The sequence below is a fragment of the Neovison vison genome, chromosome 3 (genome assembly GCF_020171115.1).
Source record: "Neovison vison isolate M4711 chromosome 3, ASM_NN_V1, whole genome shotgun sequence".
In the NCBI taxonomy this organism is placed as follows: domain Eukaryota; kingdom Metazoa; phylum Chordata; class Mammalia; order Carnivora; family Mustelidae; genus Neogale; species Neogale vison.
In genome coordinates, this window is record NC_058093.1 from 209,268,365 (window position 1) to 209,412,543 (window position 144,179).

Here is a 144,179-nt window from a genome sequence, read left to right on the forward strand (position 1 = left end):
CCCCACTGCCACCCCAGTCTTAGGCAAACAACAATCTACTTTGGCTCGCTAAGCTCAATAAGTTCATTTTTTAATGAACGTATTTTTTAAGGATTTTATTTGTTTATTTGAGAGAAACTGAAAGCAAGAGAAATCACAAAGGAAGAGGGAGAGGCAGACTCCCCGCAGAGCTGAGAGCCATATGTGGGGCTCTATCCTAGGACCCTGAGCTCAAGATCTGAGCCAAAGGCAGGCACTTAGCCCAATGAGTCATGTAGGTGCTCCATTGTTCACTATCATTTTGCCTTTTTGAGAATTTCATATAGTTTTTATATAGAATTTCATTAGTTTTTATTGCTGAGTATTATTCTAGTTTATGAATATACCACATTTTTTTTTCTTATTTCACCAGTTGACAGACAATGCCTGGTTTCCAGTTGGACTCTAAGAAATAATGCCGGGGTGGATATTCACATGCAAATCTTAGTGTAGAGGTGGGTGAAAACCTAGAATTGTAATTGCCAAATCACATGATAAGTATATGCTTAACTTTAAAACAAACTGCAAAACTACTTTCCAAAGTGGCTCTACCGTTTTCCCACAAGCAATGTATGAGACTGACAGCTGTTTAGCATCCTTGCCAACACTTGGTACTATAAAGTGGCGCTTTATTTTTTAATTTTAGCTGTTCTGGAGAGTGTCTAACGGCTTTAATATTCATTTTCTTGACTACTAGTAATGTTGACAAACTATTCATGTGTTACTGGTCCTTTGTATAGCTTTTGGGAGATGCTTTAAATCCTTTGCTAACTTTTTGAAAAGTTTGTGGCTTCTTATTTTTTAGTTGAAAGTTTTTAAACACATATATTCTGGACAAAATTCCTTCTTCTGATGTATGTTGGTTAAGTATTTACTCTAGCCTGAGAAGTGCCTTTTCATTTTCTTATTTTAAAGAAAAAATTTTTTTAATTTCTATTGAGTCCAAAGGATCTTTTTCTGTCTTTCATGGTTCGTTTTTTGGTTTTTGTTTTTTTTTTTTAGGACTGTACTTAAGTAATTATCACCTACCCCAAGGTCATAAAGGTTTTCTTCTGAAAGGTTTACAGCTCTATATGTAGGTCAATGGGCCATTCAAGTTGTGAGAGATGGTATAGGTATGCTGTTGCCTTTTGGTTTGGGTTGGGTTTGGTTTGGACTTTGCTTTCACGTGGCATTGAGTTGCCTTGGAACCCTTACAAAAAATCAGTCTGCATGTATATGTGAGCATATTTCCAAACTCTATTCTGGTACATTGATCTCTATTTATTCTTTACCCAATACCACACAGGTCATGGCTCCTGTAGGTTTATAAGAAGTATTCAAATCAGGTAGTATAAACTCTCCAACTTTGTTCTTCTTTTAAAAATATTTTTGGTTATCCCAGGTCTTTTGTTTCTATATAAATTTTAATATCATGCCTTGGCATTTTCTACAAAAGCTTGCTGTGGCTTTAACTGAGATGGCACTGAATCTATAAATCAAGTGGGGGAAAACTGCCATCTTAACTCATGTCTTCCAGCATATAAGCTGGTATCCTCTTCCTTTTATTTAGGGCTTTGATTTCTCTTAGTTTTCAATGAGCAAGATGTGTGGTTTTCACCCTTTGTTTGTTCCATTTAGTCAAAGAAATTTTACATTGCTTTTGTAATAAAGTTGTTTGTTAAACCAAGTTATTTTTTTCTCTGATATATGTGATTGACTTTTTAACCTCAACCTTGTACTTTGTGACTTGCACCAAAATTACTTTTTTTTTTACTTTTCTTTAGATTTGCTGCCCACACAATCATGTTACAAAGTTAATATTATTCATCCTCAATCTGAATTCCTTTTACTTTTTTTTTCTTTTCTTATAAGACTTCCAGTGAAATGTCCAAAGAACACCGCGTCTTGTTCCTGATCTTATGTGCAAAGTATTCAGTCCTTCACCATTAAATATGATCTTACTTATAAATCTATCATACCTGTCTTTCATCAGGTTGAGGAAGTTACTTTTTATTGCTACTTTGCAGAGAGTTTTTATTGTTTGTGTTTAATTCTACCACATGCTTTTTTGACCCCTCTTGAGAAAAAATCACATTTTTCTCTTTTATTCTAACGTAAAAGAGACTGTAATATAAAAGAGAATATGGTGAAATATATTGGTTGATTTTTAGAATTAAAACAACTTAATATTACTGAGATAAAACAATATTTTTCATAATTTATTATTTTTTATATATTTTACCATTTGATTTGAACATAATTTGTTAAGGATTTTTACATAAATGCTCATGATGAATATTTATCTCTATCTTCTAGTCTCGATTTGAAATAAGGGTTCACTACAGGCCTCCAGGAAAATAAAAGTTGTCTCAGAAAAGATTTAGTTCACTCTTGGACCCAGTAGCATCCCCATTATTTAAGGGGGACACAGATTGAAGCCTTTCCTTGGAAATCTCCAAAAAAGGGAAGTTTATAAGCTCCCTTTGGGGACTAACTACAATCTCAAAACTCTTAAAATCAGGTTATCAAAGGACTGTGGGGCTGCCACTTCACAAGGAATGCAAAGGTCAACCTTGTCCAGGGGTCACCAAACATCTTTTATAAAGAGACTGAGTCAATACTTGCAGTGTTACAAGCTATAGTCTGTCACAGCTATTCAACTCTACCCTGCTAGTTTACACACTTCATGGTTAGATTCTGCCTTGGGAACCCAAAAGGAACAGGAAATGTCATTTGCAACAACATAGATGGACCTAGAGGGTATTATGAATGCATTTTTTAATTATTTTCTATTTCATGGCAATTTGAACATTATTGTTGACTTGCTCAAATAAATCTTAATGAAAAGCAAAGTTAATCACTTTATGGTTTATCAGATGAAGAAAGCAATAAACATTCAAATCACAGACCACATAAGGATGGTTACAAATTCTTAGATGTAATTCTCTTTTGTGCCCAGAACTCAGACTGAAATTAAAAAAAAAAAAAATCATTTGTCATTTCACTATGTCAGAGTATAATTTTTTTAATATTTTATTTATTTATTTGACAGACAAAGATCACAAGTAGGCAGAGAGGCAGACAGAGGGAGAAAGGGGAAGAAGCAGGCTCCCTGCTGATCAGAGAGTCCTATGTGGGACTTAATCCCAGGACCCTGGGATCATGACCTTAGCCAAAGGCAGCAGCTTAACATACTGAGCCACCCAGGTGCCCAGAGTATAATTTCTTATTCACGATTTCATTGATGGTATTGTGTTCCAAAAGTCCAAGGTTCATATAAGGATCTCAGATCCTGCAATTAACTTTATTTCGTATGACATAACCAAACTCTTGCTGCTGTGTGGTCATTAAAACCCAATCCTTTTGGTTCTTAAAACCAATAACTCCTGCAAAGACAACCCTAAGGCCAGCTTATCATATTTATTTTCCAGTTTGTTCTTGGTTTATTTTCAAGTCACACTATTTACTTAATATGCCATTTTTATATCTAATAGAATCTTCAAACATTATATACCTAAAATAGGGCTCCTGATTTTTTTCCATTAACTCTCTTTCCCCTAGACTCCTACAACCTAGTAAATGCATCATTATCCATCAAGTGTCTCAAGTCCTTCCAATTCTACATCCAAAATAAATCTCAAATGTGTACACCTGCCTCTCTCTACCATCTCCCTGACATCAGCCTCTTATCTCTCACCAGGGTAACTGCAATGCCTACAACAAGGATTCTTATTCCACCCTTCTCCAACATGCCTCCATACGTGGCCCAACTAAGCTTTTTAAATAGAGATCATGGGGCGCCTGGGTGGCTCTGTGTGTTAGAGCCTCTGCCTTCGGCTCAGGTCATGATCCCAGGGTCCTGGGATCGAGTCCCACATCGGGCTCTCTGCTCAGCAGGGAGCCTGCTTCCCCCTCTCTCTCTGCCTGCCTCTCTGCCTACTTGTGATCTCTCTTTCTGTGCCAAATAAATAAATAAAATTTTAAAAAATAAATTGAGATAATATTATGTCACCTCTCTGCTCAAAACAGTATAATTTTTTTTTTAATATCTATGCCCAGTGTGGGGCTTGAATTCATGTTTCCATAATCAAGAGTTGTGTGCTCTACCAACTGAGCAAGTATAACAGTTTTATATGATTTAATGATTTTATATGTGTTTAAATGATTTTAATGCAACACTCAAAACTCTCATCCTGGGCCACAAGTCCCAGGATGATCAGAATCACACACATCTATCCAATCTCCTAGTATACATCAGCCACACTGGTCTTCACATACCTCTTCATTTATTCTTCAATCCATCTGGAATATTCCTTTTTACATATTGTCTATGTCTTAGCGCAAATGTCAACATCAACATCCTGAAGAGATCTTCTCTGAAAAGTTTCTTTAACTCCTGTTCCATCCTCATGGTTAACCTCTATCACAACACCCCACCTATTTCCCTCTATCAGCCACTATTCTCTGAAAGGATCATTTTAGGAATTTATATACTTGTTGTTTGTTCATCTACTAGAATATAAAAATCAATGAGGACCAAGATCTTCTAGATTTACCACTAAATTTTCAGATCTTAATACAGTGTCTGATTTTGTAACAACCTAGAATTTGTTCAACCAGTGTGGCTTGATACAAGCCAGGAAAGAAAGAAGAAAAGTATGAAAGCTCAGAGAAAATCTTCTAGTCAAGGCAGAGTGATCCTGCTGAATAAAGAAAATCAGATACAACTGAAAGGGTGTCGAAGGAGGTACAATCTTATGTTGATTTAAGCAACAGTCTGTTGCTATGCAAATTGAGTGTAGGTCTCTACAGGAGAAAGACATAGCTTCTGTGTGCCTATGAGAAATATCTTCACTCCACCAGCATCAGAAAAATGTGCCCTATAAAGCCCCCTTAAGGGATAAAGACAGGACATTTTAGGAGAGGAATCTTTAGCTAGAAGGGCACCAATAACAGTAACAACTAAAACAGTTAAAATAACTAATTATCTCATTCTCAGTAGAGAAAAGGGGTATTTAACATAGACACAAAAAGGAAAAGCAATGAACAATAAACTCTGGTTGAGACCAATGCTTACATTAAACTAAATTACTGGAAAAGGGTTCAACAAAATTGGGAGAGAGCGGGAAGAAAACGAAGAATGTAAGTACATTCTGAATGGGGATGTTTTGATTTTTAAAAAACCATTTGAAAATATAAACATCATTCTTATTTTGAAGGAGCAGGGGGTGGAAGGTTGGGGGAGCCTGGTGGTGAGTATTATGGAGGGCACGTATTGCATGGAGCACTGGGTGTGGTGCATAAATAATGAATTCTGTTACATTGAAAAGAAATTAAATTAAGTTTTAAAAAAAAGACAGACTTTTGCCAACATTAAAAAAAAAAATCATTCTTAGCTCACAGGCCATGTGATGGAGCAGATTTCAGCCTTGAGCTGTAGTCCACCAGCTCTTGAGCTAGAGCTGGGTGCAGATTATGGGCTGTAGTGCAGACTGCTCTAGTTGTTTTCTGCATTTCTTGAGGGCTATGGGTAGTCTGGAGCTGGCTTGCTTTTCTCCTGAAGCTCTGGAATTCTAGCGTGTTCCAGGAAACTGTTAATGTTTGCAATCTGTGGTCTGAGTGCATCCCAGACCATGTCTGAATGAGGCCTTGGTCTTTGATTCAGTTGCCACCCAGGCAACCATAAGAAAATTTGCCCCAGCTGTTCACTTACATCCCACCGCAAAGACTGTGAGTCAGCTAGAGGATGAGAGTGTTGCCAGCTGCTGACATGATTCTAACTGGGAAGGGGTGAAGAGGGAAAGAGGATTTCCCTGGGCAGTGTTTCCCATAAGGCCATGATTGGGTGGTGGCTGGTGGAGGCAGTAGTGGGGTGGCAAGAGCCCTCTTCCAGCCTGCCTTCTGGGACCAGGAGGAGCTGGAGCCTAGGAAATGCCAGACAAAACATGTTAGAATACAGGGATCATGGACCTGGCCAATGTGCAGACCCAGGTTTGAATCTACTCTCATGTGAACTCAGAGTAAGTCATGTCAACCCTGAAACTCCATTTCTCCATGTCACAGGTGAAAGTGATGATTCTCTCTTATGCTCCAATGGCACCAGATATGGCGGGAGCCCAGCTAATGACAGTCACTCAGTGCTGCCACACATACATCTATTAGGTGCCTCACCTTGAGAAAAAGACAGCATCTCCACGCTCATGGGGTTTATATGTAGCAGAGAACACAGAGAATTAAGCAAGTATTAACAATACCATAAGAACAGTGTTGTGAAGAAAGAAAACCAGACAACCCTGAGAACAGATACCAGGAAGTCCAACTGCTCTCCAAAGTCAGAGAAGTTTCCAGAAGTCCTCACTATTTACTCTAAAGGCTTGAAAACTGAGAATGACAGGCAACAAAGTGGTAATGTAGCCACGGTCTCAGCAAATATTCTCAGCCCAGCACACTCGGGAGCCTGGACCCAGTTTATGCACCTTATGCAGGAAGAGTGTGCTGGTTAAAATACTAAAGTGAGGGCCAACTGGGAATGGACCTGGGAGATGACCCCACCTTTTCAAGGGAAATACTCTTCACTCTCCTATGGCAGAGAGAGGGTTAACATTTAATTTGACAGACTTGATCCTTGACAAGGATCCATTTCCTTTAGGCTTCTAAAAAGTTTGCAATTCAGGAATATCGATCTCTGTAAAGTAGAATGTTGGCCTTTAGTAAGCAATAAAAGAAAAGCATAAACAATCTCTTCTCTGCCAAAGAATTTTGTTTTATTATCTAAGCACCCGGAGCCTTTGAGAAGGCTGAAACCTGTCAGTCATCAGTGTCTCCAGTAAGGTTCGTGAAATAGTTGAGAAATAAGAAGCAAATGAAACTGCTTTGCTAATGAGTCATTGGATAATTTTGATTTTCATTAAATGTTTTCTAATATTAATGATACTCATGTTCTTGACTACAGTACCCAAATCAGAAACCTCTAGAATACAATGTCTTTAAAAATAGTTAGTACCACCCTATAAACAATTCACATTATTTACTCTTCTCTTTGCCACACTACCCACCTCCTCTCTCAAGGAGTGCGCATTCGCGGGTATGCACTAATCATTCAGTCACAGTTTTCTTTAGTAAACAAACTGATAATCAAAGTGCGTCCCAGTAGCTTTCTAACACTTCTGATCACATTCATACTAAATCTTCAACCACCAGTTCACACTGGTTCTTCACAACCTAGTTGTAGAAACTTAAGAAGTACTAACCCTGAGTGACAATGAAACCATTTGAATGTTCCTTTCACAGAACATAGCAACACTTTTCTTATAAGGAATGTTAATAATAAATAAATCTTTTATAAAAAGGGAGGGGGAGATGCCTAGGTGGCTCAATCAGTTAAACCTCTGCCTTTGGCTGGAGTCATGATCCCAGGATCCTGGGATGAAGTCTTGCATCAGGTCTTGCTCAACCGGCAGCCTCTGTCCCTCCCTCTGTTTGTGTTTGCTCATTCTCTCTCTTTCTCTCACGCTCTCTCTCTGACAAGTAAAAAGATGAAATCTCTTTTTTTTTTAAGTGCTAATAACATAAGGCCGTTCAATAAAATAAATATAGAATGAACAGAGTCTCCTAATATGATCTCAGATTTACTCACCCTGATACCCTACTACAAGCCCTCTTTCCATCTCTCAAGTCAGGAAAGTCATAGTTCGAGGGGAGATTCAAAACTGCACCAAGAAAGAATGAATTAGAGAGGAACACAAGGATGAGTATTTTTCTTTTATAAATACCAAAAGATTTGTAAGCCCACTTTTTATTAAAATCCTGTCTTTTCCCTTCACAAAAGGAAAGTGGACTGAATCAGCAAAATGACTGTCTAGGATTCTGAACCCATGTTCTGTGATGAATGTGTATTCTTAAGGTTATCTGCAATGTGACTAAAAAAGCATTGAGCAGAGAAATGAGTGATAGTTTTCCTAGTACTAGTCCTGTTTCTACAGTGTTGCATCAACATGGGCTAGTTACTGATTCTTTAGGTCTCATTTTTTTTTAACATTTTATGACCATCATAGCAAATGTATAGAAAAAAGCCTCAATATGATATCAAAATATCCTCTTACTTACCCTAGGATGTCTCCCTGCTTGTCTTCTAAAATTTAGGTAAATATTACATCATCCTCTTTGTAGGAAAGATTTTTTTTTAATTAATCTTTCAATTTGTATCAGATAAACAGACTTTACTTCTACTTTAAGAGCACTTCACAATATATGAAGCCTTTCCATGAAGCATCCCTCCCAAATCAATAAAATAGGTATTATATTACCAATGCTGTGGATTACGAAATGGTTTCCAAGAAAATAATTTATTTGCTCAGTTAGTAAACAAAGTCTCAAATTTCAGTGAAATTTCTCTTGTATCATCCCACCCATACTACACTGTCTTGAATACTGAAGTTCATAATAAGACTTCAAATCAGGTAGAATGAATCTCTTATACTTATTATTCTTTTAAAATATTATTTTACTTTAATCCCTTTGCATCCCTGTATAAATTTTAAAATAATTTCATCTATCTCTTCAAAAGTCTTGCCTTAATTTCAATAAGATATGGATTAAATCCATATATCTATTTGAAAAAGAATTGACATCTTTACTATGTTAAGTCTTCCAATTCATGAACATGACATGCCCCTTTACTTGTTTATACCTCTTTTTAAATTCCTTTTATCAGTGGTTTGTGGTTTTCAGCATACAACTCCGGCATATGTTTGTTAGATTTATACCTAAGTATTTCCACTTTCTGAGAAGTCGTAAATGGTACTGTATTTTTAATCTCAGTGTCCTTGTGGTCAACTACTAGTATATATAAATGTGGTTGACTTTTGTATATTTATCTTTTATACTGAAAACTTGATGAACTCATTTATTAGTTCCAGGAATTTTTGATAGATTTGTTGGGATTTTCTACATAAACAATCATGTCAAATACAGAAAAGAAAGGTTTTATTTCTTCCTTTTTAATATGTGTGCACTTTATTTCCTTTTCTGGTCTTATTGCTTTGTCTAGAACTTCCAAATCTGAATTGGGTAAAAATGGTGGGAGCAGACATCCTTCCCTTATTCCTCTTATAAGAAAGCATTTAGTCTCTTACTATTAAGAATAATGTCATCTATATGTATTTTGTAGATGATTTTTTTATCAAGTTGAGGAAGTTCCTATACAGTGTAATACAAGCTTCCTAAAATGAATAAGGAAGTGTTTCCTCCTTTCCCCTTTTCTGGAATATCCCTTTCATATCCCTTTCATGTGAGTATTATAGTAGTTTGGAATTGGTTTTAGAATCAGGCCATTTAATTTATTCTTGTTATTCTTTTGATGTCTGTAGGATCTACCATGATAGTTCCTTTTTCATCGCTGATATTGGTAGATTGTGTCTTCTCTGTTTTTTTTCCCCTTTGGCAGTCTTGTTACAAGTTTGTCTATTTTATTATCTGTTAGAAGAACCAGGGTTTTGTTTTATTGATTTTTGCTATTGTTTTTCTGTTTTCAATTTCATATATTTCTACTATTATCTTGATAATTTTCTTCCTTCGTTTGCTTGCTTTTGCTCCTCTGAGACCTTTGCTGATTTTAATTGTAAGCATTCAGTGCTATAAATTCCCTTCTCAGGACTGCGTTAGCTGTGCCCTAAAAATTTTGATGTGTTATATTTTACTTTCATGCAATCAATATGTGTATTTTTTATTTCCCTTTATACTTTATTTTTGATGTATTGATTATTTGTGAGTGCATTGTTTAGTTTGTCAGTATTTGGAGATTTTTGTATTATTTTTCTCAATGATTTCTGGATTGATTCCATTGTGATCAGAAGACATATTCTGCATTATGTGAATTCTTTTAAAGTTGTTAAAGTTTGTTTTATGGAACAAGATATGGATATTAGTATATGTTCCATGGATGTTTGTAAATAATATATATTCTTCTGTTCTATTGTGGAATGTTCTATAAATGTCAATTAGATCCTGTTGGTTGATAGCACTTTTGAGTTCTTCTGTAACCTTGCTTGTTTTCTGTCTAGTTGTTATAAATGTTACTGAGAGAGGGGTACTAAAGTCTCCAAATGTAAGTATGGATTTTCCTATTTCTCCTTTCAGGTAAATCAGTTTCTGTTTTACATATTTTGCATCTCTGTTGTTTTGTGATACACATTTAGGATTGATACCCCTTCTTGGTGGTCTGACCATTTTATAATTAGATATTGTCCTTCCTAGTCTCTGGTCATTTCCTTCACTCTAAATTTTACTTTATTTGATAATAATGTAGCCATTCCTGCTCTCTTCTGAATAACATGTATGTGATACATCTTCATCTTCTCCTTAACAATATCAAGGATCTTCTGTCCCCCATGGGTTTCCACAGAGCCTGAGTGGAAAACCTGGACTTCTATCTTCATCTGGTGGGAATGAAGCAGCACTCCTTTCCTTCCTCTGTTGGAATGCTATTTGAGGAAGTTAGCTAGGTTTAAATAAGATTCAGAGTTTTGTAGGATAACACCCAAAATATCCAGGTTCCAAAATAAAATCACTCCTTATACTGAGAACCAGGAAAATCTCAACTTGAATGAAAAAATATAATGAATAGCTGGTAACACTGATATGGGAGTGATGTCAGAGCTACCTGACAAAAGTTTTAAGCAACCATCATAAAGATATTTCAGTGAATAATTATATATTTAAATGAAAAAATAAATAATAAGAAAGTCTCAGAGAAGAAGAACCAAATGGAAATTTTAGAACTAAAAATATATAATTACCAAATTAAAACTGAATTGATGGGCTAAATAACAGAATGAATATGATGGAGGAAAAAAATCAGTAAATTTGAAGAGAGAATAGAAATTACCCATGTGGGGCACCTGGATGGCTCAGTTGGTTAAACATCTGCCTTCATTCAACTCAGGTCATGATCCCAGGGTCCCAGGATGGAGCCCTGCATCAGGTTCCCTGTTCTGGGGAGAGTCTGCTGCTCTCTCTGCCCCTCCCCCTGCTCATGCTCGCTCTCTCTCTCTCCCTCTTTCTATCGCAAAAATAAATAAATAAAATATTCTTAAAAAAGAAATTACCCAATCTGAATAATAAAGAAAAAATAGAATGAAAAAGAAAAAAAAGAGCCTGAGGCACCTGTATGACTACAATACCAAACCTAATATTTGTGTCATTGCAGTCCCAGGAGAGCACAAGGAAGGCAGAGCTGGAAATTTCCCAAAGTCAACAAATACATATGTCTACAGATTCTAGAACCTGAGAGAGTCCCCAACATGGCCAATCGAAAGAAATCCCACCAAGACACATAGTCAAACCTCCAAAATGTAAAGACAGAAATTTGAAAGCATTGAGAGGGAAAAGACACTCTGGGGGAAAATAATTCAAATAACAGAGGATTTCTCATCACAAACCATGGAAAGCAGAGGGAGTGGCATGACATTTTTGAAGTACTGAAGGAAAACAAATGTTAGCCCAGAATTCTCTATCCCATGAAAATATTCTTCAAGACTGAAGGAGAAATCAAGATGAAGGGGAAGTTCTCAGATGAAGGAAAATAAAAAGAAGATGCCAACAGCATTCCTACCTAAAAGAATAGCTAAATAAGTTCTCTAAAAAGTAATGAAAGGGTAAGAGAGGAATCTTTGAACATCAGGAAGGAAGAAAAAGCAATGGAAAAAGTAAAATACAATATAATAGGAAAATACAATGTAAGTATTATAGTGGGAAAATACAATATAAGTTTCTTTTTCTCTTGGGTTTTCTGAATAATATTTGGTAGTTAAAGAAAAATTTATAACATTATCTGTTGTGTATCTAAATATATATAGAAGAACTATTTAAGACAATTATAAATCGTCTTAGTGGATGATGGTAAGAGATGCAAAAGGAAGTACATTTTCCATTCTTAAATTGGTATATCATTAACACCAGTAGACTGTTATAAATTATATATATATACAATAGAGTATTCTAGAGCAACACCAGGAAAACTATACAGAGACACACTTGAAAACACTATAGATAAATAAAAATAAAGGTCTAAATAAATGTTCAAATAACCTACAGGAGGGAAAGAAAAAGAGAACAGAAATGAAAAACTGAGATGACAAATGGGAGGTAAAAAACAAAAGGACAATGTTTAAAGCAGCAATGTCCACAATAGCCAAACTATGGAAAGAACCTAGATGTCCATCAACAGATGAATGGATCAAGAAGATGTGGTATATATACACAATGGAATACTATGCAGCCATCAAAAGAAACGAAATCTTGCCATTTGCGACAACATGGATGGAACTAGAGCGTATCATGCTTAGCAAAATAAGTCAAGTGGAGAAAGACAACTATCATATGATCTCCCTGATATGAGGAAGTGGTGATGCAACATGGGGGCTTAAATGGGTAGGAGAAGAATAAATGAAACAAGATGGGATAGGGAGGGAGACAAACCATAAGTGACTCTTAATCTCACGAAACAAACTGTGGGTTGCTGGGGGGAGGGGGGTTGGGAGAAGGGGGGTAGGGTTATGGACATTGGGGAGGGTATGTGCTTTTGGGTAAATTGGAAGGGGAGGTGAACCATGAGAGACTATGGACTCTGAAAAACAATCTGAGGGGTTTGAAGTGGCGGGGGGGGGGGTGGGAGGTTGGGGTACCAGGTGGTGGGTATTATAGAGGGCACAGCTTGCATGGAGCACTGGGTGTGGTGAAAAAATAATGAATACTGTTTTCCTGAAAATAAACAAATTGGAAAAAAAACCAAAAGGACAGACTTAAGTTCTAACATATCAATAATTACATTAAATGTAATTACATTTATGTAAGTTATATACATAATTAAAAGGAATTGACAAAATGGATTTTTAAAAACATGGACATCAAAGAGGGTACATGATGGAATGAACCCTAGGTATTATGTAAGACTGATGAGTCACTGACATCTACTTCTGAAACTAATAATACATTATATATTAATCAATTGAATTCAAATTAAAAAAATAGAAATTAAAAAAAAACATGGCCAAACATATGCCATCTATAAGAAATGCACTTCAAATATAATGGTATAGGTAGGTTGAAAGTCTCATATACTCATGCCTCATTACTCCTAGATAGGGACAAAAGTCCTGAGTATCAGCTCAACTTCCCACAAGCCTTCTGCTAATACTGCCCTGGGTTTCCACTAGGCCATCTCTGACACCACCCTCCTTTCCACCAGATTAGGAGAAAGTACAAGCTTCCCTCATGACCTCCACTGGCCCAGGAACTGACTGGAAGGGTTGGAAAGTCCAAACTCTCTACTGCGTCTCCTCTGACAACACCCCTGTGTGGGGTTGGGGCTCTTCACTTGCCACTCAGCCTGGCAAGAGTGGAAGTCTAACTTCCCTCCCCAGCACTGAGGGTGGGGTCACCCAGTTTTGTTCTGTGGTATTTGGTTATTGTACAGCTAATATTCTCTAAAAATTTTCTTACTTACCAGGCTGTCCCTTTCCTGAGCTTTTCTTTAATTAGAGAGAGTGGACTTTGGTTGGGTTTTCGTTGTCTGTGCCCATTGGTATTTCCAGTTTGCTGACTTCTTCAGCTCCAAATCTGGAATATATAAAGCAAAAAGAAAACTGAAAGGAACCACCATTATGCTATTTATTAGGTCCTCCCCCCACACCTTTAGTGAGTCCGCTTTCTTCTCTACCTTTCAGAGTCTTGCATCTGTTTTATATAAAATGTGCAGGATTTTTTTGTTATACTTGATGAGAGAAATAAGGGAAACTAAATCTACTCCATCTTCCCAGAAGTAGAAGTCCCAACAATTAACTATTTAGGAAACTTATCTGCCATTATTTTTCTGAAATATTTAAGAACCTATTAGATTTGCCAATTCCTCTAATTGAAGCAAATGTTTCTGTAAGGCAATCAGTAAAGAAGACGAAGCAGCCATCCAGTATCACCCCACTGGGAGGAACAAACAAAACCAAAAGAAGGTAAACAATAGCAAAGAAAACCCTAAAGGAGCAAATCAAGATGGAGTTGATGGATAAGGGGAAATATATCTACTCCCACCATCTCACAGTCAGTCTAGATGAAAAATGAGTCTGTGAGGCAAAGGATGGACATGAGCAAACAACAGCCACATCAGGTAAACATGTAGTGATTCAGATGCAGGATGTTAATTGCTATTCATAAGAATGAATACTGGCCATTATCTTTTTAGTAACCATATATGGAAGCCGATAAGCCTTAACTTGTTGGAAGGAAGGGAGGAAGGGAGGAATGTTTTTCCTCTCTGCCATCTGCTATACCAAACCTACTCATAGATGGATTGTGCCTCAGCCAGTTATAATGTCCTAAGTGATGGACCAATGAATAAAATGGTATTTTCACCTGTTACTCAGTTTCCTACTGCTTAGGACTTTAAACATGATAGTTTGTGGCATCCTTTACACTCTGCTTCACTCACTATTAGTAATGCTTGGGTTCAACAGTAAGGGGCTTCTCTCCTGCAACTTCTTCCCCCCAGAAACTTGGAAAGTAGACATTCTCTGAGAGTGAAACTTTACATGAACACTTGGTGGGTTAGAACCGAGTTATAACAATTGACCATCAAGAGACAGAATGACCCTCAGACCAGGAGTACCTGACCAGAATCAAAGAGATAACCACCCTCTCCAAAGAAATGTGCTGAGAACAATGGGAATGATCAGTATTGCAGGCAAAGAAAAGGGCAGGTGAGGTGAAGGGAAAGTTCCGACACTGTGTCTCCTGCCCTGTGCCAGGGAAGAGATGCCCAACCCCAGGTAACAGAAACCTGTTCATGGGGCAGAATAGCCTGTTATGAGGAATGAAGACATTTGACTAAGGACCAGACATCTCCTTCTGCTAAAAGCCTATACCCTGTAAACAGCCTCTGATTATCATTTGGCTCCCCTGTTGATTTGTCCACAAAGAGAATATAAGCTCAGCAGCAGATCGAATATTTACTCTGCTTCAAATTCTTACTGTAGAGTAAGAAAATGGTATTTTGGTTTTTAATCACAAGTCAGTCATCCAGCTCAATTACTTCTGAGGACACTGTCAATCACCTTCTGAACCCAAAAGCCAAGGCCCAGATGAGACTAAACTGCCTCCTTGCACTCTTGGGACATCAGTCTAGTGGACAGTCAGCCTTCCTCATGTGATACCTTCTGGTCTCATTGCTTGTTTTTTTCAAACTGCAATATACAACCTCCACCTCCCTTCAGATTCCCCAGTGCCTTATCTTTTCATTAAGGTAGACCTCCTGATGCACCATCCTTTTAAAATACCACACCCAGTTGCCAGACTAGACTTTTGTTCAGTGTCAGAGGTTGGGTCTGAGTTCCAAACCTGCCCCATTCAGGACAGTAACTTCAGTTCCAGGTACTGGTTCATGGGTGCCTGGTCCATCACCATGGTTACCTGGACCATCCTTGGCTTTGTCTTGAGAAACGGAACTGGCCAAGAAGCAGCAAACATAATTGAATACTTTTAACATGTACAGTCTCTCCAAAGATTATAAATCATTATTATTGGAGACTTTGGGTCTGAGGCCTATGAAAAAAACTTCAAAGTATTCAATACTGTCTCAATATTTAAGTGCATAATGGAACTGCATATGCAAGGAATGTTTATTTTATCAATATAATTATGAGCATGACCCACCAATCACGTGAAACAAGTTATAAATTATAACCTTCCTGTTAGTCTTGTCAAGGTATCAAAACACAACTCAAGATAAGAATGTCTTTCTTCTAAAGCTAAATCAATTAATGCTGTTTCACCCATGAATTCAGCCTCAAAACAGGGAAACTGTGTGTGTCTTGAGCACACAGAGACACAGGTGGTCTTGTTCTGTGAGTAGATAACTTAACCACATTTTAAAAATGTATGATGGGGGACACCTGGGGTGGGAGGACTCCTTCCAGAGCTCAGCATTGCCCTACTTTCTTCTTCCCACTTGTAAGGGATGGGACATCCCTCAGGTCCTCAGCCACTGGCTGCAGCACCCTCAGACCTGTACAAAACCCATATAGATCTGGGGAGCTCAAGTGGTCAGCAATCACAAAGGGCAAAGGACCCCCAACTTCTTCAGCAGCTGTGGTCATGCTACACCTGGCTGCAAGAGGAACTAAATTCATCCATACATCCTTCGAAGTATTTCATCGTACATGTTTCCAAATAGGTTCAAAGATAACGTGTGGGAATAACATATATACATAGATAATTAGATTAAGTGAGAAATACATTCCAGCTCTCAAATGTTATTCCTTTTCCACACTCACAGATATAGTAACATGACACACCCTGAGGTATTTCCACTTGGATAGACAAAAACATTTTCTCAGTCTTTGGCTGACCATAGTAGAAAAACTGGACAACTCTCCAGGCTTTTGCTATTTTTCTTATAAACTCAAATATAATTTCCTTAAATCAGCATTTCCCAATCTGTGTTTCAGATACTATGAGGTGCTAGGAAAAGTATCTCCTAGTCAAAGAAGTTTGGAAATCGCATAAGATGTCTAATGCTTACAGACCCAAAAGAAACATTAGTATATTAGAATCTTAAAGGTTCTGGACAGTCTAGTAGTTAAGAACCAACTGAATATCATTTAACTGTATTCTTTAATTGGCTTATGTGTGTGCATATATATGTATGAAATATCTGTTGTCAAAAGCTTCTCTCAGGTATGATTCGCATACTATCATATATACTTGTTTATATGCCACAGTTTAGTGAGTTTTGACAAATGTACTCACCCATGTACCATCACCACAATAAAAAATAGAGAATATTTCCATCACTCCAAATTCTCTGATTATTCTTTCCATAAATCTATAACTCATGCCCAATGATGAGAAAAACTTCACTCAAACCCAAACTGAGGGACATTGCACAAAATACCTGACCAACCCTCCTCAAAATGGTCAAATCAAGAAAAACAAAAAACTGATAAGCTGTCCCAGATTTCAGGATAGGAAAGGAACATCACAACTAAATGTAGGGTCCTATATTGGATTCTGGAGAAATTAAAGGGCATTAATAGAAAAACTAGTGCAATCTAAATAAAGACTAGAGTTTAGTTAATAGTAATGGACTGACATTGATTTCTTAGTTTTATTAAATGGACTACAGTAACAAAACATGATAACACTGAGGAAAAAAAGAAACTGGGTGAGGAATGTAAGGAACTCTCTGTACCCTTCCATAATCTGACAGCTTCAGTAGGTCAGGGGTTCCAACATGGATAAGGTGATCCCCTACTTGGGGTATCATAATCTGTAATCAAGGTTCAGTCAAGTTGCATTTCTTTCTAGAACAATGATTCTTATTCTAAGTTCACATGAATGCTGGAAGAATCACAGTTCCTTGTGATTACAGGAAAGAAGTTTTCTATTGGTTATCAGCTGGAGGACACTCTCAGCTACTAGAGGCTGCCCACAGCTTTTTTTCAGGTAGCCCTGCCACTCATGGTAACTCACTTCTTGAAGGCCAGCAGGAGAATCTTCCTCCAGTTCATTAAAATGGAGTCTTATATGGATTGTGTAGTCATGAGAATGACATCCCTCAACTATTCCGTACAATATAACCAAACCAAGGGAATGATATCCCATCAGTATATTCTATTTATTAGAAGCAAGCCACAGTCCTGCTCACACTCAAAGGAGGGGATTGCACAGGAGTCACATGGGGGAGCCAAGATCAGGATTCTTTTCATCTGTGCTTTGTATAGATTCCACTATCCCTTTTAGGAGAGAATTTTGGAGACAAAGACACCCCAAAACAAATCTAGCCCCAATCCTTAAGTTGTGACCATTTCAGGCACATAAATGATCAAAAAAAAGTAAGGGCTAGACCCTCAGGTCCTATGAAAGGAAAACTTTTCTGTATAAACCTTTTAATTTAGCTTTTAAAAAATTTATTCTACATTAAAATAAATTCATAGCCCTTCATTAACATGATGCCTACATTTTCAGTCAGATAAACATTACCAAATGCCAATTGTTAAGCATCCCCTTAGAGCTGGCACAAATTTAGAAGTTTATGAAATGGGGCATACCATCTGTAATTGGACAAACACAATAAAATAAGTTCAACAATAAACTTTTAGCAAGATTTGGAAAGGTATGAAAAAGTTTTGTGATGATCATGTTCTCATAACTTCTCACACAAATTTTGCATCCAGAACTTTTCATTTTCAATCATTTTTCTCAGCAAACAAAATATCTTTTAATTATAGAAGTAATATTTCATCTGGACTGGAACTACAAGAAATATTAGCTCATATTTGGATCAATTAAGAGGTTTTGTTGCTTACAGTATATTTGTCACAGAACAAAAAGTAGCTATGTTGTTCTCTAAGGTGTAGCATGAAAGACAGAAAAATAGTTATTCATTTTGTTCTGTTTGGTTTTTAAATGACGATTATGGCTATTTTTCAGAAACCTTTAAATAGCCCATTCTAAAAGAAAAGTAAGACTAAATTCATTTTTTTATTTTAATTTTTTTATTTTAGTTTTTATCCATTTTTAAAATTTAATTTCTTTTCAGTGTAACAGAATTCATTGTTTATGCACCACACCCAGTGCTCCATGCAATACGTGCCCTCCAAAATACCCGCCACCAGGCTCACCTGAACCCTCACCCCCTGCCCCTTCATAACCCTCAAATTGTTTTTCAGAGTCCATAGTCTCTCATGGTTCATCTCCCCCTCCAATTTCCCTCAACTCCCCTCTCCTCTCCATCTCCCCATGTCCTCCATGTTATTTCTTATGCTTCACAAATAAATGAAACCAAACCTCTGCTTGACTTATTTCACTCAGCATAATCTCTTCCAGTCCCGTCCATGTTGCTACAAAAGTTGGGTATTCATCCTTTCTGATGGAGGCATAATACTCCATAGTGTATATGGACCACATCTTCCTTATCCATTCGTCCATTGAAGGAAATCTTGGTTCTTTCCACAGTTTGGTGACCGTGGCCATTGCTGCTATGAACATTGGGGTACAGATAGCCCTTCTTTTCACTACATCAGTATTTTTGGGGTAAATATCCAAGAGTGCAATTGCAGGGTCATAGGAAAGCTCTATTTTTAATTTCTTAAGGAATCTTCACACTGTTCTCTAAACTGGCTGCGCCAACTTGCATTCCCACCAGCAGTGTAAGAGGGTTCCCCTTTCAATTCATTTTAATAACAGTAGTTTTTATACAATGCAAAACCTACACTACATAGTGTAGCATAAAATAACATGAAAGAATTTCTAAACAACTAAAATGACCTATTTATATGAAAAATAACATTTTAGTTCCTCTATGCTGAGTGGTCTAAAATAAGGATTACAGGCAAATTCTGAGAACTAATAAACTAGGAAAATGTAGGAAAAGTATTCTTAAAAAATGTAAATGAGGAAGAGGAGTTAAGATGGCAGACTTTTAGAGGAAACCAGGACTTGCCTCATCCCTTGAACACAGCTAGATCAACATTAATTCATTTTGAACAACTAGGGAATCAACCTGAGGATTAAGAAAATAATCTGCACAATTAGAAGGAAAGAATGTGGCAGATGTGAGGTTCCAAAATGTGCATTGAGGGAGAGAAAAGTTTGGGAGCTACAAAGGGCTGGGAGTCCTTTCAGTGGAGAGAAGTCAGGGAGAGAGATAAAGAGCAAGAGAAAAAGCAGCATGTAGGGTTTGTGCAAGATACCGTAGTGTGGGAATCCCCTAGGTCACAGAGGGAGAGAATGTTCCCCTTCCTGGAGCACATTTGGGAGAGGGTTTATTGCCTCTCCAAGGACAAAACATCTGCCAGATACCACTGAGCAACCATTCAACAGCAGGGGACAAAGGTGTGCACAGAGGGCAGATAACCTGGTCTCAGCTGTTCACTGCACTTCACCATAGACTCCAGGCACCTGTGCTTTACTGGGACAGAATGGTGTTGAGCAGAGCTGTGAGGTTCTCCTCCAGGTGAAGGGAGCAGGTCAGCATCTTTCTGGGTTCTTTAAAATTTGGAGTTTTGGATCCCAATCACTGATCAGAGATAAAACACAGAACTGTGGCTCCAGGCATGCCCATGGCCTGGGTATAGACAGGTTGAGGGCAGGAATCCGATGAAAGCCTCGGACATAGGAGGGGAGATTGTTTGCTTTCCTGTGAGGGCCTCATGAACAACAGTGGCAGCAAGTTTCCCTCCCCAGGAAAGAGAAGGCAAGGTCAGGCCACCTTCCATGTCCCCTCTCCAACCACCACAACAGTCAGACTTCAGAGAGAAACACAGCACCTCTAGCAGATGCTGGAGTTGCTTACACCAAACCACCCCACTCCCCTGCACCCAACAGGGGCATATTTACCAGAGCAGGTCTGACTATGAGCCAGTGCAGTGGGTTTCTCCCTCTGAAGACCAAAACAGGACCCCTGCATGTGCCAAGTCTACTGATCATAGACTGCTCCAAAACATCAGCTTCAGTTTTGGTGGAAATAGAACCAGGAATTCTTTTTTTTCTTTTTTCTCTTTGGAATCAGACTTATGGTTTTTTGTTCATCTGTTCATTTTTTTGTTTTCTTTTCTTGTTTTTTGAATCAGTCTTCTTTAAAAAACAAACAAACAAAAAAACACAGGCTTAGCTTAACAAACAAATCAAAGCACACTTAGTTAAAAGTCCAAACACTCCCCACTGCAAACAAAGAAGAACTCTGCAAAGAAATGACTTGTGGGGAAGTGCAGCCAAAACATAACAGTAGCATGCACAGCATACACCAGAAACACTTCCTGAAGCAGCAGACCCTGGACAGTGTGTGACTCCTTCTTAATATAGTATTACTTTCAGGAGCAGGAAACATAAGCTTTCATAACACACAAAAGATGGAAGCCTAAACATAATGACAAGATGGAGTAATTGTCCCTAAAAGAAAGATCAAGAAGAAATCACAGCCAGAGATTTGCTCAAAAGAGATATAAGCAATATATCTGCATGAGAATTTAGAAAAACAGTCATAAGAATACAAGTCAGGCTTGAAAGAAGCATGGGAGACACCAGAGAAACCCTTGCTGCAGAAATGAAAGACCTAAAAACTAGTCAAGCCAAAATAAAAAATGCTATAACTGAAAGACAAAACTGGTGGGGTGTAATCACAACAAGAATGAAAGAAACAAAGAAGATAGGTTATATAGAAGATAAAATTATAGAAAATAGTGAAGTTAAAAAGAAGAGGGAAAGATGGGTGCATGGTGTCTCAGCGGGTTAAGCCTCTACCTTTGGCTCAGGTCATGATCTCATGATCCTGGGATCAAGCCCCACATTGGGCTTTCTGCTCAACAGGGAGCCTGCTTCCCCCTCTCTCTCTGCCTGCCTCTCTGCCTACTTGTGATCTCTCTCAAATAAATAAATAAATAAAATCTAAAAAAAAAAAAAAAAAAGAAGAGACTGAAAGAAAAGGGGGAAGGTTTATTTGAACAAATTATAGCCAAGAACTTTCCTAATCTGGGGAAGGAAATAGGCATTCAAGTTCAAGAGGCACAGAGAACACCCTGTAAAATTAACAAAAACGGGCCAAAACCAACACATATCATAGCAAAACTTGAAAAATACAAAGACAAAGAGAGAAATCTGAAAGCAGCTAGGGACAAAAGGCCCTTAACCTACAAGTTCATAACAGATCTCTCCATAGAAACTTGGCAGGCCAGAAGAAAGTGGCATGATATAGTCAATATGCTAAATGGAAAAAATATGCAGCCAAGAATATTATATCCAGCAAGGGTGTATTTCAGAATATAAGGAAAGTTAAAGAACTTCCAAGGCAAGCAAACACTAAAGGACTTCATGAACACTAAAGCAACTCCACAAGAAATATTAAAGGGGACTCTGAGTGGGAAAGAGAGACTAAAAGCAACAAAGACTAGAACGGAAAAGAGACAATCTACAGGACCAGTGACTTTACAGGTAATACAATGGCACTAAATTCATATCTATCAATAATTACTCTGAGTATAAATAGACTAAATGCTCCAGTCAAAAGATATAGGGTATCAAAATGAATAAAAAAAAAAAAACAAGACCTATTGATAAGCTGCTTACTGGAGATACATTTTAGACCCAAAGACACTTCCAGATTGAATGTAAGGGAGTGGAAAACCATCTATCATGCTAATGGACATCAAAAGAAAGCTGGAGTAGCCATACTTATACCAGAAAAACTAGATTTTAAACCAAAGACTATAATAAGAGATGAAGAAGGGTACTATATCATAATAAAGGGGTCTATATACAAGAAGATCTAATAATTGCAAATATTTATACCTCCAACTTGGGAGCAGCCAAATACATAAATCAATTAATAACAAACTTAAAGAACTTCCAAGTGATAATAATACAGTAATAGTAGGAGACATTAACACCCCACTTCACTCACAGCAGTGGACAACTCATCTAAGCAAAAGATCATCAAATAAACAATGGCTTTGAATGATGCATTGGACCAGATGGACTTAACAGATATATTCAGAGCATTTCATCCCATAGCAACAGAATATCCATTCTTTTAGAATGCACATGGAACATTCTTCAGAATAGATCACATACTGGGCCAGAAATCAGGCCTCAACCAATACATAAAGATTGAGATCATAGGAGGAGTATTTTTCAGTCCACAATGCTCCAAAATTCGAAGTCAACCACAAGAAAAAAATTGGAAAATCACAAATAGATGGAGATTAAAGAACATCCTACTAAAGAATGAATGGGTTAACTAGAAAATTAAAGAAAAAAATTAAAGAATATATAGAAGCAAATGAAAATGAAAATACAACAGTCTAAAACCTTTGGGATGCAGCAGAGGCAGTCATAGGAGGAAGTACATAGCAATACAGGCCTTCCTCAAGAAGCAAGAAAAGTCTCAAATACACAATCTAAGCTTACACCTAAAGAAACTGGAAAAAGAACAGCAAATAAAGTGTAAAACCAGCAGAAGGAGGGAGATAATCGCAATTAGGGCAGAAATAAATGATACAGAAATTTAAAAAACAGTAGAAGAGATTAACAAAACTAGGAGTTGTTTGTTTGAAAGAATTAACAAAATTGATAAAACCCAAGGCAGACTTATCAAAAAGAAAAGAGAAAGGACCCAAATAAATAAAATCATGAATGAAAGAGGAGAGATCACAACCAACACCAAAGAAATACAAACAATTATAAGAGAATAACATGAGCAATGGTATGCCAATGAATTGGGCAATCAGGAAGAAATGGATAAATTCCTAGAAACATAAACTACCAAAACTGAAACAGAGAGAAATAGAAAATTTGAACAGAACCATAACCAGCAAAGAAATTAAAGCAGTAATCAAAAATCTCCCAACAAACAAAGTCTAGGGAAAGTTGGCTTTCCAGGGAATTCCACCAAACATTTAAAGAAGAGTTAATACCTATTCTCAAACTGTTCCAAAAAAATGGAAATAGAAGGAAAACTTACAAACTCATTCTATAAAGCCAGCATTGCCTTGATTCCAAAACCAGACAAAGACCCCACTAAAAAAAAGAGAATTACAGGTCAATATCCCTGATGAACACGGATCCAAAAATTTTCCACAAAACACTAACAAAATCAAATCCAACAGTACATTAAAAGAATCATTCACCACCATCAACTGGGATTTATTCCTGGACTGCAGGGGTGGTTCAATGTCCACAAATCAATCAACATGATACACCACAATAAGAAAAGAAATGGTAAGAACCATATGATCTTCTCAAAAGATGCAGAAAAACCACTGGACAAAGTACAACATCTTTTCTTGATAAAAAGAAAACCCTCAAGAAAGTAGGGTTAGAAGGAACATAGCTCAACATCATAAAGACACAAAAGACCCACAGCTAATATCATCTTCAATGGGGATACACTGAGATATTTTCCCCTAAGGTCAGGGAAATAACAGGGATGTTCACAATCACCACTGTTGTTCAACATAGTACTGGAAGTCCTAGCCTCAGCAGCAGACAGCAAAAAGAAATATAAGGCATCCAAATCGGCATGAAAGAAGTAAAACTTTAATACTTCACAGATAACATGATACTCTATATAGCAAACCCAAGACATGCCACCAAAAAATTGCTAGAACTGATACATGAATTCAGCAAAGTAAGAGGATATAAAATCAATGTACAGAAATCTGCTGCATTTCTATACACCAATAAAGAAGCAGCAGAAAAAGAAATCAGGGAATTGATCTCATTTATAATTACACCAAGAATTATAAGATACCTCTTTGGTTAAAGAGGTAAAAGTCCTGTACACTGAAAGTTATAGAGCACTTAGGAAAGAAATAGAAGAAGACTAAAAAAAATGGAAAAACATTCCATGCTCTTGGATTGGAAGAACAAATGTTATACTATACTATACTACCCAAAGCAATCTACACATTCAATGCAATCCTGATCAAAATAACACCAGCATTTTTTTAAATTTATTTTTTATTTATTTTCAGCATAACGGTATTCATTATTTTTGCACCACACCCAGTGCTCCATGCAATCCGTGCCCTCTATAATACCCACCACCAGGTATCCCAACCTCCCACCCCCCCCACCACTTCAAACCCCTCAGATTGTTTTTCAGAGTCCATAGTTTCTCATGATTCACCTCCCCTTCCAATTTACCCCAACTCCCTTCTCCTCTCTAACTCCCCATGTCCTCCATGCTATTTGTTATGCTCCACAAATAAGTGAAACCATATGATAATTGACTCTCTCTACTTGACTTATTTCACTCAGCATAATCTCTTCCAGTCCCGTCCATGTTGCTACAAAAGTTGGGTATTCATCCTTTCTGATGGAGGTATAATACTCCATAGAGTATATGGACCACATTTTCCTTATCCATTTGTCGGTTGAAGGTAACACCGGCATTTTTCACAGAACTAGAACAAACAAACTTAATATATGTATGGAACCAGAAAAGTCCCTGACTAGCCAAAATAATGTTGAAAAAAAAAAAAAAAAAAGCAAAGCAGGAGTCATCACAATCCCAGACAAGCTGCGTTGCAAAGCTGTAATCATCAAGACAGTATGATACTGGCACACAAACAGACACATAGATCAAAGGGACAGAATAGAGAACACAGAAATGGACCCACAACTATATAGCCAACTGATCTTCAATAAAACAGGAAATAATATCCAGTGGAAAAAAGACAGTCTCTTCAACAAAGCCTGTTGGGGAAACTGGACAGCTTTATGCAGAAGAATGAAACTGGACCACTTTCTTACACCATACACAAAAATAAATTCAAAGTGATTGAAAAACCTAAATTTAATACAGAAAATCATCAAAATCCTAGAGGAGAAAACAGGCATCAACCTCTTTGATATCAGCTATGGCAACTTCTTGCTAGACACGTTTCCAGAGGCAGGGGAAACAAAAACAAAAATGAAGTATTGGGACCTCATCAAGATAAAAAGCCTCTGCACAGGGAAGGAAACAATCAACAGAACTGAAAGGCAACCAATGGATTGGGAGAAAATATTTGCAAATCACATACTGGATAAAGGGTTAGTATCCTAAATCTATAAGAACTCATCAACATCCCCAAAATAACTAATCCAATTAAGAAATGGACAAAAAACATGAACAGACAATTCTCCAAAGAAGACATCCAAATGGCTAAAAGACACATGAAAAAATATTCAACATCACTCGGCATCAGGGAAATAGAAATCAAAATCACAATGAGAGACCACCTCACAACAGTCAGAATGGCTAAAATCAAAGGCTCAGGAAACAACAGATGTTGGTGAGGGTGCAGAGAAAGGGGAATGCTTTTGCACTGTTGGTGGGAATGTCAACATGTGCAACCACTCTGAAAAACAGGATGGAGTTTCTCAAAAAGTTAAAAATAGAGCTACCCTATAGCCCAACAATTGCACTAGCAGGTACTTATCCAAAGGATACAAAAGTGCTGATTCAAAGTGGTAATGCACCCCAATGTTTATAGAAGCACTATCACCAATAGCCAAATTATGGAAAGAGCCTAAATTTCCATTGATAGATGAATGGATAAATAAATTGTGAAATATATATATATATATATATATATATATATATCTCAACCATAAAAAAGAATGAAATCTCGCCATTTACAACAATATGGATGGAACTAGAGGGTATTATGCTAAGCGAAATAAGTCATTCAGAGAAAGATAAATATCATCATATCTCACTTATACATGGAATTTAAGAACAAAGTACATGAACATAGGGGAAAAGAAGGAAAAATAAAGATAAAAACAGAGAGGGACGCAAACTGTAAGAGACTCAACTATAGAGAACAAACAGGGTGGCTGGAGGGGAGTTGGATAGGGGGATTAGCTAAATAGATGATGGGCACTAAGGAGGGCACTTGTGATGAGCACTGGGTGTTGTGTGTTTAGTGATGAATTACTAAATTCTACTCCTGAAACCAATACTTCACTCTATGTTAACTAACTTGAATTTAAATAAATAAAGAAAATGTAAATGAAACCTGAGTGGGTAAGAGAAAAAAGTATTCTTACATACTTCCCAGAAAGCATAGAATTGAAAAACAAAACACAATGTATTAGAAGAATTTTTCCATGACACTCACAAAGGAATGAAGAGGAGTTGGGTAAACTGTAGAAATCATTCAATTTATCCGTAAGTCATCAACACAGCTGAATACAGGAAGCAGCTAAGCAGATTCATTGCTTCTCCTCAGTTCTTTCCATCACCATGAAGACCATGTGGGCAAATCTGTCACGGTTGTTGGCAGGACATGAGCACTGACAGAATCCACAGAGGAGCTACATCCTGTGTTCCCAGGAACTCCACTGGGATGACAGACACCAAAGCCATCTCATCTTCAAAATCACATGAACACTGCACACAGAGAAAAGTACATAGAGAAAAACTGCAAGTAACATCATTGTCCCCAAATCACCTATGAACTGTGAAGGAAACCAAAGAAGCCTTGGAATTTTTGAGCTGTCAGGAAGGAGTCTTAGCAATTATTGAATGAAGGCATTTATATTTTGCAGTGAAATATTTAACCATATTTGAAAACAGCAATTTACTTTGGGAATTATAATTTAAGTTGTATTTTCATGCACATATGTGTTATTCTAAAATAAATTTTTAATAAACTGTATTCCAATGCTAGTCCCTGCCTCTAAAATACATATTGTGTCAACATGTTTAAGATTATGCAATATTTTAGTGCTTTTCTAAACCTGTAATAGTCAAGCCCTTACTTTAAGAGACGACCTAATATTGTTTGTATATCTTAAATCAGACAAATAACTAGCAAGATAAAAAGAATGTTACTTTAAAAGCATAAATCTAAAAATAAAAAATTTAAAAAAAAATAAAATAAAATAAAAGCACATTCAGAAAAATGAAAAAATAAATAAATAAAAGCATAAATCTCTCTGGATCCAATGATTTGTGAGTGCTCCTTAGCTCCCTCGGGAAAGGAAAGAAACTGCTGACATCCTGAAGAAGAAACAGGCTAAGTACACATTACTGAGGACTTGGGCTGGCTTGTTCTTCTTTGTGCATAGTCTCCTTTAACAAAATGTAAGGTAAGAGAACATAGTCAATTCTTTTCATGCCTTCCCAAAATTCATCAAGAGAAATAGTGGAGTGCCTAGCACACTACATGCACACAAGCACACACATAACCCCATGTCTCAGAGAAGGTATCCAAATCCAAAGAAACATCTGAAATGAGGACCCTTAGGGTGCCTGGGTGGCTCATAGGTTAAATGTCCTACTCTAGGTTTTGGCTCAGGTCACGTTCTCAAGATCATGAGATGGAGCCCCATTGGGCTCCATGCTCAGCGTTGAGTCTGCTTGACATTCTTTCCCTCCTCCCTCTCCCCCTCCTTTTAATAATCTTCCTCCCTTCCCTTCTCCCACTCATGCTTTCTCTCTCAAATAAATACATAAATAAAATCTTTTAAAAAATAAAATAAAATATAAAATGAGGTCAAATAAATCCAGCTCCTAGAAAATAAGAAATTTCTATGTGGCTTCACTCTTCCAAAATAGGAAGCAAATATCTGTTATCTGGTTAATCATTTTCAATTAAATGCCTATAGGATTTATATAGATTTGTTTTTTAAGCATAGAAAAAAAGATTGTATGATTAAAATAAATTTTCCTATACCTATCTTTTTTATTTCTGTTTGGGTGACTCAAATGGGTTAATACATTTAATTCTATTTGCATCATATGATGGAATTGCCTCAAGGCCTACAGCACATAGCATCAAATGGTAACCATATGCCAGGAGAGGTAGAAGGAGAATGCCCAGGCTTTTCAGAAAAATAGCTTGGCTGCTATGTATTCAGTCATGGCCTCCAGAAGATTCTAACCTTCTAAGAAAAAGTAGCTCAACTAACTGAAGGAGTTCTGTTGTCCATGCTACCTTCAACACAGATTTCATAGACCATTACACTGCTGTAGGAGAATTCTTTTTTCTAAACTAGACCTTATAAATAGACAGTAATATGAAGACTTCAGAGAGCAGGTTCAGAAGGTAATCAAAATAAAAACTAAGCTCATAGCTGTACTGAATTTCTTTCTTATTATTTAAGTTGAGAATTGGCTTTGACTTCTGGAAGTCTTCCATAAATACAGTGCTTTCCCTCTTGACTTGTTACTCTTTCCAACATTAAAATTTGTGATGTACTTTAGTCAGGGTTTAGCCAATTTGAGGATGGGTTCAAAGACAGTAAAGAACCAAATTCATTTTAAAATTAAAATATAATGTTTATAGCAGCAATGGCCACAGTCGCCAAACTATGGAAAGAACCAAGATGCCCTTCAACAGATGAATGGATAAGGAAGATGTGGTCCATATACACTATGGAGTATTATGCCTCCATCAGAAAGGATGAATACCCAACTTTTGTAGCAACATGGACGGGACTGGAAGAGATTATGCTGAGTGAAATAAGTCAAGCAGAGAGAGTCAATTATCATATGGTTTCACTTATTTGTGGAGCATAACAAATAGCATGGAGGACAAGGGGCGTTAGAGAGGAGTAGGGAATTTGGGTAAATTGGAAGGGGAGGTGAACCATGAGAGACTATGGACTCTGAAAAACAGTCTGAGGGGTTTGAAGTGGCGGGGGGGTGGGAGGTTGGGGTACCAGGTGGTGGGTATTATAGAGGGCACGGCTTGCATGGAGCACTGGGTGTGGTGAAAAAATAATGAATACTGTTTTTCTGAAAATAAATAAATTGGAAAAAAAATATATAGTGCTTTTTAGGTGACTTGTAGTTTAGTTCTCAATTGTGTTATTAGTTTTTATTGAAGTTGAATATCTTTTAAGCATCTGAGAAATTAGAGCATTATTTGGCATTTTGGTAACTTCATAAACACTAAAGAGATCACTTCAAATATCTCTAATGATGCTTTTTGGAATACATTTTTGGGAGTATTTTTTTAACCTTGGCCTCTTTGTCAGTGAACTAAATCTGACAATACCTAATACTTGATGGTGGCCATGGAGAATTCATTCTATGTGTACATTCTGTAGATCAACCAATTGGATATCACCTACTCCTTGAGGCTCACCCACACATCTACATAATAATTACTAATGCAACTCATAGTAACATGTTCAAGAAGAGAAGAATGTCTCTATATACACAGGAGTATTCCCTCATCGATCATAAACTATCAACATCATAGAGTCATAGAACTTTTTTTTTTTATTTTTTACTTTATTTTCAGCGTAACAGTATTCATTGTTTTTGCACCACACCCAGTGCTCCATGCAATCGGTGCTTTCTCCAATACCCACCACCTGGTTCCCCCAACCTCCCACCCGCCCCACCCCTTCAAACCCCTCAGATTGTTTTTCAGAGTCCATAGTCTCTCATGGTTCACCTCCCCTTCCAATTTCCCTCAATTCCCTTCTCCTCTCTAACTCCCCTTGTCCTCCACGCTATTTGTTATGCTCCACAAATGAGTCATAGAACTTTTGATCAATAAGAGATGCTTAACATCATCCAGCAGAGCCCCAAAAGAGATGAGGACACATTTTTTTTCAGATAAAATAAATTAATTCTCCAGGTCACAAAATAGCATTATGGGAATATATAATAATGCAAAAAGAAATATAAAATATGTAATATATTTTATATAACACTTAGAAATATTTTATATAATAAAAATAAATTAGTCCTGATAAAAATACAATTGCCTTATATACAATAGTTCTAAAGAGAGCATAATAACTTTTTAATAACACATGAATGAACAGAGTTTCACAGTTAGATTTGTACAGTATAATTGTTTAAATTGTATTTTTTAAATACACTGGTACCTAGAAAACTGATAGGAGGCCATTAATTGCCTCTGGCAGTCCAATGTATCTGTGCTTTTACTGCAGCCCTAAAGGAAGTAGCCTTCCCTAAACCACTGACAGGACTCTCAGAATGACTTCCTCCTCAGATGGTGGAACGACATGTTTGGAGCCAGAATCAGCAGCGGTGGGGAGGAAACAGTCAAGAGAACAAAGAGGAATTTTGGCAGAGCTGGTATTCAGCAAATTCACAGAAAGAAACATATGTTATCTTCTTTCCTGATCCAACATTACCCACTTTTCTCATGCTATATCAGCAACTGAACACATAACCTCTTAGTGTCCCGCCTATAATCCGTTATTTGAGGAGTCTATGCATAATCCATCCCTTGTAGGTACCTTCTTGCTCACATTACTGCTGCACATGTAAACAGTACTCAGCAAGGAGTTGCGGTAAGGGACAAGGAGAGAGAAAAGCTAGTCATCTTGAACAATGAGAAAGGACTTTGTGTATTTATTGGTTGACTGCCTGAGGGTGACCTTGGGCTGGGAAAAAAAAAAAGAGCATTGTTTGAAAGACAACATCACATAGTCAAAGTGTGTATAGGCAGACAGACTTGGGTTCATTTGGACTTTGTGAAAATTATTTAACCTCCGTGTATTTCAGTTTCTTCTTTGATAAAATAGATACTTAATACTCTCCTGGTTGGGATATTGTAAGGATTCCAGAAAATACTCAGAAAGACCTGGCCCTGCCCACTGAATCCCAGCAGATGTAATAAATGAGTGGCAACAGCTGCAGCAGCCGTGGGAAGAGTGATAGTTCCTTAGAAGTGCTTCTAACCATAGAAACAGAGGTCCAGGACTTGTGTTTTTTTTTTAAGATTATTTCTTTATTTATTTGACAGACAGAGATCCCAAGTAGGCAGAGAGGCAGGCAGAGAGAGAGGAAGGGAAGCAGGCTCCCTGCTGAGCAGAGAGCCCGATGTGGGGCTCGATCTCAGGACCGTGGGATCATGACCTGAGCTGAAGGCAGAGGCTTTAACCCACTGAGCCACCCAGGTGCCCCCAGGACTTGTTTTGAAGTCTACAAACAACTAGCTTCCCTAAGACAGGGTTTCTCTACAGCTATTCCGTATCTATTCGCTCCCTCCAGATAGTAGATGGTTTTAGGAAGGAAAAAACATGGCGGGGGAATGCCTCTGGTTACCTAAGTTTTGGATACTGGGGGTTAACAGAGAGCGCTATTTTCTTACCAAAGATTTCTTGGGGATTTAATATACTAGCACACATTAAAATGCTCCAACAGGATAATATATGAAGTTTACCCCAAAAACGTATTCATCTGCAGGATTATTTTTGAGGGAGCATCATATAGAACTAATGATTTATGGGAAAAAAATGTTGGAAACTGTTGCTGTCAAGATACAAGCGATCACAAAAAAATTAATTTGACAATGTAAATGCAGAATAATACAACAAATACTAGCATGAAACACAATAGAATTCTTTGATAGTTTTATTATTAATAACATCAGCAATTCTGCAAATATCTTTCTAGCTTTTTATTTGTGTAATCTAAGTATATATGTAAAGAGTCAAACATCCGTGGTCCTAAGGGAGTCATAGGTTAATGCCAGTCCTTCTCTCAGAAACCATAGCTTACACACCACTGGAGCTCAGTTACGTCATTTCAGCAGTTCATCAACCCAGCCACAAAAGCAGAGACCCAACCTCCAGAGAGGCTATTTGGGTGGGCCAGAGCAGTGTTGGGTCTGGGAAGCAATGAGCAAAATTCTCCCAGTTCTGTACAGAGCTTTGTCACCTAAACCCCAAACCAACACTATGCATATCTAAAGTTTTACAAAATCTTATGAAAGCACATCTTTTCGTTTCTGTTCCTAACTCATGTCTCCACTGGAAGGGAAAAAAAAATCAAAGAGACCAAATGGGGAATGAATGTTTGGTTACCAGTTATAGAAACTATTCCATCTCACAATTCAAGCCAAACCCAAGACTACCAAGTCATATGAATAAGTGCCCAGGTGAGTCACTAGCCACAAATGCACAAACTGCCAAACCCTGAACCCTGCTTTATCTTGCTGGACTTGAACAGGTGGTATTCAAGAATATGAACAGAAAAAATTAGAGGAGATATGTGCAAAGTGGGATTCAGGGATAAAAACATCACCTTATTCTTTAAGAAATACTGAAGGAGACATAGACCCAGCAATACCTCCACCTTAAAATTTATCCTTAGGAGTCTATTGAAATAGACTTTTACTCACTGAACACAAAAATGCCAGTATTCTTTGGAAGACTAATAAATTAAACTGTCTACATGTCCCACACTGAGAAAATACTCATCAGTGTCCACTAACCGTAGACCATGCACTTTTCTAGATGCTGGTATTACAACAATAAATAAACCAAACAGCAATCTCTGCCCCCATAGAATTTTTATTCAGTTGTGATTGTGAACAACTGAAAAGTCTCTGATGTTAGCTTTGATGTTATAGCCTACTCAGAGCTGGGTTGGATTAACAGCTTGTTTAAGCACATCTAGTAGATAATAAACATTGCCCAGGGAGAACAAACCAAGACAAAGTCTTGGAAAGCACACAATCTGAAGATCCTGGGCACTGAATCCATGGTGTGTGTGTGTGTGTGTGTGTGTGTGTGTGTGTGTGTGTATGCATGTATCATATTTGGAATGGATATTGAAAACATTCATGCAAAAAAAAAAACTGAAGCAAGTATTCCAACCTCAATATTCATCCTAGGCCTGGCTCAAATAACAATGGTATGAGAAATAAAAATAAATTGATGCCCACAAAGTACTTTGCTAAAGCAACATTGCCATCTCTGTAGTAAGTCTGATGAGTTTCATTAACTATTTACATAGGCTTTGCTAATTGCAAAGGGCACTTGGGGAATTCTAAGAGGGTGTATACTTTTAATGGGTGAATAGAAATTCTGAGTCTGACAGTACAGTTTCAAAATAAATTGAGGGAGGAAAAATGGTGTAATAAATATAGCAGGCCTTTCAAAGTGTCTGCCTTGTTGAAAGGACAACATGTGAGCTCATGGTCAGGCTCCTAACCCGAGTCCCAGTCACAGCTGACTAAATCAGTGAGGACACCAGACCCAAGTTTGGGAAATTAGTTTATAACCAGAGCTATACAACTTTCACTTAGCCTGTGCTGCTCTCTGTTTTATATAAAGTATCTTGCTAATTCTCAAAAAAACTTATGAGGGATTGTTGTCCCCAACTCAATGACATGATATTGAGGACAATGGAATACCATATCCTTCTTTCCCCATGCCCAACATGTAGACTGAAAAGCAGAGTCAGAATGCAAAGAGAGAGAAGATTTAAATAGATGCAAAGAAAGAAATTTCTCAGGTACCTAATGGTTTTGCAAATAACACTGAGAGGCCACATGTTGTATTTTCCAAAGACAACCAAAACAGTGTCTCCCATTCCACATGTCATCCCATTGCCACCTACTTCCCCATCAAGACATGGAGTCCGATTCCTCCCTCTTGAGTCCAGTGGGGCTTGTGACTCATGGGTGACCAAGAGAATGCAACAGCATCAGTGGCATGTGACTTCTGAAGCTAGAACACAAAAGGTGGTTCAGCTCCTGTCTTCCAGGCTGCATCACTCCTTCGGAGTCCTGAGCCACTACATGAGAAGTCTGACTACCATGTTGTGAGGAAACCCAAGTCACATGGAGAAGTCATGTAAAGGGCGTCTGGGTGGCTCAGTGGGGCACCTGGGTGGCTCAGTGGGTTAAGCCGCTGCCTTCGGCTCAGGCCATGATCCCAGAGTCCTGGAATCAAGTCCCACATTGGGCTCTATGCTCAGCAGGGAGCCTGCTTCTCCCCCAAAACCCCGCCTGCCTCTCCGCCTACTTGTGATCTCTGTCTGTTAAATAAATAAGTAAAAATCTTAAAAAAAAAAAAAGAAGTTTTGTAGATGTTCCATAACAGCCCCAGGTAAGGCTCTGTTGACAACCAGTTTCAACCATAAGGATAGCTGCGGGACTCCAAGCTCCAGATTGAGCTTGGAGCTCTCAGCTCGGAGCTCTTAGCTTGGAGCTGAGAATGCCAATACATTCTCAGCCTCTGAATCTTCCAGCTGAAACTTCTGGCATTGTGGAGTAGAGACAAGGCATCTCTATGTGGATTCCTCACCCACAGAATCCATGCACATACAAGATGGCTGTTTTATGTCACAAGATTTAGGGTTGTTGGTTTACCAGCAACAATAAGACAACCTGGCTTGATTCCTATGCTACAGTTCCCGGGGATTCTACTGAATCTTGTTTTAGCCTTCCCTAGGTTTCAAGGATTTCCATCACTTGCTAAAACCCACTGAAATGTGGAAGAAAACTAATATTGGGAATGGGGTTGCAGAGAAAATGCGGGACTAAGTCAAGGTGGATGGGGTACAGCAAGAAATCTGTTGCTTTGGGATGGAGAGCTAGCAATGCATATATGATGGTAGCAGTACATCTTGTTCCTTAGGATTCAGACCCTCTATTTCATCAGTCAGTGAGGCTCTAGACGAATTCATTGTTGAAATGCCAGAATATCAGATTGTGTGAGTGATTCCTCATGGCTTTCAGTGAAGTGAAAGGAAATGTAAACTCCAGCCTAGAGCTGCTCAGTGCAAAGCAATGGCAGAGAGAGAGAATAGAGAGTACCCAGGAGACTACAGGGCTCCAGATCATAAAATCCATTATTAGCTAGACCAAACTGCAGTGGCCAGATTCGTGTGTGTGTGTGTGTGTGTGTGTGTGTGTGTGTGTGTGCAGATTATGTACTGACTGAGAAACTGAGGCTTGCTAGCAAGTGGAATGAGAATACACAGAAACAGTCAGAAATTCAGGTGCCTGGGTGGTCAGTGGGTTAAAGCCTCTGCCTTCAGCTCAGGTCATGATCCCAGGGTCCTGAGATCGAGCCTTGCATCGGGCTCTCTGCTTGGCAGGGAGACTGCTTCCCCATCTCTCTCTGCCTGCCTCTCTCTACTTGTGATCTCTCTCTTTCTGTTAAATAAATAAATAAAATCCTTTTTAAGAAAGAGAGCCAGAAATTCCAGCAAATCCATCATAATGTACCTTCTCCCTCACCAAGCAAAAATGATGTCCCCCTTTGCAATGCTCGTTTGTCTCTAATGAAATATTTTGGTAATACTCCAAAGCAGATTTGTGGAGAAAGTCTCCCTGCAGCCCATGCCAGAACTCCAATCCATCATATCCCACTCATGCCCTGAGGATGCTATGAGAAAACATGGAAATAGATGGAGCCCTGGAATTCCCACAGGTATGACCCAGCCCTGGGAGTTTATGAGGACAGGAGATTCACAAATCATGTCTCAGCAATATTCCTGACATTAGTCTTTAGCAAATATAGTTCTCAAAAATGGAACTAGCAGACAGCTGACTAAGGAGTTACAAGAATGGTAGTGCAAGAAAGATCCCTCAAATTAACATCCACTTGAAACCTTTAAGCACAAGTATGGACAATGTTGGTAACAGTTTGAAAATGGACTAAGGTCCCTGTCCCCCCTCCTCCACAGAGAAACCCTTTCCTTTCTGAAACTCTGGAAGGAAAAGGAGCAAGTAAAATTCTCTCAGAGGACAGAATCTGTGGCAGTATGTTTGGCAGACCAAGGAATTACTTTTGTACCAAAAGAATGAGTCAACAAGTGAATGTTTATGAGAGCTGTTGGTCTTTTGAGTATGAGCCTCTAGTCTCCTAAATGTATGGCACTGTCTTGGGGCATAGTTCCCCTTTCCTTCTGGGTACATGAAAAGTTGCTCAAGACAGAAATATAGGGAAAATATCACCCAGAGATAAGGGACTCTATGAGGAGTGGCTCCAGAACATTATCTCTAGATGAGTTATGGGATTGAATTTGGTTTGTTTTCTCTTTGGTGGTGGGGGGGCATTAAGTGGGTTTGTAGTTACACATGTGTCACATAAGATGGGATCCCTTTCAACAGATGGGATGAAAGATGTGCAGGACATTCAAGGAACAGATTGTGGAAGCATCTTAGAGTAAGTTTCCTAGAAGCAGAACCTGAGATGGAATTTTCGAGCAAGGTGTGTGTTAATGGAGCACTCTGGTGACAGGCTGTGGGGGCGTGAGAGGAACCTAAAGGAAGGGCGAAGCATGTTAAAGAAGGATGTGGTTTCAGCTGAAAGTCACATTCCCTGAACTTCACTGAAGTTACAGCTTTCCGTGTCCTTCCCAGCCAACGTGCCAGGCATGTGCAGGGCATGAGGGGAACCACAGGACTGGAGGCCCTTCTCATGAGGACCTTGAGGTCTGACAGGGCCACACTGGGCCCTGACTCCCCTGTCTGCACCCATTCCTGAAACCATATCCCAACCTGCAGGCAACACCTCCCATGTGAAGACCGGCAGTACTCCCAGGGACACCGGCTCTCCTCTCCAGCCCCTTTAGAGGACTGGGCCCAGAGATGGAATCATTAACGGGCGATGCAGATATGACCGTGTCACAAGATAAGTCAGAAAAGAAGGAGGCAACTTAGTGAGAAAGACAATGCATTTGGTTTATGATGAAAGACATCAGACCATGCAATGCTTTACCTCTCAGACTCTCTTTCTCCTGACTTTTTCTGGCAGCAAATCTCTGATACCTAATTTTGGCAAAAGGCAGCACCAGAGTGGAGTTGAAGTTCCCAACCAGGATGTGTGAGCCTATAGTGACTATAATTAGAAAGGATAAGCCTCTGCCTTTGGCTCAGGTCATGATCTCAGGGTCCTGGGATCAAGCCCCGCATAGGGCTCCCTGCTCAGCGTGGAGCCTGCTTCCCTTCCTCTCTCTCTGCCTGCTTCTCTGCCTACTTGTGATCTCTGTCTGTCAAATAAATAAATAAAATTTTTTAAAAACTCAATTTCTTTCCTAATTTTTGTATCCCACACTCAAACTAAATCTTTCTCCCAGGCACATTTCTCATCACACTGTATTAGCAAAGTGCACAGGAAATGCTCAATCTCTTTGTTTTAGTGCAAAATTAAGAGTTTTTTAATTAAATTGAATGACCATGTCTGTGGTTTTGTATTCCTCTCTTTTAATTTTTTTGTTGGTGTAGAATTAATTATATATCAGTGTTATAATTGTACATCAGTTTATATATAACACATAAAGTGTTTTATTAGTTTCAGACATACAATATTATGATCCAACAAATGCTTATTCTCAAATTACCTGTCACTGTCCTCCCCAATGGACACACTCATCTCAATGCCCAAGCCCTTCGGTTTATGCTACTGCTTTTAAGACCCATCTCCCAGGTATTTGATAAGTCAGTGGAGAACTGGGCTGGTTCCAAAATCCTGCTCAAAAGTTAATCTGTAATAAAAAATGTTTTGATGTAGCAATTTCTGCAGTCATTACCTGTCTGGGCTTCCCAGATGCAGCTCAAGACCATTAGGGAGAGGGAAGGAGCAGCAATTTTATGCCATGTACATGCCTCCTTTCCAGCAAAGTCTCTGGATTACTTTGTCATGAAGCTGCAAAAGAATGAAATCACCCAAATGATTATTTAGCTCTCTACCTTCAGCCAATTAACTATCCTCAATCTAATGTAATAGTAACAACAACTTAACAATTGCTTTATTTTTAAATTTTTTAAAAATTCAATTAGCCGACATCATTAGTTTCAGATGTAGTATTTAATAATTTGTCAGTGCCAATAGCATGGAGGACAAGGGGTGTTAGAGAGTAGTAGGGAATTTGGGTAAATTGGAAGGGGAGGTGAACCATGAGAGACTATGGACTCTGAAAAACAGTCTGAGGGGTTTGAAGTGGCGGGGGGGGTGGGAGGTTGGGGTACCAGGTGGTGGGTATTATAGAGGGCACAGCTTGCATGGAGCACTGGGTGTGGTGAAAAAATAATGAATACTGTTTTTCTGAAAATAAATAAATTGGGAAAAAAAAAAATAATAATAATTTGTCAGTGGATCACACCCAGTGCTCATCACATCACATGACCTCCTTAATGCCCTAACTGGGCATTAAATGCCCTCCTTAATGCCCTCAGTTTTTTCCCATATGGTTAAGTGTCTCTCTTGGTTTTTCTCCCTTTCTCATGACTTCCTCTTCAGTTTTTCCTCCCTTACCCTGTGATCCTCTGCTCTATTTCTTATAGTCCACATATGAGAGAAACCATGTGATAATTGTCTTTCTCTGATTGACTTATTTCACTCAGCATAATGCCCTCCAGTTCCATTCATGTCGATGCAAATGGTGGGTATTCATCCCTTCTCATGGCTGAGTAATATTCCATTGTATTTATAAACCACATCTTCTTTATCCATTCATCTGTCAGTGGACATCTTGACTCTTTCCACAGTTTAGCTATTGTGGACATTGCTGCTATGAACATTAAGGCGCATGTGCCCCTTTGTATCTCTACATTTATATCTTTGGGGTAAATACCTAGTAGTGTAATTCTTGGGTCAAAAGATAGCTCTGTTTTTAACTTCTTGAGGAACTTCCATACATTTTTCAGAGTGGCTATACCAGTTTGCATTCCCACCAGTGGTGTAAGAGAGTTTCCCTTTCTCCTCATCCTTGCCAACATTTGTTGTTTCTTGACTTGTTAATTTTAGCCATTCTGACTGCTGTAAGGTGGTATCTCCTGTGGTTTTTATTTGTATTTCCTTGATGCCTAGGGATGTGTCTGTTGGCCATTCATGGGTAGTCTTTGGAGAAATGTCTGTTCATGTCTTCTGCCAATTTCTTGACTGGATTATTGAATTTTTTAGAGGGTTGAGTTTGTTAAGTTCTTTATAGATCTTTTATACTACCTCTATATCTAATATATTATTTGCAAATATCTTCTTCAATTGTTTTAACTCTCCCTTTCTCAATGCTTTAACTCTCCCTTCTTCAGTTGTCTTAAGTCTCACTTTCTCAATCACTCACCTGTTGGAGACTATTTTGTGGAACAGCCTATAAGTTCCAATCCAATTTCATTCCTTTCAGTGGCTATTCAATGTGCCTACTAGGATTGCAGCTTTCAGACTTCCCTCTGCAGGAAGTGTTGACAACGTTTCCAAGCATTAATATTAATAATTACTTATAGATATGAAATGGGTTAAATAGTTTTATCCCCTGACAGTGAAACTTTCAGTAGTGTAGTAAAATAAGGACAAAATAGAATTCAGATGACTCAGTTTCCACTATTGCTCTACCTAGTTCTGTGACCTCTTCCCGCTCACTTCACTTCCTGGCCTCAATTTCTTTATTTGTAGAGCAAAGAAAGCATCTATGATATGCTTCCAAATCTAGCATTCTATAATTGTAGGGTAACAGCCTAGGCCTTCAATATAATTGTTTCAAGCTCTCAGGGCTATTAAAGAAAAATAGCAAAGAATGGGAAATCTCTAAACATACTATTTCTAGGGAACTATAGTGGAAATTCTTCCTCAATAACATTTTCAAACAATCTCCAGTGTATAGGTTAGGCAAGTTCTGCTTTGTGCTCTTTGTATCCACAACAACAAACAGAAAGTCTGGCACATAGTAGGAGTTCAAATTCCTCATAAAAGAGTAAACGATCTTTATGCAAATGGATGTTTCCATTTCTGAACATTATCCTACAAGAACTCTGCTTATCCAGAGGGAACACAAAAAATTCTATCTGATGAATAAACCTATGTATCAGATATTTTACCATTATCTACTTATAAATCTGCCTGACAAAAATAATATCCTTCTGGAAAATATTTCAATAGAGAAACAACTGAATATCTGACTGTGCTCTAAATATTTTAAGCAAGCCAGCATGAAGCTCAAATTGTTGATCTGCTAGTTAGAGTAATCTTTTAAAATTGTTTTGGAGAGAAAGTGCTTTCAAAATGCTTCCATAAACATTGGAGGGCTATGGGGACATCTTAATCTATTGAGTAACAATCTCTTAGTTTTGGCTCAGGTCATGTTCTCAAGATCCTGGGACTGATCTCCTGTTGGGCTTCACGCTCAGTGGGGTGTCTGCTTCCTCCCTCCCGCTGTGCCCCCCCATTTTCTCTCTCATATAAATAAATAAATAAATAAATAAATAAATAAATAAACATTGAAGGGTTATGACAACATGGGTTGTGTGCCGAATTCCAGTTCTTGTTCTTAGACTTAGTTCACAACAGTTTTGAAGGGATTTTAACATTTGACATTCCAATGGGCTCTGCATAGATACAGATGTGCATGACTCTTTCATGCTGTGATCTAAGGATGCATCTGCATACCTGTTAATGCTTCACCTCCAAGTTTATCTGCTAGTACTGGCCTTGGGAACAGGTGTGTGTAGTACTCTGAGTGTGAGTTTTGCAGTCCCACACCTTCTTTTTGAGTCCTAGTTCCACTACTGGTTGGATGAGAAACATTTTCCCATTTGTAAATTATGTATAGCAATAGATATTATTATGAAAGCTCATACAAATAAAATGCTTATCACGGTACCTAATGTATAATAAGCACTTCTATGTCTGTGTTCTCTATTGTAGAACCTGATGTATGTCACATTGAGTGGATTTTTGCATCTAAGATGTAACCATTTCCCCTTTACTTTCCAATGTCCAGCTGGAAAGATCATATAGGAGTTTCACCCAAGTTAGATGGATATTCCAAAAACCTATGAACAAAAAATACTATGGAGACAAATGTCTTTTACTTAAACACTGACCAAAGAAATTGTGACATATAAGTATACTTAAACACTACAGAGAAGCCAAAGATGATCTGTTTTAAATTGTGAATTCTATTGCACACAGCATAACAAAGTCACAGTGAACACCACTCAGGAACAGATACCCATGGCTTCCTCTTGACTGGCTCTAGCCTTCCCATGACACAGTTTCTCTGGCTCAGCTCTTTCCCTCTCTAAGTCACCCATTTCTGTCTCTTATTATGCTGACCTCTGGTCTTTACTTGTCTTTCTGTTTCACATTAAAAAACACAAGATTATGTGGGCTGGCATCTACTCAAATCTAGAGCATTGTAATAGATGACCCCTTCTGCTCAAACACATTATAAGCCAGAACTACACCCAATGCTAAGTTAATGTTCAACTTTTCCCCATCAGTTTTAGGGCAGGATACCTGGATTTTGTGGGTGTGTGTCTTTGTCTTGAGAGAAGACACTTAGCTTGCGTCAGATTCTCAGAAGTACCCGTGATGTGCAGAAAGGTAATCAGTGCTGCTCTAAATATTTTTTTTTTCTGTATGTGGCTAGACTATGTATTAAATATATTTCAGTGGATCCATTTTTTTAATTGAGGTGTAATTGACATGTAACATTATACAAGTTTCAGGTGTACAACATAATGATTTTATATTTATCATGACATTTATTATGAAATAATATTTATTATGAAATAATCACCATAATAAGTCTGGTTAACACCCGTCACCATACATATTTACACATTTTTTTCTTGTGATGAGAACTTTTAAGATTTACTCTCTTAGTAATTGTCAAATATGCAATACAGTGTTATTAACTGTAGTCACATACTGTACCTTACAGCCCCAGGACATATTTATTATAACTGGGATATAATAACTGGAAGTTTGTACCTTTTGACTCCTTTCATCTATATCACCTACCCCCAATTCCTGACCTCTGGCAACCACCAGTTTGTTCTCTATGTCTATGAGTTTGTTTTGTTTGTTTGTTCTTCATTTATAGATTCTACAGAGTGATGTCATATAATATTTGTCTTTCTGAATTTGACTTATTTCACTTAGTATAACACCCTCAATGTCCATCCATATTGTGGCAAATGGCAGGATTTCCTTCTTTCTATGGCTGAATAATATTCCTCTGTGTGTGTGTGTGTCTGTGTCTGTGTGTGTGTGTGTGTGTGTGTGTGTGTGTGTGTGACATCTTTTTTATCCATTCATCCATTGATGGACACTTAGGTTGTGTCCATATGTGGCTATTGTAAATAATGCTGCAGTAAACATGGGGGTGCGTATATCTTTTTGAATTAGTGTTTTTGCTTTCTTCAGATAAGAACTCAGAAGTAGAATTGCTGGATCATATGGTATTTCTTCTTTTATTTTATTTTATTATTTTTTTAATTTATTTTTTATTTATTTTCAGCATAACAGTATTCATTATTTTTTCACCACACCCAGTGCTCCATGCAATCCGCGCCCTCTATAATACCCACCACCTGGTACCCCAACCTCCCATCCCCCCATCACTTCAAAGCCCTCAGATTGTTTTTCAGAGTCCATAGTCTCTCATGGTTCACCTCCCCTTCCAATTTCCCCCAACTCCCTTCTCCTCTCTAACTCCCCATGTCCTCCATGCTATTTGTTATGCTCCACAAATAAGTGAAACCATGTAATAATTGACTCTCTCTACTTGACTTATTTCACTCAGCATAATCTCTTCCAGTCCCACCCATGTTGCTACAAAAGTTGGGTATTCATCCTTTCTGATGGAGGCATAATACTCCATAGTGTATATGGACCACATCTTCCTTATCCATTCGTCCGTTGAAGGGCATCTTGGTTCTTTCCACAGTTTGGCGACCGTGGCCATTGCTGCTATAAACATTGGGATACAGATGGCCCTTCTTTTCACGACATCTGTGTCTTTGGGGTAAATACCCAGGAGTGCAATTGCAGGGTCATAGGGAAGCTCTATTTTTAATTTCTTGAGGAATCTCCACACTGTTCTCCAAAGAGGCTGCACCAACTTGCATTCCCACCAACAGTGGAAGAGGGTTCCCCTTTCTCCACATCCCCTCCAACACATGTTGTTTCCTGTCTTGTTAATTTTGGCCATTCTAACTGGTGTAAGGTGATATCTCAATGTGGTTTTAATTTGAATCTCCCTGATGGTTAGTGATGATGAACATTTTTTCATGCAATTTTTTGAGAAACCTCCCTACTGTTTTCCATGGGGCTGCACCAATTTACATATCCACCATGGTGCACAACGGCTCCCTCTTCTCCACATCTTCACCAATACTTGTTATAATTTATCTTGTTAGTAATAGCCATTCTATAAGGTGTGGGGCAATAGCTCCTGTTGTTTTGACTTGCATTTCCCTTATGATTAGTGATGCTGATATTCTTTTCATTTATCTGTTGGCCATCTGTATATCTTCTCTGAAAAAAATATATTCAGACAATTGTCTATTTTTTAATCAGATTTTTTTTATTTCTTTTCAATGTTCCAGAATTCATTGTTTATGCACCATACCCAGTGTTCCATGCAATACATGCCCTCCATAATTCCCACCACCAGGCTCACCCAATCCCTAACCCCTCTCCCCTCCAAAACTCTCAGTTCGTTTCTCAGAGTCCACAGTCTCTCATGGTTCATCTCCCGCTCTGATTTCCCCCAACTCACTTCCCTCCATCTCCCAATGTCCTCTGTGTTATTCCTTATGCTCCACAAGTAAGTGAAACCATATGATAATTGACTCTCTCTGCTTGACTTATTTCACTCAGCACAATCTCTTCCAGTCCTGTCCATGTTGATACAAAACTTGGGTATTCATCCTTTCTAACGGAGGCATAATACCCCATTGTATATATGGACCATATCTTCTTTATCCATTCATCGGTTGAAGGGCATCTTGGTTCTTTCCACAATTTGGTGACTGTCGCCATTGCTGCTATGAACATTGGGGAACAGGTGGCCCTTCTTTTCACTACCTCTGTATCTTTGAGGTAAATACCCAGTCATGCAATTGCAGGGTCATAGGGTAGCTCTATTTTTAATTTCTTAAGAAATCTCCACACTGTTTTCCAAAGTGGCTGCACCAACTTGGATTCCCACCTCCTTTCACAACATCCTCTCCAACACATGTTGTTTACTGTCTTGTTAATTTTGGCCATCCTAACTGGTGTAAAGTGGTATCTCAATGTGGTTTTGATTTGAATCTCCCTGATTGCTAATGATGATGAACTTTTTTTTCATATGTCTGGTTAGCCAATTGTATGTCGTCTTTGGAGAAATGTCTATTCATGCCTTCTGCCCATTTTTTGATGTGATGATCTATGTTGTGTGTTTTGAGTTTTAGGAGTTCTTTATAGGTCTTGGATATCAGCCTTTTGTCTGTAGAGTCATATGTGAATATCTTTTCCCATTAAATGGGTTGCCTCTTTGTTTTGCTGACTGTTTCCTTTGCTGCGCAAAAGCTTTTGATCTTGATAAAGTCCCAAAAGTTCACTTTCACTTTTGTTTCCTTTGCCTTTGGAGACATATCTTGAAAGAAGTTGCTGTGGCCCATGTCGAAGAGTTTACTTTCTATGTTTTCCTCTAGGAATTTGATAGATTCCTGCCTCATGTTGAGGTCTTTTATCCATGAGTTTATCTTTGTGTATGGTGTAAGAGAATGGTCGAGTTTCATTCTTCTATACATAGCTGTCAACTTTTCCCAGCATCTTTTATTGAAGAGACTGTCTTTTTTCCACTGGATATTTTTTCTTGCTTTGTTGAAGATTATTTGACCATAGAGTTGAGCGTCCATATCTGGACTCTCTACTCTGTTCCACTGGTCTATGTGTCTGTTTTTGTGCCAGTACCATGCTGTCTTGGTCATCACAGCTTTGTAGTAAAGCTTAAAATCAGGCAATGTAATGCTCCCAGTTTTGTTTTTCTTTTTCAACATTTCCTTAGTAATTCGAGGTCTCTTCTGGTTCCATACAAATTTTAGGATTGTTTGTTCCAGCTCTTTGAAAAATGCCAGTGAAATTTTGATTGGGATGGCATTGAAAGTATAAATTGCTCTAGGCGGTATAGACATTTTAACAATGTTTATTCTTCTGATCCATGAGCATGGAATGGTTTCCGTCTTTTTGTGTCTTGTTCAATTTCTTTCATGAGTATTCTATAGTTCCTTGAGTACAGATCCTTTACCTCTTTTGTTGGGTTTATTCCCAGGTATCTTGTGGTTTTTGAAACTATAGTAAATGGAATCAACTCTCTAATTTCCCTTTCTATATTTTCATTGTTAGTCTGTAAGAAAGCAGCTGATTTCTGTACATTGGTTTTGTATCCTGCCACATTACTGAATTGCTGTATGAGTTCTAGTAGTTTGGGGGTGGAGTCTTTGGGTTTTCCATATAAAGTATCATGTCATCTGTGAAGAGAGAGAGTTTGACTTCTTCCTTGACAACTTGAATACCTTTTATTTCTTTTTGTTGTCTAATTGCTATTGCTAGGACTTCTAGTACTATGTTGAACAAGAGTGGTGAGAGTGGGCATCCTTGTCTTGTTCCTGATCTCAAAGGGAAGGCTGTTAGCTTTTCCCCCATTGAGGATGATATTCGCTGTGGCTTTTTCATAGATATATTTTATGAAGTCGAAGAATGTTCCCTCTATTCCTATACTTTGAATTGTTTTAATCAGGAATTGATGCTGTATCTGTCAAATGCTTTTTCCTTTTTTTTAAAATTTTTATTTATTTTTTAAATTTCTTTTCAATGTTCCAGAGTTCGTTGTATATGCACCACACCCAATGCTCCATGCAATATGTGCCCTCCACAATACCCACCACCAGGCTCATCCAACCTTCTACCTTCCTCCCCTCCAAAACCCTCAGTTAGTTTCTCAGAGTCCACAGTCTCTCATGGTTCATCTCCCCCTCCAATTTCCCCCAATTCAAATGCTTTTTCTGCATCAATTGAGAGGATCATGTGGTTCTTCTCTCTTCCCTTATTGATTTGTTTTATCACATCAATTGATTTGTGAATGCTGAACCACCCTTGCATCCCATGGATAAATCCCAGGTCATGGTGGATAATCTTTTTAATGTACTGTTGCATCCTATTAGCTAGGATCTCATTGAGAATCTTAGCATCCATATTCATCAGGGATATTCATCTGAAATTCTCCTTTTTGGTGGGGTCTTTGCCTGGTTTGGGGATCAGGGTAATGCTGGCTTCATAAAAAGAGTCTAGAAGTTTTCCTTATGTTTCTATTTTTTGAAATAGCTTCAGGAGAATAGGTATTATTTCTTTGAACATTTGGTAGAATTGTCCAGGGAATCTGTCAGGTCCTGGGCTCTCATTTTTTGGGAGGCTTTTGACCACTGCTTCAATCTCTTTACTAGATATTGATCTATTCAGGTTGTCAATTTCTTCATGATTCAGTTTTGGAAGTTTATAGATTTCCAGGAATGCATCCATTTTGTCTAGGTTGCTTAGCTTATTGGCATATAACTGTTGATAATAATTTCTGATGATTGTTTCTATTTCCTTGATGTTAGTCATGATCTCTCCCTTTTCATTCTTAATTTTGTAATTTGGGTCCTCTCTCTTTTCTTTCAGATTAGTTTGGCCAATGGTTTATAGATCTTATTGATTCTTTCAAAAAAACAGCTTCTGGTTTTGTTGATGTGTTCTAATGTATCTCTGGTTTCTATCTCATTGATCTCTGCTCTGATCTTGATTATTTCCCTTCTTGTATGTGGGGTTGGCTTAATTGTTGTTGGTTCTTCAGTTTTTTAAGGCATAAAGAGAGCCAGTGTATTCTGGATTTTTCAAATTTTTTTGAGGGAGGCTTGGATGGCTATATATTTCCCCCTTAGGACAGCCTTTGCTGTATCCCATAGGTTTGGGACTGAAGTGTCTTCATTCCCATTGGTTTCCATAAATTTGGTTTCCCAGTTGACCCAAACATTCTTAAGAAAGGTGATCTTTAGCTTTCAAGTGTTTGAATTCCTCCCAAACTTTTTCTTGTGGTTGAGTTCCAGTTTCAAAGCATTGGGAATATGGTCTGAGAATATGCAGGGAATAATTTCAGTCTTTTGGTATTGGTTGGGCCCTGATTTGTGACCCAGTATGTGATCTATTCTGGAGAAAGTTCCATGTGCACTTGAGAAGAATGAGTATTCTGTTGTCTTAGGGTGGAATGTTCTGTATATATTTATGGGTTTTTTGTTTATTTTTTTACTATCACATTGTATGAACTCTTTTTATATCTTGGATATAATCCCCTTCTCAGATATATGATTTGTAAATATTTTCTTCCATACAATAGATTGTCTTTTCATTTTGTTGATAATTTCCTTTGCTGTGCAGAAGCTTTTAGTTGGTGGATCAACTTTTAACAGTTTACATTGTTTCCCAAGATTTCAACATAAATTTGGTAAAAAGTCAAATATTCCATTCAAGTTAAATTTAATATTTTTCCCATCAGATCTACAGTCAGTTTAAACCACCATGTATTTTTTTTATTGTTCCACTGACACTATATATACAAAGTGACTAAAACTGCCTTTCTAATTATTTCTCTCACTGAGGCATAATTCTTAAAGTTCCTAGCCTTCCAGAATTCAGGGAGCTTTCAGTACACAAGAGTATCTTTCTCTTTGTTGCAAAATTAGTTCCTTCTTGTACTTTTTAAAAAATTGAGTCCAAAATGCAACAATGGCAGGACTAAGTGGTAGATAGACTCACCAAAAGTAATAAACATTAATGACTTTCTGTTGAAGACAATTCCATCAATGCATTGTTTCCAAACATCTTCTAAATACCCAGTGATCCCTCTAGTGGATCTCTTATGAGACATAAAAACTATTGGCATAGAGGATAATTGAGTTTTACTTCTATCGTGAACATTATCTAATGTTCCTTAGAGGTTTTATGAAACCAAGGAATCATCTGTTCCCAGTTGTGTTTATTCCTGAAAATCTGGGCCTTGGTGTTACAGAGAGACCATGATTACTCATGGCCTCAAGAGTAAACACGCTTTCACCCACCAGAGAGGGAGAACAAAGCTCACTTACACATGCAAAAAATTAAAAGGCTAGCAGAAAGGCAAAATCTTATGACTTTAGAAAAATGTATAAAGAATTTGCTCATCCAGTGATGAAGATATTACAGCAAATGCCTAACTAGCTTAATTGAGCAGACAAAATTAGAGGTTCACCTTGATGGACTTAATTGTTGCAATTTTAAAACTACAAATGACTTAGTGGGGAGAAAACAACTTGAAAGCAGCCCAGTTTTCAAGTGAAAAACTGAAACACAGAGAAGCTGAGTAAATTACTCCCTAATATAGTGTACAGCCAGCAGCACAATGGAACTTCTGCTCATTGCTCTTCTGTCCCCAAGGGAGAATACCCCCACTGGTACTTAAGGGGTTCTAGCAATTCTTTCATAACCTGAAGCCTCTGATATGCAGGAGCTGACACTCAGACAATAAGTGGACTTGATAAAGGTGAGTTAGTTACATTCAGATAAAAAAGGTTCAAAGATTAGCACATCTTTAGATAACTCTTTTTCTCCCCCACTTAGACGAATGACCTTTCTTCCCAACGCTAGGGTTTGTCCAAAATGCTTTGAATCTCTCCACAAATATTCACATGGCATACCTCTTTATGGAAACTGCCAGGCCACAGGTCAGTATTTATTTCTGATTTAAACTTACACTGAGTGCTCGGAAGCTATTGTTATATCTTGTATTGGGCAAAAAGTGTCTGTGCACTTGGATTTTACTTTAATTTCTGAAGTTAATCTTCCTGAGGTTACCAAGAATCTCCATCATGTTAAATTCAGTGGAATCTGATCAGTCCTTATTTTATTTGACCATCTGTAGCACTTGGCACATTTGAGTATTATTCTCTCCTTCTTGAAACACCACCTTCTTTTGGTTTCCAGGAAAACTATATTCTCTTGGTTTTCCTCTTACATTTTCCTCTCAATCTTCTTTGCTGGCTCATCCTCCTCCACCCAGTCATTAAATGCTGCACTTTTTCAAAGTTCATTTACAGTTCATTCATTTCACACTCTCTCAGTCCCCATGGCTATACAATGACTCCTTAATTCCTAAGTCTAATTTCAGTGGCTTTTCTGAGATTCAAATCAATATGACCAATTGCCTTCAGCTGTCTCTGTTATAATATCAAAACTATTCAAAGTTAATTTATATACATATAAGTTCATAATCTTTCCAGAAAAAAAAAAAAACCTCATCCTATTCCAGTGGTTCCAAAATGAGTGAATAAAACCACCATCTAACTATCTGGAGAAGCTCAAAATCTGGGAGCCAATATGCAGCCTTCTCTCTCACTTTCCATAGGTGATTATCTCCAACACAAAGAGGGGGTTCTCTTTCCCAGGTCTCAGCCTCCACCCCACTACTACCCTCAACCCAAAAGCCATGCCTACTAGCTTCCTGTGCTACCACCTTCCAGCTTGTCTCCACACATGTAGCCTGCCTTCCTACATTTTTTCTTCACATGGTGGGTAGAAAGTTCTTTGTCAAATGCAAATCTGCCTTATATCACCTTACCTGACTTTAGCCCTTTTTCAAAGTTGACCAGGCTTTTCATGATCTGCCCCTACCAAAACCATTAGCTTCATTTCTACCATGTCCCCAAAGATGTCCAAACTATACCCCAAGGTGTATGCCCAAGGAACAACAGCATCCCCAGGATGCCCAAGCACTAGCTGCCCCACCAAGTGCCACACCCCCAGGTTGTCCATCTACATTCAGTTCTCCAAACATACTATCCTTTTCCCCATCCCTGCCACCTGCACTACCACCAAGCCTCAGAATATATTTTCCCTCTACCTACAATGCATTCCCCATCCTTTGACAAGTTAAATCCTTTCCCTCCTTCGGGTCTCAGGTGGAACAAACTCTAACAAGAAAATCTCTCCTGAACCACCACCTTCTAGGTCAGGTTCTTGCACTCTTCGTTTATGGCTCCCCTTGCCCTTCTTTGCCAGTATCTACCAAAGCTGTTCTTTTATATTTGTCCTGAGACCTTGAGCTCCAGGGAAGTAAGAACCATGTGTGGTCTTATTGTTTTCTGTACTGAATCCACAATGTCTAGCCCAAGACCTGGCACATAGCAGGTGCTTCATAAATATTTTTGAATAAATATCAATCAGTGTTTTTACTCTTTTCTGGCAGACTTCCATGACATGAACTGGATTATTCAGGAATGGGTAGTCTGTTCTTGAGTTATCAGTCTAGCAGATTCTCTTACCCCTTCCTCCTCTTTCAACCAGCCTGACTTCACCAATGTCCCAAAATATTTCCATCTCTTCTGGCACAGACGGCTTGTCCTCCAAATACAGACAAGAGGGACTGCTTATTCCACCTACATATTGGTCATACTAGAAACATTTTTCTAGGAAGATACTGAAACTCCCAACAAACGTCAGTTTGTGGATTCAATCAATTCACATCATCCTAATGCCTCATGAGAATAAATTAGTGAGAGTGAGCTGCACAGACAACTAACCTAAAAAATGTAGGTCACAGCTGTGCCCCAGGGCAGTCTAGCCCAAAGTTACCCTCTCTCAACCTCATATGAGTCACCCCATGGTACTGGAAAGAACAGTCTTGACAGGGATTCAAATTCTTCAGCCAAATAACTAATAAAAGGATAAAAGTTCATATTGTCATATTTAGCCTCAGCAACAGGCAATAAATTTGTAAGTGTATTTTTGAATTAAGTTTCTGCTCTTAAATTTTAAAAGATACTTAGTCACTTTAAAAAAAAAGATTTTGATTATAAAACACATTAATTTTCTTTATCATCTGAAAAAGGAAAAGTCAGGACACCAGTCATCTGGCAAGTTATCTTTGCCAGGACAAAAAGGAGAGACCCATAAGCAACATGTATTTTCCAAAGGGGAGTAGGTCACTAGTCAAAGTTTCTCCTACAGACAAAGGTGTGAATCATTTATTTTTGGTTATTCAGATGCTTGTGTTTGGGGTGGATGACCTTTAAACACTTGACCTCAAGACCAGAATATCTCATCTTTATCAGGTTAAAAATTTTTTTAAAAGAGAAACTTTTTTTAAGATTTTATTTATTTATTTGAGAGAGAGACAGTGAGAGAGAGCATGAGCGAGGAGAAGGTCAGAGGGAGAAGCAGACTCCCCATGGAGCTGGGAGCCTGATGCGGGACTCGATCCCGAGACTCCCGGATCATGACCTGAGCCGAAGGCAGTTGTCCAACCAACTGAGCCACCCAGGCGTCCCGAGAAACTTTTTTTTTCAAAAGGAAAATAGAAATTTCCAGATAGGAAAAGATCCAGATCTTTTAACCACAGTGAAATCACTCAGCCCAGGAGCTAGCTCAGAAAGCGTGCCATCCAGTTTCTTCTCTGTCTGATTTACTTACTTTGCATAATGCCCTTATGCAAAGTAATGCATAATGCAACTATGATTGTTGCAAATGGCAACATTTCCTTCTTTTATGGCTGAATACTATTCCATTGAGTATATATACCACATCTTCTTCATCCATTCATACATCGATGGACCTCAGGTTGTTTCTGTGTCTTGGCTGTTGTGAATAATGCTGCAATGAACAGGAAACTCTGAGCACCTGCAACAAATGGGTGAAACTTGAGAGCGTTGGGTTGAATGAAATAAGTCTGACAGAGAAAAATAAATACTATATTAATCTTCAAAAAGTCAAACTCATAAATACAGAGAGTAGAGTGGCTATTGTCAGGGACTGGGGTGAAGGTGCTGAGGTGGAGGAGATGTTGGCCAAGGTATATACTTTCAGCAAGGCAAGATGAATAAGATCTGGGAATCTAATGTACAGAATGCTTACTATAGTTAACAATATCTTGCTGCATACTTGAAACTTGCTGAAAGAGTACACTCTAAATGTTCTCACTACAAAAAAAAAAACAGTGGCAACTGTGGAGGTGATGAGTGTGTTAACTAACTTCACTGTGGTCATCATCTCACAATATTTACCTATTTCAAGTCATCATGTGGTACACATCAAATTTATAAAATTGTATTTACCTATTACCTCAATAAAGCTATGAAAAAAGAAAGCATGCTATATAATAATATAAAATAATAATTGCCTTCATTATCACTATTCCCACACATTCCCATGTTTAAAGTTTGTCTGTAAATGCAAACAACAAATTTAAAAACTTGCATTAACACAGATAAGTCTTCATAGTCTAAAAAATCAGTGCTGCTGGTCTTCCCTTTATCTCAGGATTTAATATTATAGACTTTACTTCTTAAATAAGTTTATATCCACTTTACAGATGAGGAAACTGACATGCAGAGAATTTGTTTATTTAGTGGTTTCCAAAGTATAATGGACATGAAAGTTAAATGGTGCTCAGGAACGCAGATTGGAAAGTTGGTTTGCATGTGTCCTGTCCTCACTCCATCACCCACTGCATGACCATGGTCAAGTTCAATGTTCCAAACCTCAGCTGTCTCAGCTGCCTCAGCTAGAAAGTGGGGATGATAACACATGTTACATTCTAAGCTCAGATAATGAATGCAAACCACTTAAAACAATATCTGCCACATAATACATTTTCAAAAGATTTGGCTATGTTTAAAAGTCACCTGGATATCTTGTTAAAAAATTAAGTTATGTGGGATCCTCCTCCAGAGACCCCGATTCACCAGGTCCAGGTGAGAACCCAGGAATATGCACTTTCTCAAGTACTACAGATGATTAAGACAACACTGTTAGTGTGGCCAGACACACGTAATTCCAAGGTCCCTGTGGCCTCACTGGGAAGAAATTATTCAGTGCTTCCCCACTTTTTATGGGTATTCCTATTATTTTCTGAAGGTACCTTGTGTTACTTCAATCTAGCACCTTTCTAAGTATTGCCTCTCATCTATACTGACTTTAAAAAATTTCACTTTTCTGTCTTATAGAAGCTCTCCTAAGTCATAATATTTTTCCTGATGCTGATCTTAACTTTCAGTGTCTCATGGACCCCTTCAGGATAAGTCATCAGGACCTTCATTCATGTGTATTAAGGACTTGACCCTTGTCCTCCCTAGACTACAGCCCCATCTCCCATGCAACCAGAGAGGTTTCAATCACCCTGGGGAGCAACTGTTAGCCCCCAAGGTCAAACAGCTAGCTTATGACATTTGTTGATGTCATTATAAAGAGATGACTGATCTGTCTCCTGAAACATGAGGATCTTATACCAAGACTATATTTTGTATAATACATACCCAGGGTTTTCTGGAAAAAAGAAGTATACAACTTTATTTTCACCATATTGTTTTTGGGGAATGGACCTTGGAAACCAAAGGCAAAGACTCAACATTCCAATTCCACATCGTCTTCCAAGATCTGGGCAGTGAAATTACATTTGGTCAGGTTTTAGTTGCCCTCAGGAATGATGAAATCAGTGTAATATGGACATTCTAAGAAGCAAACAAATGCTACCAAGAAAACAAACAGTTTTTTCCAGTATTTGACTATGCAGTTGTTTTTTTTTTAATAACTACAAGATTTGACAACAGAAGAAGAAAACAAGAGCTTTTATCCATATTGTCTGTCAGATACACATTTTGAATGAGCCTCTTTGAAGCCCTCAGTGGCTCAGTTTGGAGACAAAGAAATATCTGGAAGATGTCAGAAAGGAAACCAACTCTCTAATGTCCTACAAGTGTGACAACTGAAAAATCAAAATGTATTAAACCTTTCTCTAATTTCAATTCTGCTTACATATTGGAGACCAACACTCTTTTCTATCAATAAAACATAGCCTAAAGTGTTCACAGTCTCCAGCTCAAACTAGAGCATGATCAAGTACTTTGTGTTACTGAAATAGCATTGTGGGGTTCATCTTCTCTATCTCTTCAGCAAATCCAGCCATTCTATTATATTCTCTATTCTTCACAAAGGGTCCATTAGCTTCCTTACCCATTCTGCCTAATAGCTGAGGAATCATCAACCTTTACTGCACCATTTCCTAAAGAAAGGATATAAAGTCATTAAAAAATCATGAATAAAAAAGTTAGGGAGATATAAACAAGGGTACACAAGGTAATGTGAAGTGAGAAATAATGGAATAGGAAAATAGAAATAGTTATTAATTAAAACAATGTTAAAAACCATGTAGTTGCACAATTACTACCATGAGAGACCATAATTTGTTCTGCTAAGCCATTTGCCAGAGTATGATTTTCAGAAAAACAAAACAAAACAAAGCAAAAAAACTATGCATAATCTTCAGTCCATTTTTAGAAATCTATCCAATGGAAACAAAATACCACTATGTACCATAAATCAGAAATGCTTATTACAGTATTGTGATGGCAAGTTAAAAAGAAAAATCTGAAATGTATATACAATGAAAAGTATTAAAGGGAAACCTCACAAAAAGTGGACCAGGGAAGCTAGAAGAGGGGGATGGAAAAGGGATACCTACACTTCATGTCAGTTACAGACTCTAACAGAGGAATCATCAACAGGGAAGAATCATCAATTTCAAATCCCAAACCTGGGGAAAGATGGAAAGAAGGACACTGCATCTCCTACAAGAAATCAGCTACCCCTGCAACTCAGCCAGTGAGAAACCACATCACCCTGAACTCTTGCTTCTCTCCAGTGGACTTTCCTTCAAACATGCCCTCCCAACTTCCTCCTTCTTTTCCATAAAATAATGTTCTGCTTTGTTTGTTGGTCTAGCTTCTGGTCTTTGCTATAGCTTGATTGTCCTGAATTGCAATTCCTTGTTATTCTCAAATAAACCTATTTTTTGCTAGTAAAAATAACAGACTACTTTATTATTTATTAAAATAACAGCATACTTTATATTCTATTCTTGTAAAAAACATATATATATATATATATATATATATATATATATATATATATTCCATTCTTGTAAAAACAATTAAAAACTACCTCTGAGCTGAAGGGAAGTCTAGAAGAACACAATCTTGACTGTTACCTTGATGTGGGTGGAGGAAGGGGGTTGTCTGACTGATCTTATGAACTGTTTTTCTCCTTCTAGGCATGTGTCATTCTTGTGGTTTTTTAAAGGGAATTTAATTTTAAAATTGCATAAAGAAGATACTTGCAGAAACATGGAAATACATAAATGATGTATAAAGTGAAGGGATTTTTAATTTTGGAGATATTTAGTTAAACATTTAATGTTTCCTTAAAACACCCAGTTCTACCCATTTGATAATATATTTGGGATTCTTACATTAAAAATGAATATTTGAGATGTACATTTTTGAAAGAAACCTACTTTTTAGGCTACAATTTCTTTCTGTATAGTTCTAATAAATAACTATCCAGTGGCTTTCCAGGGGAGTAAGATGTGGTGCAATGCCCTTTTGGAAAGCATTTGCCAGAAGGAAGCACAGCATGTCAGCCCAAGCCTGGAATGTGGTATCAGGACACCTGGTTACTTTACTGGCTTTACAACTTAGTAGTGTGCACAAAGAATGTTTGAGTAGCATTTCTTATTCTTACTGTCATAGCAACAGAATAATAATATAATATATCCCTATATTGCCTATACTCCTGTAATAAGAGGTAATGTTGCTGAGTACCTACTGGGGTCAGATTGAGGCATGTTGCTAAGCCTATTGCATAGATTTGTCTTAACTCTCACCAAAACAGCATGAAGGAGAACTTATCGTCAGCATTTTACAGAGAAAAACACTGAAGCTCAGAAAGCGGGCAAGGACCATCCTCAATATCTAGGCAAACATATGTTCTCGGGACATTCTTTTCACATCGTTTAAAGACAATTTGAAATATCTAACTTTGGTCAAATCCTTCCGCGATACTGCGAACCTACTGCTCCCCCTTGATCTTCCTTAAACATGTCTACTACAGATGAGAGAATGTTGCCTCAGGAATATGAAGTGGACACCCTCCTCCAGCCAAAGCAGGGCTCTGGTTTGGGGACTGGATCTCCCGAGGTTCTGATGTCACCCCTCTGGTCTGAGGTCTGTCCCCATGACTGGTCCACTAGCTGAAAGCAATCATTCCTTCTTTAGAAAACAGTAGTGCTTGTCTCCCTCGCCTTGTATTAACTAGAGGTCTATGTTGTCCAGTACCCCCTACCCCCTAGGGGGGGGAAACTCATTCATCTCTGTTTGTCCCCAGTGCCTGGCAGTGCTTGGCACACAGTTTGTATTCAGTTGAAACTGAATAAAAACACACTGGAAATGAGACTTGATTATTTTATAGGACAAAGCTACTCCATGTCTTCCTGGGACTGGTGCCCTTCACATGGTAGAGCTCTTTTTTTTTTTTTTTTTTTTTTTTTTTTTAAATTAAGATTTTGACTTTCAGGCTGCCTGGGTGGCTCAGTTGTTAAGCATCTGCCTTCAGCTCTGGTCATGATCCCAGGATCCTGGGATCGAGCCCCACATTGGGCTCCCTGCTTTTCCCTTTCCCACTTTCCCTGCTTATGTTCCTTCTCTCACTGTGTCTCTCTCTGTCAAGTAAATAAATAAAATCTTTTTTTAAAAAAAAGATTTTGCGGGGCGCCTGGGTGGCTCAGTGGGTTAAGCCGCTGCCTTCGGCTCAGGTCATGATCTCAGGGTCCTGGGATGGAGTCCCGCATCGGGCTCTCTGCCCAGTGGGGAGCCTGCTTCCTCCTCTCTCTCTCTGCCTGCCTCTCTGCCTACTTGTGATCTCTCTCTGTCAAATAAATAAATAAAATCTTTAAAAAAAAAAGATTTTGCTTTTCTACAGAAAGTACTTTTTATATAACTGTGGAATCATTTTTAAATGATTAAAATATTTTGATAGAATATATGCATTAGCCCCAGTGGTTCTACCAGTAGCGAAAGGGTTATATTCAGCAACGCATTCACAATATACTATTATGTACAAAATTGGAAAAGAACTAAGTTAATCTATAGGTATTAACATAGCAAGGTCTTTATATTATCTGAAGAGAGCAAAATATAGAGATATAAGTAAGGTATCTCACTTTCTATTTAAGGTAAATGAATTATGTATTTGGATGGGTAAAAAGAAATTTGCAGAGGACTTGCACAATTCTAATACCTGTTAAAACATCTACCCTCAGACACATACATAGATCTGATCACGTCAATAAAAATAAAAGGAGAAAGAGAGACTTCCTGTTCTTATCCAAAAGGGATTCTTGTCAAAGACTATGCGTCTAGCCTGGAACCTGTCTTAGGTGAGCGGGAAAAAGGGAGAAAAAAGAAGCCTTGAAGAAGGGTGTTTTGAAGTTAGCGTGGAGCATGGGGAGGGAAGCAGGAACAAGCCTTTCGCAGAGAGAACAGAGCCTGGAAGAGGAGCCGGGTCCTGGGAAGACTTCTCCAGGAGAAAAGAAGTCCGATGAGCAGGCTCTGGAGATAAGGATGGGCTGCCTTCTGGAAAGACCCCCCCCTACTGTCTCTGCAACTCTTTGCTCCCATGGTGGACTTGTACACAGCGATGGAGGCGTGGCCAGCAGACACCCACAGGCATCCACAAGGCGCTCCAGGCTGAAGGACCAGCACAGCAAGGGGAGGAGGGGTGGAGCTTCCGCAGGTGCCGCTCGCTGGAAGTACCCGGTGTAGGGGAAGCTACCAAGGCAGCATGGGACCAGATGGCGCAGATCCTGTGAATTTTGGGATCTGAGATTTCTCCCCGTAAATAAAGGGCAATTCATGAGCAAAATTATTTCGCGATGCTTAGCCATTTTTAGTTGAATGAATCACTAATCTAATCTAATCCAATAATTAATCTGATCTAATTATAACTTGCTACCAAAGATGCTGGCAAAGCAGTCAACAAATAACTTCAAGATGTGGTTATTTCATCTTTGTACTACACTGCTGAAGCAACGTCTTCCATTCCATCAGGGGTGGGGGGGGTGTTAGCTTAGCACTAACAACTCCACCAACCACAGACAGGCATTCAAAGAATAATGGCTGTAAGGGCGCGGAATTTAAAGACAGGCTTGATGACAGCCTCTTCCAGGGCCACAGCTAGCTCTCCAGCTACCCACAGACAGCCTGGACTCAAATCTTTCTGCAGACGTGTCTTTTAAAAGTTTTACTGGCATTATTGCTTTTTTACTTCTGGTAATTGCTTTAAAAGAACAAAGCTCTTTGTTTAAGGGGGGCCCAGGGATCTCATAATTGCCACGAGGCACATGAGAGGTTCCTAGACTTTCTAAACAGTTTCTCTTTTAACATTAAATATTAAGTTCCTAATGTTTGGCCAAAATGTAGATGCTCCCTAGGGGAGGAGAGGGGAGGCAATCAGGAAGATCATGGAGACTGGAAAGTGAAACCTCCTAGTTGCTTGCCTGAGAATCACAGTACAAAAAGCACAGCTCAGGCGGGCAGGGGGCTGAGCGGTGCCTACATATCCTACAACCTTGAACTGGAGACACAGTGTGTACCTATCTCCCAGCAGTGTCTGAGGCTCACTGACACTATTCCTACATCACAGCAAATTTAATACACTTGTCCACCTGCTAGGAATCATTTTGAATCAATTCTTGAAGTAGTATTTCCCAAATCTTCAAGGATATCAACCCATCCCATGCTAATACCTCCCTAACCCTTATTTTCCCTTCAGTGACTGATAATCTCTTTCTCTCCCCCCCCCCAGAATTTTCCATCTGTAACGAACAGTAATTTCAGCAACAGTAAGTACGGGACTTTAGAAAGGCAAGGGACACTTCAGAATGAAGCCCATTAGCACAAGGATACAGACTATTTATTCAATTGATTATAATCAGGAGCGGTTAGGTGAACCCATCTGCCTGAAGGGAGAATCCAGGCATGCAAAAGAAAAGATTAGGAGATGAATGGATAAGGAAGATGTGGTCCATATACACTATGGAGTATTATGCCTCCATCAGAAAGGACGAATATCCAACTTTTGTAGCAACATGGACGGGACTGGAAGAGATTATGCTGAGTGAAATCAGTCAAGCAGAGAGAGTCAATTATCATATGGTTTCACTCATTTGTGGAGCATAACCAATAGCATGGAGGACAAGGGGCGTTAGAGAGTAGTAGGGAATTTGGGTAAATTGGAAGGGGAGGTGAACCATGAGAGACTATGGACTCTGAAAAACAGTCTGAGGGGTTTGAAGTGGCGGGGGGGTGGGAGGTTGGGGTACCAGGTGGTGGGTATTATAGAGGGCACAGCTTGCATGGAGCACTGGGTGTGGTGAAAAAATAATGAATACTGTTTTTCTGAAAATAAATAAATTGGGGAAAAAAAAAAAAAAAAAGAAAAGATTAGGAGAAAACTTCAACTTGCCCTTTCCAGGCCTAAAATCAATTTTCACAATAATGTCTTATTTGCACAGAAAGTCTATGCTGTGATAAAAAATCATCTTGCTTACAATTTTAGGATATAGACCTGAAATCTACAGACAGTAGGAATTTCTGCCTCTAGGTTAACTGGAAACAATGCATGGCAGTCCAGGAACTGAGCTTCCAAGATCTTTAGGAACACGAGAAGAAAAACAACAATAAAACCCAGCTATTCGATCTGGCTGTCACTTTGTACTAACTAGTTCTGCACTAGTTAAATAAGTATACCTTATGCAGCTGAATGGTTTACACAGAGTATTTAATTTTCATGTATGAATTAGGTATTCTTAGCAACATTAAAAGATGGGAAAACTGGGAGAAGTCATTACCCTGGCCTTTCTAATTCTCAGAGCTACACAGGGAGGCAGCGCCTGTGAGCCAGGGCTATTTGGAGCCCTTCTCTAAAAACCTAAAATGCACAGCAGAAGTCTCAGCAGTGGCAATGGCAGTCACTGGAAACCCCATAACCCCTACTAAGCGCACACCTGCCAGGCTATGCAGTTTGGGGACAGAAATCTGCATTTTTTAAAAGATTTTATTTATTTGACAGAGAGAGACACAGAGAGAGAGGGAACACAAGCAGGGGGAGCGGCAAAGGGAGAAGCGGGTTTCCCACCAAGCAGAGAGCCCGATGTGGGGCTTGATTCCAGGACCCTGGGATCATGACCCGAGCCGAAGGCAGACGCTCAACAACTGAGCCACCCAGACACCCCAGAAATCCGCATTTTCAATCTGCACAGCACCCCTAACATCAGGACAGATCTTCCGTGGCTTACATCTGAATAAACACATCATAAATTGAAAGCCTCCTAAGTAGAAAATGCGTTTAATACACTTTAACCTACCGAACAGCTTAGCTTAGCATCACCTACCTCAAATATTTTCACAACACTCACATAAGCCTACAGTCAGGCAAAAACATCAACCCTCAACTCTATATTACAATAAAGTGCTGGATATCACACGCAACTGATTGAACACTGCCCTCAGAGTGACAAACAGAACGGCTGCGTGTCCCTTGTGCACACCCTCATGGTCATGAGGCTGCCTGGGAGCCATGGCTCCCTGCTGCCACCCAGGCTCAGGACAGGTGCATACCGTTATCGAACTCGAAATCTGAAGTTCGGTTGCTGCTGAATGATACCATTTTCACACAATCATAAAGTCACAAAATTTTAAGTCGAAACCTCGTCCATTGAGAACTCTCTGTACTCCCGTGGTGCCATTTACAAAGGAGGAAAGGGAAGCCTGCATTACTTTGAAGGAGTCAATAGGAAAGACTTTGTCACCTCACTCTCTTTCATCCCATCAATTCGTGCCAGAAACAGTTTGAAGGGAAACGCCTTACTCCACAATTCGAGGCAGAACCGAGTAGAGCAAAGTCGTATATTGCTAGAAACTCTCCCACACAAGCTTGTCTTGATGTGCTGTGCCTAAGGGTGAGAGGTCACATCTCCACAGAAGAAAGAGGACAAAGAAAGGGACAGCAGGGTCCACTCTCCAACACCAAGCGATGATATCACAGCGAGGTCCAGGGCCGGCTGTGTTGACCTCCAGTTTTCCTGGGTAATCACAAGCTTCCGCTGGGAGGGACTCAGTCTGACAGAGTGGGGAAAGCATCACCTAGAGTGATCAGAACGAGACCCATCCAAATGTGCGGCAGTGAGGAAGACAGGGATAGAGAGGCAGCATCAATGTTCCCAGTGGAAAATTAGCATCACTCTAAATATTTGCAGTTACTAGAGTAGAGGAAGAGTTACAGGAACACTTACTTTGACATTTTACTCCCCTTTTTAAAAATTTTATTTATTTATTTATTTATTATCTTCTTTTTTATTTTATTTATCTATTTGTCAGAGGGGGGAAAGCACAAGCAGGAGGACATCAGGCAGAGGGAAAGCAGGCTCCCTGCTGAGAAGGGATTCCCAGCACAGGACTCAATCCCAGGATCCTGGGATCATGACCTGAGCTTGAAGGCAGACACTCAACCACCTGAGCCATCCAGGCGTCCCACATTTTACTCCCCTTTTAAAAAACACTTTAGGGGCACCTGGGTGGCTCAGTGGGTTAAAGCCTCTGCCTTCAGCTCAGGTCATGATCTCAGGGTCCTGGGATCGAGCCCCACATCAGGCTCTCTGCTCGGTGGGGAGGCTGCTTCCCTCCTCTCTCTGCCTACTTGTGATTTCTCTCTGTCAAATAAATAAATAAATTCTTTAAAATAAAAAGAAAAAAAAACACTTTAAATCTGGCATAAGTTAAGGGGGGTCATTTTAAAACCTAAAGCAGTTTTTATAATAGAACTTTGGCTCTACTAATAACCAGCTACAGCATGCTGTTCAGAACTAGTGTCAGTTTATATCAGGACACACAGACATGACAGCTATGGGGCACCAACACCAGGTGCTGTGTGTCTCCATCAGGGGGCACCTGGCTCCCACCTGTGTTCTTAGTCTCTCATCCAATTTACAAGACGTTCAAGACTGCTTCAAATCACCAGGTTTTAGGTGGCAGTGTTCAGCAGGTCAGTGAGAGGGGACATCTCACCCATAAAATGAAAGATTAGGATAAAGGCATTCTTAGTAATCTCTTTATTCAGCTCCTTGTTTTCAAAGTTGTAAATTGAACCCAACTTAACCCAAAGGGACTAAAACTCAACCCAAATGTTAAGTGATTAAGCGATGCCCACACCAGGTGTTGTTCCCTCCACTGCACTGAAGAGTCCCTTTCCCCTCACTCACAAAGGGCTGATCCAAGTCTGAGGGGACAGTGAAAGTTTATCTTCACACAAATGCTCTAATGACAGAGAGACATAACCATGGCCTCAGTAATGGGATTTTACTGTCCTTGAGACATGTATTTATAGTAAGAGAATCTGTACTGTTGGTGTGGCACTATGGCATAAACAAAGAAAAGAGTATTTTTTTTAATTATTAACATATAATGTCTTATTTGCTTCAGGGGTACAGGTCTGTGAATCATCAGGCTTACACAATTCACAGCATTCACCATAGCACATACCCTCCCCAATGTACCTCCCCGAACCCCCCCAGCAACCCCCCCACCTCTCCCCCTTCACCCCCCCAGCAACCCTCAGTTTGTTTCCTGAGATTAAGAGTCTCTTATGGTTTGTCTCCCTCCCCCATCCCATCTTGTTTCATTTGTTTCCGTCCCTGCCCCCCACAAACCGCCCCCCGCCCTGTCTCTCAAATTCCTCATATTTGAGAGATCATATGATAATTATCTTTCTCTAACTGACTTATACCACTTAGCATAATATCCTCTAGTTCCATAGGAAAACCATTTATTTCTACTTTACCTTGCGATGTAGTAAATGAACTTTTGGCAGCTGATTCTACTTCACCTTGCTAATGTTAATTTTAAAATGAGATTGCATTCCTGAACATGTACCCAGGGCTAACTCCATGAATGCCTGTGTGTGAGACTACCCTCCTGGCCAATACCACTGAAAACACTTCCCCCTCCCCACACCCCAAGGCACCTTCCTCTGTCTTTCCTTTCTCTGGGTCCTCTCTGTCTGTGGTTCTCTTCTAAAACATTCCTGTGAGGCTAAATACATTAAGTAACTCACACCAAGACTATAGTTATTTTTTCAGATATTTTCCTCCTGACTAGAAGAACCTGGGTAACCTGAGACTAGCAGAGGCCAGACGGGACCGTCTCATCAGAAAAGGAAAAAGTGGGATGGGAAATCACTTTACAGTTTTTCCTGGAGCTGGCCCTGGGACACTCTCAACAGGTTGAAATAGACCCCATGCTCTCTGGCTGCAGTCAAGGAAGACAACTGGGTCTATGTGCTCCCCATGGAGAATTCTCAGCCAGAAAAACTGAAAGTTGATAATACTGAATATCGTAATAGAATTTGTTAATTATGGCACAGTAACACTTTAGGAAAGTGAAGTAGTGACATGGGTGTGGTCATTCTTAATTGGTGAACAACATTTTTTCATTCCATGTTGTCTCCAACAAGACTGAGTGACCTGTAAGATAATGAATGAGGTTCAGATTTTCCCCCAGTTTTATTGAGATGTGATTGACATGTAACATTGCGTAAGTACAAGGTTTACAATGTGTTTATTCAATACAATTACATATTGCAATATGGTTACCACCAAAGTGCTCATTATGTTCCATAATTACCATTTCTTTTTTGTAGTGAGAACATTTAAGACCCACTCTCTTGGCAACTTGTAAGTATGTAAGACAGTTTTTGTTAGCTACAATCGCAAAGCTGTGCATTAGATCCCCAGAACTAAGCCATCTTTACAATGGAAGTTTATACTCTTTGACCAACATCTTCTCCTAATCAGACAAAATTTCAATTTTGGAATTTGGGAATTTCAAATTTAGAAATAGGAGCTGTAGAGGTTTATCCAAGGCAAGCAGAGAACAACTTTTAGGGACACTATAGCAACCATCTGTGAGCCTGAGAAGAGCAGTTTTTGATCTGACCCAGATGGCCCAAAACAACACAGTGAACCTTGGGATCCAGAAAAGAGGTGGAAAGGATGGATGGTCACAGCACCCGAATGTCTGTGTGGTGCAGGGCAAATCAATTAATTCCAACGCCCTCCTCTGTGACTTTCACGATAATATGATATGCCCAACCTCACTTTCAGATTTGTTATGAAAACTCTAAAACTTCACTTACTTCATTTCTATTGGAAAAGGTCCCAAATGCTGATGCAGATATGTGCCCTACCATCTGGGACTGAAAAGGAGGCAGTGCTAATTTATTCACCAAAAGAGTGAAGATTCTTTCTGCCTGAGATACTTCTGGCCACGTCTCCAACTGACCTATTCATCCTTCAGGCTCCTGTATGCCCCCAGAAAACCTTCTCTGAAGCCCCATTTGCATTGCCTGTTTTCCTTCTGTGCTTCGTATCATACAGGTGATGCTGTAGAGGAATTGCTGGTGTGGGTGTCTATTTCCTCCACTAGACTGTGTGCTCCAGAAGAGCAACACCTTCCCTTCTGCAGCCTCTGTGTTCCTAGCATATCCCCTGGGACAGCCCTGATCCAAACTAATACTGTCTTCCTCAAACTGTGCAATACTCTCTTAAAGGAACACTCCACTTGTTTCCCTGCTTCCTCTAATCCACCATCCACACTGTCATCACAGTGATCTTAAAATTAAAACCTGATCATAGCTAGGTTTAAAAATCCTTCAGTGACTTTTCATTGCCTTTGTGATATAAGAACACTGAGCATATATTTTAAAGTCCTGGATAATCTCAGATTTGGTGACCCTCCTGTTCCCTTATTTTTATGCTACACTGACTTCAGGTACTTCTAAAAAACATAACCTGTTTCAAATGTTCCTTCTTCCAAGAGATAATTCCAGTTTACCCCTTAGGCTGAGGTGAGGACCTTCCCTCCAGAAAGCCTTCTCTGCACTTGAACTTAAACCTTCTACCAGCTAGATCAGATTCCCTGATGTATGTATGTTCTCGGAGCACATGATAAGTTTCTCTGGAGCACTCTTCACAGCTATAGTTAAGTAATTAATTGTGAGCCTTCTCCATGAGAATGAGAACCCTACAAAGGCAGAACAGTATTTTCATTGTCTTTTCACTGTTGGAGTTCCAGTAGTCAGTAAGTACTTAAAGGTTATTTGACAAAGGGGTAAATAAATAAAACTTAAAATGTCTGGGAAACAGTGGAAATTCTGTAAGTAATTCACAGATGGGTGGATGGATGGATGGAAGATTGAAATGGTCACCTTACCCATCTCCTCATTTCCATGCTCATCCAAACTCCGGATTCGAGTCTCCAGTCAGAGTAACATTTTAAATCATAATGTTCTTCAAGTATGCCTGAACACAGTCCTGCCCCAGGGACTGTCACTCGCTATTTCTTCTGCCTGCAACATGTGTTTTCTCAAAAGTGACCTTATCAAAGCCTCCAAATACTAACAATAAAGATCTCTGAAGATGCATAATATGTGGAACTTCCCACAAAAAGATAGAGTAATAAGAACCAAACTTACCCTCCTTCTGGAAACAGCAACAACAGAAATAAATCAAGCAACATTTTTAAGACATTGAGCATCAGACAACAAATGCTGAAATAGTTTTTATAACGGTATTCCATATGTTCAAGAATTAGTTAGGGGGTAGATTAAACATGTTAAGTAGAGACATAGAAGATATATTAAAAAGGAGGAGAAGGAGGAAGGGAAAGTGAAAAGACAGAGAAAGAGGAAGAAGAAGGAGGAGACCTGAGTCAAAAAAAACATAAAGAAAAGTACCCAAGGCACATCATAATAAAAAATCTTAGAAATACCCATAGAATGAAAGGATACAGTATAGATAAAGGAACAAAGAAATGAAAGCCCACTTGTTGTTGGAAACAAGAAAAGCCAGAATACAGTGGAATGAGATTTTCTAAATACTAGAAGGCAGAAATCTCAATATAAAATTCTAAAATCAGGGAAAATATGTTCCAAAACCAAAAGGCAACATAAAAACTTTTCAGATGTGCAAAGGCTGAAAGAATTCATCCCTGCACTCATCTGCATTATATGAAATGATTTTGTTTATTTATTTATACAGAAAATGAAACCAGAAGAAATCAAGACCAACACAAAGAAATGAAGAGCACCAGAAATTGTAGGCATATAGCTAAACTTAAAAGAGTTTTTCTTATTAAATATCCTAAAAGATTATTATTTAAAAGCAAAAATAACATTCTATTGTGAAACTTATAACATATGAAAAAGTGAAATATATGAAAACAGAAACATAAAACCAGATGAGAAAAATATAAGTACACTGTTAAAAAGTTCTTATATGACACATGAGAAAATATATTCTTATTTGAGGTACAGTGATAAGTTAAAGATGTAAGTATAATCTTAAAGCAAAAACTAAATAACCCAAGATGAAAATATATAAACAAACCAACAAAATACATGAACTGGAACTATAAAATATACTCAATTCAGGTCAAGACAGATAACAGAGAGAAAAAGAAACAAAGAACAGATGGGACTTTTTTTTTAAATAACAAGATATTATGAGTGTAAAATCAGCAATATTAATAACTGCATTAAATGTAAATGATATAAATCCTAATTAAAATACAGGACATTTTCAGGTTGGATTTTAAAAATCAAACCTTATTTATAGGATGACATAAGAAACCCACTGTACAATGGAATACTATGCAGCCATCAAAAGAAATGAAATCTTGCCATCTGCGACAACATGGATGGAACTAGAGCATATCATGCTTAGTGAAATAAGTCAAGCGGAGAAAGACAACTATCATATAATCTCCCTGATATGAGGAAGTGGTGATGCAACATGGGGGCTTAAGTGGGTAGGAGAAGAATAAATGAAACAAGATGGGATTGGGAGGGAGACAAAACATAAGTGACTCTTAATCTCATGAAACAAACTGAGGGTTGCTGGGGGGAGGGGGGTTGGGAGAAGGGGGATGGGGTTATGGACATTGGGGAGGGTATGTGCTTTGGTGAGTGCTGTGAAGTGTGTAAACCTGGTGATTCACAGACCTGTACCCCTGGGGATAAAAATATATGTTTATAAAAAATTAAAAAAATTTAAAAAAAAAGAAATCCACTGTAAGACAGAAATATATTAATAGGGAAAGAATGAAAAAATATATCATGCTAGCATTTATCAAAAAAAAACAGCAGTTGCTATATTAAGCTATATTAATATCAGGCAAAGCAGGATTTTGAAACAAAAAGTATTACCAAAGATAAACATGATTATTTCATTATGATGGAAGGGTCAAATCTTCAACAAAACATAATAATCTTAAATGTTGATTCAAATAAGAATGGAGTTTTAAAACACAGGAAGCAAAAATTGAGATGATTTATGGGAGAGAGAGAAAATTTCACAATTATAGTCTGAGATTTGATCACATTTTCTCAATAGGTAATTTTAAAAGTAAGCAAGAGAGCAATAAAGAATAGAAGACTTAAAAAGACTATCAACCAACTCAACCTAATTGACATTTATAGAACATTCCACCCAGCAAGATAGCAAAAACCACATTCTTTTCAAGTAAACACAGGATATTTACCAGGATAGACCACATCATTCTGAGCCATAAGGAAAATGTCTTAATTAACTTAAAAGCTTTCAGGTCATACAAAATATATTCCCTGATCACAATATAAGCCAGAAATTAATAATAGAAAGATGTTCAGAAAAAATCTCCAAATATTTAGAAACTAAATAGCACACATGTAAATCAATCATGAACCAGAAAAATCAAAAATAAATTAGGAAATATTTTAAACTTAAAGAAATTGAAACCCCTACAAATCAAAATTTAAGGAATACAGCTAAAACAGTATGTAAAGGAAAATTTGTAGCACTAAACACATATATTAGAAAAGAAAAAAGATTTCAAGTTAATTAGCTCACTTTCCAGATTAAGAAATTTTTAAAAAGAAGAGAAAATTAAACACAAAATAATCAGAATGAAGGAAATAATAAAGATCAGAGTTACACATCATTGAAATAGTAAACAATGAAATAAGAGATGCAATCAATACAACAAAAGCTGGTTCTCTAAGAAGATCAATAAAATTGACAAATCTCTAGGACTATCAATCTGAGAAATAAAGAAAAAACAAATGATCAACACCCAGAATGCCAGGACTTCAGATTCTACAGATTTCACAAGAACAAAAACAAACATGATGAACAACTTTATGTTGATGAATCTGATAACTCACATGAAGTGGCCAAATCTGTTGAGAAACAAAAGTTCCTGAATTCTCTGAAGAATAAATAGATAACCTGGATAGCCCTTTACCTTCTCATAAAGACTACTAAACATTTAAAGAAGTAATACCAATGAACATAAACTTTTCCAAGTTTATGGAAGAGGAGGGACTACTTCCCAACTCATTCTTTTTTTTTTTTTTAAGATTTTTTTTTTTTTTTTGAGAGAAGGTGAGATTGAGAGCAGAGCAGGGGTAGGGATGGAAGGAGAGGAAGCAGACTCCCCACTGAGCAGGAAGCCCGATGTGGGGCTCGATCCCAGGGTGGGATCATGACCCACACCAAAGGCAGATGCTTAACTGACTGAGCCACCCAGGTTCCCCTCAAATCATTCTTTTTATTTCCCCCCAACTCATTCTATGAAGCCAGCATTACTCCAATACCAAAACCAGACAAAGACTTCAAAATAAAACTACAGAACAATATTCCTCATGAATAATGATACAAGAATTATAAACAAAATTTCAACAAATCACATCAAACAGTATATAAGAGGGAGAGAATCTATCCCAAGAATTTGAGCAAGTTGCTCTAACATTCAAAATTAATGACTGTAATTCACCACATTAGCAGACTGAAATAGAAAAATCATACAATTGTGCCAACAGATACGAAAAAGGCATTTGAAAAAAATACCAATTTTATTACTGATAAGAAGTTTTATCAAAAAAGAAGTAGAGGAGAACCTTCTTAACCTGATAAAGAGCGCATATAAAAATGTACAGCTTAGGGCAATAAAGGAGACAAACCATAAGATCTCACAAAACAAACTGAGGGTTGCTGGGGGGTGGGAAATAGGGAGAGGGTGATTGGGTTATGGACACTGTGATATGGTGAGTGCTGTGAAATGTGTAAGCCTGACGATTCACAGACCTGTACCCCTGGAGTGAATAATGCATTATATGTTAATAAAAATAATTAATAAAAAGTAAAAAAAAAATACTCTGCGTCACACTATAATGATTGATACATATCATTATACATTTACATAGACATTACATTTACATTATACATTATACATAGAATATACAAACCAAGATTAAGCCGTAATGTAAACTATGGACTTTTGGTGATTGTTCATACAGTTTCATCAGTTTTAATAAACGTACCACTCTGGTAGAGGGTGCTGGTTATCCAGGAGTTTGTACATATGTGGGGTCAGGGATGTATGGGAAATCTCTATACCTTCCTCTTAATTTTGCTGTGAACCTTAAATGGCTCTTAAAAAATAGTCTTTAAAAGAAAACCTACAACAAACACATCCTTAAATATGATATTTAATGGTAAAAGATTTTATGGTTGCCTGCTAAGATCAGAATAAAGCAAGAATGTCTACTCTCATCACTTCTGTTCAACTTTGCATTGGAATTTCTAACCTATGAGGCAAGACAAAGACAATCTTGTTGTTCATGTAGACTGAAAGGAAAATGAAATTCTTTATTCACAGACAACATGACTGTCTGTGTAGAAATCCTATGTAATTAAAAAAAATAACTATGAGAACTGACGGGGGAGCTTAGCAACATTGTTGAATATAAGATGTACAGAACCAGTTGTATATCTATGTGTTAGCAATAAGCAATTAGTAATTTGATTTTAAAAACTAAAACCATTTATAACAGCATCAGAAAACAAAAAAATGCTTAAGAATAAGTCTGACAAAAGATGTGAAAGATCTTTACGCTGAACACTGGAACATATTGTTAAGAGGAAATTAAAGACCCAAATAAACAAAGACATACCATCTTCACAGATCAGAAGACTCAGTATTGTTAAGGCAACAGTTCTCTGCAGACTGATCTGTAAATTCCACACAATCCAAATCACAGTTCCAATAGGCATTTCTTAGAAACTGGTAAGCTGAATCAAAAATTCTATGGCAACACAAAGAACACAGAATAGCCAATTACAAAGAAGACTCTGAACAAAAATAAATTTAGAGGGGCACCTGGGTGGCTCAGTGGGTTAAATCCTCTGCCTTCGGCTCAAATCATGATACCAGGGTCCTGGGATCGAGCCCCACATCGGGCTGTCTGCTCCGCAGGGAGCCTGCTTCCTCTTCTCTCTCTCTCTCTCTCTCTCTGCCTGCCTCTCTGCCTACTTATGATCTCTGTCTGTCAAATAAATAAATAAAATCTTAAAAAAAAAAAAGGAACACTTAAGCCTGACCATAAAACAGACAAGAGCTAGAAAGTTATAAAAAAAAATTTTTTTTAATAAATTTAGAGGACTTGCATTATCTGATATCAATATGTTATAAAGCTATAATGATCAAGATAATCCTATATTGGTGTCTTGACGGGCATATAGACGAAATGGAACAGAATAAAGAGTCCCAAAATAAGCCCATTCATGTGTTTATTTTGCACAAAGTTACAAAGTGAAATCAATGGACAAAGAATTAAAAAATGATGTTTTCAATAAACCATGATGGAACAAATGGACATTATTGTGAATTTTTTGAAATCACAACAATTAACACAAAATGGATCATAAATCTAAATGTAAAACATAAAACTCTAACATTTCCATATGAAAACCCAAGATAAAACCCTGGTGATTTGGGACCAGACAAAGATTTCTTAGTTCCCACACCAAATCCCTACAAGAAAAGAATGATTAACTGACCTTCAACAAAGTTAATGAACTTCTGCTCTTCAGAAGATGCTGTTAGGAAGATGAAAGGAAATACTTGCAAATTATATATCTGACAAACGAACTATACTCAGAATATTGAAAAAACTCCCAAAACTCTGTAAGAAAAAAAAAGTTTTTTTAATGACAAAAGATTTTAACAGAAAATTGACCAAAGAAATAGTACAGAAAAGATGATCAAAAACACGAAAAGATGATCGACATCAATATTAATTTAATTAATTAACTAAAACCTCAACAAGACAGCAAAACACACCTTTGAGAATGTCTAAAATTGAAGACTGACAATAACAAGAGTGGATGCGGATTTGAAGCAATTGGGATGCACACGGTCTGCAGGAAGAATGTTGTAGTCATTTTAGAAAAGGATTTGGTGTTTCATAAAAGCTAAACTTGCACCTACCATATCACACAGCCATTTCATTCTTAAATATTTATCTGATGGAAATGAAGCATATCTCCACACAAACATATGTACATGAATGTTTATAGCAATTTTATTTATAAATAGCCAAGACTGCAACTTACATATCCATCAAAAGGCCAATGGGTAAAGGATAGAATAGTACTCCGCAATTAAAAGGAATAAACTCTAAGTACACTCAACAAGATGAATCTCAAAATAATTAATCTGAGTGAAAAAAAGCCACCCCCCCCCAAAAAAAAGTCCATGTCCCATGATTCCATTTATATTGATGTCTAGAAAATTCCAGCTGATGTAGAGTGACAAGAAGCACAGTAACAGTTGCTGGTGGGGTGGCAGGGAGAGGCAAGAGGGATGGGTTACAAAGGACAGGAGGAAAATCTTAGGAGCGATGGATGTTCATTCGCTTGATTGTGATGACTGCTTCTTCTTTTTTTCTTTTTAAGATTTTATTTATTTATTTGTCAGAGAGAGAGACTGCAAACAAGCATGGGGAGCCACAGGCAGAGAGAGAAGCAGGCTCCCTATTGAGCAAGGAGCCCAGTGTGGGACTCAATCCCAGCACCCTGGGGTCATGATCTGAACCAAAGCAGACATTTAACCAACAGAGCCACCTAGGCATCCTATGGTGATTGTTTCTTGAGCGTGTACTATGTATGCCAAAACCCCTCAAATGTCCATTTTAAGTATGGAAATAAAGTCTCTGATCTGACACTCTCACTTAAAATTGTAATATGACTGCCAAACCCCACTTCTCTCTTGCTTAATTTTTCTCTGTAGACTTCATCGCTTTCCAATATAATCCATAACTTACTTACTTATTCTGTGTATTCCCCATCTGTCCCCACCCAACCCACTAAAGTGTGGGCTTCCTGGGCAAAGGTCATTCTCTGGTTTCTTTAGTGATGTGTCCCTCTCAACTAGAAGAGAACTTGAGTGAATGAGTGAATTAGTGAATGAGTGAATGAATGGCTTGTCTCTCTGCCCTTGACCTCCCTCAATTCTTTTTAACATAGAATGAATCCTTATGTCTAAAAACTATGAGAAAAGAGGAAGAATAAGGGAGCATAATATTCTGTTCATGGCTCTCCATTAATTGTGCTAGTCATTCAGCCTTTCTGGGTTTCCGTTTCTTCACCTATGAAAAGAGAAAATTTAACTAGATGATGTCTAACATCTAAAATGTTTGCTATTTGTGATGTACTTCTCTCAAAAAAAAACCCTACAGGTCCACTGAAATCAGGACGACGCAGTAAATTAAAATATATACATGTACTGTAATACTATGTACCAACTTTTACAAATGGATTAGATTTACATGAACTGATCTGAAAAAATATCCATGTCAGAGATTAAGTAAAAAGAGATGCTGTGAAACAATACATACAGTATGGTCCAATATGGTAAAAATAATAATAATAATAATAATTAGATGTGTGCAGACACGTGTAGTGGGATAGAAAGGCACAGGGAACGGTCCAGTGTCATGGGTGTTAAGCCATTAGGTGTGTTTCCTCTGGGGGTCAGCAGGAGGAAAAGGGAAGGTTTCACTTCCTAATCCTTACACTTCAAAACAAGAAAAGTGAAGCATTATAAATATTCTACTTTTGGGGGTGCCTGGGTGGCTCAGTGGGTCAAAGCCTCTGCCTTCGGCTCAGGTCGTGATCCCAGGGTCCTGGGATCGAGCCCCGCATTGGGCTTTCTGCTCAGTGGGGGCCTTCTTCCCCCTCTCTCTGCCTGCCTCTCTGCCTACTTGTGATCTCTATCTTTCAAATAAATAAATAAAAAGTCTTTTTAAAAAATTCTGCTTTTTTTTTCATTTTGGGTTTTTTCTAAGTTTTCCCTTTCCATAAAACTCATTCTTATGGTTCCCCATCTCAAATCTCCACTTCTTTTAAGACCTCTCTAGACCATGGGATGCAAGGTTCTTGTCACTTATTTTCTTAGCCTCTATATTTGCCCTGCAGCTAACAGAGGAGAAGACTGGTGGAATCACCAGAAGCCTTAGGCTATCACAGCGGGTCCGAAGCCAGGCTTTGGTTGCAGAGACGTTCCAAATGTACACTAGGGCAAGTCCCTGGCAACACAGTTTTCCTTTATCGGTTTTTCCCTACCAGGAAAGGGACCAAGCTTGTAAAACTTAATATACCCAAACCTTCCAGGGGCTGGCATAGAAACACTTTCTCCTAACACGTTGTTAAAAGCAGAGCACTCTTGCGATGGTTAGTGCATTCCAGACAGCAGTTCAGGCTGATTTCATTCCACAAAGGAAGAACAGGTTTTGGAAACAACCAAGTCCAAGTGTTTAAGGCTGTTGCATTTGGTTTCACTTAGATAATTCTTGGCATGATGCGTCCTCCCTTTTTAGTTGACTGTTTTGTCTAAAGAAAATGAGAAGACAATATATCACACTCATATAATTCCAGACAGGTCCGCCATGAAAAAATGTAGGGCAACAATACCCTTTTCATTACATTGGCTTGTTCTAGACCAAGTTATATGACTACACCACCAGCTCCTGCGTTCTGAGGTCACCTGCCTCCTGTCCTGTTTATGGGTCTTCAGGTTTCACCTGCTCCCAGCTGCAGCTGCCGCCAGGTGGGAAACAGTGTGCAGGTAGAAAGACACGAATCCAGAGGTCTTGCTTTACAGTTCAAGTGTGTGCCAAGCTCACTGGTGAGTTGCATGTAGCATGTTCCCTAAAGTGTGCTTACTCTGCAGGAAAGATAAGTTCCCTCATCCTGCAGGATGGACAAGATAAAGGGGGGTGAGGGTGGGGGTGGAGAAAGTCCCTGGAAATGAGAACAAGAAAGATCCAGATCTGTAATCTGGAAGGCAAGGATATTCCATTTTTTATGACCCACTGGTGGCTATCAATGTTCATCCAAGATCTACCCCAGACTGGATAGCAACCCTGTTGTTAGAGCAAGATAATCCAATTTTCAGACATTAAGGGCAGCTGAGAGATAGAACATTAATTCCACCTGATTCCGACCTCTGAATGCACTATGAGCAGGGACATTTCTAGAATCAGATCTTTGTTACATACATATGGCTTGTTAAGAAATGGAACTTTATCGAGGGACCAAAGCAAATTGTTTCATTAAGGGAACCCCCAGCCCCTTTAATTATAGACCCTCTGCAAAATTTCATACCACTGATGTTGATTTGAGGTACCTTACATATCAGAATATAATTTGGACACAAACTGCTTGAAATCTACATTTCTAAGCAAGAAAATAAATCAGTAATAGTTCTCCAATCTTCTACAGACCACACTTACCTTGATATCTCTGGATGGCTCCTTTTTGTAATGCATGAGATCTTTTATTAGAAAATTAGAATAATCTTTCAAGATGTTAAAAAAAAGTGATATTGTGATATTAATTGTATCTACAAGGTTAGCTTGCCTGTGCCTTTTATAGTGCTTAAGAGATCATATTATAAAAAGTGCTAGCTCTAAAAGATGAGAAAGGCTATAGGGATTTTGATAATAAGACATCTGATTTTTTACATCTGGGAAAAGTTTGTTGCGCTGTTTTCACCATGGGACCAGCACACACTTATTGTACTCTTACTATGTACTTAGAGGGTACAAATGAGTTGTTATTGCCCTTAAGGAACAGTTCTGAAACGCCTTCGTTGTATCTGTTGTTCTACATTTCCTCTAAAACATTTTGTGAACCCAAACACTGAAAAGCAGATAAAAAGGTATGCTTATAACCTCTGCCTTTCCAGATGTGTTCTGCATTTTCTTTCACTCTTTTTTCCCCACATCTCATCCACCAGGCACCTTCTAACTGTCGTGATCACCTAATTTACATCCTTAATCTTTTCTTCATTCTAACACTCCAATTTCCACATCAATGGGGCTTTTTCTGCTGCAAAATATTGTATTGCTGTTTTTGTGGGTTTTTTGTTTTTTTTTTTTTTTGTCTTTAGAAGTTGGAAAGCGGCATGGAAAAATAGTTCCCTCTTTATAGGAAAGTGATTACACATCCTTCAGCGCCCACTGAGAAGATAACAGAGCTCCCCTTACCTAAGGAAGGGCTTACCTCAGTGAGGACAGCAAATTAATTTATTCAAAATGTAGTAGTGATTTATTACTTGGCTGAAATGTCTTCCAGGGACTAAAAAGGCTCTCTAAAGAAAAGTGACATCAAGAAAACTGTCTCAAGACACAGAACTTTCAAAGAACAACTGAAGGACTTCTAAGGGATGCTTTGGGCTTTGGTCTGCCTCCGAGTTACCGAACAACATGGGGGAAACCACCGATGCCTCAACGATGTGTTCAGTTAGCTCTAACTCAACATGGGCAATGGGTTATAGAGGAATTGTAAATGCTTCTGCTCCCTGAGGAAGGAGAGGTGAGAGAAGCCACAGTACCTAGCCCTGGAGAGCTGTGGTGGGGGATAAGGTCTGAGCACGGCAGAGACAGGCCAGTACCAAAGACACCCCTGGCCCAGTGACCAAGGCCTGAATTCTAACCCCTCTTAAACCTGGGGGACTCCATGTGACACATTAAGCCCCAACCAGGCTGCTGAGACCTCTTCTTTCTCTAAAATCATGTCACTTGAATTATGTTAGAGTCTGCTTTTAGTATATGTTTCAGTGACTATGAAAATACCCATATCTCTTGCAATGGGTGCTGAGGCCAAAGCTGCAGTTTTATAAGCAAGCTGAGAAAATTGTAACAGAAAGAGTAAAACAAAATCGTGGCTTCAGGCTCCACCTTAGAATGACAGTAACTAGAGGTCCATAAACCTAGAAAACTTAGCCCTGGGGGTGCCCGGGTGGCTCATTGGTTAAGCATCTGCCTTTGGCTCAGGTCATGATCCTAGGATCCTGGGATCGAGCCCCGAAACAGGCTCTCTGCTCAGCTTCCTGCTTCTCCTTCTCCCTCTGTTCCCTCCTTCCGCTTATGCTCTCTCTCAAATAAATAAATAAAACCTTAAAAATAAGAAAAGAAAAAAAAAAATACTTAGCTCTGGCCTTTACGGTTCGGGGAGATCATCAGAATGACTCACTGGGAGATGTGAACAATCCCCAAAGCAGCCCAGAGGCTGCTTCCCTAAAAGTGCTCGCGGTCGGAAAGGGAAAGCGATGGACGCAGCCATGCGTTGGAGGAAGAATCCAGTGAAATTAGCTTTTGGCACTGTGCTAAGCACTGGAGGAAGGAGAAGGCCAAAGGGGCCGCCCAGAGGGAACTTCGGCTCTGCCAGAGGGAAAGAAGATGACACAAAGGGAACAACTAAGTGCTAAACTGACTAGCACAGTCTGGAGAGACCTTAGTAAGAGACGGGATGAGCCGGGCCTTGAAGGATGTGCCAGACTAAAACATCGAATACGTGGGAAGGAAACTAGTGGCATCGAGGCTCGAAAGGTGAGGGGTAGGAGAAAGCCATCTTAATGTCACCCAAGGATACTGGAGACCCATGACCATTAATGGCTACTGGGAAAAGGTGGAGCTGAGCATGGAAGGCTCTGGAAACTACCCATGAGCCATCCTATGTTTTGGGGTCAACCCACATGTGCTGATGTGGAATGAGCTTCAAGAGGGAGGAGTGAATGAAGAGCACAAAATCCAAAACGTTGACTGGGTACTACATACCACTTCTTTAACAAGGAACAGGGGCCTGTGTGTTTGCACGTGCAGAGGAATTTCTGGAAAACCCCAAACAAACTATTAATTGTGGTTGCCTCAAAGGAGCAGTGCCAGGTGTCTGGGGTGGGGGCAGGAGACTTATTTTTCACCTGTTTGAGGGAATGGGGCGGAGGTGGAGAAAGGGAGGGAAGAGGCTGGAGGTGAGGCCTCAGCAAAGGAGTCTGGACAAGGCAGCACAGCAGGCTGCTAACTTTCCTCCTCCACATCAACACCAGTGTTGAAGATCAACCAATCAAGCAGCAGGTTAGATCCAGAAGCTCTAGAAATGGATGAAAGAAATGGGATGAGAGAAGCACAAGAGAGCAAAATTTGGGTCAAGTGAGTAGGAGGATTGAAAAGAAACAAGTTCTCTTATTTCACTAGAGAAGAAACGACCACTGTCTTCCATTAGTGGCCACTCCCAGAAACTGCAGTTTATCAAAAACAAAGAAAAGGGGGAAACAGAAATATTGAAATCACTACCAAAAGAAATTTCATTTTTGCTGCTTTCTCAATTTCATAGGACACATTATTTACAATTCAACAGAAGGAAAAATGAAGGGTATGAAAATCACATCTACAGGGCAGATTTTCTTTCTTAGAAGAAAATATATGCACATACAAGTTATCATCCAGGACTGGAAACAGCAATTACCGTTCTCGAACACAACCCTTCACGCATCTGAACAGCCCTGGAAGGATCCATTTAATGACCACATGTAGAACGATTCAGCAGGCCACCAAGTGCGGCTCTGTCTTGTCAATCCCACGGCGAACGCTAACATGCCCTTGGGTTTCAGTCGAGGCTGATTTCCCTGGGGCATGGGAGTCACAGCAAAGACATCACCACAGAGAATCTTACCATGTGACCACACATGGGCTTTCAGGAAGGCAAACCCTCATCGGTTTCCAAGATTTGGCCCTACTGTTCTAAAGACGGCCACATTCAAATTTAACCATGAGGTATATCCCAGGGTAACCAGGGCTACTAACGTGGTATTACAGGAGAGTCCCCAACCCACGGCTGAGCCGTGACTACCTGGCTGGGTGCCAGTGATTCTCTTCAAAGCTGGAGGCCAGCTGAGAGGAAAAGTGGCCTGTTGGGCCACTTGATTAAGTGTTAGTCAGAGAATTTTCCACTGAGCATACATTTTGCAGTGCAGCAAAGAAGGGAGGAAAAAAACCAAACAATGTCTCTCTTGCAAATAATCTATGGGGAAAAACACCTCTTATGTGAAGAAGCCCACTGCCCAGAGGCCCACAAAAATGGACAAAATGTTAGTCTACAAATGTACATGAGAAGTGCATTCCTAACCCCCTCCAGATGGTGGCTTTCTTCCCCTGCTGCTGTGAGAGGGCTGCCTGCCTAAGACAGTCCTGCTATTAGGACTTCGGAGGTTTCCAGGGGCAACAGTTAGCCCTAATAAGGATTTGAGAAGGTTAGGCAGGTATCAGTTCTCTTATTCCTGGGTCTTGGTCCTTATTATTAGACGAGTGCTTTATAGGCCATTTTTCTATGGAGCTAATAAGGGTAGGATGGCTTAGAGCGAGAGTAGCCAATTGCAGCCCACAGGGCGCACCCGCTATTTGCACAAGTACCCTTTTCATTGGGAACACAGACACTCTGGTTCTTTTATATATTGTCCATGGCTGCTTTCCCAATACAATATGCAAGTTGAATTGCGACAGGACCCTATGGCCTGCCAAGCTTGCGATAGTTTCTATCTGTCCCCTTCCAGAAAAAGTCTGCCAGCCTCTCGTTTAGCAGCTCGTAGCAGGACTGGCACATTTCCACTTCACCAAATCCCATCACCCCTGTCACAATCTCTACCTCAGCTTTCATACAATGGAGGTGGCTCTCCATCTGCAGAGCAAACAAGTCCAGGAACAGCATATTGGGGGAAAAGTCTAAATCGCGTTCCTCTCACTTAGAAGGTGGCTGGTTTCCTCTGAGCCGCCCACCACATGGACAGGACTGTACTCTGCTGTTGGAGACCAGCTCAAAGCCCATGGTTTAATGTAAAATGAGACTCCAGCAAAGATGTTTAAGGCTTTTGGTTCTGTAAACATGGGGGGCCCTAGGGGACACATATAAACCTGTGGCCAGGCTCACAGGAGTGGATACCGTAGAGCTGGAATAAGAAGGACGAAAGAAATAAGCTCTTATTTTATTTACCCATGTAAGAGTGAGGGGGTCAGATTGATCAACGGACAATGCCGGTTGTACCTGGGTGGGAGGCTGGAGAGAGTCCGCCATTTGAAATGAGAAGTTTGGAGGACAACAAGCCCCTCTTCTAGCTATCCCAGAGACTGTGTCAGTGGCTAGCACTGAAGAGATTTTATGGGCAGTGAGCTGACTTGGTCTTGGTTTAGGCTCAGCATGGAGCACTGGCCCAGGGAAGAATTTTCTCCAGACCTAAAGAGTGTGACCACCTCCCAGGGAAGGGACACAGAAGACAGGAGGATGTTCCTCTAATTCCTGTTCCACTCTACCGGCCCCTGACATGACTTCTTCCAATATTTCAGTATTAAAGGGGGCTCCTGCATTACTCTAACTTCACATGGTGAGCACACGGAGATCTGGCAACTTTAGGTTTAATTCCTTCAGCAAGATATAAATCTCCTAATTCATTATCCATCAAATCATCAAAGCCTAACAGAGAGGTCGGTTTAACTCACACTCTCATAAAGAAGCTTAACTTTTCCAAAGTCAATTTTGAGATCAGCCCTAGGCGTCTGACAGCATCCTTCTCCTGCACTTAATAGCTACAGATGAAGGGCGCCTGGGTGGCTCAGTCGGCAGCTAAGCATCTGTCTTTGGCTTGGGTCATGATCCCAGGGTCCCGGGATGAAGCTCCACTTCTGGATCCCAGCTCAGGGGGGAGTCTGCTTCTCCCTCGTCCTCTCTCCCTCCCCTTCCTGCTGTGCTTTCTCACTGGTACTCTCTCAAATAAATAAATATCTTTAAAATAAAAAATAGCTACAGATGAATACCTAATTTCCTACCAAAAATCAAAATAGGAACAAAGAGTAACATAAAATTTACAATGCTTTTTTTTTCTTTTTAATAAGAGAGGGTGTTTAATATTTAAAATGTTCACAATTAAGTGGGTTTTGTTTTGTTTTTTTTTTCTTGAACTGGTCATGCTGGTCCACCAGACAGGAATGTATAGCAGCAGGTGTTAAGAACCTTTAACAAATTACTCATCTTAGAACTGAAGCTACAGTCACCCTATGTCAGAAAATACCTTGTGAAAAGGAGAAAGAAAGAAAGAAAGAGAGGAAGGAAGAAAGGAAGGAAGAGAGTGAGTGAGGGAAGGAGGAGGGAAGGGAGGAAGGAAGAAAATACCTTCTGCTTTCTGTCTTATATTTACTTTCACCGGACATAGAAGATTCAAAAAGAATGTCTTGCTTCTTGATAAGCAGAAAACTTTAAAACTTTTCAGAGAGAGAAATTCTTTCTACTTAGAAGGTTTTTTTACATAAATGATTAAGCAAGACATACATAATATAAAATACCTACAGAGGAAAAAAGTACTAAAATATTAAAGTGTTTAATTCTGACTTAATATATTCCTTAGCAATTCTTATGGGCCAGAGTCCTTCACAAACACCCTCACTTAATCACCATGGAACCCTTGTGGAAAAGGGACCATGAGCCTGCTTTACAGATGAGAAAACCGAATCTTATTAAATTTACCCAGGGTCATCTACGTACTAAGTAGACTTCCCATTAAATCACACTACTCCAAAGAGATTCTGTAAAATCCAAACATGAAGAAAACCCAGAAATGTAATGTTTAAAAACCAACAAAATATTGGGATGTAATTTGTCTTCATTTTCCCAATTAATACTTCCCAATTCATAACTGTAAAGATTGCAAGCACCAACACAAACAATCAAATAATAGAACTCTGCCACTGTTAAAAACTATTATTGTTAATACCTAAGAGAACACTAGGTGAAAGAATACAGGAAAACTTTAAGCTGTCTATTTCAATCATTTCCTGGGTCCGTTTTGCTTTGCCCCTGGATTTTAGTCTGTTCTATTGTAAGAGACTGGGGGCTTCTTGTTCCCGCTGCTGGCTGATGAACGCCCTCTAGGGGTATATTATGAAAGCTCATCTGTCCTTAACATTAGGGGGAAATTCTACACCCCATTAGTATGAAAGCTTTGAATCACTCTCCTCCAAAACTGCACTACCGAAAAAGGCGCACACACTATCACTGAAAATTTGTAAATAAGGAGATCAGTGGAAGTACAAAACCACAGACAAGTCGTGGGAGAAAAAAAAAAAACACACAGACAATTCTGCATTCCTCGTAGACATGGAACTGGGCAAGTAATCTGGTCATTGGCCAAACAAAGAGTCTAAATAACACTTATTTAGAAGATTATTAAAGTGTCACTGCTTATGGAAATAATAAAACCAAATATCAAGGGGTCTAAGATCACATCAAATCTCAGTAGCTATACAGTATGTTTTCATAAGCAGAAAATGCCTTTCATTTTAGCAAACACCTTGTTTCCTTCCTACCAGTTCTGAAACTACTTTACCATGAAACAGCCCTAGAAGTATTTTTTTTTTCATTTCATAAAAGTAAATTCAATTTCTAGACATAAAAATACCTTTAGATCTCCCTTTCAGATTCCTGTACTCAGTTCATCGTTAAAGTTATTTATTTAAAGTTTAAACCTATGTTTAAATACTCACATAATTTTTTATTAAACAAACAGAGCTTTTAAAAACATCTGGCAGCAATGCTTTTTTTGTTGTTGAAAAAAATGATTATTTTCAAACCATTTAAAAATTCTAAAACCCCTATTTATTTGCCTCCTCAAATTCCACAGGATAAGAGAGAAAAAAGAAAAAGAACGGGAGAAAACATTTTAAACCATACAATTTTCAGGAAATAAAAACACATGTTAGAGGAGAAGCTGTCTTTATCTTCCTGTTTATCTACATACCTTTCCCCTTGGAACTGGAAGTCAAAAATCATGTCCTACTTATCCGTTGCTAATAACTGTAAGATGCCACTGGAAGGCCTCAGCAGAAAACTAATGTAATTGGGAAAATCTTGGGTTCAATAGTTCCCTACTGCTCTGTAGCTGCTCTGGGTAATCCTCTCTTCTTCCTGTTGTCTATACGCTAAATATGTTTCCCACCTTTCACACCATTTAACACTTCTCGCATAATTCTTTTTTTTTATTTTTTTTCTGCATAATTCTTTAGTCACAAATATTACAATATGGTATTTTATATATGTATATTCCAATTAGTAGTCCTCTAACACTTATTAATTATCATAAATTATTTTCTTCCTGTTATTATTATTTTTTTCTCTTTAAATTATTTTCTTTAAAAACAATCAATCAAAAGACATCCCTTGGGGTAAGGTCAGGATGGGCCCGCCTGGGTGCCTACGGCTCTATTTCCAATCATCACACTGGTCCTCCGCTCCTTTTCTGATGGACATTTTGAGGTTGCCGAAATTTCTAGCAATCACTATACCCATGACTCGACAAATGTTGATTGAGAACATCGGCTCTGTTTTTCTTCATTAAGTAAATGAGCAGAATCCTAAGCAAGGAGCGTGGCATTCTCATATTTTTATCTCCTGACAGGAAAATAATTAGAGTCATTTTCCTTCATTTTCCTGAGCTACCTTTCCAAATATATAAACTGAAGTGGGTGCCGTCTAGTGGCATGCATGTGTGTATAATTGTGTGCCTGTATTTGCAATTTTAATCAAGAAGATTTCTGGAAAAGAACCCGATGACAGGCTTAAATCAGGACCCTTCCCTTCCTTCAACTCCACAAGCAACAGAAAGTTGTACAGAAATGGTTTCCTTACACACTGTGCTTCAGTACCAGCAACCGAGACAAAGAACACCAGACACACATTGATATGTGTATTTTATTCTGATTCTGGCTTTTCATTCCAGGAAGCATGAATCACGTTCACTGCCTGCCCTTACCACCCCCCCAACACACATACCCATTCCCCCAACCCCTGAGGACTGTGAATGGGAGAATTCCCACCTCTGGGTCCAGTCACTTGGGAATTTCTTATCCTAAGAAACTCAATAGAGCAATTGTCTGTGAAATTCCTCACCAGGTTCCCAGGCCTGTGCTCAGATAGACCACACACAGGAGGCCCAGTCACAGGCCTCTTCCCTCCTCACTTCTCAGCCGTACCCCCTGTGGGGCCATCACTCCCAAATTCCTATCTCTAGGCCAGAGCTTCACACAGAGCTCCGCTCCCGATGTCTGTCCCTCTGGTGTCTCAAAAACACCTCCAACTCCATGAGTCTCCACAGGCTCGCTTGTGTCTCTACACCAGTGAATGTTACCAACCTTCCAGAAGGTTGTTTCCACTAGAAACCCCCTTTCCCCACCTGACAGTCGGCTCATCAACGGCATGTTCTCCTGCTGCTCTCACTAGCAGCCCTTTGCGTTTAGGGTGAAGTGTTCACGTGACCGGATGCCTTGTGTTGCTTCATGTGATTCATTCCATTCTTGCTTCCAACACACACCCCCTGTCCCTGCCTCATGCCCTCTTTTCCTTCCCCTCTAAGTCCTTCCTCTCACCACTCCATTTCTCTTGTCAGCTGCTACTCATCCATCAGACCCCAGAGCAAGAATTATTTCCTATAAATTCCCTTCTCTTGAGCCCCTCAGACTCTCACAGCCCCTGGCTACTTCTCCTCCATGGGCTGGTCACAGCTGGCAAATGCAAACTAAGAAACCGATCTAGCCGACTGTTCAGTTGCTATGCTTCCCCTCCATTCAACTGGAGGTCCCATGAGGAGGAACCGAGTCTGTCTTGCTCACTGTTGTAGGCTGACCATCTAGCACAAAGTCTATACATAACTGCTGTGCGATGGATATTTGTTCAAAAAATGTTTTTGAATGAGTAAAGTGCTTTGCTAATGAGTGCAGAATAAGGAGATGGTGTTCTTTTTTTGTTTTAAGATTTATTTTATTATTTGACAGAGATCACAAGTAGGTGGAGAGGCAGGCAGAGAGGGAGGAAACAGGCTCCCCGCTGAGCAGGGAGTTCGATGTGGGGCTCAATCCCAGGACCCTGGGATCATGACCTGAGCCGAAGGCAGAGGCTTAACCCACTGAGCCACCCAGGCACCCCAGGAAATTGTGTTCTTGACATCTATTATAGCTATCATACATCCAACACAAACACCAAAGAAAAAAATTTATTTAATTTTCAAAAGAAAGTATTGATTCCTCACTAAATGCCAAGCGTTACGTGTGTTCTGCTACATGCTAAGCAAGGACTATTTTTTTAAATTAACTATCATATGATTTCCCTGATATGAGGAAGTGGTGATGCAACATGGGGGCTTAAATGGGTAGGAGAAGAATCCATGAAACAAGATGGGATAGGGAGGGAGACAAACCATAAGTGACTCTTAATCTCACGAAACAAACTGTGGGTTGCTGGGGGTAGGGGGGTTGGGAGAAGGGGGGTAGGGTTATGGACATTGGGGAAGGTATGTGCTTTTGGGTAAATTGGAAGGGGAGGTGAACCATGAGAGACTATGGACTCTGTAAAACAATTTGAGGGGTTTGAAGTGGCGGGGGGGTGGGAGGTTGGGGTACCAGGTGGTGGGTATTACAGAGGGCACGGCTTGCATGGAGCACTGGGTGTGGTGAAAAAATAATGAATACTGTTTTCCTGAAAATAAATAAATTGGAAAAAATAAATAAATAAATAAATAAATAATGCTGCAATGAAAAAAAATAAAATAAATTAACATATAATGTATTATTTGCTTCAGGGGTACAGGTCAGTGAATCATCAGTCTTACACAATTCACAGTACCCACCATAGCACATACCCTCCCAGTGTCCACCCTATCCCTACCCCCCTGGCCAGCACCCTTCAGTTTGTTTCCTGAGATTAAGAGTTCTTATGATTTTTCTCCCTCCCCTGTCCCATCCTATTTCATTTTTCCCTCCCTACCTACCACGAACCCCCACTCTACCTCTCAAATTCCTCATATCAGAGAGATCATGTGATAATTGTTTTCTGACTTATTTCATGTTGTTTCATTCACGTTGTTGCAAATGGCAAGATTTCGGGGGTCTTGATGGTTGCATAGTATTCCATTGTGTATATATACCACATCTTCTTTATTCATTCATCTTTTGATGGACATCTAGGTTCTTTCCATAGTTTGGCTATTGTGGACATTAAGAAAGGACAATCTTACGGAATAAGGTCAAGATAGACTAACCTTTGAGGGCACCAATCTGGATGCCCAGCAAGAACACTGTACAAATTTACCTGTGTCATCACAGATGAACAAAACAGCTCTTTGGGATAAGAGTCCTCTCCATTCACCAAGTGGTGAAAAGGAAGCTCAGAAAGTTCATGGGCTGCTGAAGTTCATGCAGGCAGTGAAGTGGCAAAGCCCTTGTGTCACCCTTGATGAGATCATCGGACGATTACAAATTATAGAAACTTGCATCTCAGACTGCTAACCAGACTCCCTAGAAGGCTGATTTGGATGTCCAAAATACTTTCAACAAGTATCTACTATGCGAAGAGGACAAGAGTCCTTCATAAACCCCAGCAAAGCAATTTAAACAGACCCATCACCTCCCCCCAGAAGCCTCGATAGTCTCAACTGAGACCCTGGTGGGGCTGCCCACCACAGCCTTGCCATGCCCTAGGAGTTATAACAACTCTGAGCTAATAAATGTTTCTAAGAAATTCTCTTCCTGGGCTCAGTCACTACATTTTTATAATTTTTTCAACCTATCCAAAAATTACAAGAAAGTTATTATTTTTTCTGTTTTCCAGACTTCTAACTTGGCAATTTAGTCTCAGTATGAGACCAGGTACAAAGAGACCAATTCAAAGAATGTATTTATTCGTCTGAAGCTGAAACACCTTTGGAATGTTCGGGTTTCGGTATTCCACACAGGGCTGAACATTTCTTTATATTTAAATGTTCTTATAAAAACCAATCTGCATTAAAACCCAGGAAGATTTTTTAAAATGCCCTGTGAACTTCAACGATATTTTTTAACCAATTTTTTTAAACAAATCAAGTGAAATAAATGACAGGATTCGGGAGAAAATAGCATTTTCAAAAGATTTCTTTATAAAAGTTAAGATTGTCTTATTGAAAACGATAGGAAGATTTGGCCACAGTTCTCTGTGAAAGATGTGGGGCTAGTCAGGGAGTCACCCCTCACGTATCTCTGCAACCCAACTAAGAGAAATGGATCCTTCTCTGCACCCAAGTTCAAAGCCCCATCATTAAATTGCATTTGTCATTGTATCAATAGCCCTCAACTGACAGCTTTTCTAGCTCGCCTATCATGGGGCACGTGCCCAAATCTCTGTCATTGTTTTTAGTACTTGACCTACTGGGACTTTCTCCAAATATCATCTCTGACAAGGGAGCAAACAAACCTGTTCTTCCAACATATGACCTTGAATTTTCTGTCCCTACTTGCATATGCTGTGGCTATTTGGCTGAGCCTCCTAGTTGAAGCAGAAGCCTCCCGCTGCTTCAGTCCTTGCTGCTGGAGATCTCTCTGGAGTTACTCTACTTCCCTACCTCAGCGAGAGCCCAAGCAGTTTCCAACTTATGACAAACGAGCTTTTACCAAAAATTCATTTTTAATGGGTTATTTAGAACTTTAACCATATTATCCCATAGAAACACAAATAGAAAGTGTTGCTCTTTCGAGTTAGCCTCCAAATGATCATGTTGTCATGACATACCTGAGGTGATGAACTGTAACAGAGAAGATGTCCACCCCACGTGCTCCTTTCAGGAAGGACTTGTTATCACTCCTAACCTTCACTTAAATGAGGGGTTCCAAAAGGATTGAACCCAGCTGAGACTTGAGAGAGGAATTTGGCCAAGCCAATCAAGCCCCTGAGTCCTGATTCCCTGTTATTTCAACCATGTATTCACTCAAAAATTCCCATTCAATAAATCCTTAGCACTGACCATGTGTTCATAATATTGCCATTGCTTGACCTCTGGTCACTGTTGGTAATGGGCCTGCTTCAGAGCTGTGATCTCAGACTTCCCAGACTGTGGTCTGTGCATTGTCCCAGGTGACTGCCTATTCTTGTCATGAGTGCATGTCCCACTAACCCCACTGAGGGATGTGCAGGAGATCGCATTGGACTCCAACCAGCTTTCCCTTCACGCCTGAGGCAATCTTTCTTCTGCTGCCAGGATGTTGTTGGTTTCTTGCTGGACCATATCCGAGTCCTCTCCAGCAATTGCCTTTGGCTAAAGGGAGCTGCCTTGCCCAAGGTCACGACTCCTTGCTGGGGATAGCCTGCTTAAGGGGGCACAGAGTCCCAGGGCTCTTCATCACCCAATCTGAAACATGGAAGTTCCAGAGCTCCCTGAAGGTTTGGCTGAGGACAGTTCAACTTCTTTTTTTTTACCTGAACCTGCTTCCCTCATCCCTCATAGGTATTGTTCCAGAGAGCACCGCCCATCCTCCCCAAAAATAAGATAAAATCCTGCATATGAATATCTGCCTCAGAGTCCTTTCCCTGGAGAGCTCAAATTAAGGCATTTAGAGATCTGGAGCCAGGACTAATCCTGGTAGGTCACTGGCACTCACTCATCTACTGTCTGGGTGATCCTGAGGCCCCCACCTGGTCATGAGCAGAACCCTGCTGACCCCATGCAGTTGTAGCTGAGCACCTGCCAGAGGTTCCGCTGGAGGTGATGTGGGCTAGAACTCCAGTGAAGGGAAGGCCAGTGCAGGTGTTAATTCACACAAATTGTAGAGGTTCCAGTGAAATCGGTTCTGATGGTCTATAGAATGAGACAGCTCTTTTAGGAGCTAGCAACATATCACAGAAAGACAATAAAGACTGCTTTAATTGACCTTCTATCTAAAGTAAAATCCAAAATGTCCTGGGCCACAATAGCAACACAGAAAGACTTTCATGTCCTCTAGCCAGGGGACAGGACAGGTAAAAGAATAGATGCAGAACTTCATTTAACATAAGCAAAGACTGAATGCTCACACCCTCAGGCTCTAAAATATGAAAGTCAGGGCCCTAAATGGAAAAGGGGATCCTGAGATTGAGATGGGATCATCTGGGAAAACTTTGAGTCTTCATGTTTCCCTGAGCCCGTGGGCCCTGCAGAATTAATTGTTCCCAGTTGCTTAAAATTGATGCAGGGGAAAAAAAAATTGATGCAGGGGTCTCTGGCTTATAAGACAATATATACCACCCATAAAATTTATCCCCAGATATCATCCCAACCAACAGGTCAGTAGGAAAGGATCAAGCACAGGTCGAAGTGTTTGTTACCTTGCTCTGCTGCGGAAGTATGGTAGGTTAACGATGGCAGCAAATCTTGGCCTTTCTTCCCATTAAAAAATGATGCCTCATCTCTTCTCCTTGAATCTGAGCTGCCCTCAGTGACTTGCTTGATCAATATAATGTAGAAAAACAGACACCATCGTAGAATTCTGAGACTAGGTCAGAAGAAGCCTTGTCATTTCTGCTCTCTTGTAATACACTGCCTAGGATACATGGGAGAAGTCTGCCTCCCAGTGATGTCATGTTGGGGAGGCCATTGGAGGCTGCCGCCATCACTGATGTCAAAACATCAGACACATGAGTGACACTATCTGAGACCCTCAAGACTAACTCAATATCTAGCTACATACTTCTAAAACCTATAGAATGAAAGAGACACATGGCTGGGCTCTAACTGTATTCCTAACCCAGAAAATGTGAGATATAATAAAATAGTTGTTGTCTTAAACCACTGAGTTCAAGGACTGTGCACTGAGGTTGTGGGAAGACATGGACAACTTGTATGAGTAAGACCCAGGAGAGCACATGTGGGACTGGATACTGAGGGTGCTGGATCAGGAGTGGTAGAACACAAAGTTGGGCATGAGAGAGTTCATTACGATGAGAAAATTCTGTTACACAGAGTTAAATATGCAGCAAGGAACTTGGTAGGGTGGTTCTTAGAAGTGTCAGTGACAATGGCCCCACTAAATGAAGTCAAAATATCAGATCTGCTGCAGCAAAGAATAAAGAACCCACCAGAAGCCTTGTAGAGGTGGACACAGTGGGGTAGCTATTACACATATGGCCACAAACCACCACCACCAGAGAGGGCTCAGAGGACACACTGTCACCAAAGATAAGCAGTGTGCTGCTGAGAGGAACACTAGCCTCACTGAGAAGCTCTGTGATGGCTGAAGTCCAGAGTGATCTCAGGAGATGCTGTTATAGAACTCTCAGTAATGGAGATGACAGGATCCAAACATAATAGAAGCCAGGTGTCAGCACTTAACCAACAGAAGAAAGGTAGAGGCAATTACTAAAATGAAGAGTAAGATTGGAACGGCAGCCAAGAGTCCTTGCCTATAAAGAACTATTGAGATAGTTAACAGAACACAGCATTCTTAGGGGAAGATAGACAGGCATCCAACGTAAGTATTATTCAAAATATGCAATTTTTTGAAATCATGGATGAATGATTAGGGCATTTATGTGCCCTAATTTATGTGCCACATTCCCTTGTCCAGCTTCCAAACTTGAGCCCATTTTCCTACCAGGACATCTTTCTTTGAAGGAGAGGCTGTGTCCCTGTGAGGAAGAATACCTAGAATGCCCCAGCCTGTGTGTGTATATGGTAATGATCCCTCCAACTCTACCCCGAAGCAGGCCATGGCTCTTTACCCAGATAATTGTGCACCAGGGAAAAGAGAATACCCACACACTTCAAGAACCATTAGACATGAGGTCTGAATTGACAAGAAGCCCCAAACATCATCATGTCCATCCCTATTAAAATGGAATATATGAACCCAGGTGATAGTGCCCTGGCCCAAGACCAACTCAAAACAGGTCTACTATGTCCTTAATTATTTCACTGAGCCCCAGATGTGATTAGAATGAACATACTTTATAGTGTAAGTGGTGAACACGCCACCTACATTAATTTTTTTGGCCTATGACAAGTGTAAAAAGCAAAGTAGAAGCCACTAAACCCACTACATGTGTGCACATACACCCCACAAAAACACTGCCACAGTATGAATCAAAGTTGTCATATCGCAGAGGGAATAGCAGTAATCAGTGCTCCCCTCAGCACTCTAAAATTACAAGGATGGTGATCCTCATGAGGTCTCAATTTTCTTCACCATTCTGTCCTCTACAAATGTAATCTAAGTCAATCCTGATCCTCTACAAAAACTAAATCGATCCAAATGCATTCTTTTTCCATCCTGCAGAAATGAGGATCAGAAGCAATTGCCTTCACAGGAGGTGGACGAAATATGCATGTGCGGTGCTACCAAATTCCCAGCATTTAGGACAGCATCTGGTACATGGCAGACAGTCTGTATCTTCTGAATGAATAAGTGAGTGAGTTATTGAGTGACTGAATGAATGAAAAGGAAAGGGGAAGAGCAAGAGGCAGGGACAAAGAGAAGCAGAGAGCACATGTACATCAGGATGGGCTTGGAGAAATGGCAAAAGACTCTTGAATGATACAAAGTAGATTTTGCTGCTTCAGGAAGAACTGGAACATAAATGTCCACTGCCCATGAACCCTTTATAGCACTACATTTAACAAACCACCATTTGGTTTCCCCTTCCAGTCAGATCCAGCCACTGATTGCTGTCACTCATTCAGTCTTTCAACAAACATTTGTTCATGACACATAAGTTGGGGCCATTTAATGGGAAGGATCAAAAAGACTCAGTAGCTGTGTGCTCTCAGTCAAACTATTTAACATCTCTGAATCTTGGTTTCCTCAATGTGAAGTGGGAAAATAAAGAGGGTTCTGGGCCCCATGCCACTTGGAAAGGAGAGGTTTTCCCCACACCACCCTCCCCGTGGAAGACTTTTCTTCAACACCAGCTGATGTCCTAAAACCCAACTCAATTCTGATACTGTCTACCTGGAGATAGTATCAGATCCCACAGGGGAAGGGTTCAGTCCCACCAGACCACCCACCACTTCAGATGCCAATCACAGTCCAAGTTGTTACTACACTTCTGACCAACTGCCTCTAAATCAGAGGTGCCCATGCCCCCCTATCTGGGTTTGATTAATTCACTAGAGCAGCTCACAGGGCTCAAGAAACCTGTTTACTCACTATATGACTGATTAATTACAATTAAAAATTTTAATTTAAGAAATTAAAGGATAAGAATCAACAGCCACATGATTTTGATGTTTGAGGTTTCAAACAAAGGAGTGTCTGTCCTCATGGAGTTCAGGGCCCAACATGGTGGCATGTGGGCACATTCTTGCTCCCCAGACTGGGAGCTCTCCAAACTCCCTCTTTTGGGGTTTTAATAGAGGTTTCATTTGGGGGGGCATGATTGATGAAATCATTGACCATTGGTGATAGATTCACCTCTAGCCCCTCTACGTTCCCCGGAAATCAGAAACTGAAAGTTCCACTTCTCTATTCAGGGTGAGTTCCCCTGGTAACCAGCCGCCATCCTCAGGTGCTTTCCAAGAGTCACCTCATTAACACAAACCCATTTGAGGTAGAAAAGATCTTGTTACTAATAACAAGACACATTCCTCCTTGACTCTGTAAAGTGATTTTAGGAACTGAGGAGCAGAGACCAAACACTGCAACAAAAGATGCTCCCATTGCTATTATTACTCAGGGAACTCCCAAGGGCAGGGGAGCTGTAGGTCAGGAACCATGGACAAAGACCAAACATATATAAGAAATATATTTCAGTCATCTGAATGATGACTTACTTGTCCAAGTGATTCTTAAAAACCTAAGGAAAATATTTAAGTCTATAGAGTAAACATTCCAGCCACCTATTGTTGCATAAAAAGTGAAAGGGAACAGAATACATGACCCCAAAATCTGCCCACTTTGGCCTGTGGATTATTTCAAGCTGAAGATAATCACAGTCCAACAGACTCAGGAAGAGCCGTTTATCTTCCCCTTAGGTGCCTAAAAGAATTTAGATAGAGGACCTGTACCAGGAGAGAGCTGATATCAAAGATAACTTTTTATCAGAAAGATTCTTCTGTGTGAAATGACAAATATTTGTTTCCATACATTTGCTCTTCTCATCTGCCTGTGAATTGACTTTCTCTTTTCTGAAGTCCCAGATCCCTTTTCCTCACTACTTCACCTGTCTAGAAGCTGACTGACACCAGCTGTCCCCAAAGACCCTCTGTGCAGCTCCTTGGCTTCTTCCCAGAATGGTAGCTGAGTTCCAAAAGCAAGCAACCCAAAAGCAAACAAGGCAAAAGCTTATTCAGCTTTTCTTTCCTAGCCTCAGGATCTGACGGCATCGACTCTCCATGCTCAAGTAGCTGAGACTGTCACAAAGGACCACTGAGACTCATGGAAAACAGCCATGGATTCCTCCTTTTGATGTGGGAGTAGCCAGGTTCTAGTAGTGCAAGTAGGAAGGGAAGTAAGTCTGCAGCTATTTTTGGAAAATACTCTCTACCACATCTAGATTTCATTGAGTCCATGCAACATATTTTCTACTACGGAATTTTGCCAATGCCTTGTACATGTAGGGGCCCGGGACAGGCCACCCCAAAGACTGTCACTTTGGTATATTATTTTGAATTAAAATTTACTTTTTTAGAAGATTTTATTTATTTATTGGACAGACAGAGATCACAAGGAGGCAGAGAGACAGGCAAAGAGAGAGGAAGGGAAGCAGGCTCCCCACTGAGCAGAGAGCCCAACGCGGGGCTCGATCCCAGGACCCTGGAATCACAACATGAGCCAAAGGCAGAGGCCCAACCCATTGAGCCACCCAGGAGCCCCTGATTTAAAATTTACTTTAAAAAAAAAAAAAAAGCCAGTACAAGAAGACACCCTGATTGCCCTGCTATGTCTAACAAAAACAAGAAATAAATCTCCCATGTGAAAGATACACTCCTGACACCAGGAGGTAAACAGACATTCTTGTCACTAGACATAAGGAATTCAGCATTGAGGAGGTTATAAAAAGAAACTTGTACTTTTACTAATTTACTACTACCCCAGCCCAAATTCTGTTTAGAATTTCTTACTAATTAAAGCTTCAGAACATAAGTTTTGTCTTGTCAACTCCTCACAGATTTACTGTCTGTTTGTCTAAAGAGCATAAAAATTTCTTGCCTTGGTAATTTTCTTTGGCTCTCAATTTCATTTTATATGGATCTCCATATGCACATAATTAAACCTTGGGTTTTTTCTCCTGTTAATCTGTCCCATGTCAATTTAGACTGGCTAGAAGAATATTGAAGGGTTAAGGAAAATTATTCCTCCCCAACATGCTCATTCATTTTAAAAAAAATGTACAAAGTTCCTTTACTGGGTGATGGATATATAAACACTAATATGACATGATTAGACATGTGAAAACTGTCACTGCCTCTGCTTAAGTAAATATCACCTCCTAACTTAATGATAAATGATTGAGAATAATTTAGAACAGTTGTTAAGAGACTTTGCATCCAGACCACCTTGGTGCAAATCCTGACATTTATTGTTGTCAACAATGCAGGCAGGTTATTGAATACTCTCTGGGTCCTGGGGGTTTTGTTGTTGTTGTTGTTTCCCTTGTCTGCAATGTAGGACTAATAATTGTATCTGCCTTGCAGGAGTGTTGTAAGAGGTAAATGTATTCACTCACATAATTGGTCAAATAGTGCCTGCTGACTAGTAATCACTCAATAAACATTAGCTATCATAATTATTAATTAACATTAAAATGGATTTCAAATGTCTATGACATAATACTGATAGATGATGTTGTCACCAGTGAGACCCCAAGACCTGAGCTTTACTGACCACCTGCTTGTACTCACTAACCTTTGTCTCAGGTTTTTCCTTAAGCTCTTCTCTCTGGCTTACCTCTTAGCTTGTCAAATTAAACCCAAAACCACCCGCAGTTGATGGCAACTGCCCTGACAAGAGCTCCCTCCAGCCCAGACCACCCAGACCAGTTTGAGGGTAACCCCCCACTCACCCCTATACAGATGGACCATGGAGTGACCTCTAGAATGATTGACAGTTACTACCTTTACCTCATTATAATACTAAACTCTCTGCCCAGGGAGGAGCCTCAGCCTCATTTACATAGCATACAATGTACATATAGGCATGTTTCCTTAAGGAGTATGCATAGCCTTATGCCTCCTGTGCATACAATGACAAGCTTCCCTCTCTATTTATCCTGATCCTATATAAAAGGAACTCATTCTCCCTTGCTTAGGCAGTCATGGCTTTGGAAGTTATTCCCTGTGATCTCCTTATTTGCTGCAAATAAAGTTTTGTTTGTCTGACAACTCCATCTGGTGTATCTGTGACCCAAGAAGGCGCAAATTCACATAGGTTCAGTTACAATGTGGAATTGTGTACAATCTCTGGACATAACACATTTCATTTTAAAATTCCATTTGTCTTTCCAACAAATGAACTCTTGAACTGGGATAGAAACAGCATTTGTTTTGTAAGGAGTTGTTCATAAAATTTCATCAGACCAACTGATATTCAGATCATATGGTAACAGCAAAATTAATTAATTCATCCCAGGGACAGTTTCATTTGAAAATACAGGTAAAATAATCAGATCGTAATCAGAAGCAGCTCAACTTGTCAGCACCAAATTAGTAGGGTTTTTTTTTTTTCCCTCTTCTCTTCTTTATCTAAGTCATGTAATTACCCTTCCTTCTTTCTCATAAAAACCCCTTGCTTTCCTTACTTGAGCAGGACATTTTTCTGGTTACTCCAGAACTGCGCTTCCCCAAATTGCAATTCTGAGACTTTAAATGAAGGTCTTTGTTCTTTTTCAGCTTCATCTCCTTTTCTCCCTTGACAGTAAAAAATAAGAGAATCAAAAAATAAATAATGCATATAGTATCATCATAACAAAGACAGAATAACCTTATGTGTGAAAGAAATTTTATGTTGGAAAAAAATGAAGCAAAATATTTAAAAGGGTTTGTTGGAGTGGGAAATTTTTTCCTTCTCTTCTCTATATTGCAAAGATTCCCCCTCCCTAAAATTTTAATTTATTAATCAATAAATTTATAATTTTTAGATGTGTTTTAAGAAAACAGAAACTATACTTGCTGACCTAGACCTAAAATAATAAAGTTATTTCCCGTTAAAGGGAAAATCAGATTTTTTTAAAGTATACATTCTCTGTACTTCCAGTTCCCCTTAAAGCTGATCATATTGATCCACACTGTACTTTGTTCTTGTCAATACAGTGTATCTAGTGTTGCAGCGTATAGAGAAAGGAAAGAAAAGTGGCTTGAAACTTAATGACATGTAACAGCCTGAATTCCTAATGCAAACTTGGTCAATCTCTGATGCCCAAAAGACCATCTGCCTCCCTTTAATGTCTTGGATAAACATCTATATGTTTCAGATTTATCACTCTAGCCCTAATGCATTTGCCAAACACATGAATATTTAAATATCTAAAAATGGTCACATCAACAGAAAATGTGACAGATTTATAGCTGGGGCTTTTTCCTTTGGTTACCCACTGCCATACACTGGTGCTGGACACTTTTGGGAATTCAAATTAATTTCACGTGGAAGGATGAGGTCCCCAAATGAAAGAACTTTCCTAGTAAAAACAGCCCACCCTTGTGGAGGGCTTACTTTGTCCTAGGCCCCAGGTTCTTTATCTGACATATCTCATTTCATCCTAACACCTCTTTGAGACACGAAATATTATTACCCTGTGATATAGTGGTTAAATATACATTTGTTCTTCAACCCAGTTTCCACCACAGATCTCCTAAAACTTTTGGAATTTCCTAAGTGATAAGAGAGCCAGAAAGATGGGGCAACTTAGTGGCTCAGTCACTCAGGTCATGATCCCAAGATCCTGGGATCATCCTGGGATTGAACCCTGCATTGGACTCCCTGTTCTGCAGGGAGCCTGCTTCTTCCTCTCCTTCTACCTGCCACTCCCCCTGCTTGTGCTCTCCCTCTCTGTCAAATTAATAAATAAAATATTTTAAAAAGAGAGAGAGAGAGCCATAAAGATGTCTTTTGTTATTCACGACAAGCCCTTTTCAATCACACCTCAGTTTATATTAATGAGGTAACTTTTGGAAACCCATAAGGATGAGGACTGGTTGCCAGGGGAAACAATGATATGACTGGAGGTCTGGAACTTCCAGTCCCTCCCCTCGGTCTTTGGGGAGGAGAGAGGGCTGCAGATTAACTTAATTACCAATGGTCAATGATTTAGTCAACGATGCCTCTGCAATGACGCCTCCATAAAACCCCACAAGGGCAGAGTTTGGAGCACTTCTGGGTTGGCAAAGACAAGGAGACGCAGGGAGAGTGACGTCCCAGAGAACACCAGTCCTTCCCCATAACCTGTCCTGTGTATCGCTTACATCTGGCTGTTCCTGAGTTACAGCTTTTTAAATAAACCAGTAGTCTAGTAAGTAAAATGTTTCTGAAAACATTTCTGAAAACACTCTATTAAATAAATGGAACTCAAGGAGGAGTCACTGGGTCACCCATCTATACCTAGTTGGCCAGAAGTCCCAGTGAACAACTTGGACCTCAACTGCCATCTGGAGTCAGAAAGGGCTGTTTTGTAGGACTGCACCCTTAACCTGTGGGATCTGATGCTTTTTCCAGGTAGACCACTGGAGTCCAAGAACTGCTTTCCTAGTGGTAAAACACCCCACACATTGGAATTTCTGTAAGCATCAGTAAGCCCCATTTTAGAAGGAAGTTCAAAAAACTTAAATTACGTGCTGAGGTCACTCAGCCAGGAAGTAGCAAAGCCAGACTCAAGCACCTTTCTTCCTGGTGTCAAACCTGAACCTCCTGCAGAGGCGGCTTAACGAGCTATGGCATTGCTACTATTCTGGATTCTCCATGCGTGGTCCCAGGGGGGTAACAGGCAGAGTCTGAACAACAATACTGTGAACCCTGAGGGTGTCTCCACATAGATCCCCAGCAGCCCTCTGTCAGGGTGAAAGGTCCCACTTCCTGGGACCTTCCCCAAAAAAGCCCCTGTGCTCTTTTTTCTTTCCTTATAATAGAATATTGACATCATCCTTACATGGCATGGGGGTTAGGGTGTGCAATTAAAGACTAGGGGAGATATTCCTAACGAGTATGGAAATAACTGACTCCTAACCACCAAGTCCAATGGTAGGGTAACAACGTGAGAAATATCCAGACCAAGGTGCTTCAGAATCAATCTCAGCCAAAGAAATTCAGCCCAGTAAGTCAGATTGCAGGGTCTAAGATGGTCAAAGGTGGGCCTGTGAGAAGTGAGAGAAAATACAAATGAGCAACATTCAGAATAAGAAAGAATACATGAGCAAATAGGCAGAGATGCTTTTTGAATAGTATGTACAGCTTTATGCTAAATAACTTTGTTAGTATTGAGGACTTTTCTAGCCTGAACTTGGTAAATACTACGTTAGCTAAAATATAAAGAATCTATGACAGGTATAGTTTAGCTTTTCTTTTTCCAAACTTGAAAATATGGAAGAATAGATTGTTCAAGAGCTAAAATTGAAAAACAGATCCATTCAGTTTTCTTCTTTTCAGGAACTGTCTGCTGGGGCTGAGAGAACTGTTTTCCATGAAACCGCCATGTTCTCTTAGAACAACATAATGTTGGAGCCAAAAGTTACCTTAGGAGGCAACTCTGCCAAAAGCCTTATTTTCCAAATGAGGAAAGTTGGATGCACTTTTCCAAATTCACTTAGCTAATTAGTGAAGAGCCTCTCAGACAGAATAAATTCAGTGTGTTGGCAAATAAGCCTTTCTCTCCAGTGCTTCCCTGAGAACTCCACTACAATGATCCCATTGTTCCTTTAGTAAGTGTTAACTTGATTGCTTTAAGGGATGACATTCATCCAAGAGATCCATCGATTAAACCCCTAGAGGTCAGAACATCACAAAACGTGCCTCACACATCCTGCTTCCGGTGACTCTGGCACGTCAGAATCTGGATCTGATTAAACCCTTGAGCCTCACACAGCCCGGCTGTGCGACCACGTTACCAACACCAAAGACCGTGAGCTGGTCCTCAGTACACACAAGATTACGCAAGGTAATATATATTCAAGTCAGATGTCTTGGGGTTTTCTCACTAAAGGGAGCTCCTAAAGACAAGAAGGAAGAAACCCCAAACTTTAAGATCTTTTACCCAAAGAAATCCAATCCATCAAGTCAAAGTGGTAGGTCTAAGATGGTCTCTCTCATGAGAAATGAGAGAAAATATTCATATGCAACATTCAGAATGAGAAAGAACAAATGATTACATAGGCAGAGAATGTTTTTTAAAGTTGGGGTTTTTTTTAGTTTCCTCCCCTATAACTCTTCATCTTTATCTTCTTCCCAAACGTGATATTTGTTATATAAACTTGCTCACTGCTTCCACATAAATGCAAATACGACATTTCCCTAACCATATTGCCTTTATTGCTTCACCATAGTCTGGATCCATCCACAAAATAGTCAGCGTTGGATTCAATCACCCTTGCTTGATATCCTCTCCATCTCCTATCCCTGTCACCTGGCATTTGCAGTACTTGTGACCTGACCTCACTCTACCTCCCCCAAAGCACACAGGTCCTCAACGACATCTGTTGCAAGGAAATATGCAAACATGTCACTTATAGCCAAAAGACCTTTGGAAAGTCAATGTCCCCTCCCTTCTGTACCATCTCCTTCCAGGCTGATAACTTTCTCAAGACATAAAGTCTCAGCCCAAAAAGAACAGCTCAGAACATTCCATCCTAAAGCAGCGGAATACAAATTCTTTTCAAGTGTACATGGTACATTCTCTAGAAGAGATCACATACTATGTCACAAATTAAGCCTCAACTAGTACAAAAAGGTTGAGATCATACCATGCATATTTTCTGACCGCAATGCTATGAAACCTGAAGTTAACCACTGGAAAATTTTTGGAAAGACCATGGCATTTAAATATCCTACTAAGGGAAGAATGGGTCAACCAGGAAATTAAAGAAGAATTTTTAAAAATGCATGGAAACAAATGACAATGAAAGAACAGTCCAAAACCTTTGGGATGTAGCAAAAGTGGCCAAAAGGAAGAAGTGTATAGCAATACAGTCCTACCTTAAGAAGCAAGAAAAATCTCAAATATATAACCTAACTTTATACCTAACAGAGCTAGAAAACAAAAACAACAAATGAAGCCTACAGCCAGTAGAAGGAGGGAAATAACAAAAATTAAAGCAGAGATAAATGATACAGAAACAAAAAAACAGTAGAAGAGATCACTGAAACCAGGAGCTGGTTCCTTGAAAGAATTAATAAAACTGATAAAACTCTAGGCAGACTTACCAAAAAGAAAAGAGAAAGGACCCAAATAAATAAAATCACAAATGGGAAAGGAGCCATTACAACCACCACCACAGAAATACAAACAATTTTAAGAGAATATTATGAAAAAGTATATGCCAACACATTGGGCAATCTGGAGGAAATGGAGAAATTCCTAGAAACATGAAAACTACCAAAACTGAAAATGTAAGAAATAGAAGACTTCAACAGACTGATAACCAGCAAAGAAATTGAATCAATAATCAAAAAAAATCTCTCCAGAAACAGAAGTCCAGGGCCAGATGGCTTCCCAGCAGAATTCTACCATTTAAAGAAGAGTTAATACCAACTCTTCTCAAACTGTTCCCAAAAAGTAGAAATGAAAAGAAAACTTCCAGACTCATTCTATAAGGTCAACATTACCTTGATTCCAAAACCAGATGAAGACCCCACTTAAAAAAGAGAATTACAGACCAATATCCCTGATGACCATGAGTACAAAAATCCTCAACAAAATACTAGCAAAATCAAATCCAACTGTACATTAAAAGAATCATTCACGACTCAAGTGGGATTTATTCCTGGGCCTTAAGGGTCGTTCAGGATTCACTAATCAATCAATGTGATATAGCACATTAACAAAAGAAAGGATAAGAACCATATGATCCTCTGAATAGATGCAGGAAAAAGTGTGGGCATTTCAAGAAAGCAAGACAGGGATTTGAAGATGGAGAGGGTCTATGGAAATTTTTTTAACTACACCACAGAAATAAGTGTTCTAGCTGGCTCCCTGTCCTAGCCAGAGTTGCTCTCACACACAAATACATTTATTTGTCTTTTATTATATGTCTGGTATTGACATATATTTGTCTCCACTGGGGTTCCTCTCTTCCTCCCTTTCCCATCAGACCCCCTGAGAACTCTCCCTCACTGACATCAGTTTCCTCAAGCTTACCTCACAGACAGCTATGAGTATCCTGACAGCAGTATTTGGAGGCTGAGATTATCTATAGCACTAGAGTTTTTCAGGTTTTGAAGACCCCTTCAGAGTAGCTCTACCAAGGTAGTTGAGCCCTTTATCAACATGTGGTTTCATCGCTGTTACTATTGAGTAAAACAGTACCTGTGAGTCTTTCAGTTTAGGAAAGAGCAGAGCAGTAGCTTCTACCCAGAATGCAGTTTTGTTTGGGGATAAATTAAAAACACATGCAAAACTTTCTTGCCAATTAGACTTAGATTTTGATGTGTAGCTTATACCCAAGAGTATCTGAAATCAGGGAGTGCCACATTCAGAGCAAATAGGGAGAGGCATTTCAAACGTTCTTTCCTGACATTTTTGTCAAATACAACACCACAGTGAGTAAGGGCCAAAGCCAGGCTGGACGATCTATTATGCAGTTCTACCATTTTGCAAGCCTCTAACTGACCTGGGCTTCAATTTATTCATTCAAAAAAGAAACAGTAACCCAAGCTCAGTTCACTGCAATGCATAAGGTAGTGCTAACAATCAATGATAAGGTCCACTGAAATCGTATGCACAGTATGGAAAGCTTTATTTTTCAACATATTGAGAGATTATAGAGCCAGTGAAATAATCAAGCCTCAAATTAAGTGTTTTCATTTGCATGTCTCCCACACTCCTCACCGTCATGCCTAACAATCACAGACTCACAGACTTCAAAATTGGATATGATCTCCCTGATATGAGAAAGTGGAGACGCAATGTGGGGAGTTTGAGAAGTAGGAAAAGAATAAATGAAACAAGATGGGATTGGGAGGGAGACAAACCATAAGAGACTCTTAATCTCACAAAACAAACTCAGGATTGCTGGGGGGAGGGGGTTTGAAAGAGGGTGGTGGGGATTTGGACATTGGGGAGGGTATGTGCTATGGCGAGTGCTGTGAAGTATGTAAACCTAGTGATTCACAGACCTATACCCCTGGGGCTAAAAATACACTATGTTTATAAAAAATAAAAGAATTATTTTAAAAAGAAAAAAAAATTGGAAGGTACCTGAGTGGTCATCGCAGTACAATGGACTCATCAGTTCTCTGTTTTCTTGTCTTCTCCTCACATTCTTAAACACCAGAATTTTTGATGACGCACTCAGAAGGCTCAAACAACTCACAACACCACCAAACAAATCAGCAGCAATTTTGGTAATATCTCCCTTCAGCATTATACCTCCATCTGTGTAGAACTCAACTCTGTTTTGTCCCTGCTTGTCCTGACTATAACACACAAGCTTTCTTTGCTATCAGCTGTGCCAGTGGAAGGTGGAAAGTTGTCCCCACTCATGGTCTTCTGCACAATCAGCTCAGCTCAAAGTATACTGGACAGATATGACTCAAGGGTATCTTTCTTTCTTTTTTTTTTTTAAGATTTTATTTATTTATTTGACAAAGATCACAGGTAGGCAGAGAAGCAGGCAGAGGGAGAGGAGAAGCAGACGCCCCACTGAGCAGAGAGCCCAATGCGGGGCTCAATCCCAGAGCCCTGGGATCATGACCTGAACCTAAGGCAGAGGCTTTAACCCACTGAGCCACCCAAGCGCCCCTGAAGGGTATCTTTCTGACTGGCACCATGAAATCCACTTATGCACTATCTAGACTGGATAGTAATCCTATGAAAGGTCTGGATACACCAGAGAGCTGTGATACAGAAGTTGTAAAACACCATTCCACCCTAATAAAAAGATAAGATGAGAACAGAGAACACGACTATGTTATTAAGAAATCTGAATTGTAGAACTGGGTTCTTCTACATGACTTAGGAAAGTCAGTCCTCAGTTTTCTCACTATCAATAGGATGCTCCAAAGACCTGTGGTCTTCAGAGTCTTCTACTGTAAAGTTCCATGGTTCTTCAACAAGTCCCATAGGGTTCCCTGAATGGTGTTCCCTCACACCCTAAAGACAGATAGTTCTTAAAAGGAGTGCAATTTCCTAGGTATATTGGATGACTTTTTTTTTTCTGCTACCTACTAAACACTCAATTCTGTCTTCAAAATTTGCTTAAGGCACTGGCATAGAAAAGGCTATGCTGTCTATAGAATTAAAGATTGGGTATCAGCCATAGTATCAATTTCTTGACATTCAGAAAGGTTGGTTAAAGGCCAAATAATGCATCTTTTGTTATAAATGCATCATCATATAATAATGATTTTTGTGTATATAAACTTCCCTTCCCTATACTCTTTATCTTTCCCATAGACATAAAGTAACACTTTCATCAAATGCAGAGAAAATATGTCCTTAAATACATATCCATAATGCCATTAAACATTTTATAAATGATATCATAGGGTGTAACATATAAAAAGAGAATAAAAAATAAAATAAAAGAAGAAAAAATAAGTTTAACCATATTTAATGATTATATAGCAATTATAAGAGAAAGTAATAAAATTTTAAAGAACTCAAATTAGCTTCCATAACCAAAAGTACTCATTCTGCTGAAAGTGAATTAGCATTTTCTTATCAATGAGATAAACTTTCTTTTTTTCCATTCATTCAGAATTATAAATTGTATGAATTTACAATTTATTATTTTTTCTAAATTCTTTAAAAAATAATTTTATTTCTTTTCATTCAATATTAGTGCTCGCCTTGGGACTAATGGCTTGGTTTCAATAGCCTTCAAGCCTCCATAACACAACATGGCACACAAGACCATACCTATGACCTACCAGATGGCTTCAGAGCCTCTGAAAGACTCCCCAAAGTTAAAAGCAATTCCTCCATAAAAAAATAATACCTGATCTAGGGGCACCTGGGTGGCTCAGTGGGCTAAAGCCTCTGTCTTTGGCTCAGGTCATGATCCCAGGGTCCTGGGATCGAGCCCTGCATTGGGCTTTCTGCTCAGCGGGAGCCTGCTTCCCCCTCTCTCTGCCTGCCTCTTTGCCAACTTATGATCTCTCCCTGTCAAATAAATAAATAAAATCTTAAAAAAAAAATACCTGATATAACATAAAACCACCCAAGGAAATTTCACCCAGGGTTTGACTCTCTGGACTTCCAGAAATGGTGTATCAGAACTCCCTGAGACACTTCAACAACACTCATTAAATACCTCACAGTAGAATTAGCCTTTCCAACAATGTATTTACTGCCAGTACAATACAAGGCAAGAATCCCAGCTGGGAATCAGTGGGTTATTTGAGGGTGCACTCTAATCTGAGTCTGAGAGTCTCTAGGGATTCCTACATCAAAGTTTCAAGAGTTCCTAAAATTTTGGATTTCATTTTCCCCCTTTCATTTTCTGTTAAACTTTACCAGTCAGCTTTGTAAAAGGCTAAAAGTTGCACCCCACTCAAAAGATATCCATATCCTCCTGCCACTTCAAACCCCTCAGATTGTTTTTCAGAGTCCATAGTCTCTCATATCCTGATCTCTAGAAACTTAAGTGGTAAAACACACACACACACACACCTTTACAGATGCTTTGCCAATGTGACTAAGTTATGGATCTTGAGATGGGGAGATTATCCTTGATGACCTGAGTGGGTTCTCGGCACCATCACAAGTGTTCTGATAGAGGAGCAGAGGGAGTTTTTATACAAACAGAGGAGGAGGAGGCCATGTGAGGGTGAATGCAGGGATTGGAGGGGTATTGCTACAAGCCAAGGAGTACTCGTGGCCACCGGAAACTAGAAAACGCCAGGAAGGATTCTCCCCTAGAGCCTCCAGAGAACGTGTGGCCTTGCCCAGTAATATTGATCTTGGACTTCCCGTCTCCAGAATTATTAAAACCGTTGTTTTAGGCCACCAACATTGTGGTAATTTATGACAACAGCCATAGGAACTTAATACAATCTCCAACTGGACTTTCCATCGTTTTGCACTGACCGTGACCTCAGAAACAAACTTTGGTATTAAACACCCCTAAGAGATCTTCTACAGACAGTAACTATGCTCATTGTGCCAAGGACTGCTCTCAAAATAGTTCTGCTGGAGAGAAATATCCATTTCTGCTGACGTTAAGAAGCAATTCAGCTTGTTAAATATAGGAAAATGCAATTTTAGATTCTGGTTTCGGCAACTAGAGCTGCTTTATATGCAAATAAAATTAGCATTCCCACCCTCACTAGCCAAAACCAATAAATAAATTCTGCTTTCAATCTACTGAATGGTTATAATTATACTATTTATTATTTGTCTGCAGACCAAAACCCAAAATCAGGTCTAAGGGAGGAGTTTTCAGGACAGATAAATACATTATCTAAAATGTGATCAATTTCAGAGAATTTACTAAAAACAAACTCCTTAGAAATGGCTCTTTCCCCCTATAACATGTCAAACCTTTATAGCCTTTGAGATGTATGTAATTTCTGATAAATGTAGTGCCACACACTTCATGTAGGATTATAATTGTTACTGTGCTAAATTGAGATTTCGGTGTATTATGGTTCGTTCATATAAAATTCCCAGTGTAGGTCCTTCGGCTGTGTCCATTACTTCTGTTACCAAGCTACCTCCTGGCCATATGGCCATGCTTTCTGCCAATTGTCTCAGCAGCTGGGCGGACTCTCTATCCTCCTGTTGTGCCAGGACCATCTGTGTGTGGACCATAGTGAGATGGACAGTTTCCCACTCGTCCAGACATGGGGCTGATGAAATCTGGGCTTTCAAATACCAACATTCACGGAGAACTCCTGTTGTTTACATGGCCGGCATCTGCCAACTCTAAAGTGACATTTCAAAATAACAAAAGCATTCTTCCTCTGCATCAGCAAATGTAACAAAAAGACCCCATTTTGTTATGAAGTGCGAATGAAGAGTAACTCCTGGGCTGGGTTAAGCCATTCGGGAATGAGGTCATGGGAGGATACTAAGCTCATGTGGGGCATTAAACAAGCCAGGAGCCCCTCCTTTGGCAGACTCCAGCTGCACCACCCCCCAAGCTCCCACCTGAATCATCTGCATCTGTGACCAAGAGGGGTCAGCTTGGATACTGGGAACAAAGCCAGCCCTGGATCAGCCCTTACTCAACACAGCCAGGAAGCATGGTGTAAGATTTGGGATGATCAAGGTTAAAGTGAGCTGAGTATTAAGGTAATCATCAAACCCAGAAATGTGGGTCTCATCTCAGGAACTAGCTGGCCAAGTTAACTTTCAATTTTTGGTACTTCGGTTCTTCTGCTATAAAATTTAAATAGGAGTTGAATGGCGAGTAGTCTATGTCTACGTGTGTCTGGTGTGGAACACAGGTTCACATCCACCTCTATAATAAACTGACTGAAGCAGAATTTCCTAATGTGTGCTCCAGAGAAGTCCTATCCTGTGTAATGTCCCCTGGAAAAGGACAGGAGAGTTCCATCAGCTGGAGACTCATTGCATATGGAGTCCCCTGTATAGAGAAAGTAACAATACACATTAACATATTCAAGATTCTGAGAAGTCTAGGTGGCAGATACCACTATTTGCCTTTCCCAAACCCCTTCTCCTCTCCTTCTATTACCAGCAGCGACCCAATTAATGGAAGGGATGGAAACCCTACAATTTAGCCTTCCTGAATGGAAACCATGCAATCAGCTAAAATGTACCCTGCCAGCCTCCTTCACAGCTAAGGATGGAAACCTGACATAGTTCTGGCCAAGGAGATATATAGGGAGATCCCTCGTGAGAAGACTCAGATTATTAATATCATTTTTGTCCCTTAACCTTTCATTTCTTTCTTGCTGAAATGAAAATGTGATGGCTGGTGCTTCAGTAACCATATTGTAAACATGAGGACAAAGGGCAGCAGAAGGGAAAGCTACAAAAAACTTGGATCCCTAATGATACTATGAAACTTTGTATCAACTAAGCTAGCTACCTTCAGATTGGTATTACATGAGAAAAAAATAAATCCCTACCTTGGTTTAAGCCTCTGTGCTCTTGGGTTTCTTGATACCAGCAGCCAAATAAAACTTGCAACTGATTCATCATTTTGAAACCAGCATGCACAAACTTTTGAAATGTGTATTGAGAAATGCTTCGTGTGCATGTCTGTTGATCTTTAAACATCTTCATGGCACCCTTCTGTTTGCCTGGAGGACTGCACTCTCAATATTGTTTAAAAAAATTTAGTCTAGGGGCGTCTGGGTGGCTCAGTGGGTTAAAGCCTCAGCCTTCGGCTCAGGTCATGATCCCAGGGTCCTGGAATCGAGCCCTGCATCGGGCTCTCTGCTCGGTGGGGAGCCTGCTTCTGCCTCTCTCTGACTGCCTCTCTGCCTACTTGCAATCTCTGCCAAATAAATAAATATAATCTTAAAAAAAGATTCAGTCCATCTCTTATAACTACAGGTTTTAACTGAATTTAGACCCCAGCAGAAGTCACAGCACACACTCCATTCTGCAATTCCAACGATGTTTAGTTTCTCATAAAGTATGGCAATGTTAGCTAAAATCTCTCAGAACCCAAAGTTCAAGGGGAAATAGGACCCATCATCCTATTAAATTAATTGTTAAATATATAATACAAAGGGAATTCAGCATCTAAGATTAGAGCACTTAGTCCAATTATGTGAAAACAAGAACAACAATTCTTACTCAAAAGGATATTAACATGGATACTGAAGATAAAGGCGAGTTGCTTATGTTGGAAATCCTCACAGGAGGAGCACCTAGAGTTTACTATTCTGCCCTAGGATGCAGTTGGTTCAACAGAAGAACATCCAGTCTTGAATTGGAGATCTCCTTTGGGGAAGTTCAGCCATTCAAATCAGATTTTTGCCAGATCCTAACCATAACTAGAGTAAGTCCTGGAAAAAAATATTAGTCTGTGAATATGTGAAAAATGGTAGGAGCTTTTCATAATTCTGATCTGGGAGGGGAGCCTGGGTAGCCCAGTTGGTTGGGCATCAGACACTTGGTTTCGGCTCAGGTCATGGTCTCAAGAGTCATGAGATTGAGCACCCCCATTGGGGTCTGCACTCAGTGCGGAGCCTGCTTAATCTTCTCTCCCCCTTCCCATCTGCCCCTCCCACTCATGTGCTCTTTCTCTCTCTAAAATGAATGAGGTGAATCTTTAAAAAATAATAATAGTAATAATAATTCTGATCCATGGGACAGGCTTAGTAATGAAAATGTGTGTGAGTGTTCTTCTTTTCCTAGTAACCCTGCACTCATTCGCCTCTACTGCAGGGATGGGGTGTGACAAGCCACACCCCAGGAGCTGGGCAGAGACTCCCCCAAAGTCAAAGACAGCTCCAAGTGTCAATTCAGCAGTGTGGGTTCTCAGACAGCAGACAGAGTTTAGGGGCAGGCCTCACATCCACGTTTTTATAGCTGGGACCAGAGAGGTGTCCTTGTGTGAGTGTACCCTCTTGCAGGTGGAGGGTTGGGGCTCTAGCCCACAGCAAGAGACTACAAGCCTGGCTCTAGAACATACAGCAGAATCCTGCATCCAAGAGCTCTGGTCAATGGATAAGGAAACAGACACGTGTCCCCAGTGCACAAAACTTACCCTCCTGCAATCCCATCCCCTTCCCCCATGTGCTAACGGAGAGGACTCTGAGGAACCACAAGCTGAGAGGCCACTGAAAAAAGAGACCTTCTGAGTCCTTCTGAGTCAGTCCTTCTGAGTCCTTCTGATGAATGAAAGGTTGCCACCAGCCAGAAACACAGCACACTGTACTTAAACTGAGAAAAAACAAATGGGAATAGAATTTATTTCTCAGTCCTTCAAATCCCAGGAAATTCTCTGGGACACTGGCTCTCGTCCAATCCAGGATGCTTCTGTTCTGTCATAGCAGCCAAAGAAGAGAGCATGGGGAAAACAATTCTCAGCTTCAGCCCCAAAGTACCCTGGTCACATCCCTCCCGACACACTGGTCCGAACTAATAGTGTGGCCGAAGCTAACTCCAGGGCACTGGGAAATGGAGTACTCCCATGGAAAATCTGGAAAGTCTTACTGTCTCTGCCACAGGAATAGGAACAGAAAACTCAGAGCCTGGGGGTGGAAAGGAACATGGCAGTCTGGGGAGATGGAACAATATGAAAAAGACTTGAGTGTTGAGGACCAAGGGCCAGGGCACTGGAGAGAGCAGCTGAGACAGGTAGCATCCAAGTGGAGCAGGTCTGTGAGAATGACTCTCCTACTCTTAAAGCCCTCAAACCAAGGAGGTTCGAGGCACAGGACATAGATTTGCACTTTTAAAGAACCATCTCCAGCCAAGACCAGTTAGGACACTGTTTGTTTGTTTGCTTGTTTGTTTGTTTTGGGGGGGGGGGTCACTGGACTAGTGCGATGGAGAGAACTGGGTGACAGAATGTGGGGAAGAGGGGTTCACACCTGTCAAGGTGGAAGGTTGGGAGGATGAACTATGTCATAGATGGATTTGACACCCTTTACAGAGATAGGAAGCACCAGACCAGGGTGGGATGCCAATGTCAAGTTCTGCATTACAAAGTCGCTTCCTAGTTCCGGAGTATGGCTTATGCAGACAGTACACTAAGTGTTCTGGGGAAAAGAACCAGATGTGCAGAATAGCCTTTTCTCAGACATCTGTGCCATTCAAGGCATCCCGGAAGGAAGTGGATTGTACAGCCTATCTTTGTAAGGAGAAAGAGCTGAGCTATTTTTCCCTCCTCCTCCCTTCCAGCCGGGAGCGGTTTCTCTGCACGCTGTTCTCACCACACCTCTTTGTGCTGAAACCCACTAAACTATCCCACATCCCAAATCCTTGGCAGAGCAAGACAATAGCTGTAACTCCCCAGAAACATAAGACGGTAGTCCTTATACCTCACTGCATATCATGGGGACATGAACAATCAGTCATGATTATGCCCCAATCCCAAAGATTCTGATTAATTGGTCTAATTATATAAAATACATAAAATTATTAATTTTATTTATTTATTGTATTATTTTTATATTTATATTTTATATTATATTATTATTTATTTATTATAAGATATTATAATTTATTGCTTTATTTATTATTATAGTTATCTATATTTATATATTTATATATTTATGGACATGATATTGTATAATTTATTATAAATTATTAATAAAAATTATATTAAAATATAATACAACTGGGGTGCCTGGGTGGCTCAGTTGGTTAAGCGTCTGCCTTCAGCTCAGGTTGTGATCCCGGGATCCTGGGATCGAGTCCCGCATGAGCAGGAAGCCTGCTTCTCCCTCTCCCACTCCTGCTTGTCTTCCCTTTCTTGTTCTCTGTCAAATGAATAAATAAAATCTTTAAAATATATATAATACAAATATGTAGTGAGTGTGAACCCTTAATTAATAAATGCAATAAATAAATAAATAAAAGCGGAGTAAGCCTGCCCTACTCCAACTAAACATAAACAAGTAAAAAACATTTATAGCAGATAAACAAGCATAGCAAGTAAGCCTAGACCAATGTGTGTATAGTGATAAGACTAATGTGTGTGCAGTGATAAAGATGAACGTAGAGCAATAAGCTGCAAATATTTTGACCAGTGAAATGATATTGCAAAAATGTTGCAAAAACATGTTTTCGTGTTTATGTGTGTTTTGATGTATAAGCATGAGAAAAACAAGTGATGTAATATGTTTATGAAGGAGACTTAGCACAGTACATAAAAAGAGGCATCGGGTTGGACTGAGCGAAGCGAGTTCCCTGTCGGGAGAACATCATCGCCGGTGTTACCGATGCCCCGACAGTCTCATTGCCAACCACTCGCTGGTTCCCAGTCTCAACTTCTGCGGTGACCTCTCTGTCTAGATTGTGAGGCGACGTCTCCTTATCATGACAACTTGACGAGCTGCCAAACCGCGACGATTGTGGTGCGGACCTCGTCCCAATAAAGATAAAGTGAGTTACATCATATCTGTCTCTCTCGCTCCCTTTCTTTCATTTACGTTGCGACCCCCTGGCGGGACGCAGGGGTTTTGCTCGCATCAACATATCATCATAGTGTTAGCTCAACAAAGGCTTTTTGAGTCACTCACTTGATGGTATGGAGTCCCATAGTCCTAAATGCTTATTATAATACCTGGCACACAGTAGACCCTTCACCTGAACCTTGGAATCCAATAGCACCACTAAGCCCTTTCATAGGACATCTTGTCTATGAATGAGTGGTTATCTCACATGTCTGTGCCATTCAGACATCCTCATCCAGGCATTCCTGAGGAGAGATGTTCAAATTTGCATCGCTCATGCTTATTGTACACAAACATCCCACTGAATTAGAACATGATAACTCTTGAGGTGCCTGGGTGGCTCAGTCAGTTAAGCGTCTGCCTTCGGCTCAGGTCATGATCCCAGAGTCCTGGGATCGAGCCCAGCATCCAGCTCCCTGCTCAGCGGGGAGTCTACTTCTCCTTCTGCCCCTCACTGCCAGCTCATGTGCACGCATCTTCACACCCTCTCTCTCCCATGCATGTGCATGCAAAAATAAATAAATAAAACCTTTAAAAAGAAGAAGATGATGATGATGATGATGATGATAACCCTTAACATGCTGCCAGCAAATGCATCCTGCAATCTTACTCAGTCTAAACTAAATCAGCCCTTCTTATGTTTTTATCTCATTCAGTTCTTGTTAGAACTAATAATCATCAAAGTTTCTGGTCAAACATTCCTACCAGTGGATTTCCAGGAGAACTTTGAACTGCAAAGGTAGTTGGTAGCAGACAGCCAGCAAACTTGCTAACAAATGCTCAGAGTTCCTAAGGAACTATATAGCTCTGATTCTGTAGTCAGGTGACAATGTCTCCAGCCTATGAATTAATGATAATCACATAATTGTGCTGGGGGAAATGGAGCAATCAACCCCCCCCACAGAGTGTGGAAGCCAACAGGGGGAGGGATATTTGGATATTTGGTGGTCATGAAGAGCTGTTAAATATGTGTTTTATAATCTGGGGACACGTTTTATAAATAGGTCATTTGTATGTTAGTTGCCTGGTATAGTACAGGTAGACAACCAGTTGTACTGGTAAGTGGCTCAAAAGGACTCACACTGAGAGGCTGTGATGAAAATATGGGCCCTACAGACACATTTGTTTCCCTCCCTGGTTTATGTAAGAGCCAGACCCTTGAGAACCCCCTCTCCCCACCCACTACTTCATCCCCAAGTATTAGCACAGAATAGATCCTCAACGCATGCACCAATTAAACACCTGCCAGATGGTATTTGAATTCCAAACTAGGGAAGGGCTTGATTTCTTATTAATGAATCATTAACACTTGCTTGTTTCTTCTGACTTTGATTAACCCAAATAATAACAACCACGGCAATATTTATAATTCCATTTAATGATGGCTTACCATCTGCCAGGAAATCCTGCCATGATTGCCAAACGTTACTGGTATAACCCCACACACAACCCTGTGAGGCTTAGATATTATTAGTACTCCCATTTTATAAGGGGAATATGGCCAGCCTACATTGAATGAGCAGTGTTTTTTTAAAACATTTGGACAAAGGCAAGTTTACATAGAAGTCCAGATTCCTGATTTTTCTTTAAGAATTTGATGGTGTGAATGTTTATAGCAGCAATGTCCACAATAGCCAAACTATGGAAAGAGCCTAGATGTCCAACAACAGATGATGGATAAAGAAGATGTGGTGCATATATACAATGGAATACTGTGCAGCCATCAAAAGACCTGAAATCTTGCCATTTGCAATGACATGAATATACTAAGTGAAAGAAGTCAATCAGAGAACAATTATCATATGATTTCTCTAATATGAGGAATTTGAGAGGCAAGGTGGGGATCGTGGGGGGAAGGGAAGGAAAAATGAAATAAGACCAAACCAGAGAGGGAGACAAACCATAAGAGACTCTTCATCTCAGGAAACAAACTGAGGGTTTCTGGAGGGCAGGTGGGTGGGAGGGGTGGGGCGGCTGGGGGATGGACATTGGGGAGGGTATGTGCTATGGTGAGAGCTATGAATTGTATAAGATTGATGAATCACAGACCCCTGAAACAAATAATACATTATATGTTAATTTTAAAAAAAATTTGATGGTGTGGTAACAAAGGATCTGCATTGCCCCTTGGCAAGAGTCAGTGCAGCCCAAGTCAGTGCAGCTCACTCTGTGAGCACCCTGCCTGGTCTCTTTGCCTTCTTTCCATTACCTGCCTGGCCTTTAAAGCATTTGCCCTTCTAGGCTCAGCTTAGAGAGGTCATGGAGTCAGAGAAGCTGACAGGGAAGCTGGCAGGGATGGACTCGAGTCTATGTGGCTTCAGAACCTGCATTCCGGGTCCCCAGGGTGTTGTAAAAGACAGCATGCCCCAGGCCCCATCCCTGCCCTTGTCATGCCCAGACGGCTCATTTCTCACTGCTCCCTGAAACCCTGACAGGAAGGCATGCCAGCTAGCGTCTCCTGCCTTCCTCCTCGGGCAGCAGCTCTCCGACCCCCGCCCCTGCTGTCTGGCCACACATGCTGGTGATCCAGGCACCTGTGTGTGTGTGTGACTGTTCCACGGGCTCAGCTGAGGTGAGACACACAGAAGGACTGTTCATGCGACTCCGTGAACTTGGGCCAGTTGAAAGCTGAGTAGAAAACCCTTAGAAGGAAAGGGGGTTAAGAATGTGGATAATTAAAGAAACAAAGTAAAAACAAACAAATAAAATTCACCCAGTAGAGTTGAAAAGCCTAACCTCAATATTTTTTTATTTTACTTTTTTATTATTACGTTCAATTAGCCAGCATATGGTACATCAGTAGTTTTTGATGTAGTGTTTGAACGATTCATAAGTTGTGTGTAACACCCAGTGCTCACCACCACACGAGCCCTCCTTAATACCCATTACCTGGTTACCCCAGCCCCCAACCCTCTCCCTTCTGTAGCCTTCTGTTTGGTTCCCAGAGTCCAGAGTCTCTCATGGTTTGTCTCCCTCTCTGATTTCTTCCCATTCAGTATTCCCTCCTTTTCCCTGTGGTCCTCCGTGTTATTCCTTATGTTCCACATATGAGTGAAATCATATGATAATTGTCTTCCTCTGCTTGACTTATTTCACTCAGCCTAATCCTCTCCAGTTGCATCCATGTTGAAGCAAATGGTAGATATTCATCCTTTCTGATGGCTGAGTAATATTGCATTGTATATATAAACCATATCTTCTTTTTTTTAAATTTTCAGCGTAACAATATTCATTATTTTTGCACCATACCCAGTGCTCCATGCAATCCATGCCCTCTCTAATACCCACCACCTGGTTCTCCCAACCTCCCACCGCCCGCCGCTTAAAACCCCTCAGATTGATTTTCAGAGTCCATAGTCTCTCATGGTTCACCTCCCCTTCCAATTTCCCCCAACTCCCTTCTCCTCTCTAACTCCCTTTGTCCTCCATGCTATTTGTTATGCTCCACTAATAAGTGAAACCATATGATAATTGACTCTCTCTGCTTGACTTATTTCACTCAGCATAATACTCTCCAGTTCCATTCGTGTTGATGCAAATGGTAGGTATTCATCCTTTCTGATGGCTGAGTAATATTCCATTGTATATATAAACCATATCTTCTTTATCCATTCATCTGTTGAAGAGCATCTTGGCTCCTTCCGCAGTTTGGCTATTGTGGACTTTGCTGCTATGAACATTGGGGTACATATGGCCCTTCTTTTCACTACATCTTTATCTTTGGGGTAATTACCCAGTAGCGCATTTGCTGGGTTGTAGGGTAGCTCTATTTTTAACATCTTGAGGAAACTCCATAGTGTTTTCCAGAGTGGCAGCACCAGCTTGCATTCCTACCAACAGTGTAAGAGGGTTCCCCTTTCTCCACATCCTCACCAACATGTGTTGTTTCCTGCCTTGTTAATTTTTGCCCTTCTAAATGGCATAAGGTTGGTATCTCATTGTGATTTTGATTTGTATTTCCCTGATGGCTAGTGATGTTGAACATTTTTACATATGTCTCAAAACCCAATTTTCCAAGGCCACCTTCAAGTACAAGTTACCAGCTCAAACCTACTAGAGTGGCCCACCATGGTGTGGGCAAGGGACCAGGGCACACCTGCCATAAGATTCAGTCCATTTCATGGTCTCCAAGGACCCTGGCCTTCATGCTTTTGCTACAGAATTTAGCGCCATGAACTTAACAAATGGGTTCTGGATTTTAAAATAATATCCTTTTTTAAAAAAAACTTAGACTATGATTCAGAGTTGCCTCAGAGAAACCCCAGTCTCATTCCTTCCTACTTCTTACCCCTGGTAACAGCTAATGTTTGTGAGTAGTACCAGAAAAGAACCCTCCAAAACCAGGGTTTTGGCAAATGACACATTGTTAGTTCACAAACCATAGTTCAAAGGAGGGAGGGAAAAAAAAAGGCTTATGAACAGACCAAGGGCACATTAATGTGTGTGAACATACACACTAGGCAACATCATTCATGATATAATTTGAAGTGTTCAGAAAGGTCCCTGTACCCGTAATATCTTACCATCTAGCCACCTAGAGGGTGGAGCACTTAGCCCAGACCTGAGTTAGAAGAAACACTTCTAATCAAGTCCTGGTGTTATAAGAGAAATAGCAAATCACCCAGTCAATGTATTAGAGGCGACCCATTCCATTGGTTAGTCTAGTCTACCTCCTGGCTCATACCAGAGATCAGAGCCTGAAAGAAACAAAAGCAAAGAGTTAGGAAAGGTTGTGGGAACACTCAGGCCCCCAGGACCCACTCTGGGTGCAGGGCTATGGTGAGCCTTTACCCCAGGTGGGACAGAGTGGGCAGACCAGCTGTGAGGGCTCTGGGGAGGGCAGAGTAGAATCATCAAGGACAGCTCTCTCCTTGGCCTGGGAAATGTGCCCATCCTGTGTGCCACGGATAACCGAGAACAATCCCTTTCTCCTGCCATGGATTGAAAAAGAGCCGGAGGACCATTCCTAGAACACACATTCGAGAATCCCATATCACAGACTCACCAGCTATCATAGAACACTGTCCCCACCACAACCCCACACCCCACCAGAGAGATAGGGACTGAATCAGGAGAAAGGAGAGGAGAAAAACAGAAGGACATCTTCACTGTATAGCCAGGAAGATGTCCTCCCAACCCTTAAGGTGAAATTGGGCCAAGTGGTGGAAGATAATTACTATCAAGAAAGAAAGAGAGAGAGAGAGAGAGAAGAAAGAGGAAGAAAGAAAGAAAGAGAAGAAGGAAGGAGGAAGGAAGGAAGGAAGGAAGGAAGGGAGGGAGGAAGGAAGGAAAGAAGGAAGGAATCTTTGTGTAGGGATCACTTACCAACAAGCATTTATTTGAGAATTCTCTTTTCTGATCAAACTGGGGAGTAAGTTTTCTTAGAGTATCCTGGTTCGGATGAGAGATATCTTCTATGAGAAATGCGATTACAGGGCTGCTTGTCCCACCCCTGTTCAACCACAGAAGCCGGCTCAGTGTTGTATCCTTGGGTACTTTCATATAAACTAGTTCTCATTTCTGCCTTGCTTCCCTGGGGCTGTACTTCATAAGAAGAATGCCCGTCCTAGAACAGCAAAACCCAAGTTGCCCACTAAGGCTCCACTCCCTCCAGAAATAAGTCTCTGTGGCCAAGGACGTAATAAATGGCTTTTCCGCAATTGGTTACTTGTTAACGGGCCTATAAAATATCAAGAAAAACACAGGATTTTCACTTAATTAGACTCATTTCTAAGTAGACAACTCAAATAATGTACAAAATATCCTAACATGTATATAAGATGTGAAACAAATTGCCCAGAAATACCTTTACAATTCTTGATTTTTGAAGACTTAAACTGTTACTTTGTATTCATTCAGACCAGGCAGAGAAAAAAACAATTCTCAACAAGTAACTTATAGATGTCCAAGTTGCCAACTTGTTGTTACAAAATGATGCTGTGGAAAGGACATCAGTAACCACAAAAAAACAGACACCATCAGGATAAAGCACTCTTCCTTCCAGGCGCTATGAAGGCTGCAAAGCTCCTAGTAAATCTAATGTTCCTTTGTTAGCCAACAGCGCCCTCTGATGCTACAAGGAGAAATAATATTTCTGTGGTTAAAAGAATATTTGGATGTTATGCTTTGTTATGGCTTTGACCTTTTCTAAGCAATTGCACATGAGGCAGGACAAAGAAGAGGTAAAGGGGAGGGACCTCTGGTAAGAGGCCCTGATGGGGATGGGCGACAGGTAGGCTAAGGTTAGCAGGTGGCCGAGGGCATGGCGTGGGGATAAATCATGGAGTGTCTCAAAATCCCTGCAGTTTACAGAAAATAAGAGATCACTGACTCCACTGAGCAAGGAAGTGTTGTGAGGGGAAGTTATTTAGGAGTCAGTCTTGATTCTGTGATTTTTCAGCTTTCTGACCTGCGGAAAAGATTGAGCTCCGTCCGCAGAGCAGAAGCAATGACGCTGGAGATGCTCCTTGTCAAATCCTCCTCCCAGCAGTCCTGTGTGACCTTGGGCATGGCACCTCCTCCCAGCTGGTTTCTGCCTTTGTCAAGTTCATAGAGTAGTACCCCCTCAGGGCTACTGACAGATGAAGGAGATGGTCCCTGCTCTTCTGCCCACTTGCAAGGATCAGGATGGGAGCAGCCAGCTGTGTGCAGGGGGAGGCTGAGTTGCAATGGGCGCGCGCCCCTCCCGGCATCACTAGACCTGTCCCAGCTCTTTGGGGCTTGGAAAATGTTTGCTGAGGCCAGGAGTAAAGAATGGTTTGAGGAATGGAGCCATCGTGGAGCAGCCTGCAAACTCCCCTGTTCACAAGGGGATTTGAAGGTTGCTTCCTCCACAGTAACTTCCGGCCACCTGTTGTCAGTGGATGTTGTCACAGGGGTCTTGCAGTCAGTCCTTTGTTCCCACCTTGGCCTTCGTTCTTCTCAAATCATTACGGATTCCTGTGTTTCCAGATCTTTCATTCCAGAGCTGAGTGGTCCAACGCAGCAGCCACTGACCACATGTGGCTCTTGGGCATTGCACTATAGCTAATCTGAACTGAGACGCACCATTAACGTCAGTCATGCACTCAATTGCAAAGACGGTGTTTTTTAATATAAAATATTTCATTAATAATTTGTACGTTGAGTATATATTTACATGATAATTGGGATGTGTGCTTAGGTTACATAAAATATATTATTAAAATAAATTCTACTCATTTCTTTAAATATTTTAATGTCACCACTAAAACATTAAAATTACCTTGGAGGCTTACATTATACTTCTCTTGGGCAGTGGCCCTCTAGACTTTGAGTATCCTGAAGGCAGGGATTGTCTCCCTCATTCTTGATTCCCTAGAGCTCCTACCCTTCACACAAAGACTTTGTCCTAGTCCTCTTTACCATCTCAGCGATCCATCAGCAATAGAATCTGAGAAGTTCCCTCCAACCCCCACATAGCCTGTCACAGCTAACCTTATCTCTGCTGTGCCCTAAATTCAAGGCTTGCTGCTTCTTGCCTTATCTCAGAAATCTTCGCTAACATATGACCTATCAATGACCTGTAGAAACACAGAAGCACAGATTTGGAGAATGAATGTAATATTTTCCCCTTCAATATCGTATTCTCCTTATACTTCATTCTATCAGTGAGATTGCAAGTCCTTCCATCCATCTGTAGTTACTCAGTTCTATTACTGTTTAGATGAAACAAGATAAGCAATGAAAAATCTCAATTTACTACAGACAGCCATGCTTATAGTTTAGCTTGGGTTATAGCTCGGATTTAAAGCACAAGCCTTAAAAGTAGACTAACTGGGGTGCCTGGGTGGCTCAGTGGGTTAAAGCCTCTACCTTCGGCTCAGGTCATGATCCCAGGGTAGTGGGTTAAAGCCTCTGCTTTCGGCTCAGGCCATGATCCCAGGGTCCTGGGATTGAGCCCGGAATCAGGCTCTCTGCTCAGCAGGGAGCCTGCTTCCCCCTCTCTGTCTCTGCCTATCTGCCTATTTCTGATCTCTGTCAAATAAATAAATAAAATAAAATAAAATAAAATAAAAAAGTAGACCAACAGTTTCCTAGTCTCTTGCATATGAATTCAGTTTTTCTGGAAGGCTTGGCAGGGGGTGGGGGGTGGTATTTAATGATAATGTTTCCATATGACAACTATTTAGTCTAAAAAATAAAGCCAGAGTAAAATTCCTGGGAACCCAAGTATTGGGCAGTTATGAAATAGAAACCCCATGACTCTTATTCTAAATATGCTCCACTTTCTCTTTTTTCTCTACTTGGCCTTTCTCAGGCTGGTTGCAAAACTTCCATCACCTGGAAGTCTTCCTAATGTTTATTGCAGAATACGAGTTCTCTGGGATCCCACTATAAAAACAGAATCTCAAACCATCCTTTATCTAACTCCTGCCGAAAACCCAATTAGAGAAAACTCACAGTGAGTTTGAAGGCTATATTTGAAGGCTGTAGAATCTATCCCCTCCCTCAAGAATTCCATACATTCCAGTTTGAATTGTCAGAAAACTGGATCTCTAAATACACACATGAATCTTTTTAACTTAGGTTCCCATAGTAGTAGTACCTTCAAGAGGTATATTTTTATACCATGCCCTTGACATTTATAAAAGATCATTTCAAGGAGGAGGAAAAAAAGCACAAGAAATTCAAAGCTTCATTGCTGTTAAATGTTAAGATGATGGTTTGCTACATATGTGGTCTCAGTGTCCCCTGTAAATCCCAAGAGAGGAATTCTTCTAAATTTCAGTTTGAAGGAAAACTCATCATGATCGGCATTTTCCTTTCAAATAAGAAATACTATGTAAATCACTATTTCCAAACTGAGTAGTTAAAAATCTGCTCACAAAGAAAACCCCGGGTTCAAAGAGAGGAGATTTATCAAACGTGTAAGAAACAAAACCTTTCGGGTAATAGAAAGAGAAAATTCCCTAATTAGCTTCTGAAACTAAAATAAATACTCAAGACAAAGTCAGGACAAGGAGACAATCTGGTCATCTCAATAGAACTGAGGAAAATAATGAAGTTTAAAAAATTCATAATTTAGAGGGCACCTGGGTGACTCAGTGGGTTGGGCCGCTGCCTTCGGCTCAGGTCATGATCTCAGGGTCCTGGGATCGAGTCCCGCATCGGGCTCTCTGCTCAGCAGGGAGCCTGCTTCCTCCTCTCTCTCTCTGCCTGCCTCTCTGCCTGCTTGTGATCTCTCTGTCAAATAAATAAATAAATAAAATCTTTTAAAAATTCATAATTTAAAAAAAATTAACTCTTGGAAAGCTAAAATTGGAGAGAAACTTTGTCATCCTGATAAAGAGAAAACTAAAAATCCTCAATGTTGAAATAGCAAAAAACATTGCTTTAAAATCTGGAGGAAGACAGGAGTTTCTTTCTTTGTTACCAGTCAACATTTTACAGGTAAACCTAGCCAATTAAATAAGACAAGAAAAAAAGTAAGAGGTATAAATATTAGAAAGTTAATGAGAAACTGATTATTTTTAGTTCATGTAATTTTTGTGAAAATCCAAGATAATCAACTAAAAAGCTCTTGGGACCAATAAGATAATTTAGGATCATTACTAGATAATAAGATAAAAATGTAAAAGGTGATAGTTTTCATATATGCCAAGAACTAAAGGAGAATTGTAATGGGTTAAGATATCCATTTTTAATAGCACCAAAAAAACTTTAAAAATATCTAAGACCTAATAAGAAATGTACAAGAGCGCTGGGGTGGCTCAGTCGGTTAAGCGTCTGCCTTTGGCTTAGGTCATGATCCTAGGATCCTGGGATCAAGCCCCATGCTTGGTTCCCTAAACAACAGAGAATCCTCTCTCTCCCCTTCCCCACTCGTTCTCTCCCTTTCTCTCCCTCTCTCTCTCAATCATTCTCCCTCTCAAATAAATTTTTTAAAAAATAAGAAATGTACAGAACTATATGAAGGAAACTATGTAGTTTTTTGAAGTTCTCTTAAACAGCCTGAGTAAATGGAGAAATGTACCATGTCCCTAGAAAGGTGCTGTATTGTAAAAAAATGTTCATCCTATCAAAATAATTGCCCAATAAATATTAGTTTTAATGAAATTCCAAAAGCAATTCACTTTTATGGAACTTGATAAATTTATTCTAAAAATCATCTGGAAGAGAAAAACTGCATGCAAATTTTTAAAAATTTAAAAAGCAGTGAAGATACCTAGTAGAACTTAAACATGACATAAACCATTAAATCCATGATAATTGGATGTATATGTTTGCATTTAAAAAGACAAGTAGACCCATGGAATAAAAAAGAGAATTCTGAAAGAGACATATTTATAAGTCAGAATTTATAATATGGTAAGGTGGCCTTTCAAATCAGTGGGGAAGAAATAGGATAGAATTAGGACCATTATCTCTCTCTCTCTGGGAAAAAAAATAAAATTAAATTCCTGATATCTGCACTCCCAGGTACACCGTATTATTATTCACAATAGCTAAGATATGCAAACAACTCAAGTACCCATCAGATGAACGAATAAAGAAAATGTGGTATATGCATATAGTGGATTATTACTCAGGCTTTAAAAAGAAGAAAATCCTGCCATTTGAAACAAAATGAATCTATCTGGAAGATATTATGTGAAGTAAACTATGTCAGTTATTGAAGAACAAATACTGTATGACTCCACTTGTTTGAAGCATCTAAAATAGTCAAACTCACAGAAGCAGAAAAGATAATAGTGGTTGCTAAAGGCTGGGGGATAGAAGAAATGGGGAGTTATTCAGTGAGTATAGTTTTAATTATGCTAGACCAATAAATTGTAAAGGTCTGTTGTATAGCACAGTCCTATAGTTAACAATATGGTATTATCACTTAAAATTTGCTTATCACTTAAAAAAAGAGGTTCCCTGCCAAGCAGGGAGCCACACATGGGGCTTGATCCCAAAACCCCAGGATCATGACCCACGCCAAAGTCAGACACTTAACCAACTGAGCCACCCAGGTACCCCTCACACACACACACACACACACAAAATAGAAAGAAAGTACAGGAAACCTTTGGAAGGTATTATATATATCTATTACTGTGTCCGTGGTAATAGTAATGATATCATGGGTCTTTCATATGTCTGAACTCATCAAATTGTGCACATTAAATATGCACAATTCTTTAAACATCACTTATGCCTAAATAGAGCTGTTTTGACAAAAAGCTCAATTTTTTCCTCCTACCATCCTCAAAAGTAAATTCAAGATGGAACTATGGGCTCAATATAATAATTTTATATTATATATGTGAATATTATTTAAGCAACAAAAAAATCCATTTTGAAACTGAGCTTTAACTACATGAATATTTTTTTAATTCTGTATTAAAAATTCTATTAAAAAGTTTAAAGACAGAAAATATCTGCAACACATATAATAATTGAAGGGCTATAATGTAAAACTAAGGAGTTCCTTAAAACCAACTAGGAAAACACAAATAACCCAATGGAAAAGTTATTACAGGCCATGAATAGACTATTCACACAGGGTGGGGTTCTGCCCTCAGCAGGAAGTCTCCTTGAGGATTCTCTCCCTCTGCCCCTTCCCCCACATGAGCTTTCTTGCTCTGGTGCTCTCTCTCTCTCTAAAATAAATGAATAAATCTTTTTTAAAAATTAACAGCATCCACTGTTGTAGTGGGTAAAGAGAAATGGACACTCTCATTTATTGTTGATAGGACCATAAATTTGTATAGCCTATTGGAAGAAGAAACTTTAAGAACATCTATCAAAAATTTAAACACACATACTCTTAGAAGCATCATCCCAATCTCTATCAATTTACATATCCAAAATCAACATATATAGAGAGAACTATGTACAAAGATATTTGAAATATAATACTTAAGAACAATTTGAATATCTATCAAAAGGATAAAACTCAAATAAATTCAAATGCACATAGGTTATGGAATGCAATGTTGGCTATACCGCTGATCTAAACATACTAAGATAAAAAATTCTCCAAAATACACAGTTAAGTGAACAAAATCAAAGAATTTGTACTATGACATCCCATTCATTGGTTTGAATCATAGAGAATCAGATAGAGAAGCAGATCATGATAATATTACAAACTTTCAGGAAAAGGGAGCTATAAAATCTGGTTTTCCAGTAAATTCAAATAAGCCCCCATAGTTAGTGTATTGAAAAATGGGTTAGGAATTACAGGTTTTTTTAGGACTTTTTAAGAAGCGTAGTCTTTTGTTTGTTTTTAGTTTTGTTTTGTTTTATAATAGAAAATGCACTAACTCTTACTCAGTAAGTAAATGTTTTGCTTATTATACTTGCTTGTACTTCTATAGTAGAGTTGCATGATAAAATAAAAGTAGCATTATCCATATGTGAGCAAGCAATGTACATCTCCCGTTTCATTCTCTCCTCCCCACCTTTATGTCACACACACACACACACACACACACACTTCCACACTTCACCTGGAAACTACTCTATATTTTTCTTCTCTATACAGTAAACTTTTAGAAAGTAATAACTTCTCAATTTAAAACATTATTATTTGGATGCAACTAACAAGCAGATCCTCCGACAATGACACTCTGAAAGAAATACAAAAACAGTGTTATAAGGTAACAAGAAAATGAAAAAAAGCAGGCAGATTTTTTTTTCAGGCAGGTTTTTTAAAAGATTTTATTTATTTCTTTGTCAGAGACAGAGAGAGCACAAGCAGGGGAAGCAGAAGACAGAGGGAGAGGCAGGTTCCCCGCTGACAAGAAGCCTGATTCAGGACTCTATCCCAAGACTTTGGTATCACAACCTGAACTGAAGGCAGACGCTTAACCAACTGAACACCCAGGTGTCCCAAAAGCAGACAGATTTTAAGGGAAAGTAGAGACTCAGAAGAAGTGGCTAACATAGGGTGAGTTTCCCATTTTTGTGGTTTTGCTCTGTGGGCAGTTGTAGTTGTGGAGGTATGGAATAAGATAAGTCTGATAAAAAGCTTACCATGTTTCTGGAATTAGGAACAGGAGAAAGAGCCCAGAGAAGTCAGAGTGAGAGAGAAATGGCTAAAAAAGAAGACAAGCAAAGAAGTATTACACCTAATTCTGTGTCTAGACTCTGCTCAAGTTTCTGCCTGGCCCTTGAATCACAGTATACCGAGAATAACCCAAACTGAGACCTGAGCTGCCACTCACTGCAGCCAAGACAAGAGACTACAGTTTGAGTCTAAGCTGAGCCCAAACATCAACACCCTTTGGAACAATATAACAGAATCCAGAGTCTCTACAATATAATGGTCACAAAGTCTAGAACACATTCCAAAATGACCCAAAATACAGAAGAATATGTATTTAGAGTTAGAACAGTATGTCCAATCTATTATCATATAAATAAATGAATGAAAAAAGAACGACACCAAGATGAGAGATGATTTGGAATTATCAGAAAATGGCTTAAAACTGCTACTATAGGGGCGCCTGGGTGGCTCAGTGGGTTAAAGCCTCTGCTTTCAGCTCAGGTCATGATCCCAGGGTCCTCGGATCGAGCCCCGCATTGGGCTCTCTGCTCTGCAGGGAGCCTGCTTCCTCCCCTCTCTCTCTCTTCCTGCCTCTCTCTCTGTCAAATAAATAAAAATCTTAAAAAAAAAAAAAAACTGCTACTATAACTATGCTTAGTGAGGAAAAAAATAAACAATAATGAATGAATATCAGCAGAAATAAGAACTATAAAAAAAGAAACCATTAACAAAAAATTTAGTACAGACATATATAACACAGGAATTTTAAAAATAATTGGATTGGCTTAATATTAGAATGGAAAAAATAGAGGAAAAATATCAGTGGACTTGAAGATACATCAGTAGACCTTTTTCAATCTGAAAAAAAGGAGGAAAAAATTGGAAAGAAAGGACGAAAGAGTCTTAGGGACATGTGGAATCACTGGAGTCATAGAAAGATATAAGAGAGAATGGATAGAAAAAGTAGTTTAGGATATAATGACTGAAAACTTCCTAAATGAGGTAGAATAAATTTACAGATTCAGAATCTCAGGAAACTCCAAACACATAAAAATGAATAAAATAGGGGCACCTGGGTGGCTCAGTGGTTAAAGCCTCTGCCTTCAGCTCAGGTCAGGATCTCAGGGTCCTGGGATCGAGCCTCACTTCGGTTCCCTGCTCAGGAGGGAGCCTGCTTCTCCCTCTCTCTCTCTCTGCCTGCCTCTATGCCTACCTATGATCTTTGTCTGTCAAATAAATAAATAAATTTTAAAAGGAATAAAATAGGGTCTAGACACATCAAGGTTAAACTGTTAAAATAAAAAATATACAGAAAATCTTGAAAGCAGCCAGAAAATAAAATAAATGACATATTAAATATATGGGAGCAATACCTACAGACCATTATCCCTTATGAACACTGATGCAAAAATCCTCCACAAAATACTAGGAAATCAAATTCAGCAACATATTAACAAGATGACACATCATTACCAAGTAGGATTTATTACTCGATTACAAGATAGTTTCCATATATGAAGATTGATCAGTGTAATATGCCACATCAACAGAACGAAGGGGAGAAGGCACATAATCATCTCAATCAAGCAGGAGACGCATTTTGACAAAATTGAATCCTCTTATGATAAAAAACACTCATAACCTAGGAATAGAAGATAATTACCCTAACATAACAAGACCCATTTTGAAAAAAAACCACAGTGAATATCACACTTAATAGTGAAGGATTGCAAGCTTTTCACCTAAGATCAGGAATAGGACAAGGATATTCACTTTCACCACTTTTATTCAATGCAGTCCTGGAAGTCCTAGTCAGAGCCAATAGACATTAGAAAAGAAATAAAGGGCATGCAAATTATAAAGGAAGAAGTAAAATTGTCTCCATTCACAGATGATATTATCTTGTGTATAAAGGGTCCTAAAGATTTCACAAAGATCTCTTCGAACTAATAAACACATAATAAACATGGCAAAATACAAAGTCAACACACAAACTCAGGTACACTTCTATACACTAACAAAGAACAATCTGAAAAGGTAATTAAGAAAATAATTCGATTTAAAATAGCATAAAAAGTAAAATCTTAGGAATTGACTTAATCAAGCAGGAGGAAAACTTGTACAATAAAAACTGCAAAATGTTTCTGAAAGAAAATAAAGACATAAATAAACAGAACAATTTCCCAGGTTTATGGAGTAGAAGACAACATTGTTAAGATGTCAGTACTACCCAAGGTGATCTACATATTTAATGTAATTTCAATCAAAATCCCAATGAGGGGAACTTTTTTGCAGAAATAGAAAAACTTAAAATACATACAGAATTTCAAGGAGCCCCAAACAATTCTAAAAAATAACAAAGCTGGAGGACTTATTTCCTGATTTTGAAACTAACTATAAAGCTACAATAATCAAAACAATGTGGTGCTGGCATATTTTAGACAAAGAGATCAATGAAAGAGAATAAAGAATCCAGAAATAAACCTTCAATATGTGGTAAAATGATATCCAACAAGGGTGCCAAGACTATTCAATAGGGAAAATACTTTTCAGTGAATGGTGCTGGGGAAACTGGCTATTCACATATGAAAGAATAAAGTTGGACTATTAACACAAAGAAAAAATTAATTCAGAATTAATCCATAGCCCTAAATGGAAGATCTAAAACTATAAAACTCTCTAAAAAAAAAAATATGGGATCTGGCAATGATCTCTTGGAGATGACACAAAAAGTACAAGCAACCAGAAAAATATAGACAAATTAGATTTCATGAAAATTATAATTTTTTGTGCATATCCTATGACCCTGCAATTGTACTACTGGGTATTTACCCCAAAGATACAGACGTAGTGAAAACAAGGGCCATGTGTACCCCAAGGTTCATAGAAGCAATGTCCACAATAGCCAACAGATGAATGGATAAAGAAGATGTGGTCCATATGCAATGGAATATTATGCCTCCATCAGAAAGGATGAAAACCTAACTTTTGTATCAGCATGGAGTGAACTGGAGGAGATTATGCTGAGTGAAATACATCAAGCAGAGAGAGTCAATTATCATATGATTTCACTTACTTGTAGAGCATAAGAAATAACATGGAGGACATTAGAAGAAGGAAAGGAAAAGTGACTTGGGAGAAATTTGAGGGGAAGATGAACCATGAGAGACTGTGGACTCTGAAAAACAAACTAAGGGTTTTGGAGGGGAGCGGGGTAGGGGAATGGGCGAGCCAGGTGAAGGGTATTAAGGAGGGCATGTATTGCAAGGAGCACTGGGCGTGGTGCAATAACAATGAAACTTAGATCACTGAAAAAAATAAAATAAAATTTAAAAAAAAATTTTGTGTATCAAAAGACGCTGTTGACAGAGTAAAAAGGCAACTCACAGAACAGGGGGAAATATTTACAAATCACATATCTGATAAAGTATTTCAAAACAAAACTCAACATCATTCAAAAACAAAAAATGGGCACTCAGTCAGTTAAGCGTCTGCCTTCAGTTCAGGCCATGATCTCAGGGTCCTGGGATTGAGCCACATGTCTGGCTCCCTTATCAGTGGGGAGTTTGCTCCTCCCTCTCCCTCTGTCCCCAGTTCATGCTCTCTCACTGTCTTGCTCTCTCTCCCTAGTAAATAAATAAAATCTTTTTCTAAAAATGGTTATGATACAAGTTTTATGTGTATTTTACCACAATAAAAAATGGGGGGGGAGAGGGAATTGGGTAACAATAATTTAACTGACTATAATCTTCCCATCAGAAACCACGGAGGCCAACAGACAGTGAAACATCTGTAAAGTTAATAAAGGCGGGGAGGTGGGGGAAACTGTCAACCCAGAAAAATACCCTTCACGAATAAAATCAAAGAAAGCATAAAGAAATTTGTAACCACTCAGATGCATTACAAGAAAGGCTAAAGAAAGTTCTTTGAGGCAAAGGGAACTGTATATAACAAGTATAGCGTTAAGGGAATAGAGTAGTGTATGAATCTGTAAAGCACCAAATTATTTGTTTTCTTGTGCAATGATACAATATTAACTCTAAGACTGTAAATAAGGCTGCATATTGTAATTCCTACAACAAGCATTTTTTGAAAATGTAATTCAAAAAGGTATATCTGAAAACAAACAGAGTCAATTCATCAGAAAGATAACAATTATAAATGTCAATATGCCTTAAGATACATGAAGCAAAAATTAACAGATTAAAAGAGACAATTCCACAACTCTAATAAGGAGTTTCAAAACTTTCTCTAAGCAATTCATAGAAAAGGGACATGAAAGGTAGATAAAGATGGAGAATCTAAGAACTTGCCAACTACCTTAACCTAATTTATATTTCAGGACATTAAACCCCAAAACTTTAAGTACAAATTGTATGTTTACCAAAGAGAACATGTAGTGGGTCATAAACCAAGTCTCAATAAATTTAGAAGTTCCGAAATTATACAAAGTATATTACCTAACCACAATAGAACTAAACTAGAAATCAATAGAAACAAGATATCTAGGAAAGCTCCCAATACTTGGAAATTAAACAACACACTTCTAAATTATCAATGTGCTAAAAAAGAAACTGTTAAGTTTTAAATATTTCAAAATGAATGATAATGAAACACAGCATATGACAATGTATCTGATGCAGCTACAGCATTCTTAGAGGAAAGTGGATAGCTTTAAATACTAATATTAGAAAAGAAGAAATGTCTAAAATCGATAATTTGAGGTTCCGCTTCAAGAAGATATATAAAGAAGAACAAAGTGCCCCCAAGGAAATAAAAGGAATTAAATATTAAAGATAATAGTAGAAGTTAACAAAATAGAATGAGTTTTTGGTTTTGTCAATTATCTCCATTGTTTATCTTCTATGTAAAAATCAATAAAATGTTAAACTCCTGGCTATATTAATCAAGAAAAAAGGGAGAGAACACAAAAAAGTTATTATCACTGCAGATCCTATATATATTAAGGGAATGATAAAGAGAATATTGAACAACAATGTCAAAAAAAATTGCTGACCTACCATAGTTAGAATGAACAAATTCTCTGAAAAATACAGCTTGACAGAAACATAAAATTGTCAGTTGTTGTACTTACAACATCCCTATAAGGACTAAATGTGTTATCTAAAACCTTCTCACCATGAAAACTCAAGCTCCAGAAAGTTTAATCAGTGAATTCTGTGAAACTTTCAAAAAACAAAAATGACACATGAACTTTTACAGAAGATGGAGAAGGAAACACTTCCAACTGTGTTTTATTACCAGTATATCACTAATTTAAAAAACAAACAAACAAAAAACAGATATTTCAGGAAAAAAATTCTAGACTAACATATCTCTTAAACAGACAACAAATTTTCTTAACAAAATGTTAGCAAAGCAATCAAACAAATTATAAAAAAAGAATACTAATGACCACGTGGGGGCTTTCCCAGGAAAGCAAGGGAGGTTTAACTCTTTAAAATTGATCAAGGTGGGGCGCCTGGGTGGCTCAGTGGGTTAAGCCTCTGCCTTCAGCTCAGGTCATGATCCCAGGGTCCTGGGATTGAGCCCCGCATCGGGCTCTCTGCTCAGCCGGGAGCCTGCTTCCTTCTCTCTCTCTGCCTGCCTCTCTGCCTGCTTGTGATCTCTCTCTGCCAAATAAATAAATAAAATCTTTTTTAAAAAATTAAATAAAATAAAATTTATCAAGATAATTTACAATTTTTTATTAAAGATTTTATTTATTTATTTGACAGAAATCACAAGTAGGCAGAGAGGCAGGCAGAAGGGGGTGGGGGAAGCAGGCTCCCTGCTGAGCAGAGAGCCAGATGTGGGGCTCCATCCCTGGACTCTGGGATCATGACCTGAGCCTAAGGCAGAGGCTTAAGCTACCGAGCCACCCAGGCACCCCGGTAATTTACAATTTTAACAGAATAAAGAAAAGGTAAGATTCTACCAGGTGGTGGGTATTATAGAGGGCACAGCTTGCATGGAGCACTGGGTGTGGTGAAAAAATAATGAATACTGTTTTTCTGAAAATAAATAAATTGGGAAAAAAAAAAAAAAAGAAACAGTAAAGACATTTGCCAAAATTCAACATTCATTTATGATATTCGCCAAACTAAGAATAAAAGGGAAACACTTTGATTTGATTAAGGATATCTAAAAAAGAAATCTACCACTAACCTAGTCGATAGTGACATTTTGAACACTTTTGCCTAAGGCTGAGAACGAGTCAAGAATTTCCACTATCACCATTCATCTATTCAGTGCTGTCCTATAGGTCCTAGCCAATTTCAACTGACAAAGAAAAGGAAAATAAAAAGCATGAAGCTTAGAAATAAGGAAGTGAGTTTGGAGGAAAAAAAAAGAAGAAGAAGAAGAAGAAGCAAGATTATTCCTCTTCAGGGTCACCATGATTTTTTTACATAGAAAAATTCTGAGAAATCTACAAAACAACTAATAAGTGAATTAGGGAAGGTTTTGGACTATAAGGTTTATAGACAAAAACCAACTGTGTTTTCATAGAACAGCAGCAGAGAATTGGATATGAAATTTTTATATATATCTGTAGGAAAACATAATCTCTAAGAAATGGAAGCAGGGATGGATTTAACAAAAATGATGTAAGATGCCTTCACTGAAAATGACCTAAATAAATCAAAGGCTGTATGGTGTTTATGAGATAGAAGAATCAATATTTTTACGATGCTTGTTCTTCCTAAATTTTGGGGGCTGGCAAGTCTGAAATCTTCAGGGCAGACCAGCAGGCTGGAGCCCCAGGCAAGAGTTGATGTTGCAGCCTAAAGCCAAAACCAGTTTTCTCTGAGAATTTCCTCTTTTTTGGGGTGCTGGAGGGGGCCAGTCATTTTCTTTTAAGACCTTCAACTGATTGCACGAAACCCACCCTCATTATGGAGAGTAATCTACTTTACTCAAAGTCTACATGTTTAAATGTCCATCTCACCTAAAAAATAGGCTCACAGAAACACCCATACAGGTGTTTGGCACATACTGGGTATCTGGCCTAGCAAAAATGGCACAAAATTAACAGTCATACATACCTTTATTAGAAATGGATCATAAATCTAAGCCTCAAAGCAAAAATTAGAAACAGGAGAAAAATCTCTGTGACCTGCTGATAGACAAAGATTTATTAAAAAATTTTTAAAAACACACAAAAAACATAAAAAGGTTACAAGCAAAGGTTAATGGGAAGTTATCAAAATTTAAAACTTCTGGTCTTTGAAAAACACCATCAAGAAAACTGAAAAGCAAGCCACATGATGAGAGAAAACATTCACAATCCAGGTATCTGAAAATGGCCTTGTATCCAGAACACATAAAGAACCCTTGTAATTCAATAAGAAGCATTCAAACAACTCAGGTGTGAACAAAAGAATCAATCATTTAACCCAAAAATGATATATGAATGACCGGTAAGCACATGAACGATTCTCCACGTAATTTGTCATCAAGGGAAATGAAAATTCAGTTCACAATGAAATATTACTACAGAACCATTAAAATAACAAAAGTCAAAAAGACTGGCCATAGTAAGTGCTGGGGAGAATGCAGAACAATTGGACACTCGTAGTAGAAAAATAATTGGGTATCTTAGGAAAACGTTGGGCAGTTTCTTTAAAACTTAAACATAGGGGCACCTGGGTGGCTCAGTCGGTTAAGCATTTGCCTTTGACTCAGGTCATGATCCCAGGTAGGATAGAGCCCCACATCGGGTTCCCTGCTCAGCGGGAAGCCTGCTTTTCCCTCTGTCTGCTGCTCCCCCTACTTGTGCTTGTTCTCCCTCTCTCTGACAAATAAATAAAATCTTTAAAAAAAAAAAAAAACAACTAAACATATACCTACCATACTATATTGAACATATACCTGCATGTTTACCAAACAGAACTGATAATACATGAAACAAGTACTTGTACTCTAACCTTCATAACAGCATTATTTGTGATAGCCCGTGAGTGGAAACAGCCCAAATGCTCATCAGCGGGTGGCTGGGCCAACAAGCTGTGGCAAAAATATCCAAACAGTGGGCTCCTACACAGAAGGAGGAAAATGCAGTGCCACAGTATGGGTGAATCTCAATCGTTACCCTGAGTGAAAGAAGCCAGAGATGGAAAAGTACGGGCTATGTGATGTCATTTACAGAAAATTCTAGAAAGTGCAAACTAACGGGTTGTGCCAGAAACTAGATCAGGGACTGCCTGGGGCCGAAGATATAGAGATGGCAGACTACTGATGGGCATCATTTGCAGTGACTGAAAGGTTCTCTTCGTGTTAGGTGTAGTGGCTTCACGGGTATGAACAATTGTTGGAATTCATCAAATGGCACACTGCTCAACACACCTCAGTGAAACCACAGCCATATGGGCAGTGACGTGGTAATGGCTACATAATGCGACGAGGGTAGTCACATTTGTGAGCCAAGCAAAATGTATAAACTGGTCACACCCCTAAGGTGTACACCTGAAACTCACATGGTGTGTCAAATATATGTAAACAAATAAATAAATGAATGAGTAAATAAAATGCAAGTTAACCATCAGTAAATAAAAGCATAGACTTGTATGAGATTTTTCTTCTCTGTTGCTTTTTTCCACCACCCCCCCCTTGGCAATCAGGAAGGGGAACAGGGAGTATCCATTTATCAATGCACTTGCGATGCATAACAAACCACCCCAAAAATGACAGACTTAAGACAACTAGGGTTTTTTTTTTAATATATTTTATGGTTGTCTTTTCATGTTCAAAGTAAGATTTTTGTCAAAAGATAACAGACTATGAAGGCAGATATTTAGACACTAAAAACAATACCCATCAACTCATTAACTGTGTTCCCTAAGAGCAGATGATCTTTAGGGGAGTAGTTCCGTGGTCTTTTCTCCCCTCCTATTTTATTTGGAAATGTTCTAATTTTGGGGAAAATTGATAGCTTTGCAGAGGATACACCTGCATGCTTGCTACATTTTTACTAGATTGAAACAACAGGTTCTTGGGCTCACAGTCCTACTGGACCGATGGTCTGGCCAGGGCTGACCTGCTGCTCTTGCTCATTGGCCGCAGGGGAAGTGTAGGTGGGGGCTGGCTGGGCTTGGGCCTCTCTGCTGTGTCTGGCTGGTGGTGGGAGTGCCCAGGAGAACTGGACCCTTGTCTATCACCATCCAGCAGGATAGCCAGAGCTCTTTACATAACAACCGCTCCCAAAGCAGCAAGACTACGAGATCTTTGAGGCCTGGCTTCTAACTTGTATAACATATAACTGCTATAACATTACCTCCACTGGATGCCATCGGCAACAAAGCCAACCCCTAATTGGTTGGGAGGGAGCGATGTGGCGACAAGCGGGGTAAACTCTATCTCTTGATAGGTCATCACGCTTGAAGTCTACCGTACTCAACCAAGAGGTGGATAATGGACTAATTCTCTAAAATGTTTGGGGTCCCCAGCCTCACCCATCTCTTCAGGCTGTGTCCTCAGCCAGCTGATGGAGTCCTAGATCACAGACAGGCCCTGTCCCCCACCAGAGTAAGGGCTCTAGGGCATCCATGATAATAAGTGCCCGTTAGGTACTGGGCATTCTGCTTGGTATTTTGCATCCATTCCTCCTAAACCCTTTAAATGATAATAGGAAATGTTCCCATTTTACAAATGTAACTCACAAAAGTTAACACCTACGATTTAACCTCGAAAGGTTTTTCTGGCTTGCAAAGGTAAATAACAAGAGACCCAAGTAGGACAGGGACACAGAACTCAACCTGGTTCTGTCCTCCTGGGCCTTTTGTCTTTGACACGACCCACGCTGTTCAATGGCTCCTAGAAATAGTAAACATTTTCATTTTTTAGGACAAAACTAAAGAAGGAAAATATCAAATTTTCCCCCATAGAGTCAAAGAAGTTTCAGAACGTCCCTCCAACACAAATGCACACACTCCTTGGAGTACCTGCTAATATTTTTTAAGTCTCTTTAGCAATTGTTATCTGGAAAGGACAGTTTAGAGTGATGAGTCACTGCTCCATCTCCCAGGGTTTAATAATAGCAAAACCTGCTGGAAGTTAAAAAGGGATCGGGAGGACAGTGAAGGTGGAGGGAGGGGTTGCTGAGGGGGATTTCGACCAGATGGCAAGGCCATGCGCCTGAGAAATACTTGTCTTCTTGTCCTCTTACTTCAGTGTACTTTTATGTCCTAAGCCATCTAGCAGGAACTAATACCCAAAGGCCAATTTCTGCTTTTAGGATCAGAATGAAAGATAAGGAAGTTCTTTATGGTGTCCTTTGGAGGATGTGGTTATTCGGTTTATGAACAGATGAAAAATAATGAAATGTCAGGAACCGTCCCTGTAGACTGGCCCGGGGGAACAGCCTACACGTGAAGAGAGGCAGGGAAGAAGTTTAAAGGACTATTTAGGGCCCCTGGCCCGCCAGCAGGCCACGAGCCTGGGAGCGCTTCAATTATCCGTGATCAGCCATCTGCTGATTCTTGGAACCTCCTGAGGCTCCACAGTGTTCCATGCTAAGATTTTACTATCTCATAACATTATAGACAAGAATCCTGGAGTGGCAGGCCCGGATATGACATTGCAGTTGTTTGTGTAAAGATACTTCCCAAATATCTTCTGCTAGCCCCAGGATTTCCTCCTGTAGATAATATGCTACAGGTGTTACAGGTTTCTGACAGCAGAAGTGAACCCAAATGAAAACCATTCACATTCACATTTGCCTAAAAAAAAAAAAAAAAAGAGCCTTTCTCTTCTATCATATACTGAATTTTAAAATTTGGTTTTCAGAATGAGAAAAATAAATCTGATTTTGAAAATAGGGAAAAAAAAAAGAAAAGAAAATAGTATGCCTTGATTCAGAATGGAGGTAAAAAAAGAAAAGAATATCATTTGCCATTCAGAATCAGGTCTCCAAAAAGACCCAGAAGACAATAGAAAAGTAGATACATTGTTGGCTAGTCCAGCCGTAGCTAATTTAACTCTCACAACAACTTTATGAGGCAGGGGTGATTATTCTTACTATTCAGATGAGGATTTAAGTAGTTTGATCTCTTGAAGGTCATGCAGACGGTGAGGGGGAAAAGCCACAATTCAAACTCAGGACAGCATGACTCCAAAACCGAGCTATTTTCACCTCCGAGAAAGAGATTAAAAGTAATACCAACTCCAGGAACGTGGGGAGTATCCAACACAGATTCTGAAGCTACTTTGGGGAAAATTTAGGAGGCAGGGTTAAGCGAAGCCCACCTTGGAATTGCTGCATTTCCATCGCTAATTTAGCCCAATTTCTGGCCCAAGATAAAACTTCCCAGGCCCTGCCAGAGTGGCCAGGATCTTCAGCAGAGAATTTCCACAAGCCGTAATGTAGCTAAGAAACATCTCTCCATGTCAGTCCTGACCGGTCTCTGGTGAGTATTTTATTTTAATTTTGTTTCTTAAATTCCACATGTGAGTGAAATCATAAAGTATTTGTCTTTCGCTGATGGATTTATTTTGCTTAACATAACACACTCTAGTTCCATCCACATTGTTGTAAATGGCAAGATTGCATTCTTTTTGGTGGTAAATTCCACTGTATATATATAAAATCACTTCTCCTTAATCCATCCATCAGTTGATTATCACTTACCCTTTCAAAATATTCTTTCAGATGCCAGAGTTGAAACAAAGGAGTTATTTACCATTCTAACTTGCTTAATTAAATCTCCAATTTCAAGTTTTAATTTGTCTACTTTACAGACAGCCAAGTCTGAGAGGTGGCCACTTTGGCATTGGAATGTGTGCTCAGTGCTTTAGAAATATGCGGAACAATCTGTTTTTTAATTGTTCAGTGGCTTCATCAGTTCCCTGCTTACAAGAATAAAGACCTTAGTCAATCTCTACAGGTTTATAATCCTATGTTACCCAGAAGGAAGCCAGTCTATTTTGACAAACTTATTGAACTGATTAGCCACTCCATGGAACCACTGTCCTTGGTCACTTCGACAGCATGATCACAGTGAAACTTTCCCATCCAGAATTTCACCTCTGGGGAGGCCTGCCAGCGTGAGACTACTTGATGTGTTTGGCAATCAGGATTTTAACTCTAGGACTATTCTGGATTTCTCAGTACATTTTTTGTTTTACCTTCTTTACACTTAGAAAAGTCCTAGATGATGCCTCTTAATTTTGACCTAGCCCATGGGTTAAAGTCTACTTGTATGGGCTCCCTGTCGATGGATGGATTAAGGAGAAGTGATTTTATATATATACAGTGGAATTTACCACCAAAAAGAATGCAATCTTGCCATTTACAACAATGTGGATGGAACTAGAGTGTGTTATGTTAAGCAAAATAAATCCATCAGCGAAAGACAAATACTTTATGATTTCACTCACATGTGGAATTTAAGAAACAAAACAGATGAACATAGGACAAAGGGGAAAAGAGAAAGAGAGAGAAGCAAACCATAAGAGACTCAACTATAGAGAACAAACAGGGTTGATGGAGGAAGATGAGTAGAGGGTGGGCTAAGTGGATGATGGGTATTGGGGAGGGTACCTGTTGTGATGAGTTCTAGGTGTTGTATGTAAGTGATGAATCACTAAATTCTACACCTAAAACCAATTTTACCATTTATGTATAATGGAATACTACTCAGCCATCAAACAGAATGAAATCTTGCCATTTGCAGCAATGTGGATGGAACCAGAGGGTATTATGCTAAGTGAAATAAGTTAGTCAGAGAAAGACAAATATCACATGATTTCACTCAGGTGAAATCATATGTGGAATTTAAGAAACAAAACGGAGGAACATAGGGGAAAGGAAGGAAAAATAAGGTGAAAACAGAGAGGGAGACAAACCCTAAGAGACTCTTAACTCTAGGAAACAAACTGAGGGTTTTGCTGGAGGGGAGGTGAATGGGGGGATAGGGCAACTGGGTGAAGGTCTTTAAGGAGGGAACTTGATGTAATAAGCCCTGGGTGTTATAAGCAACTGATGAATCACTAAATTCTACCCCTGAACTAATAATACACTACATGCTAACTAACTTGAATTTAAATAAATTATTTTTAAAAATAGGAAAAAAATAAGTAAATACAATGGTCCTCAGGTTAAGGAACTCCTAATACCTTCATGGTCCTGAAAGGGGATGCTATTATAAAAGTAGACGCAAACACAAAAGAGCATAATTTAGATGGTTTTTTTTTTTAATGCTGCAGCTAATCAATTTGCCACATGAGCAGCCCTTACTACAGTCAAGGTCTTCTGATACTATACAAGGACAAATTCTTGGACAAATTCAAAGAGGCTATCCTATGATGTCAAAATGTGGCTCCAGAATCAGATAAAAAGATGTTGGTAATAATCTGGCTATATGTTGCATGAGAGTATAATCTTCCCCACTCTTACATCAGCCTTCCAGGGATGCCAGGGAACTTCCAACAGAATAAAATTCACTTAATTCTGGTGGAGAAACTTTACTAAAATTGCTGGGCAAGTACACGGTGCATATGTCCTCTGTCACCAACATCACCTCTGAGAAGTATAAGACACGGCTACGAGACCAGTCCTCAAGTCCCCCTTAGACATCTCTGAACAGATTTCATACAATTATCATCATCCTACCTAGAAAAGTCAAATCCCATAGGTGTCCAGTACTAGAGGAACCCATGTCAGTGAAACTGTCATTATGAAAATGAGAAATCTTACCACTCACTCAAAAACTCCATTTTGTCCATTTTTTTAAATCTTCAGGAGATATCTATAGGACAATTTTTTTTTTAATTAGCAAAACTCTCAGAAACCCTTGAGCTTCCAAAATTGTTGCTTTGGTCATGACCTTAATAACCATGGACAAATCCCACCTGAAGCTCATTGACTCTCCCTTCATGAGTTGATGGCTGGCAGCCTTATACATCAGCAATATCATCCAGATCTTATATTCCAACCTGTTACAAACTCACATGGCTAAATATTTAAAGGAACTAGGGCATACTTTCTCTTTCTATCTTACTGGTGTCTTTTCCTCAGCATCTTCCTAACCAATCCCTACATGGCTAAATACCCAGAGACTGATCTTCTAGAGAAGACATCAGTGTGGGGGATAGTTCTTGAATCCAGATGAAAATGACTTTTTTGAGTCCTGCTTACCAACAGCTCCCTAGATTAATGACAAGATATTGATCCTTAGGTGTGTGTCTCCCAATTAAATAGAAGCCAACTTTTCCTGGACAACTGGAAAGAGATCCCAGCAGAAGCCTCCAGATTTTTAAGAATCCTCCAGATGCATATTCTCTTTTCAAGACAACTGCTGAACAAAAACCCCTGGATACAGCAGACATAGTGACTTGAAATACACTGCTTCCACCTAAAAATATCAGAACAAGATCTCAAATGCCTACAACCTTTGATTGACATGCACTTGATTGCATGCTTTCTTATTGCCCTACCTATTGTCTTTCCTCTGTAGTGTTAAGGGCCTGATTTTCTAATAGGTATGTGTTATTTAACAGTAGGACATAGAATGCCTCTATTCTTAATACTGTCATATGCACCACTAGTTACTCCTTAATGTGAGTACCATACTTTGCTATAACTCACTCGTGATTTATCTAAAACATACCACTGAACCATCTATTGATCACTTTCACTGGGGCAGTAAGCCACTTTCTTTTGATTAGTACCAATATGCTTTTGAGTGCCACATGACACTCTATTAGTCATTAAAAGTAATCAGTTTCCTCGATAGACTCAACCACTACATGACACTCTACATGGCAAATACCACAACAGACCAGACAGTTGAAAGCCAAAGACCCTCTTATCACATCATAGGTTTTTATTTTTTTACGAGCTAGCTTCTAAACCAAATTTTCATAGAAATGGAACTTAGTAAGGAAGTAAGAACTGGATTATGAATTGAAGATGCTTCATTTTTATAAGGCTTATAAAGAAGATCTAGAACTTAAACACAAAATCATTCCCTTCTACTACAAATATGCCTGCTGATCTTCTTTAATTTTCATCGCCTGATGACTCGTCATGCTCAAATCAGAATTGCATGGCATACCAGAACCTCTTGGAAGTATTTAGGTCAAAATTACTTCACTAGGTGTTCTGCAATAACTGGTATGAGATTTTCAGCACAAAAACCTCTTACTTAATACTATAAGTTAAATAGGGCTTTACTTTGCTGGTAAATTAATACCTACATATAAGAAAGACCCTCATGTCACTCAAGGTCCATTTTGGCCCATCAGCTTTCTTTCTCAGGAAAAACAAACAAACAAACAAACAACAACAAAAAAAAAAAACAAGCTCTTTAGTCCATTTATAAAGAAGAAAAATTGATCCTCAAGTTTGTGAACTTAACTATTCTGGACCACTTTTTCCTTTCCTCATAACTCCTCATTTCCAGTTTCAAAGTCCACCTGAAATGTGGAGACATTCTGCACATAACAATTCCAGAACTATAGAAGAACTTGACAATGCCTTTAGGGCTATAGATCTTCCACCAAAAAATTTCACAAGATAGACAAAGTGGTTAAAAAATGAGCAGCCCTAGTCAAATGCAGCCTTCAAGGCAGAATGTGTGCCATTTAGTGGGAATAATAATGCTCACAAACTTTTCCAGACTCTTTCTTGTTCTATAAATACCCAAAAAGCACATGAAGAGATTATAACATTAGGTAATCTGTCTGATATCCCTAGTTCTGCTACTACAGGTTCTGCAGATTGAGGACAGGATATATTCTCTGGTTTAATTTGACTATTCATGACTCCTAGAGTCAAAGTGGACTACATCCTCTGATCATAATCCTCTTCTTAGTATTTATATTTTTGCAACATTCAAATGTGTGGTTCCTCATGTCTAAAGTGCTGTTATTCAGTTACTGTCTCATCAATGACTGCTCAACAGAAATAAAACTTTACAAAGTGTGTTGAAAGTCAAGTGACCTCCAACATAGCCACAGATACGGTGATCAGCAGTGTACACGTAGAATGATCACCCTGAGAATACAGTCTATCTTATAGAATTTATTGGCTTAAGTATAGCAGAAGGCAGGACTGAGGAATGAAATTTCAAAAACCACAACATGCAAATTACACAAATTGTAAAGAAACCATAATTCACAAAACAGAGAAACTGTACAGGAATCACATTTAAAACACAAACGCTTTAATCCAAAGGGGCACGTGCACCCGAATGTTTATAGCAGCAATGTCTACAATAGCCGAACTATGGAAAGAGCCTAGATATCCATCAACAAATGAATGGATAAGGAAGATGTGAGATATATGTAATGGAATACTATGCAGCCATCAAAAATGAAATCTTGCCATTTGCAATGACATGCTGAAACTAGAGGGTATTATGCTAAGCACAAAAAGTCAATCAGAGAAAGACAATTATCATATGATCTCACTGATATGAGGAATTTGAGAAAGAAGACAGTGGATCATAGGGGAAGGTAGGGAAAAAATGAGACAAGACAAAACCAGAGAGGAAGGGGCGCCTGGGTGGCTCAGTGGGTTAAAGCTTCTGCCTTCAGCTCAGGTCATGATCTCAGGGTCCTGAGATCGAGACCCATATCAGACTCTCTGCTCGGCAGGGAGCTATCTTCCCCGCCCCCCTCAACTGCCTGCCTCTTTGCCTACTTGTGATTTCTGTCAAATAAATAAAACCTTTAAAAAAAAAAAAACAGAGAAAGACAGACCATAAGAGATTCTCATTCTCAGGAAACAAACTGAGGGTTGCTGGAGGGTGGTGGATGGGAGGGATGGGGTGGCTGGGGGATGGACATTGGAAAGGATATGTGCTATGTTGAGTGCTGTGAATTGTATAAGACTGGTGAATCACAGACCTGTACCCCTAAAGCAAACAATACATTATGTTAATATAAAAAACACAAATCCTTTAAGCTCTATGTGCATTAGCAATAGTTGCCTCCCAGCTATATGCTAGAAAAATAAAACCAAAGTTTCAACAATAACCTTGCTCCACATACCCATCGAATAAGCTATTCCCTGGTTTCTAACTTTCTAACCAATCACTGACAAGCCCTACTTACTACCTCCTACCTAAAACTACTTTATGTCAAACTCCTCTCCAAAAAACCCATGTGCTCAAGCTACTAAATTCATTTGGTGAAGGCTTTCTCCCTTGACAAGTTTCTAATGAATTCCTCTTGTCTTCTAGCCATAACTAATTTCTCCAACCACTTTTATGGGACCTTTGACTGAAACCACCTGGATGAACTTATATAAAGACCCATTTTCCCACGTCCAGGAGATGATGGACAGCAACTCCATGAAGTCCACCTATATGTTCTTCTTGTCAAGACAAGAGTGTCTGGCACCTGATAGGCACACAACATCTTTTAAATGGATAAAAATAAGCCACCAATATTAAGTAAAGAGATTTTACTGAGGTTAACGTGCATATTTTCAGTTGCCTATTTAATCTCAAAAATTACTGAAAAGCAAAAACTTCAAGTGCATGAAAATATGCCCAATTTATACTGAATGAAAGCCATACAGAATGAAAATATTTGGAGCAGAGCCACTGAATATGTTTGTGCCAGAAGTTCGATGAGTTGGGAGTTCAAGAACATTCTTCAGATTTTTAAATAAAGGGCTAATATTACTCCTCCAACTGAGAACCCTACTAATCAAAGACCTCTATGGGGCAAGATGGATAGAGGCTAGGCTCTGGAAGGCTCTTTTTCTGTTTCATCATACTCAGGGCCCATCTCCTTGTCCTCTGGAGGAACCTCATCAGTTCCCAGGGCAAGCCAAGACACAATGGAGAAACAAACTACTATGATCTGCAGAAGATGCTATAAGACAGACACCAGCAGGCCAGAAGTGAGGGGAAAGTCAAAAGATAGAGCAAAGGCAGACGTTCGGTGTACGTACAGATGAATAATGCAAACTGACCTCTCATTAGCAGCAGAGTGATAGTTCAGAGAAGTCTCAGCCAGGGCCCTCATCACCACTGCATTATTGTCCGAAAGAATTTTGTCTACGCCATTGAAACCACTCTTATTTGCTATAAAAAATGTTGAGAATGAAGCAAACAATGAAAAGAATGTGGGAAAGAACATTTTAGAGAGATAGCCCATATGGAAGCGTTAGTGAAGGGAGGGTGAGATTGATGGAAAAACTTAAAAGACGATGCCTGAATAAGACAGTTGCCCAAGATGAGGAGGCAGTAAGTTACTACCCTAATATGAACACATTTCTAAATTAATCTTACCTATTCTTTTGCTGAAACATGAACCAAGCAAATGCCTTTTCTTATATAATCAAGCCTGGTCTTTATTTTCTGTTCTCTTGTCTCCTTTCCTACACTTTCTTCAATGGAACTCACATGTACTTGTTTGATGATAAAGCTGGGGTTTGTATGTCCATCTTTCAGGCAGTCTTTCCTCAGTGTTTTCTAGCTACATCAGTCCATCCCTTATTTCTTCTTGGCTTCTCTGATTTGGGGGGTTTTGTCTTTTAACTAAAAGGACTCCTTACTACTTCAAGGATGGTAGAAAGCCTTCTTTCCTTCTCCCCAAGTGCACTAGAAAGTAGTTTAAAATCAACCATTGAGGGATGCTCTAAAGGTCAAAAGGCCAACAAGCATCCAGTAGATGATCTACAGGTCTGTGGTAGCCTGCCTATTCTTGGGTTGCACACCACCTGCCATTTTAGCAAGAATGTTTTCACCTAATTAACCTGCACTCATGAGCTCTCAGAATTTGAGAAGTTTACTCAAAACATGGAATAACTGAATTAATCACCAAGGAAAACTAGTACCCTCTGTGAATGAAGGGAAACGTGTCAAGGGTCATAACATCCTTAGGATTCCACTGCATCATTTATTGTAAGTTTGTGCTATGAAGTCTGTAGGTCAGTTCTATGGAATGATGTAATGGAGGAAGCTGACTCCTTCACTCTTGCTAGATTGGGGAATATATGGAAGATTCTGAAGCCTAGTCAAGGGATTCAATTTTCTTTACTTTAGTCATATGACTAAATAAGGAAAACTGGACAGATCTATTGATCTATTTTCTCACATCAAGGATCTTTAAGAATTACAGCTCCCACCCCAGAGGTTCACCACTGCTGTGTTCTTACTGATGTAACAAAACACTTGAACACACTAAAATTTATCCTTTGGGAGGAAAAAAAGACCATTTTTTAAAATTCCTGATTTCCTCAAAAAAGTGCACTTGGACAGCCTCAAGCTCGATTTTCATACAGGAATAGGGACAATCTATCCAAAAACTATGGCCCTGAAGTGACCAAATAGAAGGTGAAAATACACCTGCCTTACAGGTATTTGTAAGATTTCATTTTCCAGATGGAGGTTTCCAGGATATGGGCTTCCAGAAAAGCCATCACTCATGCTTAATTCAGAGGGAAGGACTTTGCAGTTTAAACCAAAACATTATACCACCCTTTCAATTTGACATAAATTTCAATTTATGTGCCCTTCCATCATCAACCAGTCCCCTTTACAAAAGGTCAACAGCAGAAGTTTCCTCTGTGATTCTTAACCAAGAACTTTTTCTCAGCCTTTTATAGATCTGTGATTCACCAACGGATGTGTAGGTATGGCAGCCTCTTCAAAACCCAAGGCCATATATCAAAAATTATGTTATGAACCATGCATATGACTGATAATAAATAAGCCTTCCCCTCATTTTCTAAGTCCTTAAACAGGAGGCTGATATATTCTAAAGACATTAGTTGCCATCTAAAAGAAGTGCAGTATGAGTTCTGGAATCTGACTTTGCAGGTTGATCTCTTGATCCTTTGACTTACTGTGTATATTTGGGTTAAACATTTTACTACTCTATAAACTCTGATTCCTTCAAGCAGATATGTTGCATTTCTTCATTGGTAGCATTGTTTCATTTTACATTGTCTGCCATTATCAGTATTGAAAGCTCCATAATCTATTTCTAAAATGTTTTTATTGACAGGAGACCCATTGTACAGACACGAAATATTCTGACTTCTGGAAAAGAATGGCATAACTTTAATAAAGATAAGAAGAGCATAAAATTCAAAAGTTTTCTTCTTCACTCTAATTTTTATTTTATATTAAGCTTGAATATGAATATTAGTTACCTTGAAGAATTAGAGATTTTTATCTCATACATATTGAGCTCTGGAGCTTGGTAGCCTGGTTCCCTCAAGGCTCTTCTGCTTACTAGCTTTGTGACTTTGAGTGTTTTGCTTAACCTCTCTAAACTTTATTTTCCTTATAAGTGAAATCAGCATAAGAATAGTTCCATTCCATAAGGTTTTGATGTTTTAAATGGGATAGTAATGGTTTAGCCCAATATCTAGCACATAGTAAGTTTTCAATAAATTTTAACATCTAGAATAAGAGAGAAAAAGTAGAATCATTTTGTGGAAAATTATCACCAAAATCTAGGATTTTTCAAAAAAATTGTTCAGGGATTACAAATCAGAAAGACCTTGGGAAGAATAAAGAAAAAGGCAACTTTGCTTAAATATATGATATTGACTTCCCTATGACCCTGCAATTGCACTCCTGGGTATTTACCCCAAAGATACAGATGTCGTGAAAAGAAGGGCCATCTGTACCCCAATGTTTATAGCAGCAATGGCCACAGTCGCCAAACTGTGGAAAGAACCAAGATGCCCTTCAACAGATGAATGGATAAGGAAGATGTGGTCTATATACACTATGGAGTATTATGCCTCCATCAGAAAGGATGAATACCCAACTTTTGTAGCAACATGGACGGGACTGGAAGAGATTATGCTGAGTGAAATAAGTCAAGAGAGAGAGTCAATTACCATATGGTTTCACTTATTTGTGGAGCATAACAAATAGCATGGAGGACAAGGGGCGTTAGAGAGGAGGAGGGAATTTGGGTAAATTGGAAGGGGAGGTGAACCATGAGAGACTATGGACTCTGAAAAACAGTCTGAGGGGTTTGAAGTGGCGGGGGGGTGGGAGGTTGGGGTACCAGGTGGTGGGTATTATAGAGGGCACGGCTTGCATGGAGCACTGGGTGTGGT